At 38.5% G+C, this 123,636-nt stretch overlaps 8 protein-coding genes across 14 annotated transcripts in view; 3 read left to right on the top strand and 5 right to left on the bottom strand.

Annotated features, from left to right (window-relative positions):
• Positions 1-2,487: 2,487 nt before the first annotated feature.
• Positions 2,488-27,882, bottom strand: top2a (DNA topoisomerase II alpha). Of its 2 annotated transcripts, none has more exons than XM_060863322.1 (35): positions 27,738-27,882; positions 13,291-13,437; positions 13,051-13,141; positions 12,562-12,625; positions 12,294-12,439; positions 12,097-12,194; positions 11,546-11,758; positions 11,277-11,450; positions 11,006-11,107; positions 10,769-10,906; positions 10,509-10,647; positions 10,165-10,322; positions 9,917-10,042; positions 9,721-9,831; positions 9,312-9,417; positions 8,918-9,027; positions 8,716-8,808; positions 8,521-8,635; positions 8,126-8,247; positions 7,890-8,038; positions 7,409-7,640; positions 7,085-7,219; positions 6,568-6,768; positions 6,270-6,465; positions 6,076-6,167; positions 5,833-5,985; positions 5,652-5,735; positions 5,226-5,420; positions 5,014-5,143; positions 4,738-4,893; positions 4,223-4,379; positions 3,989-4,053; positions 3,775-3,906; positions 3,284-3,513; positions 2,488-2,857 (listed from the first exon to the last, which is right to left on the bottom strand). In XM_060863322.1, the coding sequence occupies exons 1-35, from the start codon at positions 27,855-27,857 to the stop codon at positions 2,723-2,725; spliced, it is 4,815 nt and encodes a 1,604-aa protein (XP_060719305.1). In that variant the 5' UTR covers positions 27,858-27,882; the 3' UTR covers positions 2,488-2,722. The 2 variants fall into 2 exon arrangements, with proteins under 2 accessions (XP_060719305.1, XP_060719313.1); XM_060863330.1 differs by lacking the exon at positions 27,738-27,882 and adding an exon at positions 14,041-14,257.
• Positions 15,949-25,854, top strand: samd14 (sterile alpha motif domain containing 14). 2 transcript variants are annotated; one of them, XM_060863394.1, is made up of 9 exons: positions 15,949-16,067; positions 19,260-19,313; positions 22,264-22,421; positions 22,520-23,303; positions 24,092-24,179; positions 24,435-24,503; positions 24,594-24,732; positions 25,461-25,544; positions 25,624-25,854. In XM_060863394.1, the coding sequence occupies exons 2-9, from the start codon at positions 19,271-19,273 to the stop codon at positions 25,807-25,809; spliced, it is 1,551 nt and encodes a 516-aa protein (XP_060719377.1). In that variant the 5' UTR covers positions 15,949-16,067; positions 19,260-19,270; the 3' UTR covers positions 25,810-25,854. The 2 variants fall into 2 exon arrangements, with proteins under 2 accessions (XP_060719377.1, XP_060719387.1); XM_060863404.1 differs by lacking the exon at positions 15,949-16,067 and having other exon boundaries at positions 19,204-19,313.
• Positions 27,883-36,134: 8,252 nt separating the features above from the next.
• On the bottom strand, positions 36,135-41,323 carry LOC132841034 (zinc-binding protein A33-like). Of its 2 annotated transcripts, XM_060863207.1 has the most exons (7): positions 41,285-41,323; positions 40,664-41,104; positions 38,758-38,853; positions 38,444-38,674; positions 38,289-38,311; positions 38,084-38,202; positions 36,135-37,908 (listed from the first exon to the last, which is right to left on the bottom strand). In XM_060863207.1, the coding sequence occupies exons 2-7, from the start codon at positions 41,060-41,062 to the stop codon at positions 37,382-37,384; spliced, it is 1,395 nt and encodes a 464-aa protein (XP_060719190.1). In that variant the 5' UTR covers positions 41,063-41,104; positions 41,285-41,323; the 3' UTR covers positions 36,135-37,381. The 2 variants fall into 2 exon arrangements, with proteins under 2 accessions (XP_060719190.1, XP_060719182.1); XM_060863199.1 differs by lacking the exon at positions 41,285-41,323 and having other exon boundaries at positions 40,664-41,246.
• A 611-nt stretch (positions 41,324-41,934) lies between these two features.
• med24 (mediator complex subunit 24) lies at positions 41,935-59,893 on the top strand. Its single transcript, XM_060863342.1, has 26 exons — positions 41,935-42,068; positions 42,545-42,692; positions 43,373-43,455; positions 44,160-44,198; positions 45,515-45,588; positions 45,784-46,007; positions 46,095-46,206; positions 46,353-46,503; positions 46,586-46,699; positions 46,798-46,845; positions 46,961-47,043; positions 47,296-47,382; positions 47,505-47,616; positions 48,099-48,241; positions 48,540-48,577; positions 48,674-48,756; positions 50,318-50,496; positions 51,824-51,923; positions 52,101-52,276; positions 53,131-53,395; positions 53,505-53,686; positions 57,816-57,909; positions 58,182-58,281; positions 58,653-58,733; positions 58,915-59,063; positions 59,485-59,893. Exons 2-26 carry the CDS (start codon positions 42,554-42,556, stop codon positions 59,599-59,601), a joined length of 2,973 nt encoding a protein of 990 aa, XP_060719325.1. The 5' UTR covers positions 41,935-42,068; positions 42,545-42,553; the 3' UTR covers positions 59,602-59,893.
• Positions 59,894-62,559: 2,666 nt separating this feature from the next.
• LOC132859978 (uncharacterized) lies at positions 62,560-64,579 on the bottom strand. The gene is made up of 5 exons (XM_060890997.1): positions 64,507-64,579; positions 63,986-64,185; positions 63,759-63,866; positions 63,433-63,576; positions 62,560-63,323 (listed from the first exon to the last, which is right to left on the bottom strand). Exons 1-5 carry the CDS (start codon positions 64,520-64,522, stop codon positions 63,111-63,113), a joined length of 681 nt encoding a protein of 226 aa, XP_060746980.1. The 5' UTR covers positions 64,523-64,579; the 3' UTR covers positions 62,560-63,110.
• A 12,468-nt stretch (positions 64,580-77,047) lies between these two features.
• On the bottom strand, positions 77,048-85,428 carry lrrc3ca (leucine rich repeat containing 3Ca). 3 transcript variants are annotated; one of them, XM_060863177.1, is made up of 2 exons: positions 85,264-85,428; positions 77,048-80,771 (listed from the first exon to the last, which is right to left on the bottom strand). In XM_060863177.1, exon 2 carries the CDS (start codon positions 80,737-80,739, stop codon positions 79,933-79,935), a length of 807 nt encoding a protein of 268 aa, XP_060719160.1. In that variant the 5' UTR covers positions 80,740-80,771; positions 85,264-85,428; the 3' UTR covers positions 77,048-79,932. The 3 variants fall into 3 exon arrangements, with proteins under 3 accessions (XP_060719160.1, XP_060719144.1, XP_060719151.1); XM_060863161.1 differs by having other exon boundaries at positions 77,049-80,803; XM_060863168.1 differs by lacking the exon at positions 85,264-85,428 and adding an exon at positions 82,089-82,182 and having other exon boundaries at positions 77,049-80,803.
• Positions 85,429-106,876: 21,448 nt separating this feature from the next.
• On the top strand, positions 106,877-113,649 carry emc9 (ER membrane protein complex subunit 9). The gene is made up of 6 exons (XM_060863150.1): positions 106,877-107,086; positions 108,272-108,507; positions 108,651-108,727; positions 110,852-110,921; positions 111,157-111,251; positions 113,420-113,649. Exons 2-6 carry the CDS (start codon positions 108,307-108,309, stop codon positions 113,598-113,600), a joined length of 624 nt encoding a protein of 207 aa, XP_060719133.1. The 5' UTR covers positions 106,877-107,086; positions 108,272-108,306; the 3' UTR covers positions 113,601-113,649.
• Positions 113,650-114,454: 805 nt separating this feature from the next.
• Positions 114,455-123,636, bottom strand: part of irf9 (interferon regulatory factor 9) — a 9,879-nt gene continuing 697 nt past the window's right edge. Inside the window, exons 2-10 of one of the 2 annotated variants that reach the window (XM_060863128.1) lie at positions 119,361-119,417; positions 119,040-119,162; positions 118,578-118,758; positions 117,979-118,127; positions 117,448-117,532; positions 117,296-117,358; positions 116,721-117,101; positions 115,821-115,933; positions 114,455-114,829 (exon numbers count right to left, since the gene is read on the bottom strand). In XM_060863128.1, coding sequence (XP_060719111.1) covers positions 114,680-114,829; positions 115,821-115,933; positions 116,721-117,101; positions 117,296-117,358; positions 117,448-117,532; positions 117,979-118,127; positions 118,578-118,758; positions 119,040-119,162; positions 119,361-119,417 — 1,302 coding nt within the window. In that variant the 3' untranslated portion in view covers positions 114,455-114,679. The remainder of the gene's footprint in view (positions 114,830-115,820; positions 115,934-116,720; positions 117,102-117,295; positions 117,359-117,447; positions 117,533-117,978; positions 118,128-118,577; positions 118,759-119,039; positions 119,163-119,360; positions 119,418-123,636) is intronic. The other variant, XM_060863137.1, reaches the window with a different exon arrangement.

Raw genomic sequence — 123,636 nt, 5'->3', positions numbered from 1 at the left:
CTCTTATATGATATCTCTTATATGATTGGTCACAAAAATAAACCCTACATGATCTAATCTGTATCATCTTATTAACTCACTACCATTATTACATATTGTATACAATACATATCTTCTCCCTCTTTACTTTTCGGCCATTTTCTCTTCCTAAGAAACTCTTAAACCTCTTAAAAATCTTTTTTGCAATCAAGTTAAACCCGTGAGCAATTTGCTGGTTTCTAGATACTTTGCTATCCTTGCTATCGTGACACCTTTGCATATGAGTCACAATTTCTTCTCATTTTTAGTCTTGTGAATCAAATTCAGCAGTTAGAGGGGTGATGGTTTGCAGCAACGTTGCATTAATAGTCATTGCCGTGATATTTTATTTCAGGGTGTTTCGTTAATTGGGTGTAAAATGAGACGAGACAAAAATTTGAAGACAAAAATAAACACTAAATTATGATGTTGGTTCATGAATGTGTAATAAAATCAGTCAATGTGTACTTAAACCTTAGCCCACAGTAGACATGTGCATACTAAACATCAGTGAAGTGTTTTTAGAGGTTCAATTTCAAATCCAATTTATTTGTATAGTGCTTTTAACAACTGACATTGTCTCAAAGCAGCTTTACAGAACATAAACATAAAACAAAAGGTTAATATAACGTTAATATAAAGATTAATATTAGATATATTTAAATGTATTTGTATTTATCACCAATGAGGAAGTCTGAGGTGACTCAGGCGACTGTGGCAAGGAAAAACTCCCTTGAATGGTAAGGACAAAACCTTGAGAGGAACCAGACTCAATGGGGAACCTCATCCTCATATGGGTGACACTGGAGGTGTGAAAATATACAGTCCCGGTTCACCAGGATCAGAAGTGGAAAATACTACTTGTGTGGAATTCAACACACAACACATAGACGAAGATGTGTGATAGCATTTTCTTTGCATTTAGACTAAGTGTGTAAGCAGGCCAACGAACCGGCTCTGGTCCGAACCACAGAAGTTGTTCAGGACCAGATGACGGTAAGTTTGTTCTGCTCCTAACTTTAACCCTACAGTCTACATTTAAAGTATCTTACTAAAAGCAGAATCGTAGGTTCAGATTTACAATATTTAGACTCTAATGTTTTTTCCTGAATAAAAGCATTTTGTGAACAAATAAAGGACTGGAAAAAATACTTGAAACTATGAATGTTATTGTGACCTGTGTGTAAAATCTTGTATGGTCAAATTTTAGGAAGAAATCTTTTCTTTCTCTTAAACATAAGTGTCTGAATGTACTGTAAGTGTAGAAGTAACTAAAGTAACTAAACCTTTTAGTTTTAATGGTGGATTTGCTGGTATGTTTTAGGTCATTGTCATGTTTCAAGATCCAGTTCTGCTTCAGCTTAAATTTTTCAACAAATGTTCTCAAATGTTCCTCAAGCACCTTCTGATACAATGTAGAACTCATAGTAGATTCTACGAGGATGAGCTGGACAGGTCCTGCTGCAGCAAAACATCTCCAAATCATAACACTTCCACCTCCATGTTTCATAGTTGGTATGAGGTTCTTTTGTGAAATGCTGCATCTGGTTTTGGCCAAACATTCCCTCTCTTATGGTGTTCAAATAATTCAGTTTTAGACTCATCTGTCCAAAGTACATTATTCCAGAAGTCTTGGCCTTTGTCTCAATGCTCTTTGGCAACTTCAGTCTTGTCCTCATGTTTTTCCTCAGACAGCAAAGGTTTCCTCCTTGCACGCCTCCCATGATAAAGTTGTGCAGTCTCTTTCTAATTGATTTATGCATTTTGATGTCAATGGTAGCAAGAGCTGGCTGTAGGTCCGATGATGTTTTTGGAGACTTCATTAAGCATCTGCTAAATAACTGCTCTTCCGGTGAATATGTAAAAATGATTACCGGACAGTGGAATGTCTGATTACAAATTCTTTAAGTACAAGTAAATGTGAAGGTGTCCTTACTTTTACCTCACAAGAAATTGGATTTATTTTTTTTAAATTACATTTTACAGATCATTAAAAAAAAAAAATACACTTTTCTTTGGTTTTATTTGTTTAATTATAAATCACTTGAATCTTCCAATATTGTTAAAACGAAGATAACTGAATACATTTAACAAGCTTTTCCACATGACTAACACCTATGGAACCAAATACTTTGACAGAATAAATGTAGAATTTTTTTTCGCATTTTAAATATTCAAAAGTCATGAAAAGACGTCAATTGTTTAATTTGGCATTCAACACACATTAAATTAAAATTAAACTTATGTTAATAGGAGCAATTGACCCCTCATGGTGTAAGAATATAATTTTTGAATGATTTCTAGAAAAACAAGCAACATTTTTAAATTAACCCTGTAAAATAAGAGCATATTTATAGAATATTCACAATTGGTACAAACAAACAAACAAACAAACAAACAAATAAGTAACTAACTAAATAAATAAATAAAATGTTGAAAAATATTCACTGTTAATGTAGATCAAGAATCGGAAACAGAGGTCATAGCTAAAGTTTATTTATCTTTTTTAAAAAATTAGTAGAAAAAGATATAGAAAATATTTACAAGTCAAACAAATAGATTCGACATTTCCACATCAGAATTTCTTTTGAGAAGTTTAAAGAGTGAACATTAAAGGCTAATGAAGGAATTAAAACTGAATTCAAGTTTTAAAATATATACAACATTGGCTTCATTCTAGCACCATGACGGTAAGGTAAACAGGCTAAAAGTCATCCTCTGAATCGGAGTCCAGCATGTATCTGACTGGTTTTGTGTTGCGTGCCGTTTTGCTTCTCGGTGCCACGGCAGAAGAAGTCAATTCCAGGGAAAAGCTGTCGTCATCGCCTTGCTTACTTTTCTAAACACATCAAAAAGATATTTGGTTCAGCTGTTTCAGTTGTTCTCAAGTGTGCACTGAAGAGATCCGTGATTATTTACTTACTTTATAATAACAGTGTTAAAAATCACAATGCAGGATTATACTGTGCTCCTACTAACCTTTATCCCCTCCTTTTAAAGAGCATAAAATTTAAAAAAAAAAAAAAAAAAAAAAAAAAAAAAAAAGCCACAACACACGGTTAATTTTAAAAGATATTGCAAATAGTCTTAAAAGTTCCATCACTTATCCATACTACCCCTGCTATACAACCTCTTGAACCTGTGTGTTTGTGTGATGTTCAGCAATAAAAATCCATTTGACTTTAATAAATAACCAAAATTTGCCCTAAAGACAGAAGTTTGAAAATCTGATGCACACACAAAATAAAATAAAAAAAATCAATACCTTTCCTGCAGCTTTGCTTTTGAGGCGGGCCATGAGGTTTCCTTCATCTGAGTCGCTGTCTGAATCGTCGCTGCTCGTGAGCACTTTCCTTTTACGCACGGCTGCCTTTTTGGCTGCTGGTGCAGGGGCAGCAGTGTCAGATTCACTGGATGTGGCCTGTTTTTTGGCCGTGCTCTTTTTAGCGGTGGAAGGTTTGGACAGCACGTCGAGGATCGATGGCTGCTTGACATCTACAGAACACAAGAAATTACAGATCTGCTGAATTCTAGTGGGTCAAGCAAATCACAGGTTCATCCTAACATGCTCACTCAGATACTTTTGTTTCCATAGTAACAGCCCATTCGCAGGGCTGCACAATGAGTGATATGGTGAAGTTTTCTTAAAACCGTTTATTAAACACTGTTAGAAAGTGCTGATTCTTGAGAGGCTCCATAAATCAGAGGAAACAATTTAAATATGTTCAAGATAGACGCGTCTACAGTAAAACTTACCAGTCACAGTTGCTTTCTTTTTGGGAACCGTGGTCGTCTTCTTCGCCGCTGGTTTCTTTGCAATGCCATCAGCTGCTTTCTTCACCGCTTTCTCTTTAGGCTTGGGTGGAGGTTTAGAAGCACTGCTTTCAGCTGTATGCATGCACATGTAGATATTAGTGATAAAACAGCAATTATGACTAATATGCAATATTCAACTCGTCAGGCTTCTTACAGGTGAGCGTGCTCTTCACGTCTTTGTCCAAATTGTCTTTCTTTGTTTGTGTCACCGTTTTTTTCCTGTAAGAGAGATTTAGGGGTATCATAAGAAGAAATGGCTGCAGAAATGACATGTAAAAGTGAGTAAAGCAGCAAAGACCTTTAACGTTACTGGAGGGTTTAATGTTGAAGCTGTAGGAATAAGCAAGGTTTCTTCCCCTTTATTATTACATGTTAATGCACAACTCACGGAGGTGGGGCGGGTGAGTCCTGCTCACTCTCAGATAGAGCACTAGGTTCTGGGACAAACAAATCCTCGGCATCAAGTTCCTGAGCCTTCTTTTTGCCCAAACTCTCCCAGTTTCCAGCTTCATCCTCACTCTCAGATAAAGAGTACTTAACATCAGCTGAAATGCACAAATTCAGATATATTTAACAAGAAACAACACACACTCGGTTACTGGAGTTTAATGTTTTAGAATGTAAAGTCTGTGCCGTTATTTGTTCAGGCAAGCACACTTAACTGCACTTATGTTTTAGTAGCTAGAAATACATAAAAACTAACATTACTCAGAAGCAGTAAAGTGGCAACTTCTCAGTTTTCAGAAAACATCACCGTATGAGCAATGAGACATCTTTAATCATGTGTCTACTGTGCAAGTCCCTGTGAAGGAGCTTTTACTACAGTATAATTAACATTAAATCACCTTCTGACCAATTGGGGGCATCACTTTGGACCATAACAGGGTGTTAAACTGCATTTACCGTTAGCTTTTCTGACCCGCTGCTGTTTGGGAGCCACAGCATCACGTGCACTTGTGGGCATGTCTAAATCATCTTCCTCGCTCTCCTCCTCAGACGACAACAGATGATTCTTGACTGGTTTAAACTTCAATGTAGTCTGCTTCCCTGACTTAGAACCTAAAAAGGAATGAACACACATCAGATACTCTGAAGCTGCAGGTTAATAAGACCAGTGCATTACATCATTCCAAATGAACAGACTTTAATAAAGGTAATAGATTTCATTTTATAAAGTACCTTTCTCTTTGGGTCCCTTCTTGACTTTTTTGGTCAGACGAGCGGCGAGTCCCATCTCCGGAGAATCTCCTGCTTCAGCCTCCTCATCACCAAATTCCATCTTAATCACCACACTGCCATCTTTCTCAGACTGCCAAAACACGGGTTTAGATAAACACAGGAAAGCAAAAAGCAGAAAAGCGCCGTAGTATAAACACTGCCATCACACACACCTTGAGTTTGCCCTTCTTGGCGCCCCCCTTTTTGAGAGCCTGGTCCTTCATAGCACTGGTGATGCGTGGAATGACACGGCGGCCCTGTGGGGTGGGCATGGTCTCATTCTTCATCTTCACCACCTTGGATCTGCCTCCTTTGACCTTGACCTGGGTGACTGAGCTCTGGGCAGCTCGCTCAGCCTGCTCCACACGCTGCAGCGAAAGAAGAAATTTCTTACACCAGTTTCAAAAATTGCAATTGTTCCTGCTGTGGTATAAGAAAGGAATAACACTTAGGAGTAAATAATCAGACACTAAATATTTTTATGTAGCAGAAGTATTTTATTCCTTATTTATCGTGTTGCCTTCGCAAGCCATTTAGTGTAAGATTTACATTTTCATCTGTATGCTTTCCATTAGGTCTCTAAGAGAGTTCAGGCTTACTTCCAGCTCCTCTGTAAATGCAGCGAGATCCTCCTTCCACAGATCTGAAGGAGACTTCCTCTTCAGTATACTCAGCTCATTCATCTATTACCAAAATATATAAATAAATAAATATAAAAAAACAACATGATCTAGTTTAGCCATGATTATGGCTCATGTGTTTAATTGTTCATGTCTTAACCTTTTCATCTCTTTGCTTGCACAGTTCATCTTTCTTCTCTTTAGTGAGGAACCACATGGGCATGCTCAGAAGATAATTATAGTCAGGTCCTGATGTCTCTTCCTCTTTCTCCTTCTCCTCAGTGTCATCCATTGCCTCTTCTTCCAAAACATCCTGGAAAGAAACACGCAGACATTTACAGCTCACGCATGCAGAACAGAGTAAAAAGCAAGGCTTGTTACATTTCGTATCCTGTTAGAGTACCTTCTCCTGAGATTTTTTCCAGGCCTTAACAGGATCTGAGTCATAGCCCATCTCCTGCAGCATGCGAATTAGCTCCTTCTTGGGCTTGTTCTCTGAAAATCGGTAAATACAATAAAAAAAAAAAAAATCATTAAAAACCACACACACACACACACACACACACAGAGAAAAAGAAGACAGTTTGAATCTCTCACCAATGACGAGTGTTCCCTCGATCTTCTCCAGAATGAAACGTGCCTGGTTGGAGAGCTTGGCGCTTTCGGCTCCCAGCATACCAAGCAGCCAGTCCTTTCTCAGCACATAATACTTTAGACGAAGTTCAAAGAAGTCCTTCATGACGTCCTGCACAGTCTCATACTTCTTCAAACTGCCCACATGGTCAAACAGCACCTGTACATCAAGGTGCAGGAGGTTTAGAACGACAGTTAATGTTGCCACACACTCGTGAACTAATCACATATACAATCAGTGGCTGATGTGCATGGAGTTTACCATGGAGTTGCAGGTGAGTGGGTTCTGGAGTTTGAAGACTTTGTGCAACCCTGCAGCCTCAGTCTCCCGCAGCCTCTCCTCTGTCATTTTGACCACAAAGCGCACGGTGGTGTCCGTGTGGTACTCTTTATAATCTGTGATCAGTGCGGGCACCTTCTCAGAGCCATTCAGCATCACCTCCAGCACGTTCTCCTTGTATGTCTAAAGGGAACACGGCGCACAAGCAACTATTTCATTTTTCCTATTTTATGTGCATACATTGAAAGTAAAGTTAACCATTAACTACTGAAACATTGACACGATGAAAATGACATCCTTGTACAGGTTTCCTTGCACATCTATGTAAAATGAGCTAGTCAAAGGATCCTCAGCATAGTTGCATGGAATCTGTGGTGCTGTAACATGAGTTACGGCAACTTTATATAGAGAGGGTTACAAAGTATTGGTGAAAGGTAGAGAAAGAAAATCAAGTAAAACAAATGGGTAGTGGACAATAAAATAGCTCACGACTACTGACCTGAGTCCAGGTTTTCACAGGCAACTCTGAGATCTCTATGGTGGTGGAGTCAATAATGGCCACCTCACCGCTGTTCATGTACTGGTTAGTTGTCAGCTCCTCAATGGTACCTTTAAAGCCCTTATAACTAGGCAACTGTATAAGAGAACATCATCTTCAGGAAAAATAAATAAATATATACACATTTCCTTTCATTATTTTATGTAATTCAGAGACCAATCTAAGCTAAGTTACACACTCTGGCTGTTAGCCTCCTACAGAGTAAATTTGGTGGAATTGTTTTTCCTGTCTAACAGATAACACTCATTGTTTGGTGTAACTGACCATGGGCAGAGGCTCCTGGCCACCAAGCATGCGGTGGACGTTGTTGACAATTTCACGCACATCATAGTTAGGAATTCGACTGGCCCAACCCGTACCAATGCCATCAGAGCCATTGACCAGTACAAGTGGGATGATGGGAACATAAAACTCTGGCTCAACACGCATGTTGTCATCATAGTTGTACTTCAGAAGGTTGTCATCCACAGCAGGGAAAAGGAGCCGAGCCAAAGGACTAGAAAGAGAGAGAAGTAGAACATTTAACACACAAAACTTCAAAATAAAATACTCTATTCAGCTGTTTGAGTCATGCTCAGTCCTCAATGAAATTTTAGTGAACTATTTTAAAATGCATAATTTGGTTCAATAACTTTTCTACACAACAGCAGATATATAGAATAGATGCAGCTTTAATACAACCATGAACTGAGTCTGTGTGTCCACACGCATGCACGCACGCACACACACACACACACTCTTGTACCTAAGCATGGTGAAGATGTATCTGGGGCTGGCAGAGTCTTTGCCACCGTGAAGGCGTGTACCAAACTGCCCCAGAGGTTGCAGCAGGTTCAGATTGTTGCTGCCCACAAAGTTCTGTGCCAGGCCAACGATGGTCATCATAAGTGAAATCTAAACAAAAATTTTATAAAACTCTATAGTTAGTAAAGTTACAGAACAGTTACAGTCCAGAACACAGAAGAAAAACTAAATGTTTACCTCTCCATGGTGATAAGCAGACATCTCTGCTACAGAACCAGCAAGCTGGGCCACCTTCACCTCACGCTTATCGTTTCGTTTCAGGCAGCAGAACAGTACCTTCCTCTGTCCTGGCTTCAGACCTGACACCCAAATTAATTAGTCGAATGATTATTTTGAAAGGAAAAGGAGGGAAATAAATAAATAAAATGACTAATGTACACAAAAAGAGTAGTGTACGTAAATGACAAGTTCATGTGAACAGTGTATAGGCTTGTCCAAAGAGAGCCATGAGTAACCTCTGCCAAAAAAAACTCCACAAGCCTGCCTAGACTGACAGGATTAGCACATGTTCTCATAGTGAATCTATGGCCTTTTGCATCCATGTGTACTTCTGTAAAATATAGACATCTCACCATCCACCAGACATGGGATAGAACGCTCATTGTCCGAGTTGGAGAAAAGCACCAGCTCCTTGTTGACAAAGTCATGGTAGGAGAGCGATGTAGTCGTCTTTCCATACAGATACTCCTGCTCTCACAAAAACACACCAGAATTAGCATTTTACACAATTAAATCAGATATTTCAATCTAATTATTGCCATTCTAACCTCAGGCAGGTTATGCTCCCGGCGCTGTCGCCTGTTGATCATAAAGCTGGTGAGCCACTCCTTTCTCTCTTCCACTTTCTTCTTACTAAAGGCCTAGGAGCAGAGAATAAATTGCACTGAAGTAAATACTTTATAAACTGCAGTCATTTCTGCAAAACATTTCTGTAAAAAAATAAATAAAAATAATGAGGGCAGTGATTACAAGGGTGATCGCCTCGTCATCGGCCGCTCCAGAGTATTTAAACGGGATGCGATGTCTCGCCATGTCCGAGAAATACTCTTTTGCCTCCTGGGCTGTGCTGGTACCCAAACCTTGAGGTGAAACAACAATTACACGCCAGGTCAGAACAAAACAATTTAAAGGCTTAAACAAAACATTTTGATAGCCACAATCCCATATGATAAAATGTAGAACCTGTGCTGGTTTTTTTATAGGAAGAGAAGTAAATAAAAAAGAATTAACAGTAAATTCAGAACCATCACCGTGACTTAATCGTGACCTTATTACCTCAACATGTGCCATGCAGAACTTATTTGGGAAAAAGACTAGCTGCTTACGTATAGCGTCGGACTACCACAGGTTTTTAGGGACAAACCTTTGTAGTACTTGATCCTCCATGATTTCAGACTGCTCTGCTTCTCTTTCCACTCTGTGAACTCTGGGATGCTATAAAAGGAGTGTGTCTGCTTCTTATTCGATGCCTGCAGAGAGAGCAAATAAAGGCCCATATGGGTGGTGATGAGACATCTAACGGTTTGGATATATATTGTATATTTGCATGCTTATAGACAATTAAAGCTGCACATATTGATGCTCACACAATTTTTGACTAGCATACAAAACAATGCAGATTGGAGAACTGTAGCTGTAATAAGACGGTCCTGTGCTTATGCCATGACCTTTATTTCACTATATGTTCATACCGAACATCCTTTTACACTTTTAGTAATGTATAACCGTATGAACATAAGATTTCTTAAGCTTGTGAATATTAGAACACACACCTTAATTATGGGTGTGATGAACTCCTCAAGGAAGTTGTGGTGCAGCAGCGAGGGCCAGTTGTGGTGGATGAAGTTGATGAGCAGCCCTTTGATATGGGAGCCATCCTGATCCTGAAGCAGGTGGATAAACCACACGTTAATATAAAAATCAGAACATTACACTCAGCCAGTAAGCAGATTAAGGCTCATGGCTGACCTGATCTGTCATGATCATGAGCTTGCCATAGCGCAGAGACTTGAGAGACTCAGGATCACTGTAGTTCTTCCTGTACTGCAGACCCAGGATCTTAATGATGCTATTGATCTCAGCGTTCTCCATGATCTTAAACACACAATGACTTTTTTAAACCGAATGCATAAGTACAATCATTTTCATATGTCATGACAGTTTATTTTGTGTGTAGAGGTTTCAGCTGGCACAACCAAGTATCTGACTATTCACACCTGTTTGTGTGAGGCTTCCCGCACATTGAGCATTTTTCCACGCAAGGGGAAAACGCCGTAGCGATCTCGACCCACCACGCCAAGTCCAGACACGGCCAGGGTCTTGGCCGAGTCTCCCTCGGTAAGGATCAGAGTACAGCCAGCGGAGTTCTTACCACCTAAACATACGTGCAGCACAAAAGTTTAAATTCAAGCCAAACTTTACACACAAAAAAAACCACAGATACAGTCCTGTGCTACAAAGCAGACTAGGCTAAAACCTTATACAAGCTAATGTAAGCTATTTTGCAAGGAAGTGTTTTTAATACATTAATACTAATATAGTTCTAGGATGACTTGTGTACCAGCATCGTTGGCATCGTCCAGTTTTGGTACGCCCTTGATCTTGGAGTGTTTAACAGCTGAGCACTTCTTGTTGAGCTGAGTCTGAGCCTTAAACTTCACCCAGTTCATCACGCTGTCCACGATGCCACAGCTGTTTGCCTGTGAACAGAGAAAACACAAAGCAGTGCTTACTAAAACTCATGTCTTTAATTGAAACTCGGCTCTAGTAATGTCAAATCCTTTTGATTTAGGTGTGTGTGTGTGTTAGAGAGAAAAAGACCTGTTTGATGAACTTCTCACTGAGCGTACAGGTGGAGCCAAAGCTCTTCTGCTGCAGCGTCATGTTCTCTTTGGTCTGAGAATCAAAGCTGGGGTTCTCAATCAGGCAGTTTACAAATAGCCACATATGGTTCTTCACCTGAAAGACACACACATAATCGCTCAGTGTTTCAGGAACAAGGGAATCAGCATGAGTTAATCTGGCAGATAATTCAGAACAGCATGCGTCCTGGGTTACCTGGAAGGGCTTGACTACTACACCACCTTTGTTCTTCTTCTTCACCACTTCAATCATCTTGGACACAATCTGGTCAGCAACATAGTCTGAGTGTCTGCCACCCTAAAGCACACAAGCACAGACTTTAAACAATTCTAATCTAGAGAGCAAGCCAGGCTAGTTTTCTTGCTGAAATTAACCAACGCCTTTTGCTAAAGAGCAACAGGACTTAAAGCAGCTTGGAGCTAACATCTATGAAAGGCAGTAATGAAGTTACACATTGCATGAGCACCTTGGTGGTGGCGATGCTGTTGACAAAGCTGACTTGCTGGAAGCCTTTCTCGCTCATTGTGAGACAGACCTCCCAACGCGGGTTGACTATCTCATGGACTACAGTAAGAGGAGAACCCATCTCATCTGTTCGGTCCTTCACATACAGGTCTACATAGCTGCGAAACCCACTCACCTGAAAAACACAATTAAAACAGAACCTTAATGTTAAGTTTCATGAATCTGTTTGAGGCATTTCAGACTGCACAACAGCAGATCAGGAGCACTTACAGGCACTTTGGTTCCATTGAGAACCACCTTGACACCTTTGGTGGCACCAGCAATGTCATACGCACGCCTCGTCAGCAGTGCCACCGTGTCACGGTCCAGAGACTCCATCTTGAATTTGGCCAAATCAGGCTGGAAGGAGATGCATGTGAAGTCTTCACCACTGAACGGCTTGATTTTGGCCTCACCTGCACGACTCATGTTGTTGTACCACGTCTGCAGTGTAGAACATTTCAAATAATTTATTCTTATACCAAGTCTTCATAGTTTAAATTCATTCAAATGTGTTGAGATCTCTACCATTTCAAGCAGCATCATTAAGGAAAACTTGTGTTTATTAATATTAAATTTTATACCACACACGTTCATTATATCCAGACCATAATGATATTCACCATTTTGTTTACATCATGTTGGAATTTTACTAAGTAAGGAATAAAAAAAAAAAACTTTCATGCTGTAATTGTAAAGTAACTTTTGAGAAAATATTTTCCTATAACAGCATTTTTTAAAGTGCTTTAAATTCTATCATTCGAACACCCGAGCTTTCAGACCTGTTTAAAACACTGCTTGGACTCCCTGCATGCCGTCTCCACGGTGAACTTTGTGCTGAAGATGTTGCACAGCTTGGCACCATATCCATTACGACCACCTAGTGGAGAAAAAAGGGGAAAAATAAATAAAAGTGCCATCCATAAGAATTAAGCACATCTCACCGCTCCAGGGCATGACTCAAAGATCGGTGTCGTACCCGTGACCTTCTTCTGGTCGTCGTCGTAGTTGCTGGAGGTGAGCAGCTGGCCGAAGATGAGTGCCGGCACATACACTTTCTCTACCTTGTGCTCCACCACAGGAATGCCCTTTCCATTGTTCCAGATGCTGATGCTGGTGTTCTCTCTGGTGTGGACCAAAAACCGATCATAAAATGGTACAACAATTTTTAATTTTATTTTAACAATTTTGACTCCCAACCCCAATATATTAATTTCTAAAAGTCTACAGAGGATTACAGCACTCACGGGTCAATGGTGATCTTGATACAGTTCATGCTGCTGTCTCTCTGCTTGTTATCTGCAGCATTGACTGTAAATTAAATAAAATGGAGTGAAAAAACAAACCAAACAAACCTTTTACATACTATTACAATAAAGTGATGCATAATTATCTTCCCACTAAGACTGACCATCACAATATTCTAACTTTCTGGAGTATAACATGCCTTGTAGTTTTCATTTTTTTTTTAATGAAACAAGCAATTCAAGGATCGTTACAACAGCCACCAAACTAATCATTACAAAACAAACAGTAAACAAAGCAAACATAACTAACATGTAATGATGGAGTAGAAACTTGAAAACAGAACACATTGAATTCAATATAGAGAGACTAGTGTTACGTGATACAGGACAGCACGAAGTACACTGTACTTTTTTGACAATTTTTTTAGTAAAGAACTCAGCTGCTGAGGAATCCGAAGTACGCAGTAATTGAGGTTCGCACAGACGTACCCAGGATCTCATCAAAGATCTTGTATAGTCCAGGGACAAACGTGATGTCCCTGCAGTTCATCCCTATCGCTTCATCAAACACCCACATTTGCTGAGAAATGACAAGAGAATAGAAGACGTGTGTTTAGTTACACAGATGTACAAAATATTTCCACAGCCCTGGTCATGTATAGAGATCCTCCTGGAGGCAGGTGGGCATGTATGCGGGTGGGACACTTATGACTGTGTACGAATACAGACCTGTGTGACGGGTTCCACAGAACCGATGTAGGTGTCTGGCCGGAGCAAGATATGTTCCAGCTGTGTCTTCTTCTGGTATATGCGCTCCACAGAGAGCCGTTTATCATCCTTTTTTGGCTTGCTCAGGGCCTTGTTCTCAAACAAAGTCTGAGGAGAAGATTGAAAGAAGATACATAAGTCGATTGCTGTGGTACAAGAAAAACAGCACCACAAGGACCATCACTTTTATTCCTTCCATCTCAGGCAAAGAATGTGTGGTGATGATTTTAGCCACATGTTCAGCACTTAGAATAGTATTTAAATTCAAATCTAAATTACAATGAACACTTCCCTTTCCATTAGTTTTGGTTTTTTAGTGATCCAAAGGGCTAGCTTTAAGATATTAGTGAAACTATTATGTTTATAAAGTTTAATGACTTGTAAAGAGAACAGAACCGATAGTTTATATTAATGGCGGCTCCGATTACTATTTTCCACACGAACTGACAAAGGAAGATCATTGCATAACATTTTTATTTGAACTCAAACTTTAGTGATGATGCAAAGTCGACTTCACTCAATTTTGTGCCATTCGATGAGACAGGATTTTGTGTTTTATGCTTAACTTAGGCTAATCAGCGCGCGCGCACACACAAACACACACACGCGCGCGCACACACACACAAACCTTTAAAAACCAACATGACACTCAAAAATGACAACTAATTACATATAAACTGTAATTAACGTGTTTTTATTTAATCTTTTTACCTTCAGTGGTCCTTCCATTGTAGCCATTATAACCACCTCAGGCGGAAATGTTTGCCTTTCAACGCAAATAATTCCTCAATTAGGTAATTTAGGTTAGGGTTAAATCACCAAATCAGAACCTGCAAGCTTCCTGATACTAAATTACACCGAATGAGACTTGTACTGGACCTATCTAATCGGGTTTTGCCCTCGCTTTCTACCCCTACTGCTAACCGCACCAGCGCGAGCGACAGTTATTTTCAAATTTCAAACCAGAGCAGCGCTTCCTCCCGCCACGACGGATTAACCAATCAGAGTGGAGAGGAGGCGGGCCCACGAGACATGAATAGTTTTTAATTTAAAAAAGTTTCTTCTTTTTTTATTTGTTTTTTATGTAAAATAATAAAAACGTAATCTGCTCAGCACATCAATAAGAGTCGACTCTTTCTGCACCCAAACGGATCACTAAACATCTGTCTTAAAGGTGCAATAATATATATTCTACGAATAATCATGAAATAACTGTTGAACATGATTCAAAACAATGACTCAAATCATTGCACTGGCAAAAGTGTATGAAGTCAGTGACAAAATCCAAAATTGTTTATAGCCTTTGGTAAAGTTTATATGCTTCATCATTGTTTAGTTAAAGTTAGGGTTATAATATGTAATATATGAATATAATAAAATATTATACCATATACATATGGTAAAAGTTTTGCATCAGCAAACGTTTTTATTTATATCAATGTGTGTTTTGTATCAGCATTTAATTATTAATAATGAATTTAATCATTTATGGCATTTTGCAGATGTCCTTATCCAGAGTGACATACTTTTATTTTATTTTTTACACAACTGAGGGTTAAGGGCCTTGCTCAGGGGCCCAGCAGTGGCAGCTTGGTGGACCTCAGATTCAAACTCACAACCTTCCTATCGGTAGGCCAACACCTTAACCACTAGGCTTTCCACATCCCACACCTCTCACCATACACTACATTCAACATTCTGAGATGCTTTTTTGCTCACCGCGGCTGTAAAGAGTGGGTACTTCGAGTTACTGTAGATTTTTTTTTCACTATTCTGAAAATCCCAGGAGATCGGTTTCTAAATTCCTCTAACCAGACTGATAAGTTACTGATAAGTAATCCCAACTTCCAAAGCATTCTGTTCCATCACTGAGTCACTGAGATCACATTCATGCTAAATGTGGCTCTTGACCTGAATCTGCATGATTTTATGCAAGACTGGCTGATCTAATAGCTGCAAGAACAAACAGGCTGGTGGTCCTGTTATAGTGATTGTAAATTGTTTTTATTATAAAGTTTATTATATGATTAAATTAAAATAAGTGCATTTGAAACCCATTTCCTTCCATTAAGAAGCAGAGTATGTTTATGAATGAGTCAAACTGTTTTGGTCTTTGAGTCAGTGCTTTTACTAAGATCCTGTGATTCCCTCAGTAAAATTTCATAAACATGCAGTATTCAGAATTATGTACCACTTGCTGGGTTTGTAAATAGATTATTTAAAAAATAAAACTTGCAAGGAGCTGTTTGTGAGCCAAAAGAATCAACTCTCAATAATAAGCCGAGCCAAGTGCAAAAAAAAGAGCTGATATTCCCATCAGTGAACCAGTCTTTTAGTGGGAATAGAGGATGGACTGATTCATGGACATATATTACGTTACCCCTCCTCCATTCTCTCTCTCTCTCTCTCTCTCTCTCTCTCTCTCTCTCTCTCTCTCTCTCTCCCCCTCTCTCTCTCGCGCTCTCTCTCTCTCTCTCTCGCTCTTTCTCGCTCTCTCTCTCCACCACATCATCTCATCACAGCCTTTGGGTGTGAACAGAGCAGTTGTCCTGTACCCAGATGCTCCTCAGGTCTCGGAGAGTGTGCTTTTCTGTATGCGTGTGTAAGTGTGTATATGTGTATAGGTGTGTGTCTGTGAAAGAGAGAGAGAAAGAGAGAGAAATTTAAGAATTAGCTTGAGATCTAAACGGCATATCAGGCATATTAGCAACTCTCTGGGACAGCGCTTCTAACCAGAGGTGGGTTCCCTCACTTCCTCCATTCCTCTCTCTCTCTCTCTCTCTCTCTCTCTCTCTCTCTCTCTCTCTCTCTCTCTCTCTCTTTCTTCCATTTGCTTCAATGAAAAATGTATGAATTTATGGTGCCTTCTGTTCAGTTAAAGGGAATTACACAGCTGCTCTTAACTATGTCTCTATGAAGGTATTTGGAAAATCTAAGCACAATCTAAATCTAAGAAAACAGCAACTCTTGATTTACTAAGTTGTGCACCAAAATAGTGTTTTTTGACTTTTATTAATTGTTGTTTTGGATTGTATAATTGTTTCAGAGCCATCAAAAATAACGGTTTTCGTTTCAGACATTTAATGTCATTTTTGCTTCATTCTGTCTTGGCCATTTTGTCATTTTTGAGTTTTTATATGACTCAACTGTCATATAAATGTTGTTAAATATTGCTAATATTCATTTGTGTCTGTGCTGTGATGTCGTTTATGATTATTGTTATCTCAGTGTGGGTTATAGAGTTAACACACGATGGAATAAGATTCAACAACCCAAAAATTTACCAAAAAGTGGGTGGTTTGATGAAGTAGAAACTCTATTCCCACCCTGAAAGTGACTATATTCCTATAACAGCATAATTCTTCCTTTACCACCAAAGAAATTTAACAACAGTTGCAGGTTTTTAAATTATGAAAGAATGACACATCATCATTTTTGTCCATTTCTTAGTTACATGCAACATTTGGAATATCCTTGTTCCTGTACTCACTTACGCTATAGCAGCTATAAACAGGTCGTTACCTCACGAGAGTCTCGTTGACCTTAAAAGTCCTACATGAAAGAGCTGCTACTATAGTAATATGAGCCGTTACTATTCTCTTACTATCAAAACGTTCTGTCTGAGAACTTCTGTTATAGAAAATGATCATGTTTAGAAATGCCTTATCAAATGCATGTCATATGCTATACATCTTTTATTTATTTATTTATTTTTTTGCTCAGTGAGAGCAGGAACAGATCTGCTGACCAATGCAGAAGTCAATTTTATCTTCAGCCATCTCCGTATTGATTTGTTTGCTATAGCATTTTCCCGGCCTGTCAGCTACTTAGCAGGGATGCTGTATAGATGTGTGTGTATATGTTAATGTGTGTGTGTGGGGGTTTATGGCCATTAGCTTCGTATCAGAGGTGCACTGATGCATTATGGGGTCTTATTATAATACAAATTGAGCCGAGTCCCTTGACAGAGAAACAATGAGTGTAATATCATTTTAAAAATGTGTTGAAATGTGTGTGTTCTGAATTTCATGAATTTTTATCCCCCACAGAGTTCTTGCTTATTGAGCGTGCTCTTGGCTATGGGTGGAGGGGCAGCTGTCGTTGCTGAGAACCCACTTTTTTAGGTTAGCTGAACATTATCTAAGCTTTATGCTTCAAACTATTTGCATTGGCTTGCACCTAATGCACATACATAATCATCTGTAAAAAAGAAACAAAAAACTTCAGTATTTTTGGAACCTGTTGTTCCAAAAACCCTATTGTTGGAATTCTGAAAGATATTAACTACCTAATTTTTAACCACTTTGGTCATTAAATGAGGTGACTTAACTCCATGAGATAATCTGAGATACATCTGCAATACCATGATATCATCTGCGATATAATTAGCTTTAATATATAGATACTATGAGTGCATGATATCATCTGAGATATGGTAACCTTTAAATAAAGATACTATGTGACCTTGAGATAAATAATCTTGAGATACCGTGGGCTTTTAGTTAAGATACTTAGAGACCACGTGATGATCTGAGACACACTGACCTTGAAATGAACATACACTGGGAATATGAAGAGCTTCAAATGAAGATCCTCTGAGATAATCTGAGATACATTGGGATTCTAATTAAGATACTACTTCTATTAAATAAAAACTGCAGTGAATGAGGGCTTTTTGATGGTTAATACTTGTTGATCAGCTGATGGATTTAGTATAAGGAAAGGGATTGAGTTATAAACAGGGTTTAGGGGGAAGTGTGGTTAAAGAGACCATGAGACTTGTTAAGAATTTAGGATTTGCTGCTTATTCAGTCTGCAATATATTTTCCTTTGCAGCATTTAATGTTTACACTCATGATTATCTTATATACAGTATGTGGAAGACACCAGATGGCACAAAGACTTACTCTCCTGTTCTCTTCACCCAGCCAAAATGTGTGTGCATGAATGTCTGTGTGTGTTTGTGTATGCCAACCTCTCTTGATCTGACCAACTGGTCAGCACTGTGTGTGTGTGTTTGAGAGAACAGATAAGGTGGACAGAAGGACATGATATTGGTTCTGTTAATAAAATGTAAATAGGTTCTAAAAAGCTCTCATAAACTTTAATGCTCTCGTAAGTTCTCATAAACATATCATTAGTGTATGAATTAATAATGAATAATGAATCAGTCGACTCAGTAAAAAATTGGTCATCTTCTTGGTATGAATAAGATTCAGCAAGAAAAAAATGTTTAGGATCAACTTCATTCATTCATTCATTTTCTACCGCCTATCTCAGGCGTCATCGGGCATCAAGGCAGGATACACCCTGGACGGAGTGCCAACCCATCGCAGGCCACACACACACACCCACTCCCATTCACTCACGCAATCACACACTACGGACAATTTTCCAGAGATGCCAATCAACCTACCATGCATGTCTTTGGACCGGGGGAGGAAACCGGAGTACCCGGAGGAAACCCCTGAGGCACGGGGAGAACATGCAAACTCCACACACACAAGGCGGAGGCGGGAATCGAACCCCCAACGCTGGAGGTGTGAGGCGAACGTGCTAACCACTAAGCCACCGTGCCCCCCTAGGATCAACTTATCATTTCATTTAAATATAGAATTTTATTAAAATTGTATGTTTACTGGCCTCTGAAGTGAAGTGCCACGCCAAACAGCCAATCCAAGCTTGGCATTTAAAAATAAATAAATAAATAAAAGAAAATTATATATTTAGATGATGCTAATCAATGTAATGTTGACTATAATCAATTTGAAGCTGATCTAAAAATTGTAAATTTATTTGTCGATTTTTTTTATAGTTTTATTTTTAAGTATACATTTCTAAAAATATTTCAACAAAAATGCAAATGTATTTTCATGGTGTAAAATGTGTAAAATGCCATCTGATTTCTCTATATATATTTTGGTCTGTAGATAAGGCCATCATGTCGTCCACCCCGCTGGCTGAGACAGAAGAAGATGTGTTTGGTGAGTGACCTCCTCGCTCTTTTCTCTTCCCCTTCCCCCTCCTCCATTAGAGCATCATCCCAGCCTTTAATTTCCACACAGTGCATCACGACTCGTGAGTGGATGATCAAACCCAGAGCACTGACACCACCATGAAACAGGATCCCATACTGTACACGTGTTCTCTTCCTGTGCACTCCTCCTCCTCCATATAGAACCTTCATATAGCTCTTTTGCTTTGACAGTTTAAATCAACGCTGATGTTCTACACCTTCTGCTTGTTGAGCCTCTGTAGCTTTGGCTAATTTTCTGAATGGATTTTGTTACAAGATTTTGTACAGTGAGTGTTGCTGACCTCTTCTTTGTTGTAAGCATTTACACTACACGTGCACAAACTACACTACACTGCACAACACTACACTGTAATTACACAACGTACACTTTGCTACACACACAACATCACACTACATTGCATTGCACTAAACTACACTATATTACACTACGCTGCACTACACTTCACAACACTACACTGTGCAACGCTACACTACAATAACACAATGTACACTTCATTACACAATGTACATCCCACTACACAACACTACACAACAATACTCTGCCCTGCACAACTCAACACTACACTGCACAACATTACATACCAATTACACAATGTACTGTACACTACACAACAGTACACTGCACAAAACTACACATCGCTACACTGTACTAGACTGCACAATGCTACACTACAATTACACAATGTACACTTCACTACACTACATAGATTACACTACACAACACTATATTGCACTGCACTACACTACACAACACTACACCACAATACACAGCAATACATTTCATAGCACTACACTACACAATGCTACACTGCACAACACTACACTACAATTACACAATGTACACTTCACTACACAACGTAGATCACACTACATTTCATAGCACTACACTACACAATGCTACACTGCACAACACTACACTACAATTACACAATGTACACTTCACTACACAACGTAGATCACACTACACAACACTACACAACAATACATTGCATTGCACAACACTACACTACACAACACTACAATTACACAATGTACACTTCACTAAACAAAATAGATCACTCTACACAACACTACACAACTCAAAACTAAACTAAACAACACTATATTGCATTGCACTACACTACACAACACTACACAACACTACAATTACACAATGTACACTTCACTAAACAAAATAGATCACTCTACACAACACTACACAACTCAAAACTAAACTAAACAACACTATATTGCATTGCACTACACTACACAATACTACACAACACTACACTACACAACATAGATCACACTACACAACAATACATTGCATTGCACTACACTGCACAACACTACACTACAATTACACAATGTACACTTCACTACACAACATAGATCACTCTACACAACACTACACAACTCAAAACTAAACTAAACAACACTATATTGCATTGCACTACACTACACAACACTGCACTACACTACAATTACTCAATGTACACTCCACTACACAACCTAGATCACGCTACACAACACTACATGACAATTACACAACGTACACTACACTACACAACACTATATTGCATTGCACTTCACTACACTACACTACACTACACTACACTTCACTTAAAAGCTTTATCCAAGACTGAGCTCTTCATTTGCATTGAGTTTGACAGCAAGCAGCTTCTACATATTGATTATATTTCATTGTGTCTGTTTGTAACATTTTTATTACACACACACACACACACACACATAACTGTTGTCAAATTAGATTATAATCAGTCGTTCACAAATTGAATCACACCTGCTTACAAAATTATTTGATTTTTTTTTTACAGTGATCCAATTAGTAAGAGACATTTTCAGCAGCTTAGACCTACTGAATATTCAGAGTTTACAGAATTTAACTACATTTTAGCTCAAAAGCCACAATAAAGATCAGAAACCAGAATAAAAAATTTGCGTTTAGAAAAGGCGGCATTGTTTTTTCAGCCTTTGTGTGGAAAACAAGTATTTCACGTGTATTTATATTTCTGGTGTACAGACATTAATCCCTTTTTCCTCTTTCTCTATCTATAAAATATATATCCAACCAAACCTGTACGTTATAGACACACTGGCTACTCTCATATTTCAGTTAATATTTTTTAAACTTTCCCAATTTGGCACAAGAACAATATGTATCTGGTGTAACATATTAAACCAAACAATGTCTACACGCCATATTATCTCAAGCGTCTGAGAAATGGTCAAATGTGTTATTACTTTCTTCACTGCAAACAAACGTTTTTTTTTTCTGTAAAATGACAATTTTGGTGTTTAAGCCATTTGAACTGCACTGTCTGAAAGATAATTTTGTCCCTGGCCTTGATCCCAACCTTAGATCTTGTGAATTACTCTCACTTAAATTCTGTAATTAAAGCTCAAACAGTACATTGGATATTTCCCTATTAGGCATGATTAAGACTTATAAGCAGATGGCTTACTCGGTTTATGGAGCTTATGGTTGCTGGAGGCTGAAAAATAATAAGGCTCGAATTATCCAGGAACAGCTCTGATGCTTTATGAGTTTGGCTAGAGGGCAGATGAAGTGTCTTCACATTCCTCAGACATTAAAGTACCACAATTTCTTCATTTGGTGTGCGTGTGTGTGTGTGTGTGTGTGCGTGCGTGTGTGTGTGTGCGTGTGTGTGTGATATCGTTACATCATTCACTTTGGTAATCTGTGGCTTCTGACAGTTTAATAGAGCTCCAGCCCTGCTTTACGACATCACTGTGTTTTACGGCTGCTAAAGCATGCATGCCTTTGTGTGTGTGTGTGCACATGTGAGAGAGAGAGAGAATCAGCCCTGCTCTCTGATGCCTATTCAGGTTATGTATCTCCAGTAATGATTCTCATCTTTGTTTTTTTTTGTAAGATTTGACAGATGCAGTGCCTGAGACCGAGCGACTGGACAGCAGCCTACAAAAAGCTAAAGCTCAGCTGTCTATAAAAACCAGGAGGCACCGTCCTTCCAGGTCACGTCTCCGGGACAGTCTCAGCTCCACAGAGGGAGATGACAGCCTTGATGGAAAGGTGTGTGTGTATATCGGTTTGTAATTTTACTAATAATGAACATAAAGTCGTTTGTTAAAGTGTGACTAACAAAGGTTGTGTGTATTCACATGCACCAGAGCTACAGTGGCTTGTTGTCTGGCTCCTGCTCACCTCTCCATGTGTCCCTACACTGCCCCTCCCCCTTATCTGACCTCCATACTTCCTACTCTCCTGCAATGAAGGACAGAGCCTTTACCTATGAGGTAGGTGAGAGTGAAAAGAAAAAACAAAGACGAAGGAGTGCATGCTTACTGGATCCCTCGTCTCCAACCAACCTGTTCAAAGGAGACTATTTCCTGCAGCACCAGAAGGAGCACAGCCCTATGCACCACAGGGATCATCTCTTGCAGGGCCAGGAGGACAATCTCCAAATGGGTGAAGGGGATCATCTAAAGCTGCATATCAAAGATAACTCTCACCTACAGCACAGGGATCATCCCCAACTACACCTGGAGGACGGCACTGACCTGCACCAGGGTGACCAGCTATTACTCCACCTGGAGGACCACACACACCTGCTCCAGAGGGACCACACCCATCTCCAAGACGCTGACCATATCCGACTGCAACAAGAGGAGCACATTGACCTTCACAAGAGGGAGCATAATCAGAAGGATCTCATCCATCTGCAAAAAGGGGGCCATCTCCAGAAGAACCAAACCCATCTTCAAAGGGGGGACTGCCTCCAGAAGGCCCACACCCACCTGCAAAAGGGGGACCATCTACAAAAGGACCAAACTCATCTGCACAAGAGGGACCATATCCAGAAAGAACAAACCCATGAGCATGAGAAAGACCAAGTCCAGCTACATGAGAGGAATCATTCTCCCCTGCACCAGAGGGAATACTCTCAGAGTGAAGGTAGAAGGTTAATTTCCCGGGTCTAAAGCTCCCAGTACAGTTTTTACCATCATAACACACTTCAAAGTGCACATCTTATAAAGCACATGAGTGACCGGTGGAACACAATGGACTGAAGGTAGAGTGCTTATTGATTTGTGGATAGAAACACATTTATACCTTTGGCATTAAGAATACATGACATCTCCCATTCAGAGGAGAAGCAGCTGGTCTTGTAAAACTCAGGTTGAAGACGTGATTTCTTGATTACACTTCTAATCAGATGCAACAGTTTTTTAGCCCAAACCTGCCTGCATATGCTTCTGAAAACAGTCTTATAGTCTGACTCAGTCATACAAATGGGTCAGCCAACAATTATTAACTGATAATTTAATAGAACAGCCAATAGAATGGCAGAAATAAAGGGGATGTGGGCAACTGAACACCGGTAAAACTATGTTCCATTTTGCTTGAAATGTTTACTAGGCTTCTGCCCAAAGGTATTTTAGTATATGCTGCTGGACATATAGAGTTGGCACAGAGTCTGTATATGGAAATGGACATTTAGGGGCATAGCTTGAAGTCCATATGTCAGCGCACATCTAATTTACCACAATACTCTGTGATTATTGAAGGGAATACCAACTCTTCTCTCTTTTGGTTCAGTTCATCTGTAAGTTTTGTCAAAGTTTCAACAATTTACCTTGTGATTGTTCTTTGCCTAGCTATAGCTGAAAAACAGATCCATAACACTGAGTAACCTTGGACTATTGTTGCCTACATGACAGGGTCTTATTATGTGTGTTCAGATGACGCTCATGATGTTGGTTCAGATGAGCCGAGCAGCCCAACAGTCCTGCTGGACAAGAAGACCAGGAGGCGTTTCCTCGATCTCGGGTCAGTACACAATGTATAGTTTTTATCACATGGATGTTTTGAATTCTGTCAAAAGAATGACTGCTTATAGGTGGTGTAATACAAGAGATAACGTTTTTGTGGATGTTGTCTAACTGTAAACAAAAAATTGAGTACATACACTACTATTCTACAGTTAATGAAAGAATTGACAAAGTTCTGCTTGATGAGAAGAATTAAACACTTAGTCCACTGTAGTGTTCCTAATCTGCAGGCCAACCGTTGTGTTTTGCACAGGGTGACTTTGCGTCGCACATATGGAAAGGTCAGGAAGGAACGAGCCAGCAGACATGCCGCAGAAAACCAGTACGTAATCTATGTGCTACAAAATGTCTGTGAATCCGTACATGTATATTTCCATGGATTTATTCTGATCACATACTTGGTTGGTTGTAGGGAGCCGGACAGAGCAGAAAACCGTTCCTTGCGTTCCTCTGCTCCCCCGTTCATGCCTTTCTCATGGCTGACGGAGAGAATAAGGGGCTCTGGTTCTCCAAAGAACTCCAGCCAATCCCCAGCCAAGTCTCTATCAGAGGTTACCATTGAACTAATAATGATTTTTCTTTTTATATTGACTTAGATTATTATTTTGGAGTAGTTTTGACTCTTGTGAACATGTTTCACTGCAGATAGGGAGCCAAAGGTCTTTAGGCAGTCTTTTGCAATTGTGTTTTATTATTATTATTACTGGTGATGTTTTTGTTGAAGGTTAAATTCATGTTCCTTGTTTGTTGGAAAATTAAACTTAACTACACATCAATATTTTCAACATTTTACAGTTGAACACAATAGTTACCAACCCAATCCAATATCTCTTGTAATAATGTATTTCTCTTTTCCCATCAATTACACTTCAGCGTTGTACCGTGTTGAATTTAATTAGGTTATTTGCACCAGGTACCGCAGGAGCCAAGCAATGTGGACGGAGCTAAAACTAACTAGAGGGCTTAAAGTGGCGACATTGTTGTTTAAAAAAGTAATGAAATATTTTAATATGTTAATAATAATAATTATAACAACAATAACACAAATCCTAGTGAAAACTTCCATCACCTTAAACGGAAGCAGCGATCTGAGGGGTCCAAGCACCTTTCACAAAACCTAGTGGACAGTTCTTGCCAGTTTGCCTCAATATAATAAACAGCAATGATGAGTTTTTGCTATGATGTGATCTATGACTCAGAACATAGACTGTAGTCATTAATTACTGTTTACCACTAATTAACTATTAACTACTCACTGTTTCCCTTTTCCTTTTGGAAGGATGAGGAGTTGAAAAACGACAGCAGGTCCACTAGAAACGAGTCATCGCAGCCGTATCAAAGCCTTTCTGATCACTCTGATGAGGTGTGTTCAATTTCCATCAGTGTATTTTCTATCTAGAAAACTTTTAAGGCAAGTGCGTGATCGATGGCATGTTTTTCAGGGATGTGATGAGCATGACGAACCCCTCAATGTCAAAAAGAAGACCATCCTTCCATTCTCATCAGGTGGAAGAGACAGGACAGAAAAACAGAACGGCGTCCAAAGGGAAAAGAGGGAGGACGGAAATGATGGAGACAGCCAAAAATTACTGACCTCTCAAACTCAGTGCAAGCATTTTGATTTATGAATGAATTCTTCCAATAGATTTAGTCTTTTTCAGCTGTACATAATGTAGGACCTCTTATTATTGTAACTTATTCAGACATAAAATGAATAAAAGTTTTTGAAAATTTACAAATCAAAATGAACGGGTCATCAAATTGTTGGAGTCCTAAAATGTTTAGAAAGCAGAACAAAATCTCAAGGTATCCCTGTATCATTAAGTAATATATGAGAGTTTATCATTTAAAGGTAGGGTCTCCGATTTTGAGTTTGGGTTAGGGGCGTGTTTGTTTTGGTGATTTCAAATGTCAACATTGGCTTTCAAACATCGGAGACCATACAAATTCACAACTTGTTTAACACAAACAATGACATTTTGCCTGCCGTTAGAGAAAGTTTTCCAGATAATCAGCATCAGTTTTTCATGAGTGTCTGTAACTTAGCCAACAGTTTTACAGCCTGTTCAATGACAACACCTGCTCAGAACAAGTAGTCCAGGCCAGTGGTTCTAACTGGGGGCCCTGAGATGGTGCCAGGGGCCCCCAGTTTTATGACATTTTATAAAATAATGAATTTTTCATACATTCTGTGTAATTAAATCCAAAAAATATGGCTACTAACCAACAGCACTACACTGTATAATTTAATATGTTTTGTTTAATTCAAATATTACATTTTGGAATGTTTTATGCCAAAATCTTTTTTTTTTTTTTTTTTTTTTTTTTGGGTATTATATGCAAGTTGGGTATATATGTGAAATCTGGGCACTACCATTTCCCAAGACCTGAAATGGGAGTGCAACATAAACTCCATCATCAAAAAGGCCCAGCAGAGGATGTACTTTCTACGTCAATTAAGGAAGTACGGTCTGTCACAGGAGCTGTTGAAGCTGTTCTACACTGCAGTCATTGAACACATCCATCACCATCTGGTTTTTAGCAGCAACAAAACAGGACAGGAACAGACTGCAACGCACAGTTAAAACAGCAGAAAAAATAACTGGTGCCCCCCCTGCCCAGTCCTCAGGACTTGTACCATACAAGAACCAGAAACCAGGCAGGAAAAATCACTACTGACCCTTCGCACCCTGGACACATCCTCTTTCAGCTCCTCCCTTCTGGCAGAAGCTACAGAGCCTTGTTTACCAAAACTGCCAGACACAGGAACAGTTTCTTTCCCCAGTCAATCACCCTGATTAACAACTCACCATAATTATTTTCCCTGTTTCATATCTATAAGTACTGCATTATCAGAACTGTCAGTCATCACATCATCCATATAGGTTATACACATTACTGCCTCTGCATATTGTATTATAAAGAATAATATAAAGATTAATAGAATACAAAATTCAAGATTAATATTAGATATATTTAAATGAGCAAGTCTGAGGTGACTCAGCAGTGGCTAGGAAAAACTCCCTTGAATGGAAGGAAGAAACCTTGAGAGGAACCAGACTCATAGGGGAACCTCATCCTCATATCCTCATATATTGTATCTCGTCGTCTGTATTGTCTTATATAGTCTGTATTGTCTTGTATTGTATATTATAGTGTTATTTATGTCTGTACTTTTGAGAGTCACAAACAGCTGGAACCAAATTCCTTGTGTGTGTCAACACACTTGGCCAATAAACCTGATTCTGATTCTGATTCTAAAACAGGGAACTCACTGACACTTGATTGTCATCCCACTGATTGAAAACAGATGGACTCTAATTTGACCTTCAAAATAAATACTAATCTTATAGGTTCACATACTTTTGCCACAGATATAATATTTGAACATTTTCATGAATAAAATATTAGCAAGTATAATATATTTGTCTGATTCGGCTGCTTTCAGGACTTCTTTTAATATCTGATGAATTTTTGGATCACATGTCAGCATAAATATAGAAATTTCTAAAGGGTTTACAAAGTTTCAAGCAGCACTGTATGTGTGTGTGTTTACCTTAAAGTCTGTTGCTGCCTCATCAATGGGGCAGAATTTGATGAACCTTGCTGACATCTCTCCTTGTAAGAAAGTCTCACACAGGTTCTTTATCGCCAAGTTTAAGGGAGGATCCCACATGTATGAATTTCTTCTGCAATCAAAACATTCTCTTGCTTGTTTGACCTCCCAGCACTTTTCCAGACACAATCCTTCTCCGTAAAATTAGATGCCATTTTCCATAGTTTTACATTTTAATCACATGACTTTTATTCCTACTTTATGTACTGGTTAGTAATTATTGCTTTTCAAACAATAAAAAAATTATACTACAATTGTATAGAGATGCATTTAACTCTTAAAAGCTGAAAATGTGTAAAACATAACAGCCGTTGTCTCAGACTCAACACTTCCTTAGTATATCCCTTCATATTTAATTTCAATTTTAGTTCTATTTGAAACCATAAATTATCAGTCCTATTGATTAGTATAACAGGGCTCTCAAGTTTTGAAGACAGACAAGAGTGACATCTCCAACCCCCCAGCGCCCCCCCCCCCCCCCCCAAAAAAAAAAAAAAAAAAGAAAAAAAAGAAAAAAAAGAAAACTGTGTTTCATGTTTTCAGGGTCATGATTGAGGACAATGTCCAGTTCAGAGACAAGCTGTTTCGTTTTGAGGTTTTGTTCAAACCTTCTTCTTTCGGCTTTTCCCTTCAGGGGTCGCCACAGCGAATCATCTCTCTCCACCTAACCCTATCTTCTGCATCCTCAACACTTGCACCCACTTGCTTCAAATCCTCATTAATTACATCCATATACCTCCTCTTTGGCCTTCCTCTTTGCCTCCTGCCTGGCAGCTCCATGTCCAACATTCTCCTACCAATGTACTCACTCTCCCTCCTCTGAACATGTCCAAACCATCTTAATCTCGCCTCCCTAACTTTGTCCCCCAAACGTCCAACATGGGCTGTCCCTCTGATGTACTCGTTCCTAATCCTGTCCAATCTTGTCACACCCAAAGAGAACCTCAACATCTTCAGTTCGGCTACCTCAAGCTCTGACTCCTGTCTCTTCTTCAGTGACACTGTCTCTAAACCATACAGCATGGCCGGTCTCACCACTGTCCTGTACACCTTCCCCTTGATACTTGCTGATATTTTCCTATCACACAGAACTCCTGACACCTTTCTCCACCCACTCCAACCTGTCTGCACTCGCTTCTTTACTTCTTTCCCACTCTCTCCATTACTCTGGACTGTTGACCCCAAGTACTTAAACTCCTGTACCTTCTTCACCTCTTCACCCTGTAACCTTACTGTTCCACTTCACTCCCTTTCATTCACACACATGTACTCAGTCTTACTACGACTGACTTTCATTCCTCTTCTCTCCAGCGCAAACCTCCACCTCTCCAGGTTTTCCTCCACCTGCTCCCTGCTCTCACTACTGCAAACATCATCGTCCAAGGAGACTCCTGTCTGACCTCCTCTGACAACTGGTCCATCACTATAGCAAACAGGAAGGGGCTCAAAGCCGATCCCTGATGCAGTCCCACCTCCACTGTGAACTCCTCTCTCTGACCTACAGCACACCTCACCACTGTCCTGCTCCTCTCATACATGTCCTGCACCACTCTGACATACTTCTCTGCTACTCCTGACTTCCTCATACAGTACCACAGCTCTTCTCTTGGCACCCTGTCATACGCTTTCTCTAAGTCTACAAACACACAGTGCAACTCCCTCTGACCATCCCTATACTTCTCCATCAACATTCTCAGAGCAAAAATTCCATCTGTTGTGCTCTTTCTGGGCATGAAGCCATACTGCTGCTCACAAATTTCCACCACCTTCCTTAACCTAGCTTCCACTACTCTTTCCCACAACTTCATTGTATGGCTCATCAACTTTATCCCCCTATAGTTGCTGCAACTCTGCACGTCACCCTTATTCTTAAAGATCGGCACTAACACACTCCTTCTCCATTCCTCAGGCATCCTCTCACTTTCTAATACCCTGTTGAACAAACTAGTTAAAAATTCCACTGCTGCCTCTCCTAAACACTTCCAGACCTCTACCTGGATGCCGTCAGGACCAACTGCCTTTCCACTTTTCATCCTCTTCAAAGCCTTCCTGACTTCATCCTTTCTAATCTTATCTACTTCCTGTTCCACAAAGTTCACCCCTTCTACTCTTTTTTCCCTCTGATTTTCCTCATTCATCAGCTCCTCAAAGTATTCCTTCCATCTCCTCTGTACACTCTACTCACTTGTGAGCACCCTTCCATCTCTATCCTTAATAATTCTAACTTGCTGCACATCCTTCCCATCTCGATCCCTCTGTCTAGCTAACCTGTACAAGTCCTTCTCTCCTTCTCTAGTGTCTAACCTAGTGTACAACTCGTCATATGCCTTCTGCTTGGTCTTAGACACCTCCCTCTTCACTCTGCGCTGTAACTCCTTGTATTCCTGTCTATTCTCTTCAGTCCTGTCCATATCCCACTTCTTCTTGGCTAATCTCTTCCTCTGGATACTATCCTGAACTTCCTCATTCCACCACCAAGTCTCCTTATCTTCTTTCCTCCTTCCAGATGACACACCCAGCACCTTTCTCCCTGTCTCCCTGATCACTTCTGCTGTAGTTTCCCAGTCATCCGGCAGCACTACCTGACCACCCAGAGCCTGTCTCAACTTCTGTCTAAATTCCTCACAACATTCCTCCTTTTTCAGCTTCCACCACTTAGTTTTCTTCTCTATCTTTGACCTCTTCCTCTTACAGACCATCAGAGTCATCCTACACACCACCATCCTATGCTGTCTGGCTACACTCTCTCCCACTACCACTTTACAGTCACTAATCTCTTTCAGATTGCCTCTTCTACAAAGGATGTAGTCTACCTGTGTTGTCCTACCTCCACTCTTGTAAGTCACTCTATGTTCCTCCCTCTTCTGAAAATACGTGTTAACCACAGCCATGTCCATCCTCTTAGCAAAGTCTACTACCATCTGTCCTTCAAGGTTCCTTTCCTTAACTCCAAACTTGCCCATCACCTCCTCATCACCTGTGTTCCCCTCACCAACATGTCCATTAAAATCCGCTCCTATCACCACTCTCTCACCCGTGGGAATACTCTCAATCACCTCATCGAATTCACACCAGAATCTCTCTTTCTCCTCTAACTCACAACCTACCTGCGGGGCATAACCACTAACAACATTCAACATCACCCCTTCAATCTCTAACTTCAGACTCATCACCCTGTCTGACACTCTATTCACCTCCAGAACATTCCTCACAAACTCCTCCTTCAGGACCACACCTACCCCATTTCTCTTACTATCCACACCATAATAAAACAGCTTGAATCCTGCTCCTATACTACGAGCCTTGCTACCCTTCCACTTGGTCTCCTGTACACACAGTATATCCACCTTCCTTCTCTCCATCATATCAGCCAGCTCTCTACCTTTCCCTGTCATAGTACCAACATTCAGAGTCCCTATTCTCAGTCCTACACTCTTACCTTTCCTCTTCTCTCTCTGTCTGTGCACTCTCCTCCCTCCTCTACTCCTTCGACCAACAGTAGCCCAATTTCCACCGGCGCCCTGTAGGTCAACGGCGCCGATGGCGGTCGTTGTTAACCCGGGCCTCGACCGATCCGGTATGAAATTCTTACTGACAACTCGCATGGTTAGATTTGGCAATGTTTTATGCCGGATGCCCTTCTTGACGCAACCCTCTCTATTTATCCGGGCTTGGGACCGGCACAGAAGTCACTGGACTGTGACCCCCATGGCTAGATTAGGTTTTGTTAAAAGGACATATACATTTTATACTAGATTAGGTTTTGTTCAAACCGACCATCAAAAATACCCTCGCTAATGAATTTTTTTTTTTTACATTGGTTGTTGCGTTAAATCTTACCCATATACAATAGTTCTATTTTCTGATTGGCTATTGTGTAGCCTCTTTTTTTTGATTGGCTAATAAGTGTCAGGCTCGACTAAGAGCTCCAGGGGAGATGCGCTTAATTCCTGCCCGGTTCCATAGAGACAGCGGTGCGGACTGATGCATTTTGGGCGCTGCGGCATATTAAATATATGATCATTTTTTCTGCGTGAGAAATACAATGAGTGGCTCTCCAGCATGACAAAAGACCCAATGCGTGACACTTGATAGCCCTGTGAACATTTACTGTACGTAGCTGATAGAAGAACTAGCTTGTGAAACAGTCAACATAATACTTAACAGTTTATTATTTTAGATGCAGAACTTGGTGTCTTTTTCATTATATTGTCCTTTAATAACAGAAAACTCATTGACATTTAATTGGTCCAATTAAATGCTTTGTAGAATGTATATGTCCTTTTATTATATTATATTATATTATAGCAGCTTATTAGCTTGTTAATGAGCTTTTGGCTGTGTCTTTTGTTGTTTTCAATTCAATTAAATTCAGTTCAATTTATTTGTATAGCACTTTTAACAATTCCCATTGTTTTAAAGCAGCTTTACAGAAGTATAGAAACGGGAGAGAAAAAAATAAATAAATATATAAAAAATAATAAGAAAAAATAAGGATAAAAATAAATAAATCAATTTATAGAATTAGATTAAAATTAATAAAAAAAACTTTAATAATAATATATATATATATATATATATATATATATATATATATATATATATATATATATATATATATATATATATATCCCTATCCCTATCCCTATCCCTAATGAGCAACCTGGAGGTGACGGCGGCAAGGAAAAACTCCCTGAGATGACATGAGGAAGAAACCTTGAGAGGAACTCTACGGTAAATAATGTAAATGTAAATAATGTCCTTTCTACAACAGTTTATAATAGTGCAATCGAGAGATCCTGAAAAAATAATGGGTCATCGCAAACTCTGAGTTCATCACAGACCTGGTTGCTGATAAAGACCAGATCATACAGCTGACTGACACAACATTGGTTTAAAAGAAGGCATGGTTCAACATTGGTTCAGCTTCCTTTTTAATCCCTGTTTGAGGGAAAAAATAAAATATCTAGAGTTGATAGATTTTGAAATTTGAATTGAATTTGACTAACTCTTTATGAACGATCAACTTTCTTTGGATTTGTGTTACAGATTCTAACCTTTCTAGTCCATGACCAGACCTCAAAATGGGACGGAGAAGGTGGTGTGATGTCAGGTCCTGTCCATCTGACACACAGCCTTTCAGTCCACACACACTCCTCCACAGAGAGCCATACTGACACACACTCCTCCAGCACTTCCAGATGTCATGATACCCACAGAGAACAAAGCACAGCATTTGCATGGTGTCTGACTTCTTTTACCCCAACATGGGTGGTGTGGAGAGCCACGTCTATCAGCTCTCACAGTGCCTCATAGAGAAGGGCCACAAGGTTGTGATAGCAACACATGCCTATGGCAACCTGCGTGGCATACGCTACCTCAGCAATGGTCTGAAAGTTTATTACCTCCCTCTCCAGGTCTGTGAGTTAATCTCAACCTCATAAGGCTAAAGTAAATGGTTTGGGTATTGATCATCCACTGTGTTTATTCTGTTTATTATGATTTATTGCGCTTATCACCAAAACCATGCATTTGTATCACAATCCTAACTCGATAATTTACTGATATTCAGCTGAATTTTTCCAATTTTCTACCCATTGATTAAAATGTTTTATACTTGCTAGGGTATAGACGTAATCTGAAAGGATAGCGTCATGTTTCTGGAATAAATACTGGTGTATCATGTATTTTTGTAGCAGTAAGCATGAAGAAGATTTGGCTGAGTGTAGTGTTTGTCAATATTATTCTATAAATAAAGTACAAAGTTCCCTAAAGATAAAGTGAATTCTGTCAGCAAAACATCTGAAATTTTTTTTACACAGTAATTAAGTTTATATTAAGTTCACTTTAATACTACCAAAAATATTGGATGATGACTTGATACCTTCTTCCCATAAGTGATGTATAACCAATCCACAGCCACCACCTGCTTTCACAGTCTGCCACTGCTCAGGTGTGTGTTCATACAGTATGTTAGGGGTGTTAAACTAACTGCTCGTTTAATTGGTCATTCATATTCTTATTCTCAGGAACCACTTTATATCAGAGACACTCACACACACCTATGGGCATGTGGCAACAAAATCTGATAAACACAAGCAATAAATAACTTTTGGAAATGACACATAAGATTCATTCATTCATTCATTTTCTACCGCTTATCCGAACTATTCTTGGGTCACGGGGAGCCTGTGCCTATCTCAGGCGTCATCAGGCATCAAGGCAGGATACACCCTGGACAGAGTGCCAACCCATCGCAGGGCACACATACTCTCATTCAACCTCAATCAACCTACCATGCATGTCTTTGGACTGGGGGAGGAAACCGGAGTACACAGAGGAAACCCCCGAGGCACGGAGAGAACATGCAAACTCCACACACACAAGGCGGAGAGGGACTCGAACCCCCAACCCTGGAGGTGTGAGGCAAACGTGCTAACCACTAAGCCACCGTGGCCCCTGACACATAAGATATTTATGTATGTTATTTTTGTTGTTAGATTAAAGGTAAGCAACATTGCAGACCTGTGTGAGACAAAAATAAAAATTGTATTTATATTGTGTGTATATATATATATATATATATATATATATATATATATATGTATGTATGTATATATATATATATATATACATACATACATATATACACACACACACACACACACACACACTCACCGGCCACTTTATTAGGTACACCTTACTAGTACCGGTGTGGTCTTCTGCTGCTGTAGCCCATCCGCCTCAAGGTTCGACGTTGTGTGTTCAGAGATGCTCTTCTGCATACCTCGGTTGTAACGAGTGGTTATTTGAGTTACCGTTGCCTTTCTATTAGCTCGACCCAGCCTGGCCATTCTCCTCTGACCTCTGGCATCAACAAGGCATTTGCGCCCACAGAACTGCCGCTCACTGGATATTTTCTCTTTTTCGGACCATTCTCTGTAAACCCTAGAGATGGTTGTGTGTGAAAATCCCAGTGGATCAGCAGTTTCTGAAATACTCAGACCAGCCCGTCTGGCACCAACAACCATGCCACGTTCAAAGTCACTTAAATCACCTTTCTTCCCCATTCTGACGCTCGGTTTGAACTGCAGCAGATCGTCTTGACCATGTCTACATGCCTAAATGCATTGAGTTGCTGCCATGTGATTGGCTGATTAGAAATTTGCGTTAACGAGCAGTTGGACAGGTGTACCTAATAAAGTGGATAGTGAGTGTGTGTATATATACTGGGCAAGGCAAGTTAACGCGTTTTTATCGCGTTAATGCATTAATTAATTAACGCCGACAATTAGTTTATCGCGCGTTAACGTACTTTTTATTTTGAAAGTCCGTTGCTCACTGCGTTTGAATACAAATAGACTGTAATAATACAACCGAATACAACACAAACCATGGGTCACAGGAGGGGTGGGATGTTTATCAGTAGGCTACTGGCTGCTTGGGATGAGCGTCATCACGAGTCTCAACCAATGAAAGCATTTGTTGTGTGCCTAAGAGAGCTACAGCGCAAAACAGAAATGGAAAAAGGTACCGAAATCTTAAATGGACATTTTTATTTTAAACCTCTTCCACACAGTGGAGTTGATAGAACTAAAGCTATTTGTAACCACTGCAAAGCTGAATTGTCATCGGAGTACTTCGAGTCTGAAGTATCACTTAAATGTAAAGTTGGAAGAATGGATACATGCAGTTAATTTTGTCCACTCAACCTGCATCACTGAAAGTTTTCTTTTTTTTTTTTGGACTGAGATTCTCAGTCTCTTAAAGGAGATTGATGTTGTTGCTCGGAAGGGGCCAGTTATAATCTTATGATCGAGGTTCTGGACATAATTCTTTTTTATTTTTTTTTTTACAAACTAAACAAACATTAATGTTTTATTTAATAAAACATTAATGTTTTATTTATACGTTAATGTTATATTTAATTTGATTACATTAATGTTTAAGTTATTTACAAGAAGTGTTAACTGCTACTTACTTTTAACTGCTGTAAAAAAGCACTTTATTTGTTTAAAGTTTTGACAAACCAAATGTTATTGCACCTTTGTTCATACAGCAGTACTTTGAAAGAATAAAATTATGCAATACACTACTTTTGATTTCATTATTGAATTTTGGGCATGCTGCAATATTTAATCGTTGCCCAGCACTAATATATATATATATGTGTATATATATATATACACACATATATATATACACACACACACACACACACACACACACACACACAGTCAGGTCCATATATATTTGGGCACAATTTTCATTTACATTTACCTTTGGCTATGTATGCCACCAGAATAAAACGAAAATGAAAAAAAAAAAACAAATGCATTTGAAGAGCAGACGTTCAGCTTTAATTCAAGCGGTTAAACAAAAATATCAAGTAAAAGGTTCAGGAACTGCAAACATTTTTATGTACAGTCCCCCCATTTTCAGGTGCTCAAATGTAATTGGACAAATGAATATAATCATAAATAAAATGTTCTTTTTAAATATTTTGTTGAAAATCCTTTGCAGGCAATGACATCACCAGAGACTAGGTTTCCTCCTTTCTAATGCTTTGCCAGGTCTTAACTTCAGCTGTCTTTAGTTGTGCCTTCAGCAAGTGAAATGCATGTTCAATCGGTTTGAGATCAGGTGATTGACTTGGCCATTGAAGAATATTCCATTTCTTTTCCTTAAAAAACTCCTGGGTTGCTTTTGCAGTGTGTTTTGGATCATTGTCCATCTGTACTGTGAAATGCCATCCAATCAGCTTTGCTGCATTTGGCTTAATCTGGGCAGACAGTATATTCCTATACACTTCAGAATTCATCCGACTGCTTCTGTCTTCTGTCACATCATCAGTAAACACCAGTGACCTAGTGCCACTAGAAGCCATGCATGCCCATGCCATTACACTGCCTCCACTATGTTTTACAGATGACGTATGCTTTGAATCACGAGCTGTTCCAAGCCTTCAAGGTTGATCTTAGTTTCATCTGTCCAAAGGATGCTTTTCTAGAACTGGTCAGGCTTTTTTAGAAGGCTCTTGAGGCTTATGAATGGTTTGCACCTTGTGGTGAACCCTCTGTATTTGCTCTTGTGAAGTCATCTCTTGATTGCAGACTTTGACAATGACACGCCTACCTCCTGGAGAGTGTCCTTCACTTGGCTGAATGTTGTGAATGGGTTTAGCTCACTATTGCATTCTTTTTTTTCTCAGAATGTTCCACACTGTTGATCTGGCCACTCCTAATGTTCCTGCTAGCTCTCTGATGGATTTGTTTTGTTTTTAAAGCCTAATGATGGCCTGTTTGACTTGCATGGACGGCTCCTTTGAACGCATGATGTAGGTTCACAGCAACAGATTCCAAGTGCAAATACCACACTTGGAATCAACTTCAGACATTTTACGTGCTTAATTGATGACAAAATAATGAAGAAATAGCCTACAACTGTCCATGAAACAGCTTTTGTCCAATTACTTTTGGTCCCTTGAAAAAGGGGGGGTAGCTACTCTCAAGAGCTGTAATTCCTAAACCCTTCCTCCAATTTGGATTTAAATATTTTACTCTGATGCAGCTCTAACACTTCACTCATACATTGCATTTAAATGGGAGGATTTTTAAGGGAGACATTAAACACGCAGTAGATAGAAGTGGCAGCAATTTCTCAGTAAATCTGTGTGTGAATGTACATAGGTGTGTATTAGTCAGAGGGTCAGAGAATGACACAGTCCCTTCATCCCAGTCCAGGTGCACTCTGATCCTCTGGATTTTCTGTGCTATTGAGAGGGGTGTGGACGGTTGTGGTGTAGAACGTGCTCTATACTCACTGATCTTAAACACCACATACCACATTCCTCTTCTGTTCAATATATCTTTCTTTCTCTGAGCAGATTCTGTCATCACACCCACTATCCACAGTGTGCAGTCTCCAACTTGAACATCCCAGCAGTGTGTGCCTGAGTTAAAGCCCTCAGAGCCGAGGATACATTGTAATCCATCAAATCTCTCTGGATTATCAGGAAGCTCTTGTCTCCCATCACTGCATCTCACATGGGTCAGATCATCAGATACAATGAGTTTAGGATGAGCAGTGTTGGTGTCCAGAGTTATAGGAGCTGAGAACACACACACACACACACACACACACACACACACACACAGAGGCACTTTTTTGTATGTGTTGTCCTATACCCAAATTTTTGCATGTTGAGTATATTTGTAACCTGATGTTGTCTGTTCATGTTTAAAATCAAACAAACACCAAACGGGAGACAAAAGAAAGACTCTTACTGTATTGGACAGAGTCCTGCATCTTCTCCCAGACTCTGAACTTCAGGTTGGCCAAATGTTTTGCCACATGGATCAGTGCTCCTGAAAGCTCCTCTGGATGCTGCAGGGTGCACTGGGCTCTGCAAAAACATTCAGGAGTCAGTGATGCTGTGGCTTTGGATTCAGAAACACAGAGAAGCAGAAACACAGGAACCAAATCACTCACCTTTTCACTGTGTCCTTGTAGTTCTGGAAAACAACAAAGCACATATCAGTGAATATGATTTATGTTTTTACACCACTGAAATGTGACGTTTCTGATGATGGTTACTTGTTACTGTTACTTTCTCACAGTATAAATACTGACTAAATGATCCTTACTTTTAAGAACGGGATGTCTCCAGCACTCATCTCCTCTTCTATGGCTCTGATTGTGTCTGAAAGAGATGATATGTCTCTGCTCAGCTTCTCAATCTTTTCCTTCATCATCTGACTCTTCTGTTCCTCTTCCTCTTTCAGTGCAGCGATCCTGACTGCCTCTTCATCTTGTAGAAACTGGTGAAGCTTCTCAAACTGCTCCTTAATCTGATGCTCTGTGTGTTGGGCTTGACTCTGTAGTGAAGTGGAAGTTAATTAAACCTGTGAAATTATGTTGAACACATTTATAATCTCAAACCCATGTTACTGATTGTAACCTTTATATGTTTTGCAGTCTGACTCCAGTTCAGTTTACAGTCTTTAATGTTCTTCAGCTTCTCCAGTAGGGGCTTCAGTGCAGTTTTGAGCTGCTCCTGAAACAAATCAACAGACAACATTCAGTTACTGTAATTACTGATTTTCATACTGTACTTATAGGTTTATTACTGGCCATTAAGTGATTAAACATATCCATTTTTTTTCTTAACAATAGTGGCATTAAGAAATGGAAACACACTTGTATAAAAAGATTTTAAATACATTTTAAAATATAAAACATGAAAGATTTTTTATAAAATAATAAATTTCCTTTTTGTATTCATTGTATGATTTGCTTTGTATTTTATTATTCAAAAAACAAACATTTTAAATACAAGCTTAAAATCTTTAAAAACTTAAAAATCTCTACAGTAAAATATTGAAAGAAAAATAAAAGGTATGTATGTGTGTGTATGTATATATATATGTATATATATATATATATATATATATATATATGTATATATATATGTATATATATATATATATATGTTTGTGTGTGTGTGTGTGTGTGTGTGTGTGTGTGTGTGTGTGTATAGAGAGAGCTTCGCTTGAAAGATTTTTAATTATTTCAAAATTTCTATATAACATGGAAATATAAACTCAAATAAACAAACGAGCTGAAAATATTATACTTCTTCATTTAATTATTGAGAAAAATGATTCAGCATTACATATCTGTGACTGGCAAAAGTATGTGAACCTTTGATTTCAGTATCTGTGGTGACCTCCTTTTGCACCAATAACTGGTAAAAGTAAAGTTTCCATGGAGTTTAAGAGTTTAACGACTGGGTTTTTAGTGGGTGTCTTCACATTAACTGCTTGCTTCAGGTCCTTCCACAACATGTCTTTTGGATTAAGGTCAGGACACTGACTTAGCCATTCCAAAACATTATGTTTGTTCCTCTTTATTCATTCTTTAATAGACAGACTTAGGAGCTTGTGGTCGTTGTCTTAGTGTATGACCCATTTTCTCTTGAGATTCAGTTCTCTTGTTCTGCCGTTCATTCATTCATTCATCTTCTACCGCTTATCCGAACTACCTCGGGTCACGGGGAGCCTGTGCCTATCTCAGGCGTCATCGGGCATCAAGGCAGGATACACCCTGGACGGAGTGCCAACCCATCGCAGGGCACACACACACTCTCATTCACTCACGCAATCACACGCTAGGGACAATTTTCCAGAGATGCCAATCAACCTACCATGCATGTCTTTGGACCGGGGGAGGAAACCGGAGTACCCGGAGGAAACCCCCGAGGCACGGGGAGAACATGCAAACTCCACACACACAAGGTGGAGGCGGGAATCGAACCCCGACCCTGGAGGTGTGAGGCGAACGTGCTAACCACTAAGCCACCGTGCCCCCCCCTTGTTCTGCCGTTATTCTTTCAAATTCAATGGTATAATTCTGAATTCATTGTTCTATTAATGATGGGAAACTATCCTGGACCAGATGCAGCAATACATGCCCAAAGCCTGATACTACCACCACCATGTTTCAAATATGGTACAGGGTTGTTATGGTCTCATTCGTTCACAAATTTAGTCCTCAAAAGTCCTCTTTTTTGGAGAGTAGTGGCTTGCAACTCATGCACACCAAAGTGTTCAGTGTTCACCTGATGGAAGGCTTACAAACATTAACATTACCCAGTAAAACAGGTGCTTAGAAGTTACACTGACCCAACAGACTAATACTTTTCTTGCTATTGGAATGATCTTTGTTGGTCTTAAATTTCCTCCATTTGTGCAGAATCTATCTGACTATAAATTTGTCCAAACTCTAGAAATAACTTTAGAGTCTATAGACTCTAATAAATGTGTGTGTGTGTGTGTGTGTGTGTGTGGTTTTTGGTGTGTGTTTACCTTAAAGTCTGTTGCTGCCTCATCAATGGGGCAGAATTTGTGGTCGCTGTGTTTTCTTGAATCTCGACACACCAAACACACCAGCTGTTGATCATCCAGACAGAAGAGTTTGAGTTTCTCATTGTGCAGACTGCAGATTGTTTCAGACACTGATGAACCTTGCTGACGTCTCTCCTGTAAGAAAGACTCACACAGGTTCTTTAACGCCAAGTTTAAGGGAGGATCCTTCATGAATGATCTTTTTCTGCAAACAGGACATTCTCTTGCTTGTTTGACCTCCCAGAACTTTTCCAGACACACTTTACAGACACTGTGACTGCAGTGCAGTAAAACAGGATCCTTGAAGATGTCACAGCACACAGGACAGGAGAAATCCTCCTCCGTAAAATTAGATGCCATTTTCCTTTTCCGGTCCAAACTGTCAGAGTTCCACTTTCACTTCTAGGAAAATAATCACACCATGCTTTCACATAGTTTTACATTTGATCACATGACTATTATTCCTACTTTAGGTTCTAGTTAGTAATTATTTATTTCCTTTTCAAACAATAAAAAAATGTATACTAAAATTATATAGAGATGCATTAAACTCTTAAAAGCTATGTGTAAAACATAACTCACAAGAACACAGCCGTTGTCTCAGACTCAACACTTCCTTAGTAGGCGGAGTTTTAGAGACTTTATCTTACATAATTATCATTCATATCATATACGGCAGTTTCCAGGCTTTCTCATTTTATATTTAATTTCATTTTAATTTGGGGGGTTGGAGATGTCACTCTTGACTGTTTTCAAAACTTGAGAGCTCTGACAACCAAAAGGTGTATTTTTAATATGGCAGACACAAGATGAACAAAAAATGTTTTTGCTTTACATTTGGGAATAAACATGAATGAATAAAATTAAAAACCTAAATTAGACAGACAGACACACACACACACACACACACACACACACACACACACACACACACACACACACACACACACGACAAACAGCAGAAATAATACAAGCTACAAAGCTAAATGACTCAACCAATCAGACGATGCACATTAACTGACCAATAGCGTTAACTCGTGCTCAATGGTGCAACTTTTAACCAACCAAACGACTCGGTATTATTTTCAAAATGGCGACAACTGAAAATAAATGTTGCGAGTCTTCAGTTCTACCTGTATTCCGAGAAATCCCGCCTTCTATCAACGATTGGCTAAGGCTTCTGTCTGTTTGATCATACTACAACATAACTGGCTGTTTTTAGAATCGTATCAACATGCTAACCAATCGTATTAGATGAGGCGGGCTTTGTCAGAATACGCGTGCGGAAAACCATAACTCTTGTCTGAATGAAGGAAAAAGCTAGCGAGCAAAACGTATTCTTATATTAGGAGTAAAATCAGATCAGGTGAGTGTCTGCTATATGATGAATATTTTGATTTAAGCCTAATAAGAATAAATATACATTGGTTATATTGTGCTGATGTGAAACGTATTGCTTTTACAGCGTTAGCCGCTAACCGGCTAATAATAAGGTTTGATCAGGTTTAACATCGACTAACGAGATGATTTAAAAACCAGTCCAGTTCTTTTTGTGTTAGAGAAAGGTATTTTCACGCTAATAAAGTATATATGGACAATTAGTGCATTAACCCTCATTGGGGTGACTGTGATGGGGTCCTTGCGTTGTCTCTATTTAAAGAGGGTTGATGCAGCAGCGCTTTAGTGCTTTACTCTGTCCATCTCTGATTAAATAAGTCAGGATCTAAAGCCTCAACGTTCACGATGTTACATCTGTCACAATCATCTTGTAGATATCTGACTTTGAGAGTCGAGTTTCTGAGATTCCATGTGAGAAAGTCAGAGATCTTTTTTTCCTTCCAGGATTTCTTTATGCGCAAACTGAAGATGGTGAACCTGAAGCAAGCCATCCTGCAGGCATGGAAGGAGCGCTGGAGCGACTATCAATGGGCAGTCAACATCAAGAAGAACTGCCCCAAAGGAGCCACGTGGGATTATCCCAATCTTGCAGGTCTCTGAGGTCACCAGGCTACACATAGCATACCTCAGAATCTGTGCTGAATTTAGTTATGTTTCTTGCACCAGCTTTCAAAGGAAGAAAGCCATGACATGTGGGCGGGGCTAAAAAACAAAACAAAACAAAAACAACACACACACTAGTGTTCATCACATTTTAAACAGCAATGAAGTGTTTCAGTGTGTTAATTACGAAAATGACAATAATAGAAATACTAGTGAACACTGTAGGCTTCCATCATGTTAAGTGGTTGGACCCCTAAAACTCACCACACGCAGTGATTTGTGGGGTCCAAGCACCTTTCACAATTATTAACAACTGGTCAGTTCTTGCTAATTTGTAGTGATATGTTTACCAACGCTGAGGTTTTCCTTTAGCGGACATGTGACGCTGTTATTCGTATCTCTATCTTGTCATATGTAAGGTCAAAAACATTGACAAACATATCATTGTTCCCGATCACTCTCACTTAACCTTTGATCAAATGTAGGCTGAAATAATCTCAATGTAAGTAAGCACTTTCTTTGTTCTCTGGAACGGGTTGTCCTGGATTTAAATTGGTGACTAACCCAGAGCTAGTTATGGTGATCCTCACATGGCTTTGTAGCCTGCTTAGCGTCCTGTATAGAGTAGAATGATGTCTGAGTTGATGTTATCAATTTTCACTGATCTAGAAGCTTTGTTGGAGCAGGCGATGATTGGACCGTCTCCGAACCCACTGATTCTCTCCTATTTGAAGTACGCCATCAGTTCTCAGGTTGGTAAAGGTCTGCAGTTTGTAGAAATGTGGAAACTGTAGAAGGTCAGGTTGGAGGTGTGCATCAGGACAGGGACAGGTGTCAAGCAGAACACAGTAAAAAAAGATTTTTTATGCAGGTGTGAGTGAGCCTTCGGAGCTGTGGACAACAAAATGTGCAGTTTAGGTTTTTCTTCCAAATTCTATGTCAAACCCAGCAGGTGGCGCACTTTATCTATTTTTTTTTTTAGGTTTTCATAAATTATAATGATATCAGAAACTATGCTTATATATATTTTATAATTGGAATATAAAATAATTGGAAATTTTTTTAACCATGTAATAAAAGTAAAATGTCATGTTTTGTTTTTTTTTTTGCTAAAATGTCATCCTTTTGCCATCTTGTACAGATCTGTAGTTCATGGGATCATGAAATCATGTTTGTGCGACTAATTATTTAATAATTTGGCAAGCAGAACAACAGAAATTTTTAAAATCTTAAAAACATTGTAGGCCAATTTTTAAAAAAATAAATACATTTTTTTATTTGAATATTTTGTAATATATTCTGACATGGAAGTGGTGTAGATTTAGATAAAAGTTTTATATATATATATATATATATATATATATATATAAATTTTAAAAACCCATTTTAAATATCGTTTGTCCCTTAAACAGTTGATGTGTGTTAAAGTTTTTATGAAACTTCTATCCACCTCTAGATGGTGTCATACTCCAGCGTGCTCAGTGCAGTCAGTAAGGTCAGTGTTCATTCTCCACATGTGTGTGTTTGACATTTAAAATAAATAACAAATCAGTTTTTTAAAAGTATTAATAATACAAAAGAGTGAGAAGGCAAAACAAATAATTTTTTTTTATAGGACAAAAGTTTGCATACCTTTAGTTCTTAGTATCATGTATCTCCCCTTTTAGCATCAATGATGGCATGCAGTCTTTTGTAATAATTGTGCATGCGGTCCTTAATTCTCTCAGGTGGTATAGCTGCCCATTGTTCTTGGAAAAATGCCTCCTGTTTCCGTCAATTTTTGGTTGTTTTGCACAAACTGAAGGTTTGTGATCTCCCCAAAATGTCTCAATGATCCTCCAGAACCTTTATCTTTTTTCTGCTGTAGCCTTTGGAAGGTCGACCTTACCTTGTGCTTTGGATCATTGGCATGTTGGAACAGCCAAGAGTGTCCCATGTGCAGCTTTCGTGCTGCAGAATGCAAATTGCCTGCAAATATTTCCTGATAACATGCTGCATTCATCTTGCCATCAGTTTTTACTAACCTCACTGTGCCACTGGAGCGCACCCAGCCCCAAACATAAGAGATCCATCACCATGCTTTACAGTGGGGATGGTGTACTATTCACCGTGGACCTTGTTGACTCCTCTCCAAACTCCAGTGTTTATGGGTGTGACTATTCCGTTTTGTCTCATAATTCCAAATGACTCCAGCTCCAGAAGCTGTGAGACTTGTCTACCTTATTACTCCGGTCCATTGGCAGTTCTTTTGTCTTCCCCATGGTGCAGTATCCAGCCAAATCAGTGCATCACCTCATGAGCTGAGAAACTCACAATTTATGCACAGACACTAAATTACAATGAGTCACAGATATGGAAACTTCCCTTTAATAGCTATTTAAACCTCTGTGTGCCAACCTTTTGTGTTTATAATGTGGCCAAACATTCAAAGATATGTAAACTTTTGATCAGGTTTGTTTAGTTGATTTCAGTTATCATTAGGTTTTAAAAAGGAGTCAAACAACTATGTGATAATTAATGACTTCAAGTGACCACTATATTTAAATAAGAAAAAAATATTTTTCCATTATCAGACAATGCCAATGTTTAACAATTTCTTTCAGGGTATGCAAACTTTTGAGCCAAATTGTACATTTCGCTTCAGTATTAACATTCTAAATTGTGCCACAATGAGAGGAATGCAACTGTCCTGAAATTTTGGATCTGAAGATTTTGGTCCGAAAGCATAATTTAAACGCACCGTCAACGATTTGTGTTTGTGTGGATGACCTCCTCAGTTCAAAACGATTTGTGTTTTCATGTCATCCTCAGTTCGACGATTTCTCCCGAGAACTCTGCGTAAAGTCGCTCCTGGAGATCATAGACATGTTTTCCAACCGTCTCAGGTACAAACGTGCGTCAAGATGGACGCCATTAAAAAAAAAGTGATGTAGAAGTGTCTCCTTGAAGAAAACGAGCTATTACTATAATGTAACTCCGTAGACGAATCAGAATTGAGAATTCACGCCAACGTTTTGTTTTTTATTTCTGGTATCGTTACGGATCGTATGTAAGTCCTTATAACCGAATCTCTCTGCTAGTTGCCAGGGTAAAGCGGAAGAGTGTATTGCCCTGTGCCGGGCACTCCTGGGGGCAGTCGTCTGGCATCTTCAGGGCTGTGCCTGGTACTGCGAGAAGCTTAAAGAGCCTAGCGCTGTCCCGACGAGCGACGCCAGCCTCCGGGCTTGCCAGGAGCGCCTAGAGAACCTTCTGCAGCAGGCCAAGAATCGAGCCCTGATGCACATCGCCCGATTAGAGGAACAAGGTGTGTGTTAAGCTTCAGTTGAAAAAAATGAATAGCAGCAGTTTAGTGTAGGCTACAGTGTCTTAAATAAGTCTCTGGTTTGTGCAGCTTCCTGGGGCATCATGGAGCAAGCGTTAATAAAACTCTCAGAGAATCTGGGCAGCGTGTCCAATCAGACACTGAAGAGCAAGCTGGAGGAGTGTGTGATGCTGGTGAAGAGGTGAGAGCTCAAGCCGTGTGTGTGTGTGTGTGTGTGTGTGTGTGTGTGTGTGTGTGTGTGTGTGTGTGTGTGTGTGTGTGTGTGTGTGTGTGTGTGTGTGCAACCAAAATGGCTGCGTATTGAAACGGCGCCTTCCATCACTTCAGTATACCTCAGATGCTGAGTGTTCAGTGTGAGCCGCCCGTCCAGACATCCTTCCCATCGGTCCATGCTTTTATCATGCTGGAGGGGACCATGAACCTCACAGGAGAGATGCAGCTGCTGGTGGAGCAGCTCATGATGATCAAGCGGATACAGGTAAGGTCCAGACACCAGACCTGTTTGTAACAGGAGTCGTTGCAGGCCTCGGAGCTTCATATGTGGCCGGATTTTGTTTCAGCGCATCCCGGCGCAGCTGTTTGTCCTCGAGATCTGGAAAGCCTGCTTCACCGGGCTCATCGAGTCTCCAGAAGGCACAGAGGAGCTCAAATGGACTGCGTTCACATTTCTCAAGGTCTGCATTTTCATCTATATTTGTTACTTTACAGCCTTAACACTGAACCAGCATACCTAGTACTGGCTGTGATGTTATATTATGGTTGATGTTCACAGATTCCTCAGGTCCTGCTGAGGTTAAAGAAGTACCCTCAGGGGGAGAAGGTATGAATAACACCAGCCGTTTTACTCTCCAGGTTGCTGTATACACCTTTAGTAAACTCTTGGGATGATTTCTTGTGGAGATCCAGCAACTCTGTGTTTATATGTTTTATTTCAGGACTTCACGGATGAAGTGAACGTGGCATTCGAGTATCTGCTGAAGCTTACGCCGCTGCTGGACAAAGCTGACCAGAGATGCAAGTAAGGGAAAATTTACATTGTGGAAAATTGTTTAACGATTACATTCCGTTGGACATCCAATACTGTAATGACTTAATACAAACGCACAAATCTAGGTTAATAGATTATCACAGATAATCGAAAGAGGTCTTTTGAATCAGTAGTAATAATATTACTTATAATAATATTTATAATTATTGTGGTGTTGTGATGTATGTTGTATAGCCTGTTGTAAGAACGTGTGTGTGTGTGTGTGTGGATATATGTGTGTAGCTGCGACTGCCTGAGTCTACTGCTCCAGGAGTGCCATAAACTTGGCTTGCTGTCTGAACCCAACATGACCAATCTCACCGCTAAACGGTACAATACGTCATCAGCTTGTAGCTCATTTATCTGTGTGTGTGTGTCTCTCTCGCTCTCTCTCTCTCTATCTCTCCCTCATCCCTCTCCTCCCTGTCTAATTGAATGCTGTTGTATTTTAGGTCTGAAGACAGGGAATATGCACCTAAGCTGAAGACGGCAGAGAATGCAAACATCCAGCCGAACCCAGGCCTGATACTACGTGCCGAGCCGACTGTCACCAACATACTGAAGGTCTTTTCGTTTACTTTTACAGCAGTTAGGGCATGTTCTGATCCAGAGCGACACACACAACTGCGCTCACTGTGTCTGGCATAAAAATAAATCATATAATGTCATAAATTTAGATTTTTACAGATGTATGTGTTCAGATATTTAAATGATTTTTGAATTTAAATTTAAATATTTATATTACACAGTAAATAACATTTTATATTAAATATGTGTATAAAAAAATTCAATATTTAAGTGATTTTTTTTTTTTACACTCATTTAAAATGAATGATGTAGCAGTGAAATATTATTTGTATACTTTTAAGACAGATTATAGCTCTGGAGACTGATATAGAAGTCATTTAGAACTAAATAATAAGAATTTAGGACCAAAGCCAGATTTCAGTATCGAAGCTTTATTAGTTAGATTGAAGTCTTTTTACGACACTTTACCTCATGTCCATCCTTCTGTTTTTGAGCTTTTTGTGTGTCTGTGTGTCTAGACCGTAGATGCTGATCATTCCAAGTCCCCTGAGGGGTTGCTGGGAGTTCTTGGTCACATGCTCTCAGGGAAGAGTTTGGATTTGCTGCTGGCTGCAGCCGCCGCCACCGGGAAACTCAAATCCTTTGCTCGCAAGTTCATCAAGTAAGATCAATACTTTATTAAAGGAATTCCTTGTAAAAACGGTTGCTTTAAAAGAAGCCAGCTTACTCAGAACACAGTACTTAGGAGTGATTGATTTCAGTAAAAAAAATGAGTGAGAGAATTTAGTACTAAATTAGAGAAATGAACTGATTAGAATTCAGTCATAAAATCAGCCATGGAAATTATTTAATAGAAATAGATTTGTTAGGATTAAGTATGAAACAAGCGATGTCTCAGAAAAACATCAACAAGGGGACAAAGCAAGGTTTATATATGTATATATTTGTGTGCCCGACAGGTTAAATGAGTTTCCGAAACACATCAGTGGTGAAGGATGTGAGTGTCCAGAAATTCTCTTTTTTTTTTCCAGCTGTTTAAGTGAATTTTTTCAGTCACCATAACTGCTTTCTGCATGTGACTCTTTGTGTTCAGCTAAATCTGCTTCAGTGCGAGCTTTGCTGTTCGACATCTCCTTCCTCATGCTGTGTCATGTGGTCCAGACATATGGCTCTGAGGTCAGTATACACACACTCACACAAGTATTAGTCTGCTGAATTCTCATGTGGTTATGGATGAAATTTTCCTCTGCTGAAAATGACTCACCTAAAAGTAAATGCTTGATGTTGGAAAGTTGTTTTGAGAGTTGTTTTTACACTGACCATCACATTGAATTTGGTGATTAAAAAAAAGAATAATTCCGTACTGAAAATAAATCGTTCAGAATTCTGTACCAAAACGAAATGGGTTAGAATTCAGTACTGAAAATTAATCACACTCAATTCAGTACTGAAAATGAATCATTCACGATTCAGTACTGAAAACGAATACTTTAGAATTCAGTACTGAAACTGATTTTTTGGGCAAAATGAATTGTTTCGAATTCAGTACAAAAAATTAATTTTCAAATTCAGTTAAGCAAAGAAATTAGTATTCAGTACTGAAATAAACTGTTCAGAAGTCAGTACAGACAAGATATGGTTTAGATTTCAGTGCTGAAAAAGAAATTGTACAGACTTGTAAGTAGTCAGTGCTAAAAGTGAATTGATTAAGGCTTTGCTTAATGAAGTACTGAACATGAAGTATTTAGAATTCAGTACTGAAAAGAAATAGCTTAGCATTAATCCAGAAACCTGATCGGTTAGAAGTTAATACTGGAAATGGATGGTTAAGAATTCAGTACTGGAGACTGTTTATGGTTAACAGCTCAATCACAGAGACATTAAAATAAATGTGTTATGGTTTTGATATGGTTAAAAAAAAAGAGAGAGCAGTTGCTGAGGGATAGAACAGGAACTTGATTTGTTTGTGGACGTTCCACAATGATAAATGTAATTATAAACTGATTAAGTATTAAAGTGCATTCTTTACTTAATAACAGTAAAAAGTGTAAACCTGGTTTTGTTCCATTACACATTGTTTTATTCCCTGCGTATTTTAACACTCTGTATATGTCATGTGAACGTACGTTAGACGTTTACATGCACAAATATTCTCGCCAGCTCTCTGCGTCAGTTTCCTAATACGGGAGGCTATGAAGTGGCATCACAGGAGTAAAATTCTCTAGAAATATTTGACAGAGAATGTGAGGAACTGCCAAGTCTGTTTCTGTGAAAACGCAACTTTGCTGTGTCTATTCATCGATCAAGAAGAGGAAGGAAGAGAGTCTTCCGGTGATCAGCTGCCTGAACTTGTAGGCAAATCTGAAGTGAGCTGTAGTGAAGTGTAGTTTTCCTCTACGCTGCATTTTCAAAACGGCCAGATTTCCATTTTTGACGTCTGAATTCTGACAAGATTAAGGATTGCAATAATGTGCTGGAAATGAATCATAAAGTATATTTTATTAAAAAAAAAATAAAAAAATCTCCCAAGATGCCCCGCCCACTCTCAAAGAAATTATTCTGACTTACGCAATTTTTAACATTTGTCATATTAAATGTCAAATCTTGTAAAGACTATAATATGATTTAATATACCAAATAATTATTAATGATGATTAGAAACACTGTTTAACCCAAATATGTACAGAGTTTTACAGCAACCACCAGGTTTGCTTTTAAATCCCTCTTTCTCCTGTAGGTCATCTTGTCCGAGCCGAGTCAATCGGGTGAGACGCCGTTTTTCGAGACATGGTTGCAGATGTGCATGCCTGAGGAAGGGAAGATCCTGAACCCGGATCACCCCTGCTTCAGACCCGAACCGGGTAAAGTGGAGAGTCTGGTGGCGTTACTCAACACGTCCTCAGAGATGAAGCTGGTGTAAGTAAAAAAAAAGAAGGAAATAAAAAGAGAAATGTAGAGCTACAACAGCAGCTTTAACTACAAATCACAGGGTTTATTTTGTTTCTATAGTAACAGCTCATTGAAATAAACCGATTAAAAAACAACAACAGTCATTTTCATTAAGGAGATTCGTTTTTTGCTGGGGAAATGATTAAAAGTATAGTTTATGCGCTAAGATCAGACGTAACCTCGATCGTAGGGATGCAACTGAAGTTGACGTTACAGATAACACTCGATGTGAGCGTTTGTGGTTTTTGTTTTCACCATTTTTCAACACACATTACACATTAAACCTGTATTTGTTTGTGAATAACCGAAAATCTTTCTTTCTCTGAAGTTGACATAAAGGTAGGAGTAAAATAACTGATGACATTGATTAGCATTAATAGTGTGCCCATTGTTTATAAATCTAAAGGTTCTACACTCGTATTTTTTGTTTTGTTTTGTCTGTTTCACTGTTGCGTCACCGTCTGACTGTAACTCTTTGGTCTTCTTTGAAATCACAGATCATATTTAAGGCTATGTGAATCAGCAGTGTTGCACAGTTGCAGCTTGCAGGAGGTTTGCTAAGCGAAGGTGTTACTGGAGGACAACGTTTGTCTGATAGCATCATGTCTGTCGCTTTGGACACAAAGATTATCAAACCTCATCATAAAACAAGCCCCCTTTATTTTTATTTATAGATTTGAAATTGGCTTCTTTAATCAATATAAAAAATTGTAACCTTTACTTATATTTACACATTTAACGCATGTCTAATAAAGGGCTGGGATTGTGTGTCAGCTGTTATTACAAACTATATCTGATCTATATATAATCTACATCTGCACTAAAACTCCATATCCCATTAATCAAGATAAGGAAACTCCCGGCTCACAGAATAGTCGTTTGGTGTCTGCTGTAGAACCTGAACATCATACAGTGTTGCAGTGATGAACAGATCCCAGAACCTGTTTTATAAGAGAATCAGATTAACCAACTTATACAATGGAAAGAGAGTAACAAAAATTACAAAACTACCATCAAATCATTAAATTAAAGTTTCTTCTCATAAACAAGAGTTAAAAGTTCAAAGAAAATTTCATAACCATCATTTCATCGTTTCAATTTGTTTCCACATCGTTTTATTATTTTATTATTATTTGCAGCTTTTTTATAACTTTTCCATTGTTTGTCTTTTTCTGGTGGCAATTTTTGTTACTTCCGCCTCGTTTATTTTTTGGTGTGGGTCATTTTGTTTTTTCCTCCTTTTAATTGTGCCTATGTGTTATTAAATCATCTGAGTTGTCTTGTTCTCTCTCAGTCAGATGAAGTGGCATGAGATCTGCCTGAGCACGCCGGCAGCCATCTTGGAGGTCCTGAATGCATGGGAGAACGGCGTGCTGTCTGTGGAGGCTGTACAGGTTGAATCCAAACCCAGTCTCTCTCTTAGTCATTCCATGATAATTAAACTAGATCTGTTTTGATTTACAATTATTGCTTTTAGATATTCTTTGTGATATGTTCGCACAGTGCTGTTTACTTTTTTGCCATTGTATCTGTTGTTAAGAAACACACACTTTCCCTATCTCTCTAAACAGAAGATCACTGATAACATTAAAGGTAAGGTGTGTAGTATGGCCATATGCGCCGTGGCCTGGCTGGTGGCTCACGTTCGGATGCTGGGATTGGACGAGAGGGAAAAACCGCAGACTATGATTCGTCAGCTTATGACGCCTCTGTATGGAGAGAACACACTACAGTTTTACAATGAACGGTGTGTCTCACACTCTCTCTATCTCTCTCTCACACACCTACACAAACACAAATGAAGCGGTTAAGGCTCTGGGTTGTTGATAGGAGTATCGGGGTTCAAACCCCCGCACTACCACTATTGGGCCTTTGATGAAGGCCCTTAACCCTATCTGCTCCAAGGATGCTGTATCATGGCTGACCCTGTGCTCTGAACCCAACCTCCAAAGTTGGGATATGCAAAGAAAGAATTTCACTGTGCTATAGAAAAAAAATAAAGTCGTCTTAGTTTTCTATAAAGATTTTTTGAAAACAGGAAAATCTGAATTATTTATACCCTGAAAAATTAGAGAAAAGCCACGCCTTCTTCCTGGGTCCGATGGAACAATGGCTGTGTTTTTTGTGATTACACGAACAAATTTGAAATTCAGAATTGGTAATAACTGCCAATAATCTAATCAGTGTTTACATGCACTTTGGGTAATGATTATGTATGGTATGTTTTTTATAATCAGATTACTAAAGATACTAAAGTTACTAGTTACTAAAGATATCAGATTAATGGTGTTAAGTCATCAGATTATTAAGACACAGTTGGACATGCGTAGTTTTGTCTGTAACCGGTGTATACGTTCACTGTGTGCATTCATTGTGATTGATGAAATAATTATTGATGAAGACTTCCTGTGTATACCGAACTTCTTGCCTTGAGGTAAAAGGTGGTGTCAGCTGTTGACATGGACATGAATTTCTCTCTCTCTCTCTCTCTGTCTCTCTCTCTCTCTCTCTCTCTCTCTCTCTCTCTCTCTCTCTCTGTCTCTCTCTGTCTCTGTCTGTCTGCCCCTCTCTGTCTGTGTTTCTTTATTGGTTCATTTGCAGTGTTGTGATCATGAGCTCTATCCTGGAGCACATGTGTGCTGACGTGTTCCAGCAAACAGGTCAGTGCGTGCGCTCGGTAGTGGAGCCTCAGGAGCCTCTGCCATACCGTGCCCTCCTGCCCCTGCGGCAACCCATCTGCCAGGCTCTGAGTTCCAACTTCCGCATGGCACTCAATAAGGGCTGGGTGGACTCCTGCACCCTACACCTGCTGGACAACCTGCTGCACATAGGTGGAGTCTTCTGGTTCACCAACAATCTTGTCAAGGTGTGTGTGGGGAGAGATTTTCCAATTCTGCCTCTATTAGGAAATAGAACTACAGCCGAGTCTTCTGTAAATGCATCATTCACAGTGCTACACAATTCACGTCCTCTAGGAGCTCCTGAAGGAGACACGTAAGGAGTGGGCCTTCCGCGTCGTTGAGCTTCTTTACAGCATTTTCTGCCTGGACCTCCAGCAAATCACGCTCACTCTGATTGGCCACATTGTCCCCAACCTGCTGACTGACCCCGCCCACTGGCACAGCTTAGCAGATCCACCAGGCCGAGCCCTCGCCAAGTAAAACCTGATTTATTGATTTTTTTCTTCACGTTTTACAATTTATCTGATTCTTTCAAGCCAGTCATCTGGATGATTATTTTTGGGATCATACAAACACAACTTGTCAGATTAGTGTAGTTAGATTGTACTAACACATACCTCTTCAGCAGTAACAAGTGTTACACTGATTTACAGCAAAAGAGCAATAAGGCTCTTTATGTGTTAGCACTGTTCTGGACTTTGCTCCATTTTCAGAGAGTTGCTCAAATATGGGATTTTTGTCTAGCTTCACATCTTTTTGCATATCTTTTGAAACAAAAACCTTAAAGAAAGCCACAATGTTGGCATTTTAGTATTGAAACCTGACATCTGCTGACTCTCACTATCACTCTTCTTCTTTACTTCCTCAGATTCTTTGCCTTTCTTGCCCTCATTCATTAATAGACTTTGTTCTCATTTTCTTTCATAATTCTGAAGTTTCCTGCAAGGCAATGACGTTTGGCTTTTTTTTAAAAAAGGTAGTATTCCCCAAAGCTTGAACTTTCCAAAGATGTTCAGTAGAATTCAATTCAATTCAATTCAATTCAAGTTTATTTGTATAGCGCTTTTTACAATGGACATTGTCACAAAGCAGCTTTACAGAACATAAACATAGAACAAAAGATAAACATAAGGAGAAGTATAAAGAATTAATATAATAAAAATTCAAGATATATACAGTTCACAGTGTGTATGTATGTATGTATGTATGTATGTATGTATGTGTGTATGTGTATTTGTCCCCAATGAGCAAGTCTGAGGTGCTCAGGCAACAGTGGCAAGGAAAAACTCCCTTAGATTGGTAAAGGAAGAAACCTTGAGAGGAACCAGACTCAAGGGGAACCCATCCTCATATGGGTGACACTAGATGGTGTGGTTACAAATATACAAGTATCACAGAGTCCAACTGGAGCCGGTAGATCTGTAGATGTCTCAGGGTTCTCACAGAGTCAGCCTTGTCTCAGTGGAGGTCCAAAAATTTCAACGCACAGAAGACGATCATAGCATGGGTGTCTCAGCATGGGTAGAAAAAGAGAAGAGAAGAGCAGTGCAGAGGGATTAACATATCTGCTGTTCATAAGAATGTGCAAGTCTAGTGTGATAGTGCACAATATTTATGGGCCGTATTGTGTGTACGCCTGACTAAAGAGATGAGTTTTCAATCTACATTTAAACTGTGAAAGTGTGTCTGAGCCCCGAACACTATCAGGAAGACTATTCCAAAGTTTGGGAGCTAAATAAGAGAACGCTCTTCCGCCTTTAGTAGACTTAGATATTCTGGAGACTACCAGGAGTCCTGAGTTTTGTGATCTCAGAGAGCGTGAAGGATTGTAACGTGTTAGAAGACTAGTTAGATACATGGGAGCTAAACCATTAAGAGCCTTGTACGTAAGTAGCAGCAGTTTGTAATCAATTCTAAACTTAACAGATAGCCAGTGTAGAGATGATAAAATTGGGGTTATATGGTCATACTTTCTTGTCCTAGTGAGAACTCTGGCCGCTGCATTTTGGACTAACTGTAGCCTATTTATTAAAGATGCAGGACAACCACCTAGTAATGCATTACAATAGTCCAGTCTAGAGGTCATGAAAGCATGAACTAGCTTCTCAGCATCAGATACAGACAGGATGTTTCTCAGCTTGGCAATATTTCTAAGGTGGAAGAAGGCTGTTTTTGTGGTTTGGGCGACGTGATTTTCAAAAGACAAGTTACTGTCTAATATAACACCCAGGTCTTTCACTGTCGAACTACTATTAACAGTACATCCCTCTAATTGGAAATTAAGTTGTGAGAGTTTCTGTGTACTAGTTTTTGGGCCTATAAGTAGTGTTTCTGTCTTATCAGAGTTTAACAACAGAAAGTTACAGCTCATCCAGTCTTTTATCTCTCTAAGGCATTGAGTTAATTTCGACAATTTAGTTATTTCATCTGGTTTTGATGAGATGTATAACTGTGTGTCGTCAGCATAGCAATGGAAGCTAATCCCATGTCTTCTAATAATGTTCCCTAATGGAAGCATGTATATCGAGAAAAGCAGAGGTCCTAGAACTGATCCTTGAGGGACCCCATAATTAACTGGTAATAAACTGGAGGATTCACCATTTAATTCTACAAAATGGTATTGATCAGACAGGTAGGATCTAAACCAACTTAAAGCCTGTCCATGAATACCTGTGTAATTTTGTAAGCGATCTAGGAGAATGTTGTGATCTATAGTGTCGAATGCAGCACTAAGGTCAAGTAGAACTAATAGTGACATACAGTCTTTGTCCGAAGCTAAGAACAAGTCATTTGTAACTTTAACAAGTGCAGTTTCTGTGCTATGATGGGGCCTGAAACCTGACTGAAACTCTTCAAAGATATTGTTCTCCTGTAAGAAGGAGCTCAGTTGAACAGACACAACCTTTTCTAGTATTTTAGACATAAACGGAAGGTGTGAAATCGGTCTGTAATTTGAAAGTCCATTAGGATCTAAATTAGGTTTCTTAATGAGTGGCCTAATAACTGCCAACTTGAAGGATTTAGGGACGTGACCTAAAGATAACGAGGAGTTAATAATATTAAGAAGAGGCTCACCGGCTTTATATAACACTTCTTTCAGTAGTTTAGTTGGAATGGGGTCTAGTGAACAAGTTGTTGATTTAGCTGTAGTAATAAGTTTAACTAACTCTTCCTGACCTGTACTTGTAAAGCAATGTAGTTGTGTGTTTAGAACCTTAGGTGAGACCGGGATGCTAGTTGCTCTCATATGTTGAGCGTCACCTATTTTATTCCTGATACTTTCGATTTTATCAGTGAAGAATCTCATAAAATCGTCACTACTGAACTGTGATCGAATTGTGTGTTCAGATTTTTGGTTTTTTGTTAGTCTAGCCACTGTGCTAAATAAAAACCTGGGATTGTTCTGGTTATTTTCTATGAGTTTGCTCAGGTGCTCAGCCCTGGCTGCTTTTAGAGCCTGTCTATAGCTGGACATACTTTCCTTATATGCAATTCTAAAAACCTCTAATTTAGTTTTTCTCCACTTTCACTCGAGGTTACGGGTCTCTCTCTTGAGGGTGTGAGTATGACTATTATACCATGGTGCAAGCGTTTTATCTCTAACCTTCTGTAATCTGATTTGGGCAACAGTGTCTAGTGTGCTAGTGAATATAGCGCCTATGCTGTTAGTAATTTCATCTAGATCGTCTGTGTTTAAGGGTGCAGCAAGAAGTCCAGACAGATCAGGCAGGTTATTTGTGAATCTGTCTTTAGTGGTCGGAATAATAGTTCTACCGAAACGATAATGTGGTGAAATGCAGTTAGCCTGTTCTACAGGTAGTGTGTACATTATGAGATAATGGTCTGTGATATCATCACTTTGAGGAATGATATCTATATCAGTGACATCTATTCTGTGTGATATTATTAAATCTAGCGTATGATTACGACGGTGAGTTGCTCTAGTGACGTTTTGTTTAAGCCCAAGTGAGTTTAGTAAGTCCATGAATGTGGGTCCTAGCGCATCATTTGTGTCGTCAACATGAATGTTAAAATCTCCTACAATTAATGCTTTATCAAACTTTATCAAAATTCACTAAGATATTTGGGAGAAACCTTTATCCAGAGTAACATACATTTATCTTATTTATACAACTGAGGAACTGAGGGTTAACTTAAGTGTCTTGCTCAAGCCTCAAGCAACGGCAGCTTGGCAATCCTGGGATTCAAACTTCCTGTCAGTAGTAAGGTGTCAAGGACACAGGGGTGTGATAGTCTGAGTTGCACATACTTTTGGTCATATAGAACAACATGGACATCAGCTCCATATTTAAGATGTATTATAAATAAATAAAAAAAGTTAAATGTTTTTATTTATTTGTTTGTTTATTTATTTTATTTTAGATTTTCTGTCCTTCCTCATGTTTTTTTAACACCCCTCCTGGCTGGCTTACCACTTCAATACATTTGTATTGCTCCATTTTTAGTGGAGTTCACATTTATAGCTAATACTGCTTAAGAAATGAAAAAATTGTAGAATGCAGCATTAGAACATGTTCGTATTTTCCACCCACAGTGAAAGTGATCAGATTTTAAAACAGACTTATTTCTTTAATTGTTTTTTAGGTTATCAGTGTGGTGCGCTCTCAGTTCCTTCTCATCTCACCATAAAATCCACGCCTTGGTTCGGCAGCGCAAGAGACAGCGAGAGGATATTGAGGTTTACACAAAATCCAAAATTTTTTCAGTTGATATATAAAAGAAGTGGATCATGTGAAAAGAACACTGTAAACATACTAATTCCTTTTTTGTTTAACAGACTTGCAACCTGATTAGTCTAGAGATGTTAAAAGTAGTTTTACTTTTAATTGTTTTTCAACATTTGAAGAAAACAGCTTGTGTGAAAGAAGCCTTCACCTATAGGGTGTTTTTTGGAATCATTCTGTGCGCACACATCTTTTGTCCTTAGTCTCTAATCTGATTGGTTCACAGGACTACAGCAGCCTGTTCCCATTGGATGACACACAGCCATCCAAGCTGATGCGCCTGCTTAGCTCTAATGAGGATGAGCCCGCAGTGTTAAGCAGTCCAGGTAAGTCAGAACAAATCAGAATGAGTTGTTGGTACTTAAAGGTTTAGAAATACTTTATTACAAATAAGCCATTGTTTGCAAATATCATTACCAAAAAAAACATTATTTTATGCTTTAGTTTTTTTGGAAAGCACCTCCTGGCTGGTTTACTGGTCTCATACTGTTAATTATATATCTAATACCTAGCTGATGAATACACAGATGACGATGTATCTAATAGTGAGCTGAAAATGTACCGTACCTGATGCTGTAGCTAATATTTAAAGAATAATGAACTGAATGTCAGTATTGGCCTTTTATTTGCAATGCATATATAATTTTCCTTCCAGACAGATATTTGTAAAACTTTTTGACTTTTGCTCTTTCCGTAGGTGACCGCACGATGAGCAGCTCGCTCTCAGCCTCTCAGCTTCACACAGTCAATATGAGAGAGCCACTCAACCGTGTGCTAGGCAAGTAGTGTGTTTGTACATTTTATCCATTTGTACTTGTCTAATCTGGTTAGCAAGCAAATTCAGTTCTCATCTGTGCAAATGTTTTTGATAAAATAAAGTAATATTGTTTCATTATAATTTATAAGACTGAAGAAAAAATAAATTGTGCATATTTTATTTTTATTTTTTTGTTCCGTAGCAAATCTGTTCTTGCTCATTTCCTCCATCCTGAGTGCAAAGACCGCTGGGCCTCACACACAATTCGTACAGTGTTTCATCGAGGAGTGTGTGGAGTGTTCGGAGCAGGGAAGCCGTGGTAGCATCCTGCAGTTCATGCCCTTCACTATGGTGAGACACGTGCGCTCACACACACGCTCACACACACACACGCACACGCACACGCACGCACACGCACACGCACACACACACACACACACACTTAGCCCTTCAAGTTCTTTGTGATGACCAAAAAGGACACAAAGGCACTCACAAAGGCAGGACAGTGTCAGCGGTCCTCACAGGGGCACTATAATGTCAGCGGTCCTCACAGGTGCACTATAATGTCAGAGGTCCTCACAAGGGCACTATAATGTCAGAGGTCCTCACAAGGGCACAGTGTCAGGGCCCCCTCGAAGATGGTGTTTATAGATAGTATTTATTATAGATATATTAGATATATTATAAGTGTATTAGAAATCTGAGAGTCAAAAGGTTTCCTTGATTTACTGAGATAATGTAAGGTCCTTATGAATGTGTGTGTTTTTCACAGGTTTCTGAGCTGGTGAAATTGCATGCACTCGCCAAACCCAAAGTTGTCTTGTCCATCACAGACCTGACGCTCCCACTGGGCCGAAGAGTAGCTGCCAAAGCCATTGCTGCTTTGTAGTAAACATTCACAAACACGAAGCCACTGAGTGATAGCACTTGGCTTGTAATGGAACCTGATTTCCAGTAAGTTTCTCTCTCAGTGGCTTGTGGCTTCACAGTTACTCCTGATTTGAACCCTAAACTCCCACTTCTGAAGAATGTTGATGTCATTTGTTTAAGCTCTTTTTCTTATTAAGCATCATCTGATACTTACCATTACCACCTTAAACAGAAAAAAAATGGAAAGATGGGCTCATTATTGTATATATAACGTTTTTTTATACTCAATAAACCATGATTTCATAACTTTATATACACTTTATTTGATGTATTTATTCTTAAAGTGGAACTCATGTCATGCCTCATTTTTGTAATAAATTATTTTGTAAATGAATCAAAAATTGTAAAATAATTTTTACATCTGACAGTCACTATTATACCAAATAAAATGTTTAACAATTCCACATCAACAAAAATCAAGTATGTTTTGATCTAAAAAAAAAAAAAAAATCAAATGTGCAAAGTGCCATTCAAATAAACAAAAAACATGGTATTTAAATTTTAATAAAATTCCTTTTCATTTTTATAAAAAAAGCTTTTGTTTTTTTTAAATAATATAGTATCATATTAAAATAGTCTAAAATTTTTGATTTAAACATGCAATTATCATTTTCAATTAATTTTCATATAAAAGCTGTCTATAAACTAGTTTGCAGTGTTCACACAGTGTTTCCACAGAAGTAAGTGTGTGTGTTTGAGTGTAAATGTGTGAAACCAGATATCTCACATGGAACCCACACTAATGCTGATGCTGACATTATGGGACAAATTTTGCATGCAACGCAGAAAGCCCTCTGCTCTGCATTTAAGTTTTATGCAAGTTATTTACGTGCCAGTTTTATGTGCCAGGATTAGGCCTGCATAAACCATAACTAGGGCAGTTGGGTTACATGTTTACCTTTATTTACTGCCACTTTAACTACATGTTCACTGTAGCTGCACTTATTGGTTTATCAGTTCCTGCTCAGTGCTTATCGTTACTGAGTGTTGGTTTGTTTTTTTGTTAATTATTAACTTTGGTTAACTTCGGGACTTTTTTGGTCAAATCTTAGTCATCCCTAATAAGTATAAATTTTAACCTGGTCCAACGCCCTTTTTTTTCTTTTCAATTAAAATTTGTAGACTGAGCATGTAGCAGTTAGCAGTAATATATATAATATAAAATACAGGATATATACATTTAATTCAGGATTAAATGGAAGGAGCAGGGAATTTACAACCTAGACTCTTGTGAACAAAAAGTCCCATTGACTCAAAATGGTTAAGTAATTGCTGGAAACGGCTTAATGAGTGAGCTATAAGTCACAGCCTGATGTCTATGAAACTAACACAGTTAAACAGCAGTTACATAACGGCTACACTAAGCGTAATTAGGAAGGAAGTTCATGATATGTCCAGGCTTGGAGTCAAAGCAGTGAAAAAGCTCTAGTCATTAGTCAGGTGCTTGTGTGTGTGTTAGTATTTTAATATAGAATGCGTTCTACCTCACAGTGATGCACACATTCATGATTCGGCTTGGACAGAAAGTGTTGGTTAGTTTTAGTCACAGGTTTATTTTAAAGTGCTTGCTCTAATACATTATCGTTTCTATAGTAACAGCTCATTCACAAGGACCTGTATGCTGAACGCTCCGCATAATTTATATGGGGACATATGCAGTGAGAAGATGTGTAATGTATATGTGTGGATGGAGCTTCCAGCTTCAGCCCTTTGTAATTGTCAGAGGTAAAGTTCTCTTCAGGACATAGAAGAGAAGCATATTGTGTCTGTAACTTGGCTTCATATCTCTCTCTCTCTCTCTCTCTCTCTCTCTCTCTCTCTCTCTCTCTCGCGCACACACACACACACACAGGCACACACACAGTTTTATACCTTTCAGAACAAAGACAATGTTAAAGACAGATTTGTTCAAATTGTATGTAATGGTTTAAAAAATGTGGCTTCAACTTCATTCATTTTAAATACAAAAAACATTTTTTAATTTTATTTTTTAAGTTCAAATATTGGAATGTTCTACAATGAAAAAACAGGGATTTCCTAAACGATGATGGAGTGTCAGCACAAGACATAAATATGACTGATATAGGATGTGAGGATGTTGCTAAAGATAGTGTACTGGCATGTGACGAGATTTCTCTTGAGGAGGTCACACAGAAGCGTCACAATGGTGCGCAACGCAAATGGAGTTGCCACGTCTTTCACTCGAACTGACCAAGTTTCCTAGAAAAAAGCAGAAGAGGCAGAAGATTTTCAGTTTAAAGTTGAATCTGTTCTCTGAGGCATTTAACCAAACATCATGACAAATCATGACATGGCAAATGGCATCCAAAAGCTCAGACTCTAACGTTAGTGGAATTGCATTACTTAGTGAGTTTCAGATAGAGTTAAAAGTATTAGTTTGACACCACACCCAGAAAGTCTTTAACTCCTAAGATGCTGCTAATGACTTTCAATTTTTTTCCATCACTCTCCATTCAATAAATTTTAAAAGTATTTGTAAATTAATTGTATTTTCAATTTTAATTTTACATTTAAATTCTACATAGATTTGTTTACCTATTTCATTACTTGTTTTTCTATTTATCTTATTTAACCCTTTTTCATTTTATTTACAATTTATTTTTTCAATCATTCTCATTTCTATATGTATTAATTATGTGAATAATAATGTACTATGATTTAAAATAACAAAAATATGATGCAATATTTGAAAGAAAAAGGACAAAATATTACATTCTTTAGATTTTATTTATTCTTTTGTTTTTGTTTAATCATTTGATAAATCAGATATAATAGGTAAAAAAACCCAACAGTTTCAGTTTCTAAAAATTGTTAAATCAGTTAAAAAACAGTTACAAAAAAGCAAACAAATATTTCTTCAATAAAGTATGTCTAGCAGATGTGACAATAAATAGATGGTACATATTAACACATACAAATATAAATAGAACAATATTTAAAACACATTCATTCTTTGATATACAGATGCCCTCATCTAGAGTGACTTACATTTATACTAAGCAGTTGAGAGTTAAGGGCCTTTATTAAGGGTCCAACAGTATTAGCTTGGTGGCCCTCGGATTTAAACTCACAACCTTCCTATCAGTAGTCCAATTCCTTAATCAGTGAGCTCCAACTTACCCTATAATCCAAGGAATACAAATACATTCATGTAGATTTAAAAGACCTAATATAGATCATAACGGGCATGTGGTGGTGATGATTAAAATCCATCAAATGACAACAAGCTCACAAAACACAAAAGAAAACAAACTCTTTGAAGAGGGCAATGGGTGCAGTCTAAATAAATAAATAAGTAAATAAATTAATAAATAAATACAAAAAATATATAAATAATCACATGTTTTAAGTCTGTGTTGTCCCAGATATTGAAAATCATGTAAACAAATGATTCCCCCAAATTTTGCTGTCCAGGTCTTTAGGGGATAAGTATTATCTTCCGGGGATTTATGAATCTTGACCCTCGAGTTCTGCTGGAGAGATAATCATGCTATGGAGGCTGCGACTGACGTCCTTGGTGAACTGTCTCAGTTGGATCAGAGCCAGATGTGTTGCCACCTGAGACATGTATTCATTTTCTAGTTTAGGAGCCAGATCTTCTTGCAGCTGGCTTTCCGATACCTTCTCTGGTCCATTCACCGCCTTAATCAAATGCTGCATCTGGAGAATCCAAGAATAATGAAAGGAACCAGTGAGAGGCTTCACAACAAGCCCAACAAAGCTACTCCCAGGAATTTATGTCTATCAGGCTCTAGAAAAGGTCTCTTACCTTGTGAATGTGCAGTATTGCATCTCGCAGGTCATACAGAATTTCATTCGGTTTCTTGACTTTAAAGTGTTCTAGCTCGCTGATCACCTTCAGCAGGATCTTGTGCAGCTTCAGACCCTCGACTATGCGCCCCAAGGAAACGTCCTGGAAGGATTGTGTTCAGTGAATACCAACAGATTTTACAGATTTTTACGCTTCAGCAAGTACTTCCTGGGCTATAAATATATCATCTGCTTTAGCATTATATATTTAGATGCTAAACCCTTTCTAGAAACTGTTTACCAGATCAGACTTTGGAGTTAAATAAAAGTAGAATCAATACTTACCAGTGTAAACTTGTCTGAGAGGGGCTGAAGAGGACTTGGTTCTGGTAAACCCAGGAAATTCTTGAGGATCTGTAGAGAGCTCAAATCACTCTCATTTAGAGACAGTGTCTGTACAAAAAAAAGAAGACGAGTTATTTTTAAACGTGTTCAGACAGGATGTAGGGACTAAAATTATCAGCGCATACTGAACGCACTCACGCCTCGCAACAAGTCTGCCCTGATCTTACCTCAGTGTGGATCAATGATTTGTGCACTGCAGGAATTTCGATGAGTATCTTCGTTACCAAGCTGTATGCATTCTCAGCATTGTCCTGAAATTCAGAGCTTCTCATGACCTCCATATCTTTAATATCCAGCATGTGTTGGGTCTCTGGTAAAGGTGCCAGAAGCACAAATCTTCCCAAAGTGCTTAGAGCAAGGAACATACCTGTGGAGTACAGAAGAAAAAAAGATGCCCTGGTTTTTCATTGGATTGTCAAGCTGTAACATGATAACATATAACATGTAACATAACCTCAGCCAGCCCCGAGTGAAGCAGCAGAGGAAGTGGCTGAAAATACACAAGCCTTGGACATGTGATAAGAGTGACAGAGTAATACAATCTGTAAAATCATCCTCAGAATCATGCAGCAGATCCAGAGCCAGAGGCAAGATCTTGCAGTTGTTTCAGTACAACTAAAATCCCTTTTTACATAGCTGCATAAACAGATCAGCAACTTAGCCTGAGATCAAATGAGTGTGTACTCACCAAGAAAGAAGCACATATTAGCTTTGCTCAGCTTTACAGATTCAGTCAGCTATACTGGCCATCTAAAGCTTTGAATGTCATATATGTAGGCAGTGAAGGATGCCCGAAAACCCCATGATGTCATAGGAAACTTTCATCATCTATCTTCTTTTTTCCGTTTTAAGTAAGATCAATTATTCCTATTATTCCTAAATTGTCACTACTCAAATTTTTTCCATGTTTGATTTTATGATTGAGTTTAAGTTGAATCTAGACTAGACTATTTTTCAAGGGCTTCATTTACACAATTTTCAGTTTCTCTTACTGAGCTGGAGGTCCACCTCGAGCATTACAGAGCTTTTTTATAACTGAACTTCATCAGAGTGATCGTTTCCTGGTTTTATAATAGGTTGTGAAATCATAATTCTTGCCCTAGACATGTGTTTTGATAGAGGTTGCTATTTAAATTTTACTGATCAGTAGGAAAACAGTGACCAAATTTTTTGGCTGACAGTTCAGAAGGTCAAGACACTTAACTTTCTCAGTTGTATTGGGTGCTTTGGATAAAAGTGTCACCCAAAAGAGAACATTTAAAATAGTATCGGTATACCCAACGCCCAAAACAATCACTGGTTAGTAATGTTTGTATTTCTTCCAAACATGTTCCAAACATCTGTATGTTCTTCGCATTTTCTTCTTATACCTGTGTGGTCCATCCAGTGTAAATAATTACTGTATACCCAAAGTGTCTAGATTATAGATTTAATAGTTAAATATTAATCAAATAGTAAAAATAAAATATCTTTTTCCACCTTCAAATGTGCTACCCAGTGACTCATTCGTGGTTCTGGTTAAAGTGTATGTCCCTCAGATGATAAAATGTCTGTTTTGTGCCTTCTTTTAACTCTCTAAAATTCATCATCATGGTTCTATCATCTTAGCCAACTGATGCAATTTATTTTAGATTCATTTATTTTCTGTGAAATGAAAGACATTTCTAGAAACCGAGCTTGAATTTTTAAAATGCATTGATGAGCACACATGCTACTGGAAGAAGGTTATTTGAAAGAAAAGATGAATGACATGACACATACATTTCTACCTTTAACATGTGATTTTTATTAACAAAAGCACCTTTAAAGGAAACTGATTTCTGATTGGGTGAAGCTTCAACACTTCTTGTTACTGAAATGCCTCAGGTGTATTTGAGCAGGTAAAACAATAAAATACAGAAAAAGGCCAAAAGTAATTATGCCCGCCTACTGCCCCCTGCTGGTTTAGGATCAAACAGAATAAGAAGCGTGTCTCTACAATCAGATAAACATTTCAGAAAATCTTCCTACTTCATCTACATGAATATGAGGGGATATAAAAATGAATCTGTGACATCACTTTGCAGCTTCTGGCAGCTTTCTGAGCAGTTACTTTCCTTTGAAAACTGTCGGCAACACTGGCTCAAAAGCTTCTGACTAATTGTCTTCATTCTCTCTCATCAGATCTTCTGATCACATGATGTTTGGTGTTTGTCACACTGTTCTGTAAAAACTTAAGAGACTGTTGTGTGCAATCAGCAATAACTCCATCTATGAGCAGGTGTAAATGTGTTAATACATGCCAACACACAAACACATTACACGTCTGCTCCAAAGAAGAGAGACACAAACTCCAGGTTTTCTTAGACGCAATTCGTAATTGTGTAAGTGGACTAATTATTCAGTCAAAATCAGCTGCTCATATTGCACACAGTAAAATGGTAGCTATATGCAACAGAATTAAGCTCCAGAATGAGCTGTTGCTGCAATGCAAGTTCCTCAAAGTTTTTCTAAGGAAATGCGATGAACCCCCAGAGATGACAAAGCCATTTTTAAGACAGTCACAGCTTCTGATATAATGGTCATCATCCCAGAATGGTGTAATAAGACCTTTTGTAGTGACTTTCCCAGTGTAAAAAAACAAAAAAAAGAAACCTGGTACTATTGAGGTGAGGATTTCTCAGAAGTCTATTTATTTGCTTTTGTTTGTTTATTTGGTCTACATATACCCTGAGCAGCAATAACAGTAATGATGAAGTAAATATAATTGGTAATCCTGAGCATCTTCACAACAGTAGGTGATGTAGGGTGTTCCCAGTGTGCAGAGGTTAGAACCTACCAAAAGTGCTCCAAGGAAGGATCACCAGTGACCAGAGTCATCAGCTACCAAGGCTCACCGATGTGTGTGAGGAGTGAAGGATACTTCCTCTGGTCTGATCCCACAGAACTTTAGAACAAACTGCTGAAGTGAGTGTCAGGGTGACCATGCTGACTCCTGTACACCACCCAAAGCTCCAGTGGGCACGTGAGCATCAGAACTGGACTATGGAACAGTGGAAGAAAGTTGCCTCTCCTCATGTGGATAGAGAACATGGCACCAGGATGTGCTATGGGAAGAAGGCGAGCTGGCAGAGGCAGTGTAATGCTTTGGACAAGGTTCTGCTGGGAAATATTGGGTCCTGCCTTCATGTGGATGTTTCTTTGACATGTATTACCTACATTGTTGCAGACCAACTACACCCCTTCATGGCAATGGTGTTCTCTTTCAGCTGCTGATGGTTCCAGACACACTGTTCAGAAACGGTTTGAGGAACATGACAAGTCATGTTTTTAGCCTCCTAGGCCTCAAAATTTTACAGATCTCAAGAGCATCTGTGGGAAGTGCTGCACAAACATGTCTGATCTATGGAGGTTCCACCTCAAATTTTTTTTAAGCCTTTCTAGATTCATTAAAGTAAAAGATTTTTATATTAATGAATTAAAAATATTTTCTATATGTATTATTCAAAAAGTCTGATATACAATTATATATGCAGTGTGTATATTCATTATTACAAGTAATGAATGACTAACAAATGACTAGGTGTGTGTCTGTGTGTGTGTGTGTGTGTGTGTGTGTGTGTGTTTTTACCCATGCGGTTGTGTGTGTTTAAGTGTAACTATGTCTACACACAAATCATACCATCATCACAGCTTCCTTCTTATGTAATATTCACGATTGGTGCAAGCAAATTTCCATCATGATGAAATTTAAAGTCAGATTTTCAGTCGGCTCAGATGACGCTTAGATTCTAAAAAAAAAATGTCACATCTTTCCTGTAATTTGAAAGGAGCAGCTATATTATCTCGGAAAGTATTAGAACACCAAGGCCAGTTCTTACACTGAAGACATTTGGGCCTGAGATGAAAAGATAAACATAAGACGATCAGACGTTCACCTTTCATACCTAGATGTATCATACCCATATCTAGATGAATTAAGTTTCAAATTTTCAAAGCAGCTTTAAAAACAGAAGAAAAATTGCAAATAAAAAAGTTTAAGATTATTTTAATATTAATCTTTAACATCTATCCTTAATGAGCAAGCCGAAAGGCGACGTGGCAAGGAAAAACTCCCTGAGATGATATTTACATTCATAGCATTTAGCAGACGCCCTTATCCAGAGCGACTTACGTTATCTCATTTTTATACAACTATTGAGCAATTGAGGGTTAAGGGCCTTGCTCAGGGGCCCAGCAGTGGCAGCTTGGTGGACGTAGGAATCGAACTCACAACCTCCTGATGGGTAGCCCAACACCTTAACCACTAGGCTACCACATCCCTATGATATAAGAAAGTAACCTTAATATGACTCACAGGGAGCACAAGACTCATAAGGGAACATTTGGGTGACACTTGGGTGCTACAACAGTGTAGGGTTGAGTGTAATTGTGCAACAAAGAGGCCCTGAGGAACTGAAGTCAGGGTCATTTCTGAGTTCATTACAGACTTAGCACTAATTCCTTCCTGCCGAAGTCTACAAATGTTTACTGATGACGACCAAAGCTGACTCCTGCAATGGTAGTTCAAAGACAATGTGATTGTCTCCAAGTGGTTCTATCCACAGCAATCCCACGGGTCACAGGATGTCTATGCAGATCTACCTCAGCAGAGTGCACCACCAAGTCACAAGACAAAAAAAAAAACAACCTTAGAATATGACACCTTTTGTTTGGACCAACCAATCAAAAATATTGGAAACTGAGCCAGAAGTAGTGGTAGTGTCATAAAATGGGCTCACATGTCTGCTTCTGGAACAATCTCTCTAATCTTTACTGATGATGGAGCTCACGATGGTAGCAGCAGAAGGAATTCAGAAGCGGACAGAAACATTCGGTATGCTATATTTCTAAATGCAAAAAAGCAATTTGTTTTTTGGTAATTAACTTTTTGGTGTCATTTTGACTTCTGCTTAGTAAATTTATTAAGGTACAATGATAAACTGGCCTTAGATCACATTTTGGTCAGCAGATGGCACTGTTTTTGTACAATCTGTACAATCTACAAAAGAAAAAGAGGAACCATTAGTTCATAGTGTCAGAGAGAAACACACACACACACACACACACACACACACACACACACACACACACACACACACACACACACACACACACACACACACACACACACACACACACACACACACACACACACACACACACACACACACACACACAGCTCCTGAACCCTCCATCCCCTCATGTGGAATGTGAGCTGCACTAAAATGTAAGTGAACCTGAGCAACAGGTGTGTGTTTGGTATCAGGCTATAACATTACATGTCATACCACACACACAAACACACACACACACACACACACACACACACACACACACACACGCACACACTCCAACTAACAGACACCCTATTAGTTTACTTTTCCATTCAGCTGTCTGGAACAGGTCCTAATGTCTTTTGGCCACAGACGCAAACACTACACACAATACCTCTGTGTGTGTGTGTGTGTGTGTGTGTGTGTGTGTGTAAATACTTGTACAATTAAGTTCAAGCATGTCATGTTTAACTTTTCATCTTAAGCATGTTTATGATTTACCTTCTTCTTCCTGCATCACAGAACATTTGCTCGATGTTCCTGAGCTGATGTTTTTTTCTCACATATTCTTCTTGTGTCCTCACTTCCTTGCCATGTCCTTGCAGCTGTACAGTTCTGTGTGTGTGTGTGTGTATGTGTGTGAGAGAGAGAGTTAGATGTCAAAGAGGGACGACTTTCCATGTATATTTCAGTAGTGCTTGTCAGACGCACCTTGGCTCTGCCTTTCTCTGACCGTCTCCGACTTCCTGAGCAATGACACACAACAACCTTGTCGTATTTGTGCACTAATCTGTAAATGCTTTGTCAATTCTTTATATCAAACTCCCAAGCACTATTTAGATGTCATAATGAGTTTGGTGTTCTGCATTTTGCCCATTTAAATTAGTAATAGTGTCAAAAGTAACAGGAAAGAGTTGTTTTGTTCTTTGCCACAGAATTTGAAAATACACAGAAGTGTTTCAACGCATTCATGTTTCCACAGCAGTAATCAGCTTCTATACAGAATTAGGTTGTACATTCAATGTAAACTCATCTGTCAATAATCACAAAATAAAGAAAAATTTTTTTTTTTTACTTTAATTTGGGTTTTATTTATTTTTTTATTGTTTGTTTGATTGATTACTTATTTTTCCTTTTATTCTAGTAAAGTTCCAGAAGGGTGAATGCGAACCAAACATTTTCTCAATATTTCTAAATTGCTGTGATTTTCCATAGATTTGGGCTGAGATGCGTTCATGCACATTTAACCAAATCCTTCTTCCATTTCCGTGCATCGAACATGAGTACAGTTCATGTGCGTCTTCACTTAGTGTTCATCTGGCAGAGAACTTCAACTGGTCACTCAACACCAGCTTCATCACAAACAAAGCCCAGCAGCATCTCTACTTCCTATGATGGCTGAGGAAAGCACATCTCCCTCTCCCATCCTAATTACGTTTTTCAGAGGGACCTGGTTTGGAAATTGCTCCATCTCAATCGTAAGACCCTGCAGTGGATAGTGAGGAGAGCTGAGAAGATCATAAGTGTCTCTCTTCCCTCTGTCACGGCAATTTACACCACATTCTGCATGCAAAAACCCAACAGCATTGTGCATGACACCACACACACCTCACACACACTCTTCACCCTCCTGCTGTCTGGAAAAAGGTACAGAAGCATTCAGGCCCTCATGATCAGACTGTGGAACAGTTTCTTTCCACAAGCCATCAGACTCCTTAAAAACTGAATTGAATTGTACCGAGTACAAGACACAAGAACAAATTTTGAAGAAAAAAAAATACCTGCAGTAAAATCAGATAATTTTAGGTGGAACAATCACAAAAAATTCTCTGTACCATTATGGAGTGACCTATAATATTCAACTTATGAAGGGCAGATGATTTAAAAGATATTTAATGAAAGAAAAAACACGAAAGCATATGTGCAATGTATTGTTTCATGACAGTTTGCTACAATTTTTTAAAAAGTGATTTGTTTTTGCAATTGACCTGCACAAATCTCCAGATAATAATCATGGTTATGAAAGTCCTTAGTCATTTCCTTTATGGTGTCCCTTTGAGACGGAGCTAAAATGAGAAGGAGCTAAAATACACCCAGGGGCAGGATTGTATGTCATTACTGCTCATAACAAGATGATTTGTTTGCAGATTATAATATATAAAGTTTACAACGGGATACAAATTGAATATCATTCATTTGGGTATTAAAATGTTTTTTTTATGTGATCTAAATGCTCTCTGTGGTCTGATCTACCGTAGTGAGCTATCCTGGAACCAACACGGCAGAATATGAGCCGGAAGGTGAAACGTTACAGTATTATTACAGATTATAAATGTGGGTATGTTATTAAACACTGGAAGGAAAAAAATCTGTATTTCTCTGTGAAGATACAGCAGCAACAGGTTCGGAATTAAAATAGGTGACGTGATGTACTTTAAACGTCTATTTAAAAAATAAAAGTGAGGCCAGTATTCGTTATAATGGAATTAATAACTTTGGCTTCAGATATTTCATAACATTGTAACCAAATGGCAAATTTCCGGTCATGATTTATTACGTACTTGACCTTTCTTTGTTCCATTAAAAGAAGTCGGTTTAATTAGCATATTATCAGTAAGCTTCTGAGTGGATTCAAAGCTCTTACTCCTCATTAAACCTGCAGCTGTACTGCTTCACCATCACTTGACCAGGTCTAAGATTAGCATTTTCACCCAGCCACAGTCCAATTCATATTCAGGACAAAAGCAGAGAGAAATAATCATCCCCCGCTCTACCTTTCCGTATCTTATTCAACATTCATATTCTTCTCCTCAATTATGGCTGATCATCTTCCATTTAGCTCTCCTAAGTAATCTCTAATTGATGCCACCCAGGCACTTAGCTTCTCCACCACCCAGTCCGGTGGCTTCTATTTTGAGCTCTGCAACTAGACTAGGTCATGTTTCCTTTTTTCTCAGCTGCCTGAGTTTCCAGTTCCCACAGGAAAGACCTCTGTTAAGGAAGTAATCTCCCTACCGGCAAAACCCAGAGGCGCATGTGCTTGGTTCCCAGGGCTCTTACTGCTTAATGGCTGGCAGCTGAACGATGGCTTTGTCATTGCGTGTCTAAAGATCTAAAAACAATTGACACAGCTTGCATACATTTCTCTTCAAAAAATTTCACGACGTTTCTGTCGCTATAGGCCTGTCCTGCCAGCAATACGTATGGTGTTGTGTATGCTTACATTAGTTTCACTGCATCTAGCATTTTAAATGTATAGGTATATTTTATATGGAGTCAAGTAAAGTTATAGTTTTATATATACATTCATTATAGCATTATAATTACGTTATTTACAGTGTAATGCATAAAATATTAGTTATACAATTATCTTATCTTATATAGTTGCATTAGTTATGCACCATTATGTTAGTTACAGTGTTGTATACATTAATTATTTTATTATTTATAATTATATTAGTTAGGGCAAAATGTTAGTTATGGCATTTTAGATATATATATTGTAAGGGTAGTTAGTAGTAGTAGTAGTAGTAGTAGTAGCCTTTATTAGTTGCATTAGTTATAGCATAACATACTGTATAACATTTTGAACAGTTGGTTACACTGATGTATTCATTAATTTATTACTATGGCGTTAGTTACATGATTTATAATGTGTACATAAATTAGTTGTAGCATTATGTATACCATAATGTGTCATCAGATGAGGAATTTTCTAGTTATGGTGTATTATGCAGTTATATTATAATGTTATTTGTAGTTTTAGTTATATATAAATAGATTAGTTAGTTATAGAGCTATGTATAGTGGCATTAAATATAGCATAATGTATACTATTATGTGTAGTTATGTTAGTTTTAGTTTTATTTGTAGTTATGTCAGTTACAGTGTGAACTGTAGTTATGTCAGTTACAGTGTGAACTGTAGTTATGTTAGTTAGAGTGTGAACTGTAGTTATGTCAGTTACAGTGTGAACTGTAGTTATGTTAGTTAGAGTGTGAACTGTAGTTATGTCAGTTACAGTGTGAACTGTAGTTATGTTAGTTACAGTGTCAGGTGTAGTTATGTTAGTTACAGTGTTGTGTGTAGTTATGTTAGTTACAGTGTCAGGTGTAGTTATGTTAGTTACAGTGTGGTGTGTAGTTATGTTAGTTACAGTGAGGTGTGTAGTTATGTTAGTTACAGTGTCAGGTGTAGTTATGTTAGTTACAGTGTGGTGTGTAGTTATGTTAGTTACAGTGTCAGGTGTAGTTATGTTAGTTACAGTGTGGTGTGTAGTTATGTTAGTTACAGTGTCAGGTATAGTTATGTTAGTTACAATGTCAGGTGTAGTTATGTTAGTTACAGTGTCAAGTGTAGTTATGTTAGTTACAGTGTGAACTGTAGTTATGTTAGTCACAGTGTCAGATATAGTTGTTAGTTACAGTGTGATGTGTAGTTATGTTAGTTACAGTGTCAGGTGTAGTTATGTTAGTTACAGTGTGGTGTGTAGTTATGTTCGTTACAGTGTGGTGTGTAGTTATGTTAGTTACAGTGTCAGGTGTAGTTATGTTAGTTACAGTGTGGTGTGTAGTTATGTTAGTTACAATGTGGTGTGTAGTTATGTTAGTTACAGTGTCAGGTGTAGTTATGTTAGTTACAGTGTCAGATATAGTTATGTTAGTTACAGTGTCAGGTGTAGTTATGTCAGTTACAATGGGGTGTGTAGTTATGTTAGTTACAGTGTTATGTGCAGTTATGTTAGTTACAGTGTCAGGTGTAGTTTTGTCGGTTGCAGTGTCAGGAGTAGTTATGTAAGTTACAGTGTTAGGTGTAGTTATGTTAGTTACAGAGTCATGTGTAGTTATTTTAGTTACAGTGTGGTGTGTAGTTATTTTAGTTACAGTGTGGTGTGTAGTTATGTTAGTTACAATGTGGTGTGTAGTTATGTTAGTTACAGTGTCATGTGTAGTTATTTTAGTTACAGTGTGGTGTGTAGTATGTTAGTTACAGTGTGGTGTGTAGTTATGTTAGTTACAGTGTCATGTGTAGTTATGTCAGTTACAGTGTGGTGTGTAGTTATCTTAGATACAGTGTGGTGTGTAGTTATGTTTTTTACAGTGTCATGTGTAGGTATGTTAGTTACAGTGTCATGTGTAGTTATGTTAATTACAGTGTAGTTATGTTTGTTACAGAGTCATGTGTAGTTATGTTTTTACAGTGTGGTGTGTAGTTATGTTTTTACAGTGTGGTGTGTAGTTATCTTAGTTACAGTGTGGTGTGTAGTTATGTTTTTACAGTGTGGTGTGTAGTTATCTTAGTTACAGTGTGGTGTGTAGTTATGTTTTTACAGTGTGGTGTGTAGTTATCTTAGTTGCGGTGTGGTGTGTAGTTATGTTAGTTACAGTGTGATCTGTAGTTATGTAAGTTACAGTGTTATGTGTAATGTTAGTTACATTACACAATGTGATAATGTTGTGAATCATAGTTTTTGGAAGTGATGTGATTATTAAAGATATTGAAACACTTCTGTAAAAATGATAAATAACACCTTCATAAATGTTTCCAACCTTGCTTTATGTAGATTACAGAGTACTATGACTCATCTCTTTTGGGGGTAACATTGCAATGAGTACATCCTGTGTGGAGAATGCTTTTATAATGCATTAGCGCAAGGCACTTACCATGCATCACTTGTGCAGCACTGCTTTGTACCCACTGGTTAGCACACACCAAGCTGAAACACACCCTAGATCAGTTGACTTATTCTGTGATGGTGAGCGATGGGCAGAACCTCAATGTGATTCAGACAATTATAAAGAGATATTGGATGTACTGAGCTAAGTGTGGACACTGAAGATGGTCCGATGCACACCTCTAGTGTTTAGTATCTCCTTGAGAATTTACACTTGTCTCTAATCTTATAATCACACCCTCCTATTACCTAATACACCCCTGAATAATCTCATACAGAAGACATTGCTGTTTTAATGAAAAAATGTCATGTAATTAAATAATTAAAAGCCTGCAGTATTATTCTGCTCTAAACTTTGCTTCTCTGTCCCACTTTCATTCCCATTATCAACTCAGTCATGTGGCAATGGATGATATTATGATATTTACTGTGCCTATGTTTGTACCGAGTTAACAAGACTCCTGGATGGCTTTCACAGCTTTATGTTCAGCTCTTGGCCTATGTATATGTGTGTTTGTGTGTGAGAAAGAGAGAGAGAGAGAGAGAGAGAGAGAGAGAGAGAGAGAGAGATATGAGTTGAGTGTGAAAATCACCAGCCCAGCAGGCTGGGCAGTTTCAGTTTCCTCAGCAGGAAATCTCTCACTGGAAAATAGAAACGTTTCTCAAGAACAGCACCACAGTGTCAGACTTTTTTTTTTAAGTCTTTGAAGTTTTTTTTGAAAGACGTAATCTTTAATGGAACAAAAGACAAAAGTACATTTTTCTGTGTAAGTTTTTTTCAGATTAAAATGCATCCTGAATACTGTATGTGGAATAATTCATACAACATATAAAGAAAAAAATATATTTTTATACTTAATTAAAGTACAAAATATTATCCTTGTGATTCTGGATACTGCAGCTACGTAAGTTACTGACTGAAACCTTACCTAAAAAATCAGCAGTGTGATAATTCCACTGGATCTCAATCTGCTCCTAAACTTGATACTGTAGCACAGTGTCAAAAGTCCACACATTTTCTTATATCATAATTAAATTATCCAATACAGCGTGACTCATCATTTTATTTAAATCCATAAGCCTCTTAAATTTAAACATATGCACAGCCCTCTTTTAGATGAGTACATTTCATTGGTAGCATTTCTGTGCAAATCTGTTTAGAGGATTAGCACTAAAGCTGAACCTCAAACCTGTTGTAGCTTGAAAAAGGCTTTTGGAGTCCTGAGTAACTGAGGTGGGTTAAAAAAAAAAGATTTAGGCCAGTCAAAATGAGTAAAAAGTAAATAAAGAAATATACAACTTGAAAACAGTCGATAGCATCAGTTTCCAGTCCTGGACTTGTAACTCACAGAACGACTCTGGGAAAGAACTCTTAAGCTTGAAGGATTTGGCAGATTCCAGTAAATTCACTTAAATTCTGCATCTAATCTTCAGGTCACACAATTACACTATAGCAAAGTAAATTATCGCCAATACAACACGCTAACTGAATTTAGAAGCTTTATCTGATTTGGAAAGGATGAGGGCTTACTTAAATGCTATTGAATTAAATTCGAGGACATGACCATGGACAGAGTAAAGGCTCCTAAACACTGTACAAATTTTTATCCTGTTGCAAACTAAAATACTTAAACGGTTTTACTTTGTGGCAAATTTCACTGATTTGGTAAGATATCACATTGTACTGTGCGACGATCATAAGAGGATGTTAAATGTACAACCTGAATGTACAAAGTGTTTACGGAATTGAACCAAGAGTTAAAGGTAGGGTCTCCTTTGTTTGAGAAATGCTTAAGAAAACTGAGTCGGAACGACAAACAAAACAAAAATCAAAACAAACGTGTAGCCAATGAGCAGAAAGGGGCGTGTCTTGTCAATATGCAGCAGCGAGAGTGTTCAGTGTGCATGTGTGACATTAGCAGAACGCGGTTTTAACATTGACATGGCGGATAAAAACAAAGAAAGCGAAGAAAGGCTTACGATAAAGCAAGAAGTAGGACATGTGTTAATATAGGATCAGCTTTCCAGTGCTGGAGAGAACTGAAGGAGCGGGAAGTTGGCCGCATATTCACAGACTGTAGTTTCCCGAGTCAATAACTCCTGAGCTAAATGCTGTTACTACACAAATAACACCTCTTTTCTATCGTTGTAATGTAGAGAGGCAGCTACAACCGTGTTTTGCTAGTAACAGCTTTTAGCTCAGGAGTTATTGACTCGGGAAACTCAAATCTGTGAATATGCAGCCAACTTTACTTAGGTCGCCGAGGCCGCTTTTTTCCTTCTCGATAGGTGAGTAACGTTGGTTTTGCTTTGTTTCACAGAACTAATATATGCCGTCCTTTGCATGATTATGCTTGTGTGTCATTTTTGCTTGTTTGTTTATCTACAATCGTATTGTTCTTCCCTTCTGCTATGATAAAGACACATTTCTTTCCATTAGTTGCCTGGGTTACGTACAGTATGTATGTGTGGGTGGAGCTATCACTACAGGGGTGGGACCCGTTTCGGTTAGGGGCCTGTTTGTTTTGGTGATTTCAAATGTCAACATTGGCTTTCAAACAACAGAGACCCTACCTTTAATTTGCATCAGTTCGTACACACAGTGTGACAAAAAAACTCAGACCGTGTTCAGAGTTGAGATAAACATTGGTATTCTGACGTCAGACTTAAGTTACTGTTGTGTGAGAAGTTGTGTGAGAGTTACGCATACAGGGGGCAATTTCTCCAAATCTTGCATTTCTCAGTTATATGTGATTTTTCTCTTGTGCTATAAAAACAATACATTGTGCATGTTTCCGCTATGGAATGTCATTCATATACATAACACTATATTAAATACATAATTAATGAATAAATTGATTTTACTTGAGGTTTTGCTTATTTGAAAAGTAAATTTTTAATGGATAAAGTCATGAATTAATTTATGCTTGCTCTTTGAACCTTAGACACATTTTCATTACAGTCACATTAGAGTTTATTAAATGAACAAAAACATTTCTTTAATTAAGTCAACAACAAAATAAACAATATGTCAAAATTCCAGCACTCATATTTCAATTTCATGTTTACTATCCTCATGGCTTCAAATTGTTTTCATGAGTAACTGTCTACATCTGATATAACATTTAAACACTAACAGTCTGTGCTGGATCAACTGCTATTCTATGTGGTGCTGAATAATGAAGCCTTTTTGTTCAATTAACCCAAATTTGCTTCGGTGATTAATACTGAAGCAATCAATTAAAACATCCTAATTGATATTTGGTAATATTTTGATAATTATGACTATTCATGCAGCAATTTCAATGCTTGTCATTTTCTCATTCACATCATCACACATCTCTTTTCATTTGTTAATTTTATGTTATAAAATAAAATCTGCTCATTTTTCTTGTACAGTCTGCATTTTCTGAACTTAAATCATTTCAGGCTGTTAATATTTAAAGATAGTCAAGATGCTACTGAGAAAAATCTGGCAACCTCAGAGATGTGAACTACATGTAAGGTGAAGGGTATACGTTTGACTAAGAATTAATCATATGTGAAACTTAACTCTGAATACACAGAAGTTTTCCCTGAAATTTGGATGTTGATAGTAGTTAGTTTGTAGTCTTATTGTTTGCAGTTCTGGTTCACTTAAAATGCTGCAGTCAACAGCAGTACACCTGTAATTTTCCAAACAATAAAAGCACCCTCTTGCTGTTAATTGCCCAAAAAACAAATGCCAATTTTGTGTACCTAAATCTAGTACCCCAAAACCATGAACTAAATGCCTAATTCCCCCAAACCAAAAAATAAATATACCAGTGATCTCTAATTTCCCTAGACCCATACTAAAATCCCATCCTTACCCTCAAAAAGCTAAAAATAAATTATAAGTAAACTAAACTTTAAGCAAACCTGAATATTAAATATATAAATGAAGAATTATGGCTTGTGTGTGTGTTTCTGTGATGGCTCACGTGACAACCCTATCAAATTATAGTCACATGGACATTTCAGAAATTCTGCTTGTACAGTACATACAGTATGAGCTATCAATTGGTGATTCTGTGACTCTGCAAGACAGATGAACAAAGCTGATGGCACCTTTGCAAATAATTCAATTTTCTGGCAGCTCAATCAGAAATTATTAGATGAAATTTTTTTGTCAGGCTTTGTGCATCAAATGGCCAAAATATGGATTGGCGACATCCATTGTTTGGCTTGTTTGTTCATCTTAAGGATGCCTATCATCCAGGTCAGGGTGGAGGTGGCTCTAAAGCCTCTCCCAGGAACACTAGATGGGATGCTGGTCCATTACAGGTCAAGAAGAATACACACACTGACATATACATTCACATCAAGGATCAGTTTAGTGTAGCCAATCCACCTGTTGGAAAGTGGGAGAAAACACATTGACATAAAGAGAACATGGGAACATTAGACTCTGCTCCAAGATGACATCTAAGGGATGAAACAGTGTCATTGTTTGGCTTTAATTAGTTGGATTAACTCTGTTAGAGCAGAAAAACCCCAATATCTTCAGAGCGGGGAAATTTCAGGACCAGGACTAGAAACAACACAATCAATGACTGCATTAGTTGTGATCAATGTGTACTTCATCAGATAATGATAAAAATAATTATAAAATAAATAAATAACTTTGGTAATTACTTGTGGTAATTTCCCCTCAAAAATTCTGGATCAGCTGGTGTCCTTTTTTGTTTCAATATGATTAGTTCTGCTAAAAATGATCAAAATGTACATCTTAAAGCAAAACACTGACTTTTACTAACAATTTATTCATAATATTAAAAAGGACCGAAGTGTAGGTTAATGCATTGCTCTTTTATAAAACTGACAATAGTCCTTGAAATAAACATTAGAAATTTTCATGTTAATACCATAATGGAAGAGAGTGCTTTCTTTATGCTACATGCTCTGGCAAATAAATGGGGATCCTTTTAAAAATAACTAGAGGAACACAAAGAAAAGTAACAACTTGTCTTCTTTTCAAAAGCATTCCGAGTAGATAAACCACTCTGCCAGTGCAGTATTGGAGCCTGGCTGGTCCTGGATCAATTATTTATTTGGATAAGATTAGATGACCCCTGCAAATATCTTGCTATGCTGGCAAGTAGGGTTTTTCTTTATGTTTGAGCCTGAAATGGAAGACTTGCTGCAGGATTTTTCCAGCTGCTAAGACACCATGTTTGTTTTTAAGGCTGGTTACATTCACTTTCTGATTGTCTGGAGAGTTGCAGTCCACTGTGCCGTTTATTTCCAGAGACGATTGCACACATGTTGGTTCCCCTTCCAGGTTAGAATCTGAGTGTACCCACTGCCCTTTGCTTGCCTGAGAACCTTCCCCCTTTAGCAAAAGTCAAACCACAGTGCTAATGGTGGTGGTGGAAGACTCCTCAGACTTGCCCTGCCTGCTGGGCAGAGACTTGAGATACTCCAGGTGGCGCCTGGCATCTTCTTGATTATGCCGCACATAGTAGACCAGGTAGGAGATGACCATGGAGAACCATCCAAACATGGTCACTAGCATGGCCACGTCTGTGGTCTTTTTAAGCACCACGCATAGGTCCAAGTCTTTGGCCAGCAGAAAGGGCACACCTTGGGCACCTGAGTCCTCAGGCTCTGATGTTTGGCAAACAATGCCGGTGAGAGACACAGGCTCCAGATTGAGGAGTGGAAGTGCTGTCTGTAACCGGCAGTCACAGTGCCAGGGGTTACCGGTCAGATTGGATCGAGCCCTCACGTCTTCAAAAGCTTCGGGGTCCAGTGTGGCCAGCTGGTTGGAGGACAGATCCAAGAACAGCAACGATGCACCCAGGCCCCTGAAAGCTCCAGGCTCAAGGATTGCCAGCTTGTTGTGGGAAAGATCGAGTTCTGCCAGAAGAGGAAGATCTTGAAAGGCATTGGCAGGGACACTGGTCAGCAAGTTGTAGTCAAGGTAGAGGCGCCGCGTGTCATTTGGGATGTCCTGTGGGATCTCGGTGAGGTGTAGGTTGCTGCACCGCATTGTCTTGCCCCCGGATGGACCCTCGCTCTCAGAGCAGTAGCAACGATTGGAGCAGGAGGTGGCTGCGTGGTGGAAGCAGAGTGTCATCAACACCAAGCTGTGCAGCAGCAAGCACATGACCACAGAGTGCCGGAGCAGCCAACAGGATGGCAAAGGCATGGTGAAATGGGTGCATACTCCCTTCTGAGAATCTGTTGGTCAAAAGGAGACGTCTCAATCAGGCCTGGCAAAAAAGAAATAAATATCAAACAGGAATATGGTGGTCAAATTTCATATTATTATTATTATTATTATTTATTAATTAATTTTCTTTCTTTCTTCTTTATTTATTTATTTTTTAATGTAATTTGTTAGCCATATGGCCATTGATATATTATAGCATCTGTTCATTGTCCATTTTTCTAAGCTGTAAAAATTATTTAGCTCTGGTGTCAGTTATATCTCCATCTCTCTCTTGTGTGTGTGTGTGTGTGTGTGTATGTGTGTGTGTCTACATAACCTACTTTGATTGCCCTCCAATTAACACAGAATAAATTACATCCCTTATATGTACCTACTAGAACACTCTCTCTCTCTCTCTCTCTCTCTCTCTCTCTCTCTCACTCTCTCTCTCAGACACACACAAGCACATGCACACACGCACACACACACACACACACACACACACACACACATAATAACAAGCTGCTGATTGATGACTGAGCTGGAGTGTGTTATTTTATGCACAGATGGAGGCTAGCTGCTTTAATTGCTGTAGGCAACAGGGATCTCTCTCTCTCCCTCTCAATCTCTCTCATTCACACTACCTCTCTCAAGCTCTTTAGCATAGTTCTAAATAACAAACTTATGAAGGTGGCTTTACACTTATTTTTTTTAAATACACACCTAAAACTAACCCTAACCCTTACTCCACTTTGGGACAAAGGGCATGAATTAATACTTTCCCCCTGTGCACACTGATTGACTGCAATCCCTGCTGTGCTGTCCTAATTCACAGCATCACCTCGGGCACTCATACCATCCAGGTTTGACGAGTAGTGGCAGGGGGCGTGAACAACGTTCCTTGTCTTGGTACTTTGATGAAAGAACAAGGCGCATAATAAAGAATTTTATAGCAGTTCTAAAAGAACAGTTCTCTAATTTGAGTTTGGGTGGAATGCTTATGCGATTTCTAATGATAATCTTGTGCCTGTCATTTAGTTTGCTAAACATTTCCCCTGAATAGACCATATCAGTAGAAGTCATGACCGTACGTCTGACTGCTATTCAAGCCCCAGTTGCCATTTTGGTCATCCTATCCCACAGGCACTGTAATCCGTAGTCGTTTCACGCAAGACATGGTTCACTTTGTCTTAAGTGCAAGTAACTGTGAGGGGCAAATTGTTTGACTAAAAAAAAGTCCTGACCTTTAACCCTTAAAGAAAGCCACTACCACCTTTCACCATAACTCCTTATTAGTGATAAAATAACAATTTTATTTAAGTTAATAAAACAAAAAATAAACACACCTCTTGTCATCTTGACTGCAAAACCAAAAAGAAACCACCATAATCTCCGCAGCTTTACCTCAGTTTGTTCCGACACTGCCTAATTCCATGAAAGTTAAATAAAACAGAAAAGATTAAATAAACATCTAATAATATTTGACCTTTTTCGATCATTTATGTGAAGCGAGTCCCTATGAATGAGATGTTACCATAGAAACCATGACACATTAGAACGAATGAGCTGTTGTTAAAGAAACTCTAATGAATCAGAATCAAGAATTCAGCGGTGTTTTGGTATAATTGGATCTAGCAGACAATTATAACAATTATATCCATTGAAGACAGAACAGAACAGAATGATTTTATACATAAAATGGTCTTCCAGGCCAAAATATTCAGCTATGATTAAATTCATTCTCAAGTACTGGTCATGAGATCTTGAAATAAGAAGACAATTGGCTGAAAGAAAAAAAAATCCACTTTCGCTGATTAAAAAAAGAAATCCATCTAAGAAGAAGTACTTAAAAGGTTTCCATAATGAGTGTGTAGAAATTTTGTTTGTGTTGTTTGAAATGAGGCAATATGATAGTGCTACGACACACCAGGGAAATGAACCCTGTAATGAAGTCTGAGGAAGTGAGACAATGAAGAAAGGAGAAAAGAAACAGTACTGACCTTAAATCTCCTTATGGACTGCCTTATCAACATTTGCCAAAAGGTTCGCTAGGAAACAAGCCTGAGATGTTTATCACCTCTCGTTTTTCAAAACAATCAGCCATAGTTTCAGCGGCATCACTGAATCTAAACCCTGTTTAGCCAAAATGGGCGTCGGTTTACCTTCTGGTGATAATGTGGCTTAAGCAGCGAAGCAAATAAGGAGCGCACAGATAAGCCAAAACAGTAACATCTACCTACTCAGACTCATGAATAAGAAACAGGATGCTTATTCAATGTGACGTTTCTGCGTGTAAAAGGAAAGGGTTAAAAAAACTAGCAATAAATAAGGTGGAAGGATGAAGGCATCACAGGAAGATGGGGGTCAAGTGCGAGAAGCTTACATTATAGAGAAAGAAACAGAAGAGCATGATGGCTTCAAGGATGAGCGGTTTGGAAACATAAGCCATGTTTGTCCTTCACGATGACTTCTAATGACTTAGAATGAGCAAAAAACACTTTAGATAACACTTTACATAAGACATGTTCAAAGGCTCACTACTTTTTACACCTGCACTATTGAGAGTATGCTGACGGGGTAGCATTACAGCCTGGTTGGCATCTATCTACATCAACGCTGCAGGACCAAGGATAGGAAGACCTCAGCCATCCCAACAATGGACGATTTTTCGGTTGTGTTTGTCGAACACAGATAGAATGAGGAGAGGTTTCTTCCCACAGGCCATTCAAGCCCTCAGCTGGGAGACCACCTACAGCATGAACCCTTTCCTGACTTTTCTGGACTTGCCACAACACCCACCGCCTCAGCCAGACTTTTACACAATTGCACAATTTGCACTAAATGCACATTTTGCACTTTAACGATATATATGGCATTATTTTCATATTCACACACATAAATGTACCATATTCTGTAACTACTTGTTGACTGAGGACTGAGGACCATTTATAACCAACATTAAAGCCTTTTAGGAAATTAGTGTGAAGTTTGAACATACTTAACCAAATATCAGTAAGCTATGGAGCTGACTCAGTTCAGTTATGTCAATAAGCCTTGATTAACACCTAGAATAGTTGATAGTTTTTTCTTTAACAACATGAAGTGTTTTAATTTGTTGTCTGGCCAATCAGAATGCAGAATTAAACAGCGCAGTGACATTCAAAGGCTTTGTTAATAACATTGTCAGTTTATGCATCTAGAGCTTTAGTAGTGATGTTTATTGGACAGCTACAATATGACCTCCAGGTTTCTTTTCATCTATCACATACAGCAGCACTGGCTTTCTCTTCCATCATACATCGATCTGGTGTCTTGTGTGTGGTCAAACAGAGGTCACAGGTTCACTCAATAGCACTAAAACCACTTAAAGCAACAGCACTATATTAAAATCAAAATATATGCCACTACAATCCTATTATTGCACCCATCCATCAGCGTCATTCAAACCTGGCCTCTTCAGTGTCATTTCAGAGAAACAAAGAATGCTAGCACCGTTAACTATTTCCCAGAGATGCTCTTTAAAATATACCCATAGATCTAATATTGACGTTCTTCAAGCTGTCTATAACTCAGCCACTGAGCACATACTGCCTAATGTACGGAAAGAAATTGAATAATCCATTTTAAACATCCCCCAGACTCAGAGCGGTGGAACAGGATGTTCGAAGCCTCCTGCCAGCAATCATGCCTTTTAAATAAAGATTTCCTTAATATACAGAGACCCGTTATGCAAACATACACCATGGAGACTCCGAGGGTGTTGGTTCCTTTATACAACAGTGTCTTTGACACTAGTGGACATTAATTAGGTTCATGTTTCTATAGGAAGAGCTAGTTCACAGGGATGTGTACAGATTAAAAGACCTGCACGGGTTTTCTGGAAGGAGATTTATGGAAGGAGTCTCCAGTGTCAGAGTTAAAACTATATGTAAGAGGGAAAGTGTTTGCACTTCTTTGCAGTTTCTCTGTAACATAACAAGCTGTTTTGTCTGGTGGTTAGCTATAAATGTGAGGACAGAAAATAACTTTTTGTGTGCATTCTACATATTAATTAATTAAAAATGTCATTTGATGTGGTATAAGAGGCTGCAGACATGCAAGAAAATAATTAGCCTTGAGGTGGTCAGGGTAAAAAAGAAGCAAATAAATTGTGTTGACGTTCATGTTTTATTTTTGTTTTAGAATTTATAACTTATTAAAACGCAAGTGTGAAATAGGTGGAAATAAATGCAGGTCTAAGTTTGAGATAACACTGAAATACTGGTGTTGTAATTACTGCTGATATTAATAAGATCAGCAGAAACAGCATAATAATAATAATAATAATAATAATAATAATAATAATAATAATAATAATAATAATACGGTAACATGAAGTGCCAGGAAAAGACACACACACACACACACACACACACACACACACACACACACACACACACACACACACACACACACACATAAGTTGCATTATATTGAACTAAGATGCATTATCGTTAAAGCACGCGCATGTCGCGGACTCACGTTTCTCTCGCGCTCGTGACCGGAGCCAAGGAAAGTTCGCCTTCACATCTTCACTTTATGAAGCACAACACAGGCGCGAGTGCGTCGCACAAACAAATCGCGCGACACTGTGTGTGTGTGTGTGCGTGTGAATGTGTGTGTGCGTGTGTGTAAGAGAGAGCGAGAGAGAGACAGAGAGAGAGAGAGAGAGAGGCGCTCGTGTCGAGAATCCCTGACAAATAACTCGGTCGCGTGCGCGAGGAAACCTTTCGCTCAGTTTCCACGCAACCAGTGCAGCGTCAGAGGCGAAAGCGCAGCGAATTCCATCCAATCAGCAACAGCGACTCTCACTTCAAGAGTATAATTCGAGTATAATTTTCTTTCTGCACAAATGTAGAGCAGCGTTCCAGAGATTAAAATACGCTATCTATCTATCTATCTATCTATCTATCTATCTATCTATCTATCTATCTATCTATCTATCTATCTATAATGGGATGTGTTATGTGTACGCCTGACTAAAGAGATGAGTTTTTAATCTACATTTAAACTGTGAAAGTGTGTCTGAACCCCGAACACTATCAGGAAGACTATTCCAGAGTTTGGGAGCTAAATAAGAGAACGCTCTACCGCCTTTAGTAGACTTAGATATTCTGGGGACTACCAGGAGTCCTGAGTTTTGTGATCTCAGAGAGCGTGAAGGATTGTAACGTGTTAGAAGACTAGTTAGATACATGGGAGCTAAACCATTAAGAGCCTTGTACGTAAGTAGCAGCAGTTTGTAATCAATTCTAAACTTAACAGATAGCCAGTGTAGAGATGATAAAATTGTGGTTATATGGTCATACTTTCTTGTCCTAGTGAGAACTCTGGCAGCTGCATTTTGGACTAACTGTAGCCTATTTATTAAAGATGCAGGACAACCACCTAGTAATGCATTACAATAGTCCAGTCTAGAGGTCATGAAAGCATGAACTAGCTTCTCAGCATCAGATACAGACAGGATGTTTCTCAGCTTGGCAATATTTCTAAGGTGAAAGAAGGCTGTTTTTGTGGTATGGGCGATATGATTTTCAAAGGACAAGTTGCTGTCTAATATAACACCCAGGTCTTTCACTGTCGAGCTACTAGTAACAGTACATCCCTCTAATTGGAAGTTAAATTGTGAGAGTTTCTGTGTACTGGTTTTTGGACCTATAATTAGTATTTCTGTCTTATCAGAGTTTAATAACAGAAAATTACAGCTCATCCAGTCTTTTATCTCTCTAAAGCACTGAGTTAATTTGGACAATTTAGCTGGTTTTGATGAGTCTGTCTGTCTGTCTATCTATCTATCTATCTATCTATCTATCTATCTATCTATCTGTCTGTCTGTCTGTCTGTCTGTCTGTCTATCTATCTAACATCTATCTATCTATCTATCTATCTATCTATCTATCTATCTATCTATCTGTCTGTCTGTCTGTCTGTCTGTCTATCTGTCTGTCTGTCTGTCTCTGTATGTCTATCTATCTATCTATCTATCTATCTATCTGTCTGTCTGTCTGTCTGTCTATCTATCTATCTATCTATCTATCTATCCATCCATCCATCCATCCATCCATCCATCCATCCATCCATCCATCTATCTATCTATCTATCTATCTATCTATGTCCACATCTTCATTCCAGAAACATGAACAATAGAGTTAATGTGTCATTTCTAATTTTTGTTAAGTCGTACTTTCACCTTAAACTTCTCTGGCCTCACCTAATTTAATCTGGTTTACTGTTCTCTCTCTCCTTCTCTCCCTCTCTCATCCCCTGGGAATGTGCTCATCCTCCTTCCCCTACATTTCTAAACATTTATATCATGTATGTCAGATTGTTTTACTTCACAACTTTTTGATCTGACACTGTTTTGGCAGTTTTGTAAGGCATATTTTTATATGTTGACTACATTATCATGCCACAATATTCAGGGTTGTTGCTGTTTCCATATTGAATATGAAATCTGCAGATCAGATACACCAGAGGTCCATGCTAATAGGATTGTGAGGTCAAGTCCTTGCAGCTAGTTACAGTGATTTACGTTTACACACTTACGTAAAGTGACGTACAGCAGTCTGTTTCAAAAGCACGTCTTCATGAGGAATTTACGGTGGCCGGGAAGTGCAAAACAAATTAACAAAACCCAAACCAAATTAACAAAACCCAAACCAAATTAACAAAACCCAAACCAAATTAACAAAACCGAAAACACATTAACAAAACCCAAACCACATTAACAAAACCCAAACCAAATTAACAAAACCCAAACCAAATTAACAAAACCGAAACCACATTAACAAAACCCAAACCAAATTAACAAAACCCAAAACACATTAACAAAACCCAAACCAAATTAACAAAACCCAAACCAAATTAACAAAACCCAAACCAAATTAACAAAACCCAAAACACATTAACAAAACCCAAAACACATTAACAAGTCAGACAACCCGGAAGCGGTTGGTATAATTTGTTAATGGAAACTTACCATCATCGGACGAGACACCTTTCATTCACCTGTATATCTTTAATGACAGTCGTCTTGTCCAATGATCGGTAAGTTTCCATTCACAAACTATACCTACCGCTTCCGGGTTGTCTGAATCGGTGCATGAAACACATTAACAAATCAGAAAACACATTAACAAATCAGAAAACAAATGAACAAATCAGAAAACAAATGAACAAATCAGAAAACACAACGACATTTCAGACAACCCGGAAGCGGTTGGTATAGTTTGTGATTGGACAAGACACCTGTCACTCAAAGTATACATGAAGTTCAACAGTCTGCCACAGGGAAAAGTTGGAATGGATGGATGGAATGGATTACTGTGGATTAATTCTGTTATTTTCCTGAACGGAGAACTTTATTTAAACGGAGAACTTTACACATTACACATAAGATTCCATACCTGTATATCTTGAGTGACAGGTGTCTTGTCCAATGATCGGTAAGTTTCCATTCAAAAACGATACACTACCATTTCTGGGTTGTCTGACTTGTCGTTGTGTTTTCGAATTTGTTAATGTGTTTTCTGATTTGTTAATTTGGTTTGGGTTTTGTTAATTTGGTTTGGGTTTTGTTAATGTGTTTTCGGTTTTGTTAATGTGTTTTCGGTTTTGTTAATTTGGTTTGGGTTTTGTTAATGTGTTTTGGGTTTTGTTAATGTGTTTTCGGTTTTGTTAATTTGGTTTGGGTTTTGTTAATTTGGTTTGGGTTTTGTTAATGTGTTTTCGGTTTTGTTAATTTGGTTTGGGTTTTGTTAATTTGTTTTGCACTTCCCGGCCACCGTAGGAATTAGAGCACCTTCACCCTACAAAACGCAGTTACTAAGGTTAGTGCAGTATTAAAAGTGGGTAAAGAGGTTGGACTTTAACCTTCATACTGTATGTAGACAGCCAGGGAAAATGTATTCCAACAACATTTGTGACGGAGCCTTGATGCATGCCTTCCTTGTACCCTGAAAAATGGTAGGTACAGTCAAGCAGTGTTTGTGGATCAGATTTTGCATGTTGAAGTGCATGGTGTGATAAGTACTTTAAAGTAGGTGGATACTGGTCTGTTTTTGGCTTGGTAGACAAGCATCGATGTATTAAACCTAACACAGGCAGCTACAGAAAACCAAAGGAGGATGCATAGCAATGGGGTGTGATGGCAGAACCTGAGGAGGTTGAAAAGAAGTCACACCTGTCTGTATTCTGGATTAGATACAGTGGTCAGATTGTGATAAGGGACCGAACAAGCACCTAATACCCCTTTCCACCAAAAAGAACTGGGTGCTGGTTCAAAGTTGGTTCCACTGGTGAACCTTCTAAGAACCGGTTTGCCTTTCCTTCGGTTAGAGAGCCATCATAGAGCCGAGTCTGACATCACTGTATACGTGTCACGTTACACAGCAACATTAGCGCAGCAGCGGCAAACACAACATCAACAATGGCGGATGTTGCTTTACTGTTAATGCTCATGGCTTTGTGAACCTACATTGGCATCCAAACGCGGCAAATCAAACGTGTACATGCAGCTCCATGTAATTTGTATAAACGGAGGTTGTAATCGAGAAAGTACATAACATTATTTTATCATTAACACAGAAAAAAGTTAGATTTAGCATGTAGCTACCTACTATCATGCGTGCTGACAATGTATCATACTGCAGTAAAGTAAAAGTGTATTAAACATTAGTATACTTAAGGTACAGTAGCCCCGCCCACAGCCCCTGACACAAGCGGTTCTTAAGTCTAGACCAGCAACGTTTTGGTGCTACTTAAGAACCACTTTTCCTGGTTCAGAGCCGGTGCTTTGGGTGTTGAAAAAGAAAGAACTGGTTCTAAATTAGGCTCTGGCGCCGAACCAGCACTCAAACTGCCTTGGTGGAAAAGGGGCATAAGTGGCCTCTGTGGATAGTAATGTCTCGATACTCCTGATGTAGTTGTGGGGAAACCTCCAAACAGAATCAGTTTAGTTATGTCAAACAAGAAGGACAACTATCTGTCCAGGATTACAGGTGCAGTGTGTGCAGCGACAGATGGCTGTATGCAGTAACAGATGGTGAGATCTGACAGTGTCTAGGGAGCTCATAAGATCTTGACATGAGCATGCATCTTCAGGCATGTACAGCAGCTCAAGTCTCGCTGGAATTTAGTTTGGAGTAATAAACTGCCATCCATGACATGCTGAGATCTGTGCAGAAACACGAGGGTCTGAGCAAGGACAGGAACAGACGGAGATATCAGGTATAGAGGAAGAAAAGAAGAGGACCTAGCACTTGTCTAGGATCTAGACAAGTTTTATAAGACACCAGTGGGATGTCTGCATGGGGCAGATGTGGATCCCCTCTGTGACACCTTACCTGACTTCCCTTACATGTCAGAAGCAAACCTTTGCTATGCTGTGCCACAGATTATACGACTAATGGTGATAGACAGGAGAGCCATGTGATTGACCATGTCAAAGGCTGCTAAAAGGACAAGTATAATGAGGACTGATGACAGTTTGTCAGGTTGGCAAGCTGTCCTTGTTGACCCCGCCTTGTACCCCAAGGGTCCCAGTTCCCTTGATAAGTGGTTCTCATCTAGTAACACAAAGCTTCTCACTAATGGCAACAAGAGTGGTTCAGCTGTGGACTGTACCACATTGAAGCCAGGTTGGTTAGGATCTTAGAGGTTATTCTGGGTGAGATAGAGAAACAGCTGATGTTCAAGAATTTTAGAAGAACAAGAAAGAAGTGATATCAGGTGATAGTTGATGTCTCAAGTATCTAGTGAGTTTTTTCTGGACAGGTATTTAACTAGTTAGTTAACTACTTAGACAGTTAGAACTATCTAACAATTTCCTGTAATTATAGCTAGTGTCTTCAGTAATCACACAGCCAGCTTGTATATAAAGCGTTTAAAATTCCAGATTTAGTAGACTGTACCCAAGTACCCTTATTTATTATTTTCTTCTTGAAGCATTTGATTTGATTTTGAAGCTATAATGATTACTTTCAGCCAAATAAATTGAAAAATATTGGCACCCTTGCACTTGTGCTGTACGCCCTGGAGAGATTAACATCCCTGAATCAATTTCTGTAATATCTAACAGGTTTGTAGAGGATTTTGTAATGGATCTTATTTCTGCCCTGAATGAACATTTTAAACCCTTTTTTATTCTCATGTTAGTAAATGTGGCATTCACACAACAATTTTCTTCACATCCATGGACTGCAAAGCATAGATTTTATATTCCTTTTGGAGTTTTGTTTGGTTCAACATTTTAAAAGCGCTATCTGAGCCAGGTTTTAACCTGTCGGCAGTGGCGACCTGATTTTGAGCATAAATATTCTGGTACTTGGCAATCAGGAAATTCTCTCACCACCCTGTACTGTACATTGTGTATGGGTACACTGTAATTATGGTTTCTGATACTGGCAAATTATCAACTGTTTGAGACATGTATTCTTTTTGTTATGCCATCTTTTAACCACTAACACACCACACGCACACACACACACACACACACACACACACACACACACACACACTATTTAGAATTTTGATAATTTTGATAATTTTCATTAATTAAAATCCATCCATCCATCCATTTTCTACCGCTTATCCAGATATTTATTGTATTTTTGTTATAAAATATAGTTTCTTTTGTTTGATCATTTAAATTCTCGTGTTTAATATTTATTTTATACAATCCTTTTACATACTTTATACAAACCTAACAAACAATAAAATAAAGCAAAATCGCAGGAAGAGCAGATTGAGACTTCCTGTTTACTGTGTATAAATAACCTCATAAAGTAGTTTCATGGACATCTGAGCTTTTTAATTTAATATGAACCTTTCTCTAGACATCAATTTGAATGATTTTTTTTCCTTTCAGGTGATAATGGTCTCTATCAGTTCTTTTTTGAAGGTCAGGCTGTGAAAAGATCAGGGGAACCTCCCAGTGAGCCGGAACGCTCCAGTGCTCTTTACCTTGCATTAAAATCCAATGCTGAGCTGGCAGCCATATTGTGCACGCTCACTTCTCATCAGCAAGACAGTGTCATTTAACATGATGTGATGGCAGGTCCTGTCTGAGGCTTTTCTTCATTAGTGAGGTAATGGTAGTAGCAGACATCTAATCCATGGTTACTCTCACCACACACACACACACACACACACACACAAACAAACACAGATGCAAGATCAAACTTCTAACTGATCTGCGGTTAGCTTCTGTACTTTAGACAATGTGTAAAACAAATAAGAGCTATAAGCAATAAAACTGAACGATGCTAAAACGTCTGTCCAAAGTCCACCTTAATCATGGTGGGTTCAGGACAATATAAACTTTTAATAATATTCACCTAGTTCACTTAAGAGTCTGAAAGTCTATGTACAGATGTCTAAAAACACACTAATGTGATTTAAGGAGCAAAGTTAGGAGTAAAATATGCTGTTAGAGGAAAATATTCAAAAACAGCATGACAGGTGTTTTCAATCTTTTAAAACTTTTCAATAACATGGAAACCCAGCTCCATTTTAAAGCTCTTTTTGGATTGGGTTTGATTAGAGGACTTTTTCCATCTCAGGAAATGGAGTGGATATTCAAAATTGCAGCTTTTATGATGAGCAGTTTTTACTGAAGAAGTACCCATTAAAACACCCATCATTCTCCCCAAAGTGCTATCATTATGGATGATGGAGATCTTTTTATCCAGGATGGCAGTACCCGTTAGATTAGTCAGATCAGTGCTTTGTATCCAGTATAGCTTTTATTTTATTCTTTACTTTTATTTGAGTAGGTTGTTGTCATTACCATTTATGGTTGCAAATTAATTTTTTCAGAATTTTGTATTTGTTTTATTCAAAATCCAGGAGTCTCCAGTGTCAGTTAGAGGAGTTTTTATTTGCGGTTTCCAAATTTCACTACGTGAATTTAAAAAACGACAACAAGGAGTAATAACCTGCGCTTGTCTTCTCTATGTATTCCTTCAGAACTCATGGTTTTGTAAGTGACAGGGATGGCAGGAGACAAACTAGTGGTATGGAGATGATCCATTTGTCCAGGAATCAGATTTAACTCTGATAAAAGAGGAGATCAATGTCTAAATATAGCACAAAGTGATTAGGAGATGGAGACTGAGGGATATTGTAGCTGTATGAAACTAATACATGTTAGTGTGTGTGTGTGTGTGTGTGTGTATTTATATACTGTCTGGTCCATAAATATTGATTGTTTAAAGGACCAAAAGTAATAGGACAAACTCACATTATCATAAATTACATTGTCATTTGGTTGCACATTCTTTTGTAGTCAATAACCGCCTGAAGCCTGGAGCAATAGACTTCATCAGATACTGGGTTTCTTCCCTGTTGATGATCTCTTTATTACAGTTGTCTTAAGTTTCATCATATTTTTGGGTTGTTTAGCATTCAGTTTGCTTCCAGTAAGTGAATTTGTATTCAGTTCAGGTGATTGACTTGATTGGCTGGTGCAGAACATTCCATTTCTTTGGCATCCCACTTCGTCTATAACAGATTGATGTTTCTAACCTTGGACAATTTTGTCTTCATGGAATACCAACTTTGTGTTTGGGAAAGAAATGGGATAGCTGGTGTGATGGTTAGGGGTGCACATACTTTTAGTCATATAGTTCAAATAGTTGATTTTGGTATCGTTTTGCTAGCTATTTATCTAACAACAACAACAGATTTCAAAAGCAAATGCCAAATCTGTGTCTATAAAATTTTGTCCAAGTATTCATGACCATATATACACTGGCTAACTTTCCATCTTCAGTAATTCCTCTATCATCTGTATTAAACATGGCCAGAAGGTTGTTCTTTCCTTTCTTTCTTTCTTTCTTTCTTTCTTTCTTTCTTTCTTTCTTTCTTTCTTTCTTTCTTTCTTTTTCTATGTGAACATTACCACTATAACCTATTTAACTATACACTATATTTGTACTATAAACTATTTAATTTAAACCATTGAGTAAGGAACAGAGCTGCTGGAAAAAGAAGTCACCTTACATTCAAAAAAAGAGAACACTATCCCTATTGTGATACACGCTGGTGGTAGCATTGTGATCATTGCTGCTTCTTTTCAGTTGGGACTGGGGCTCAGGCCATTTGAAGACTTTTTTGTGAAGACTCTGTGAATTATTATGATAACTACTACAGTCAACATCTGACAGCATTATTTTGCAAATATAGGGGTGGGAAATAAATCCTGTCTGAATAGCACTTCAGATAGGATGTTCCAATGTGTGGAAATATTGTGGTAATTCACTCTGTGTGGCAATGTGGTTGGTCTGGGGGCCTAAAAGTAATTTTTGCTAAATCAATGTTTAATAAAACCCAGAACATCTGCTTCTGAGCCCCAGTCCTGATGTCCAACATATTTGGTTTTCGCTATTGCTATTGCTATTTTGCTATTGCTATGCTATTGCTAAATGGTTTTTGGCTTATTTCAATACTTTACAGTATTTATCAAGCTGTAGGAAATGTACAGTCCTAGAAATTGGCATAACAACTAGGCATTGCACAGAAGAATATTAAAACTTCCTATGATGTTAATGTAAAAGTTCTCAGTTCTAATTAAGATGAGATCAAAGTGCAGCATTTTCTTAGCATTCCCATTCAATCATCTTCAACCCAAAGGCTGCTTTTGCCTCCACCTGCCCCCTGCAAGATCAAACAAGATGATGAGAGGGACCTCTGGATTTTTAAAACCAAGCATGAAAGCAAATATTTCACAGACATCAGTATCTTGTCGCTGGGGCTCAGGAACTGCAGCAATGCTGGAGAATTTTTCTCATCTCTAGTCCAAGAGGCATGGAGACAACCTGCTTAATGAGATCAAGGTCTTTGCCGCCTCTCTCTTCATCCTCTTTATAACTGTCTTGTCTTTTACACACACCTCTCACCTATTCCGAAAAAAAAAAAAATCAAAGAAATCCTCTGCTTTGGGAATGTGGCATTTTTTCGGTAATGCGTTCCACATTAAACACTCACTCACTCACTCACTCATTTTCTACCGCTTATCCGAACTACCTCGGGTCACGGGGAGCCTGTGCCTATCTCAGGCATCATTGGGCATCAAGGCAGGATACACCCTGGACGGAGTGCCAACCCATCGCAGGGCACACACACACACACACACACACACACACTCTCATTCACTCACGCAATCACACACTACGGACAATTTTCCAGAGATGCCAATCAACCTACCATGCATGTCTTTGGACCAGGGGAGGAAACCGGAGTACCCGGAGGAAACCCCCGAGGCACGGGGAGAACATGAAAACTCCACACACACAAGGCGGAGGCAGGAATCGAAACCCCAACCCTGGAGGTGTGAGGCGAACGTGCTAACCACTAAGCCACCGTGGCCCCCCCACATTAAACATAACTATAAAAATGTCTAAGCTGTCTGTAAGTGATTAAAACATTTTAAACAGTTGATAGTATTGCCAAATTGTTGTGGTAAACAAAGAATAACACACTTAACAGTGTGCCTTATTGGGAAATTTAAAAAAAAATCAACGTTGTGGTGGAAACAATAACTAATTAATTCTTTTTCTATAACAGAATGACCCCATAATGTTTTATTCCTTATATGTTTCCAAAATCCGTAAACATTTCACCTACAAAAACAAACTCTACCGCATGTACAGTGTCACAGCTCACTATATCTACATTTTACCTTTAAATCTAAACATGTTAATGCATTTTTACAGTTATGTATTGTAAACCCATTTATCAACGCATACATTTGCACTGAAAACACCTCTGGAATATTTGGAATATTCTACAAGTGGGATGTTCCAACAGGAAGTTGCATCATCCAAATTTCCTGAAGATCACAGGAAGAAGAAAATTTTCTTTTTTTTCTTTCTTTCTTTTTCTTTTTTTTTTTTTATGATATTATGATGTTGCTTATTTTTGAAACTTAAAAACAATGTTACACAAATTAGAAAATGTAAATTAGTCATTTTAAATTATAATAAGTAAATCGTTTGAATGTCATTAATGTATTCCTGCCATTAACTTGGATGCTAGTAAACCACATTTTTCTGCATCTGCTAATAATAAAGCAAAAAAATGTTGATTTCTATGCTGTCATTCACTTATATAATATATTTTAAAAAATCTAAAATTTAATGAAAAAAAGTTAATTTATCATTGAGCTCTCGTTGCTAAGCCAAAGCAGGGAGGGAAGCCGAGAGCAGTAATATTTTGTTTTCCTCAGTACCGGATTAAGGAGACGGTGATGCAAGAGGCCCATATAAGAAGAGGATTGTTTCAGTGACGTGGCAAGCCAATCTCTATCTATGATGACTATAGTCCACAAGTCTTGGAGCAGCGTGCTCAATACCGTGGGCTAATGGCGGAGTTTTACAATCTGGGTTTTAAGCCATCTCTTCTTTTCCCCGCAAGACTGAGGATTATGACCAAGGAAGGGTGACCAAGATGCTTGCAGTGGTGGAGGAGCTCACCATAACGCCCCTTAGAAGGCCCTTTTCTGCCCCAGGCAGATCTATGAACCCACCCCACCCCTCCATACCCCACACCCACAGGTCCTTCCACTCCCCCTCCCACTAACATATGATGACATGCACCAGTCACTTTGTGTAACATTGGTCTGCTCATCTGCACTTGCACATTATCTGACATATGCCTTGCACTGCTTTATTTAAGTTCTATTGTTAATTTATCTGTACTGTATACACCTTGGGACAGAGAGTAACGCAATTTCAATTCTCTGTATGTACTGTACATGTGGAAGATTGATAATAAAGCGAACTTGAACTTGAACTATAACTTTTTTTCATACTGTTTGTATAATGAGATGGCCCGCTGTACATAATTTCTCTTACAACACTGGACTTTTATTTGGCCCTCTGAAGTTTCAAGGATGATTTACTTATTCACTTGTAAAGGTGTAACAAGGTGTTATATGCTCTTTTCAAATGTTTTTTTTCTCTTCATTCTTAGAATCACATATTCTTGAATTACAGATTCTCTTTATTTCAGGGAAGGCTCTTGTTTAATATACTCCGTTGTTTATTGAGGGTAGTTTTGTTGCAGTTGTAAAGGTTTCTGAAGGTTGGGTAGATTTGGTTGCAGTTTTGGAGATTTCTATGGGGTGGCATTTGGTGGCATTACATCTTCAGTGTTTGGTGTTCTTTTGTTTTTCTTTGGTTTATATATATATATTTTTTGTGTTCAGAAGAATGTGATTAAAAATAGGGAATGGGTAGAGACTTTTTGAGCTGGAATGTTCTTGCTCATCTCCGACAGCTCAAAGCAGAGGTTGTCATCTTTCAAGAAACCCATTTAAGTAGCATAGACCAGTTCTAGACAAGCAGACTCAATCGTGGATGTTACAGGCAGATCTTCCATTCCTCATTTCAGGCAAAGGCATGAGGTGTATCTATTTTGATTGATAAAAATGTCCCTATTACACCAAATGACATTATGCCAGATAAGAATGGTCATTATATAATTTTTTCAGGCACTGTATCTAATAAGAATAAAACTTTAGCTAATTTTTATGCCCCTAATTTTGATGATGTCGAACATGCTCTCTGTCTTTTTCCTGATCTAAATTCATATTGTTTTATACCCGGTGAAGACTTCAATTGCAGTTTTGACCATCTGACCATCCAAACTTAATCTGTTAAGCCAACCGTCATCATTTATTTACCTAAAAACTTAATTTTTTTGATTATGGCTTGTCAGATGCGTGGCGGTTTTTGAACCCCAGAAAAGAGAATATACTTTTTTCAAATTCCCATCATTCTTACTCTTATTTTGTCTTGGATAATGCTATAATTCCCAGAGTTCAATTCTGCACATATCAAAGTATTATTATATCTGATGATGCTCCACTTATTCTTGACCTGACTTTTTAGATTTGCCTTCCCCTAGGAGAAACTGGCTTTTGAATACTTCACTCTACCTTCCATTCCCTCAGCCATGATGGACGGACAGATGGAAATCACCTCGACCGTCTGCATCTCTGCACATCCACCTCATCTTTTATTCTATCCACATCCTTATTTCTCTCCTACCCTCTTGTTCCTGCATCAGTCATTCTGCATTAGAGTCTGCAAACAGAAACTCCAGCATCAATAAATTAAAAGATGGTGCATCTGTTTCTCCGTCTGGCTTCTAATGCACTTAAAGAACCTCATATTCACTGTGACTTCAGAACAGAATGGCGTTCAGCTCCATATGGATCCATAAAACAATGATATGTAATGCATACTGTTTTGAAATGTGTGACCTAAACACATCTCAAGCTCAAACTTCAGGGTTTGCTAAAATATTGTAACAAGCGAAACTTGTTTAAAGTTTGGAAGATCTAATTGTTTGAGGTTTCATTTCAATCCAAATAGCACGAAATGGTGGCAGGCTTTGGGTCATACACAGAATAAGCACAATAGAATGGGATCAATGCACAGAGGAATCAAGCTAAACAGATCACCTTCCCAATTCAAAGCTGCTATAACAGCCTCCACTCTTCTGAGAAGGTTTTCATTTTCTTCTCATGCCAACATCGCAAAATGAACTAGACTGCTTATTTTAAGACATTACCGGTGCCCCAAAAGACATACTACACACTTACACTATGCACTATGTACAAATAGCATCTAGTCTATGAGTTTTAGAATTGTAGAATTATCTCAAACAGGTAACTGGAAGCCATTTCCCATTCGAATGCCTGAGATGCCAAAAAAACAAAACAACAAATCACACAACGTGGGTTCATTTAAAAGACATTTGTAAGATGCCTCGTCCACCAGAGTGTCGTCGGCAATCTTAAAAATGTTTTGTCCTCCTGTGTGTCAGAACCTGGTAGCCCCACCCATTTTCCACTGCATAAACAAAGCTGTGAAAATTGAGTACATGAAGTGTTTTTTTGGTTGAACAAGGGCATCATCCGGGTACATGAAATGCATTTCTTGTTCTTTGTAATGGTTGAAAGGCACTGCCTAGAGCAGGATTGACCTCGGATCTCTATGGTGGTCTCAATGTGTGGCACATGGAAACAACACATGACAAACAAAATCAGGGTATTATGAAACACCAGGGAACTGTGCCAGTAGCACCTGACATTCTTCTTCTTATTGGAATTTTTTCATGTGTGTGACACACCCTATGTCTTCTGGAAGGACACACCTTAAAAACATGGGTAAGGAATGGTTCTTTTTTAGAGGCCTGTGAGCAGCTCAACCGGAGGAGTGAGACTGATGACAGACAGTACAGGCTTTGACAAAATTCCCAAATGTCATCTGATAAAAAAATCAACATTTTCTGTGGATTAGATGGTGGGATGCACAGGGCTGCCCTGGGATCTACTGGATTACAATGCCCTACATACATTGTCTCAGGGATGTTTTTGGATCTTTATGTTGTGTCCTACAGATCTTATCTAGAATAAATCAGTTGATCCAAGCAGCAGGATAGGTTCTGTGGGGTTCTTTACCTGTGCGTCTTTGTTGACTCGAGGTAAGGCATGTGCTTTTGTGTTCTTGCATCAGGGTGAATCTGAAGCATGTGAAGAAGATGGCCCAGTGAACTTTACATGGGCTTAACCTTTTTCACTGATTTGATCTCCTTAAGGTTCCTGAGATCCGTGAAAATGAGTTGCTGTATTTCAAAACAGCAGTCCCCAGCTCCCCACATCGTAATTCTGGGGTAACTTTACATGAAGATAGTAAACACAGGCAAAGGCAGGACTGGCAGGAACAATGTCCGTGTGCTAGTAGATTGTAGATGTGTGACTTTGATCTGAGGAAAAACCCATAAATCTCTTATGGTCAATGATACTAGATCAGGTACATGCTTTTCTAGGGTTTGCAGGATATTATAAACATTGTAGCCTTCCATTTAAAGAAATCTATTTCCATCTATTTGCCAAAGGAAATACTGGAGATGGGGTGTGAGTAGCCAGAATTACAACCATGCCACTAATATAAACCTCTTTCTCTTTCTCCTCTCACTTTGCCAGTTGCCCCCCCAAGAATCTTCTTCATATTCCTCCTTGCACTCAGCAGTGTAATATTCTCTTTCCACTACCCTTCTCCTTCCCCTTGTCTGTCAATAAATACACCCTCTGGGGCTGAAACCTGCCTCTTTGCATGAGTGTCTGTGTCCAGGCTGCATCCCCAACATCACACTTCTTCCTGTGTTCAGGATTGTTGATAGTGATGTGTATCGAACTGATGAGGGTGATGACGATGATGGAAGATTTTATTTCATGCTGAGCATTGTTAACAATTTTGTCTTCTAAAATCTTTCTTACTTTCTGAATAAGATGTAACTAAATTTGACCTGAAACAAAAGACATATTATTTGTCTTTATTAACTTCCAATTACTTTACGAAACCTACGACATCTACGCAGACTTATTTTTATAGATTAGATGTATTGTATTGAGACATGACCATATCATTTTGCATTTTTAGTTTTGTGTATATTAAGCATGTAATCGCTGCCTTTTCTTTAAATTCAGGTTTGTGTATTTTCACTTGCAGGTCTTAGAGTTCAACCATAATTCTCATCCAAGCACTAATTATTTACAGAAGCTGAGTAAACATGTAGAAGATAGTAGAACTTGGTAGTACGATTTTTTTTGTTTTGTTTTTGTCAAAGACTCCCTGTAGATTAATGACCTTCCAAGAATCAGCATCTGTTCTTTAACTCAAACTTCACTGCCACCTACAGGATAATTTTATTACATGCACGCAGGTCATCCACCCTAGAATGACTGAGATAGGCATGGATATATACAGAGCCGATTGACCCTATACGCTCACTACGTAAGTTGCGTAGGGCCCCGCAAATTACGCAAATGGTTTACATGGCTCACGGGTCAGGTAGGAGGGCCCTTTAGCAGAATTTTGCTTAGGGCCCCAGGGAGGTCAGGATCGGCTCTGGATATATACAACTGTTATATTTAATATATTATACACTAAAATTGTTCTGGTCTAAGGTTTCTAGATCTGTGTGACAATGCATTGGTGCATTATATGTATCATGTACTTAAATGTTTGTACTATTGTATGACATACACATCCAACCTACAGCCCAGGGACCTAGGATTCGGGTGGGAAAATGTAATCCTCGTCCTGTCAGTTCTTCACAAGTACCATCTGATTCAGCAGGGAACGATACTCAGACTTACTGCAGAGCCAACCACGATGACCTGGCTATCATCAGCAGTGATGAAAACTTGATCCGACTTCAGAGTGAAATACAGAAGCAACAATTTAGCTCAGAATTCTGTATAGTAGGTAAGGGGCACAATCCATGTTTGTGTAGCTCTTGTAAAATATGTTCTGCAGTGAAATCTTTTTAATTTAATTGCGTTTACACCCACTGTTCAAAAACTGCATTTGGAAGAAGATTGTGAACCTCAAGTGTGATCCATGTGACATTTGTAAACAATATGGCCACCATACATCAATAACTGAAATCTGAAAGTCAGCTTCAGTGCACAGATGGGATGATATGTTCAGGGGTTGAGGTAGAATCATTGAAAGGGGTGGAGTTAGGTTCAACCACCTATTTGTCAGGAGGCTAATATACTTTTGAGTTGAGGTTTGGTGTCCTGCATCATTCTGCTGAGTCATTCATTCATTCATTCATTTTCTACCACTTATCCAAACTATCTCGGGTCAGGGGGAGCCTGTGCCTATCTCAGGCGTCATTGGGCATCAAGGCAGGATACACCCTGGACGGAGTGCCAACCCATCGCAAGGCACACTCTGCTGAGTTTGTTAATCTAATCAAGCACTTTAAAGATGTGGCTTTTTAACAACATCACCAGCTCAGTCACACAGCAAAGATGCCACATCAGTGCTCACTGGGTGGAAAGAGTTCTGAGTAGGGATGAGCGAGTACAGCATTATCTGTATCTGTATCTGTTAACCATATGAATTATCTGTATCTGTATCTGTACTCGGAGTGGGTGGGGACTAACCAGGAGGTAGGCGTGGCTTGCCTTGAAATGGGCGGGGCTTTAACCGGTATGTTATTTTAAGCATGCAATTGATATTTGTTGATCAGAAGTTGTTATATTTATTGCTGATTAGAAAAATATTTACAGTACAGCATCAGGATTGAGCTTCAGATCAATGGTTTTGATCACGATAGCAAAAGAACTATATTACAGAACAAGTTTAGCAACAATGAAAACAAAACAATGCAGTGCAATTAGGAAGTAAAATGTAATGAACAACATAACTTTCTTTTTTAACTTTTAATTTATTTATGATCAGTGTGATTTTTTTAATTTTTTTGGTTCTTTTTTATTTTTTTATTTCCACACCAGGTGTGTGTGTGTGAGTGTGTGTGTGTGTGTGTGTGTGTGTGTGTGTGTGTGTGTGTGAGTGTGTGTGAGTGTGTAGCTTAATAATTAATTTGTAATATTTATAACACTAGCTTACTACCTTTATGTTTTTATGAAATACAGCAAAAATGTGTCAGACACACAGTGTCTGGTTACTGGTTAGAGACAGCTGAAGGTTTAAAAAAGAAAAAAAATCTCCGACAGGCAGAGACGCAATGCGAGTTGCATTCTACCAAGCAAGCACCACGTCTGAACGAACCCACGTTTACCAGAACTCTACTGGTTAGTAAGTACGTATTATTAAAGTTACAACCCGAAGTAAAAAGCTGAAGAAACCCTAAACGTTAACGGAAAAGACCCGTGAACCCGAGTGACAGAGGGAGAGACAGAGAGCTGTTCTGTGTGTGACTGTGAGTGAGCAGAGTGAGACACAGCAACACAATACATCTGTATGTGTGTAGGGGAGGGGCGCTGTGACTAGCCTATCACAGAACGCTGACACAATCAGCTACCCAATGATGATTTTCATTCAATCCAAGCACAGATATTGACTCGTATTACTCGTATAATACTCGTACTCGGCAGAAGTGCTTTATCCGTACCGGATACTCGTTTCAGTTTCCGGATATTCGTTTCCGGCTCATCTCTAGTTCTGAGTCATCTCCAAACACACCAGGGGTCTGTATGGATGGTCTGACCAGTCTGCAGCTACACGGCCTCATACACGGGAAGAACGGTTACAGAGAGATCAATAAACTGCATCACAGTGGTCTCCGTACCTACCCTTGCTATAGGTAACAAAGCACAGAGATGCACACCATTAAGACAAATTATAGCTCTTTTGGTACAATATACAATATAAACCATCATGCTTTCGGACTGCATCAAACAATACCAAATCTTTACACATCATCCATACGAATAGTGCAATGTACCGGGACACAGTAGAGGGAAGTATTATTTCTTCAGCCAGGAAAAAAAGGGATGTTTTAACAAGACTGCAACCTCAAGCATACAACCTAGAATAATCCTACAAGCATGATGAAGTGTTTTGTTTCTGATTCCTGCCTTGTCTTTGTCCCTGTTCTGTCACTGGTAGTTGATCTAACATGTCAGGATGATGCTGGGCTGTTTTGCGTTTATTGACCTTATTTAAGCCGCTTTGTTTTACCACGTTTTCATCTTGCAGTTGTTTGTTACTTGTGTGAAATTTGTCAAGCCTAGTCCAGCTCCCGGTTTGTATGTTGATCCTGTTTTAAGAGTAAACAAAAAGTGTTACGTAAGTAATATAAGAATTTCATGTAATGTTTGGAGAGATATTCACAATTTACCAAAATATTTACCCACTGTATTGTGCTGTTCTGCAAATCTACACAATAACAGTTGAGTACAATACTGTATGTAAGTTCTATGGTAATTGTTATTAGAATGATTTAAAAAATAATGAAATGGTGTTTTTAGATTTCTGTGCTTCAAGATCTTATTCACCGATATTACTTCCAGGGTTAGATATGACCAAGATGAATCTTTCATCCATTAAATTGTCCACTTATGTGTTGTTGGAAGATGCTTCAGAGGTTCTTAGCGACATTCAAATCAGGACAGTTTTAAAGTTCATTTAAAGATTTAAGTATGTTATTGCGTTCTTGACAGCACTCAAAATCTGTGTCTTAATTTGTGGCCCTGTGTCTCTTTGACTGTTATGTTTGCCTTTTAAATGCTTCCCAAAATGATTATCTCAGAGTAAAAGGTTACTGTTTGTTGATCAGTTTTAGACCTCTCTTTAAAATCTGCCTTATTTTTATAAAGTACATTATTCAAATTTAGAGTAAAAAATTAGCACACAGTACGAGTACACACTAAAAAAGCTGGATTATTATACAGTGTGAAAATAATGCTGACCCCTCTACTGTTTTTCTTCTCTTTAAAGTGCTTTTAAAAAGTTAGCTTGTTTTTTGAATGACAGAGAAAAGATTCAGAAGCCCTGATATTCTTGTGATGTGAAGTACTTTCAAGAAGTCAACATAAGCTGTGTCACAGCATGAGAATCATCGGTTAGAAGGTGTGCTCTCACCACTTATAATATCAGTTTGTACGTGTCTGAACATGCAGTGCTTGATTATGAACTGCTTGGCTTCCAAAAATTACAGCATGAACTGTAATGTCAGAAAACAGATGTGACATTTTGTCACTTTTTGTGTCATACATTTAGGATGTTAAGTGACTGAAACAAAGGTTAAACAAAGGTGGTATGACTGAAGTTAAATTACTAATGTATAAATGCTTAAAAATGTATGAAAGCAAAAGTAGAAGAAATAAAAAAAATCATATAACAACACAAATCCCAAGTGGACAGATTCCAATCCTCATTCTCACTCTTACATTACATTTATATTTACAGGTTTTTTCAGACACCCCATCCAGAACGATGTACAAAAGTGCTTTGAACTCTCTATCAATAAATACATTAACACTGGTTTACAGTTACATACTTAGGATACCATCAACCTAAAAGTCTTTTGAAGGTTTTAGATTTTTTTAACGTATTTATTTAAATATACACACAAAACAAACAGGGTTTAAGTGCTAGTTTAGGTGGAGTTCAGGGTGGGGTAGGTCAACACCTGATGTTTGAAGAGGGTAAGTGACTCAGCTGTTCGGACATCTAGGGGAAGTTCATTTCGCCACCACGGTGCCAGAACAGAAAAGAGTCTTGCTGTATATCTACCTCTTACCTTGAGAGATGGTGTGACCAGTCGAGCGGTGCTGTAGCTCTGAGGGTGCAAGATGCAGTGCAAGAACATTACAGTAAATGACTCTGTTAGACAGTTAGATTGTAATAAACAGAGGTGGGAGTAAGTCATTTTTTGTGAGAGTCAAGTCAAGTCAAGTCAAGTCACTGCTTTATGTCAAGCAATTCAAGTCAAGTCGTAGCTTGAGTCAAGCAAGTCACTGGCAAGTCATACAGATTTTTGATGATTTAACTAAATGTATATATATTAAACAAAGTTAAATCTACAGTATTTATGGACTATGAGAGTTTTATTTGCACCAAAAAATGATTATATGCATTTATTTTTAAAAGGTGTCCACATACAGGTGAGTTGTAAATACAATCAAAATCTAAAAATGAATAAAAATCAAAACTACAAAGCCTAAGATGTAAATGTAACTGAAATAAGGCCAAAATAAAAGCATGAAAAGTTTCAATATGCCTCAAACATGGCAGAAGACCATGGAAACGTATATATAAAAAGTGCAATGATTTCTATGCAACCAAATGGCATTTTTTGAACAGGTATTCACCTTTAATGGGACATGAACACATCCTTAAATTAGATCCTTCCTTTTTAACAACAGAATAACAACAACAATCAATCAAGTCAATCAAAAAATGTAAATTATTGAATCACACAAACCTTGAAGTGAATTAACTATTGGGGAGAGAGAGAGAGAGAGAGAGAGAGAGAGAGAGAGAGAGAGAGAGAGAGAGAGATAATTGGAGTGAGTGTAATTTATTAATTAAAGGGAAAGTTCACCTAAAAATGAAAATTCTGTCATCATTTTCTCACCCTCATGATGTTACAAACCTGTATAAATTCCTTTGTTATGATGAACAGACATGTAGATATTTTGAGGACTGTTTGTAACCAAACCATTCATGAGCCCCATTCACTTCCATAGTGGGGAAAAAAGAATACTATGGAAGTGAATGGGGCTCATGAATGGTTTGGTTACAAAAATTCCTTAAAATATCTTCCTCCGTGTTCATCAAAACAAAGAAATTTATACAGGTTTGTAACATGAGGGTGAGAAAATTATGAAAGAATTTTTTTTATTTTTAGGTGAACTATCCCTTTAAATTGAATGTGTGTGCGTGTGCATGCGAGACAAGAATATGGCTGTGCTTGCAACTCTGAAGTTTTTTATTTTTATATTTATGTTTTTTTATTTATATATATGTGCATCCCCATAAAAGAATCCATACGCTTTTCACCCAAAGCCTAACACTGAAGACCAATTATAAGTGCTATTGCAAAACATCTGACATTTCCACATAAACAGTGACCAGCCATTTACACTACATTGCGCTTGCAAAAAATTTGATTAGATAGAACTTTGTCACTCAATTGTGAGCGATGTGGTCGCATACTGCTGTTCTTCTCTTCTCATCTTGCACAAAATCCCGGTACCCGAACTTAATTATTTTTGGTGTGGCGCCTTCCATGTTTCGTCACGACTGTTAAGGTTTATTAGTTAGTGCGCGCGCTCCCTCTGCGTGCCTGCTGCGTCACGTGGTTAGATTACGCTCTTGTGTTCGTTTAAAAACAGATTTAAAAAAACAAACAAAAAACAAGTTATTTCGAGTCATTTAACTCAAGTCCGAGTCAAGTCTCAAGTCATGAATGTCAAGTCAAAGTCAAGTCGAGTCTTTTTTTAATATTTGCCAAGCAAGTCTCAAGTCTCAAATGTGCGACTTAAGTCTGACTCGAGTCAAGTCATATGACTCCAGTCCCCCATCTCTGGTAATAAATGATAGCACTGATGCTGCCTGATGCATAAAAGCTTTATTGTAAGGAAGTAAAATGTAGAGAAGAAAAATACATAGAAATTAAACCTATTGCTAATGTGACCCTAGGGCTAGGTTATATTTTTAATAGCACAAAATAATTGTTTCCTCTTATGTATTTGTGGATCTTATTCCATGTATGTCAATCAATTAGTCTTAATTATTTTTAAATGAATAGGTTCTTCAATCCAGAGTTTTTGTCGGTGCAGGCGCTGAGTTCGACCGCCTGGTGGCGAAGGTACGAGAGCTCAGTGTTCCACCTCCTGAAGAAGGAGGCGAAGAAGAATTCTCATCTCTGTGAATAATAATAATCCTTCTGGATCATTTGAGCTCTTATTTTCTCCTTCTGTCTGATTTCATTTAATTTCTCTTTCATTCTGCGAGTTTGAGAGGCGAAAGTAAGTAAAGTTATTTAATCAGTGTTTCTTTTCTTCTTTAATCTTTAAGCCGGTGTTTTCTTCATGTCCTTTTAAACCCCAAGCTGCTGGGTGAGTTTTATATTAAACGGTTTAATGTGGAGAAATTTATACTTCATAATAATATTTTTGTATTTATGTAGGTGTGTTTATGGCATCATTCACGGTTTCTGCCAGCAAAATAAAACAAATAATAATTATAATAATAATAATAATAATAATAACAATAATAATAATTATAATTATTATCGTTATTATTATAATTGTTGTTATTATTATTATTATTGTTGTTGTTGTTGTTGTTGTTATTATAATTATTATTATTGCAATATCCTCAATAGACCAATATAATACTAATTATTAGAGAGTTAAAAATAGTAGAACTAATAGAAATTTTAATCATTGTAATATAAAATATGTAAAGTATGCATTATATTACAAATTATATTTGTGCAACAGGAGTAAACTAGATTTGTAAAGTTCGTCACAACAAACTTTGATGTTGGCTTTGACGAGGCAAGTATTCGCAAAGGCTGGTGCTTTTTGGAGGCAAGTGGACATAAGGGTCAGTGTTACTTTTGGAGGCAAGTGGACATAAACCTTGTGAAATCTAGTGGAGTGCTAGGGTGCCAAAACATTTGGAGGCAAGTGGAGACAAGCATGTGATGTCATCAGAATGCCCGTGAGGAGGTTCCCCTCATTGTGCTGAGTGTTTTGATATGTCACATGTCCATGTTGTAAAAAGTTTTTTGATTTTGCCTATTTTGGGGTCGGGGCTACGGGACAACTGAAAGGCCAGTTGATACACCAATTTAAAAGTCTGTTCAGAGTATCACCCTAAAGGAGCTGGCCGAGTTTGGTGTAGATAGTTTGAAAGCTTGCCGAGTTATAAACCTCTAAAATTTATAATGGGAGTCTATGGGAAAAAGGCCAATTTGAGACCCGGTACCGGAAGTACTTAGAAAAGTAATAGCAACAAACTTCAGACCAGGATCTACAACATATCCGAATTTGGTTCATGTGGCTCGAAAGCCCTAGGAGGAGTTACTCTTGATACATTTTTGTCTAAGCTTAAATAGAAAAACAGAATGTTGGCTTCTACAAAGCCAACATAATTACTGAAAATTTTTTTTAATAAATAAAATTGTGTGTGTTTGTGTGATACAGACAGACAGACAGACAGACAGAGATACGTATAAAGGATGTCTGAGGTGGAGTTATCATGCTTGGCGTGTGTAAAGATGTTCCTGCATGCTAGTGTGTATCCGCGCTGCAGCGTAAACGGGCTGCTGTTAGCACCTGCAGGAGGTGTGTGTGACGAAGGTGTGTGTGTGACCGACTGTGTCCCTCTGCTGCACTCTCATCTTCCACTGGCCATGATCGCTCAGCTTGCTCTCACACAGGTACACACACAAATAACTAGACATTGTCACATAGTTCTTTTAGAGTTTAGTTGATGTTGATGTTTTTTTGACATTACATTTGCATGCTTCGAACAAGACTATCAATACTTATGATTCTCCTGTAATAATAAATCCTTGTGCAGGTGGACATGTGGTGTTCTCAGACGCAGCAGAGGATTGTGGGATATTACCAGGCTAATGCTAATCTGTCTGACTGCAGGTGATGTTTTGGGTTAGATCGTCATTCGTTATTGAGGCACATGAATTGCTACATGACTATATTTTAAAAACATTAGATATGTTAACGTGTTTATATCTATTATGGTGTTTCTTTTATGCAAATAAGGGCTTGTCTCATAGATATCTATACACTAGATGTCACCTTGTATAGGGCAGTACATTGGAGCAAATGCGTCAATAGAGCAGCCATCTTGGTACAGGGGACCCCCTCCTTTTAATGCATTAGCGTCAATGTAGGCAAAGGAATAAAATCACCATAAATTGTCATGAATGCGATTTCTATTTTTTTTGGTAGTTCCAAATGTCAGACATGTATTTATCATTAAGTCCAGAGAAAATTTAAGGTTTTGATATTAAGATAATCTACTTTTTCACAATATAATGCTTAGTGCTAGTAGGTGTAAGTTTATTAGTTACATTCTTCCACTTGAGTAAACTTCAAATGAACAATCACTACTTACCTTATAGCCTACTGCATGTAACACTGCTACAATGGTGTGACTATACATGTTAATTTAAACATTTAAAATGTATTAGTTTATTAAATATGATACACAAAGCAATTTGCAGGTGGAAGCAAATCACAAATTTGAGAGGAACATAATGTGAAAGATAGTTGAGGTGCCAAAGACTGTTGAATCTTTTATTTATTCCTGTACCACAATACTTTTGCCACATTTGCCATAAATAAGTATGTACTAAAGTCACATAAACCAAAAAAACCCCCACAAAGTTTGACTTTGAGGCTGAACTGCCAACCTAACTGGTGACATCCTTCCAGGACTGTCAGCTGAGTTAACCATTAAAAAAAAGTGTTTAGTGCTGCAACTGCAACTCGTCTCTGTTTATCACTTGGGAATCTACAAACAGATTCAGATTCAGATTATTTTATTTAATGCCATGTCAGCAATCAAAAGCTATTTTCATGGAAACATTCAATTACAAAAACACAAATATCATATAAATTCAATAAAAACAAAACAAATATAAACGGCAAGTCATATACAATTTTTTATTTTAATTAACATACGATAAAAAAATCCAAAACCTTTTTAGGCATAATGTCATTAAATATGTCCTTAAGTGAAGTAACTTGATAAAAGAGCATTCTGCTTGTGTTAAGTCCAGGACAATCTAATAAAATATGTTTGACAGATAAGGGAATCTTACAGAACATACATAAAGTTGGGTCTTCACCTTTAAGCAAAAAAAGCATGGGTCAATTTTTAATGTCCTTATTAAGAGCTTCAGAATCTACAAACATTGTCGGTTTTCCTAACTGTCAAAAACTAATGAGGAACTAAGCCTGGATTAGCTGCGGTCGTTAACCAAGGACTAAAACAAACCAACGGAACAAGAAATATAATTTCCTAACATTCAATACCATAAAACACATTCTCACTTGTGAAATGTAATCCCTTGCTGTCTGGTTTTTAGATTTCTTTTGTTTGAACAACCATATGCAGCACAGAAGTCCGGCATCGTCCATGCATTTGAGGTAAAGGAGCACCGTACAAAGATGGCAGCAGTTTTGACGCATTTTTAGGACCCCAATGCGACATCTAGTGTATAGATATCTATGGGCTTGTCTAATGAAATATTCAGTGCATACATCTCTGGTCGGTATGTTCGTTTTAAAACAGTATGGTTTGTCAAGGTCACGTGACTAAAATTGTCACAAATACCTTCACTGTCATAGCTTAAAGCATTCAAACCTTTTTTTGATAAGGGGGAATCTGAGTAATGTTTAATAAACAATGTTACTGAAAATTATTTGTAACTGTAAACAAGTGTCTCATCTAATTATTTCATTGAGTGTTTATTCGTGCTGGTTGAGGATTTGTCGCCTCCAGCTGGTAGATATGTGAACTGACACGAATATGCTCAATACTGAACTCTACAACATTGTTATATTTATAATATTCAGAATTGAAAGTCTTATTACTAAAATAATCAACAACAGCATAGTATAACAAGTTTAACAGCAAATTACCTATCGACATGTAGATAGAGCAGAACAGAGCAGAAATAAGCTCACTGGGGTGAAATATAGTTATAAAGATCATAAAAATCATCTGTGTCTGTTTTAAATTTCTGTTTACAGTCCAACTGCATGTGCTTTCAAAATGGCAGACAAAATCGTGGAGCAGAGCAGCAACGCAGTGTTACTGATGGTATATACACACGCACGCACAGCAATACTGGAACATCAATATTTTGGAAATTAAAATTTTTTTAAAAAACTGCTCTACTGTTTGATTTATACAGAATTAGAGGAAAATTGTACAAAATTAATCAGAATCACTGATGATGTGAGGTGTATGATAATCGTACTTCATAATACTTTTGAACATGTATTTTTGTGCTTTCATTTTGAATCTATATAAATCAACTCTCTGTCTGTTGTAGATCGATGGAAAGAAAATGTCACCTGGATATCGTGTTCCTCCAATAGTGATGTACGAACATAAAGACTCACGATGGACCTTAAAAGACAAACACACGTAAGTGCATTAATATCCCACACTGAGGCTAAGAGCAACGTCCTTATGAAAAGCCTACGAGTCTAAAGGCCATGTCTCAAATGCCCCAGAGTCTAAGGGCTGCATCTTCAAAATTCACTAAGGGCCCTGTCCCAAAAGTAAATCATCCAGATTTCAACACTTTCTTTAGCTTGGTGTTAATAGCAGGAGCCGATAAGACCTGTTATTAACACCAAGCTAAGGAAGGTAAGTATTTCTGGTTAGAAATACTAGTAAGGTCTTTATCCCTCTATGACAGTGACTAATGCTAACAGTCCATTTCTTGACTGACCTGACCTGATTTTGTTATTAAACTTAGGCCTATAAAGTACTAAATATACACTCTGTATTAAATAGTTATCACCAAACTGGTCTACATATAGCGCTCTTTTTAAAATGATCACCAGCAGTATCACTTCTCTTTCAAGTCTCTCAGGGAAACTGATCATTAAAAAATGTACTCCGTCTGCTTTGTTAACCTGTAACTCGTTATACTGGTTTAACCAAAACAAAACCAGTATGCTTACGCACAAGAAATATTGGACCTGCCATATAAATTCATGCCTCTATACATAAAGCTTGACTTTTACTGCTAGTATGGGGAACTATTTCATATAACATTCATATCATCTCTCTTTCTTGCTTGTGAAGACTACAAGCTTTCTTTACAGGAACAATGATCGCCTGGGCCCCTTTTACCCCCTTTCACTGAGTTGGGCCTGAGTTATGGGCCTTGGTTATAAATTCTCCTGCAATGTCGCTGAACAATAAATTACATCAAATTACATCATTTTCCTTCAGCCAGTGTTTATCCCCCGTGATAGCTTTCTTCCGTATCCTGGCTAATCTACCTTCCCTCACCATTTCCTTTGTTATTTTCTGTTAGTGTGGCTGTCCTGGATAAGGTAATAGAAGATTTTCACCTTTTGTTGTGCAATAATTTCCCTGTTGAAAAGAAAAAAATCTATAAGCACTCCTTTCCTCTTCCTGGTATAAATTATATTCACAGGCTACATACAGTACTTTGATCTTCTATAAGGGCTTGAAAAACATAAAACTGTCAGTTATAATATCAGCATGCTTTACTTTTTTCTTAACAATTTGTCTCTTGGATTAAAGCTTTTACCTCAGCTGCTTGTGCTGATGCTGTGATTCTTCCTTTACTTGCTTTCCTAAAGTTAAAAGTTTCTCTTCATATTTAGCTATATAAGCTTTATATAATATGTAAATAATTTGTCAGTATCCACAAAATTCAAAATTAGCCACAATCCAAAAATCCTCAAATCCGGGTTGGCTTGCAAAATTTCTCGAAACTAAAGGCCCTGTCCCAAAGACTGCTGAGTTTAAGGGCCATGTGCAAAGTGCTCTCGATTCTAAGGGCCACGTTTCAAACTCTCCCAAGTCTAGGGGCTATGTCCCAAAGGCTCTTGAGTCTAGGGGCCATGTCCCAAAGGCTCTTGAGTCTAGGGGCCATGTCCCAAAGGCTCTTGAGTCTAGGGGCCATGTCCCAAAGGCTCTTGAGTCTAGGGGCCATGTCCCAAAGGCTCTTGAGTCTAGGGGCCATGTCCCAAAGGCTCTTGAGTCTAGGGGCCATGTCCCAAAGGCTCTTGAGTCTAGGGGCCATGTCCCAAAGGCTCTTGAGTCTAGGGGCCATGTCCCAAAGGCTCTTGAGTCTAGGGGCCATGTCCCAAAGGCTCTTGAGTCTAGGGGCCATGTCCCAAAGGCTCTTGAGTCTAGGGGCCATGTCCCAAAGGCTCTTGAGTCTAGGGGCCATGTCCCAAAGGCTCTTGAGTCTAGGGGCCATGTCCCAAAGGCTCTTGAGTCTAGGGGCCATGTCCCAAAGGCTCTTGAGTCTAGGGGCCATGTCCCAAAGGCTCTTGAGTCTAGGGGCCATGTCCCAAAGGCTCTTGAGTCTAGGGGCCATGTCCCAAAGGCTCTTGAGTCTAGGGGCCATGTCCCAAAGGCTCTTGAGTCTAGGGGCCATGTCCCAAACGCTCTCGAGTCTAAAGGCTTTTCATTATGCACAATCCACTAATTAACAATAAATTCCAACCTTTGCAGCAGAACCTATATGTTAGTCAGAACACTAGACAGTCATAGCCTGTAGAACTTTGCCAGTGTTTTTATTATTATTTTTATTTCTTTTATAGTATAATGCTTCGCCAGTGGGAGGAAACTCGAGCAGTCACCGCTCAGTTACTGAACTCCGGGGATCACACTTTGTTGGTTGACTTTGACAACCATTTGGATGACATCGCAAAGGACTGGACCAATCAGAAACTCAATGCTAAGATCATGGAGCTAGTCTGTCCAGCTAACGGCAGCATGTAAACGTCAGTGTTGTTTATGTGTCAGAGAATAAACTCACTGTCATTCTGATGTCGTAAAGTGTGTGAAAGAAATTATTTTTAATATTATTTAAAACTCATTTAACATTTCAATCCATAAATGTAACTTTTTGTTGTTCTTGCTGTTCAATTTTTTATTTATAATTAATACTTATTCATTCTTGTCCTGTTTTTGTGTACATTGAAATATTATAATGACTAATTTTTAAGACCATTATAAAATGTTTATATTTTAATTAATTTGTTTATATAATGAATTGATTTAAATATATAATTTTATATTTATTGATCTTTGCATGTGTTAGGAAAAGCAATAGGTAAATCATTAAATGCCACAGTATTTACATCAGTAGTAACTGATGAATTTGTGTTAAAAGAATTTTTCTTGATTTTAGAATAAAATTGTCAAAAACAAGTGTCTTACAGACTTCTCACAAACATATGGGCATATATTGTATGTTTTTAGTTTTTCTTCTTCTTATTATTATGTTGTGCCTTATTCACTTCTTTTCCTTATTCACAAAATAATAATAATAATAATTGGCTAATTTCTTTGGCATAAGTAGACTAAAAGACTTTAGGACATGCTTTTATCGGAAAGCGATCAACTTTGGGCTGATAATAGTAACTCTGTTTCGTCATGGCAATATTCTCATGGCTTGATGTTCTGTTAACATGACTGATTTGTAAAAGCAATACATTGCATCCAATACGTGAAAATTTTTTTTTATAAACCACAAAAAATATTCATGCTGTACTGTTTCAATTTTAATTTCTACTTTTCAAACATTACTCATGAAATATTTGCCGCCTTAACAAGAACAACACGAACACATCTCTGTTTCAACATCAGTTTAATAGGTAACAATGCTAACAACGGGGTTTTGTATGGTATTAGTGTTTTACAATAAGAAGTACAAGACAGTCTTTTAGTTACCAGAGAAAAAATCAAGAGAGTAATGACTGCAGTTCTACAGAACCTGAGGACGAACCCACGATGCTCTGTGTAGTACAGACTTTGAATCGCTTAAATGTTACTCCAGACAGATTACAGGAGGTCAATCAGAGCATGTCGAATGTCTGAGCAGGAAGCTCCACCAGATTGAGGGTGATTTCTCCTGATGGTGACTGCTGAGCTAAACTCTGCAGCAAGGACATGGACTGTGCCCATGCTTGCATTTCCTTCTGTTTCTCAGCCCAGGGCAGACTGATCTGATATAGAGATAGAGAAAGATGAGTAATCTCTAATAGCAGTACTTTCTGGAAATTATGAAATTGTATAGCACTTCTCAAAACTAGCAGCATTATTTGCAGTGTGTGTGTGTTTTGTGTACTCTCCTCATACTGTACACAACACAAAACTCCAAATCTGACAGCTTTTATGCTGTTACACTAATGTTAGACCTTCAAATTTTACATTGTTTTAAAAGATTTTATGGGAAATAATAAGTGTGGGCTTGTATGATGTGCTCCTAAACCACACCACTATAACACCACACCTAGAAGTGTGTTATTAGTCCGTGCTGTCTGTTTGTCAGTTTGTCGTATCACACTATCAGTGTACATAATAGCTACATTTCATGTTGTGAGATTATAAAGTGCTGACATTGGAGTACTCCAGTAAACTGTTAGCAATGTCTCCTTACAGAAAACTTCACCATATGAACAACAACACATTGTTTTGTTTTTTAAACATGCATGTTTACATAAATCTGGTATTTGTAGTTGCACATATCAGAGAAACTGAATCATCAACTTCTGACCATTCAGATTTGAGATTTGTCAGATTGCTCTGACTTTTTGACTCAAATGAATTTTATCTTCTTGTTCAATTTAGTTTAAAGCAGTTTCATAGAAAACACACACTCACACACAGCATTGTTCTCAAAATGTAGACTGTTTACTGTTAGTGTTTAGTGTTCCAATTCCATGTGGACTCCAATAGGCATGTGGTAGCATAGTGGTTAAGGTGTTAGGCTACCAATCGGAAGGTTGTGAGTTCAATCTCAGGTCCACCAAGCTGCCATTGTTGGGCACCTGAGCAAGGTTCAATTGCTCAGTTGTATAAAAAATGAGCTAATGTAAGTCACTCTGGATAAGGGTGTCTGCCAACTGCTGTAAATGATACACCACTGCTCTCAGCAAGTGACTAGTGTAAACCATTGAACACAAAGCACTTTCTTGTTTATTTACTCAGATTTACCTTAATAATGATAAGTTTCTTTGAAATGTCGTCATCCTCCAAAAGTTCCTCTCCAAAACAAAGTGTGATCTCACTTTCAGGTTCTTTTCCTTCATTATTGAACTGCTCCAACTCTGAAAGTATAAAAAAAATAACAAGAACAAAAACAGGATATTTAATTTCAAATACCAGAATCTAAAGAATGCAGAAAGAAACAAAGAAAACCCACCAACTACTAAGGATAAACCCTGTCCATTAGGTAGGTGTGTTAACTAGCTGATTAGTTAAATGTGGTTTTGGTAGGCTGAAGGATTTTATTCCAATCAAGCTGGAGCCATCTCTGATTCCATTTCTTTAATTGGTTCAACTTGGTCTCCAATCAACTGTTCATTGTATCTCCAGTGTGGCTGATATGAATGCCTATAGCCACACCAGCCCTTTGCAGACAAGCCTGAATGAATGATCCTTCTGCAGAGCTTGAGCAGAGCCTGGCCAGTAATGAGACCATGACCGTACTTGACCATACCTAAAACACTAAAGATCACTGATTCTATCGCTGATTCCTTAAAGCCAGCTACATCTGAGCCATTATTTGAGACGAACCCTGATGATGAGGATCTTGCTTAAGGATACAATTATGGTGGCGTATGCCAGGATCTGAACTCTCCCACCCCTTTGCATAGACTCTTCGCCCTCTTGCCATTTGGAAGTAGGTATCTGAGCATCCATACTCTCACCACCACCTGATTCTTCCCTAAGGCTCTCAGATTACTCAACACTTTACTGCCTCCCAATGCTTACTATGGCAAATTAAAGCCCTAACCCAGTATGGTGCCACACGACTGCAATTTAAAATGCTGCCCCAAATATAACCAACGAGGCCATGAGGAATGCTAATTCGATTTCCCCATATATAATTACCTTGTTTGAAGAATTGTCTGTTAAATATCAGGATCGGTTTTACGCCTCTCTCCATTTTGCTTCCCGTGTTAGTGAGCGTGTGCGGTCCCTTCCAGAAAACTCGTCCCTGACAGAGACGTTTGGCGTAAACACCTCGACTCGACGTAGTGAGAACAACGCCGCCTTCCATAAAAGGCATCAGGGTGGAAAGGGAAGTAATCTGATTGGGCGTAAATTTGGAGGGAGGAGGAGGAAGAGGAACCCGAGGGAAACTCATGCTGTTTATAGATGGTGGAGCCGAGGATGGCGGGAAGAAAGCGATTCGAACGTCATCGCTCATCACTTCTTTCTTTAGCACCTCCTCTCCAAGGTAATAAACCCTGATGAAGAACGAGGGGCATTCTAAGACAAAGAGAGAAAGCGAGAGAGAGAGAGAGAGAGAGAGAGAGAGAGAGAGAGAGAGAGAGAGAGAGAGAGAGAGAAAAAAATTAATCAGACAAAAAGCTGCTGAACTCAGATATGGAGACTCTTCTAATGGGTGTGGCAAAAGATTCTAATGGGTAGATTTGATTCATAGCCAGCTATTCCAGATTTACCTCTGGCTGTTCCGGGAGGAGGGGTGGTTTCCACTGTGAGGTTGAGCTGAATCTCATCGATGACTGAAGACGAGAAAAAAAAATCATTTACGGACAGAATCATCTCCAAGTTAGTGAACTGAACAAAACTATTTAGTGAGTATGACTCTCACCTTCGTCTTTCTTCATCATATCAGCACACTCTGTTGGCTCATCTGGATGAAAAGTGATGTTAGCTTCTGTAGTGACATCAAGTTCCTGTATGTCAGAAAGTTAAAAAAAAGGAATTATAAAAAGGAAATATTTTTTAATGTCAGATGAAGTTAGCAAATTTTTTATATGTTCAATTAACTTCTTCCACTACATATGGAGGAATGTTTTTGGGCAACAATGTCCATCACTGATTAATTGAGGAATAAAAGACCTCTTATTAATTCAGTTTATACCACGTTATAGCAGCTGTAACCAACAGGTCCCTCATGAGCCTTTATCTTATTAATACACAACAATATTACACAACTCATTTGTGTGGAGCTTCCACTATAATTTCCACCCTGGGAGTGGGCAGAGTATAGAAAGGAACACCTGTTAGTTACTGTTATAGAAATTTAATCAACACCTTCTCAACATATAGAATCCAGAATTTATCAGCAATTCATTAGAAACTCAGTCTTCTGTATCTGTGGCTCTTCTTCATCTCTCACCCTAGTAATGCTCTGGACTGCAGCAGCTGCCTCTTCCATTTTAATCTTGTTTTTTGGACTCTCTTCACTTATCTCTGAGTTGCTCCTCCTCTTTTTGCATTTACTCCTCCGCACGTCTTTCTCCTCTTCTTTCTTCACCTCGGTCAGACCTGTACAGGGAAAATGCTTCACTCAACTCATGTGCTGGGCTTCTGTCAAAAACTTTCAGTCACATAATTTCACTGTGAACCACTTCAATGCTATTCACCCACTAATATGATTCAGAAGAAAGAAAGAAAGAAAGAAAGAAAGAAAGAAAGAAAGAAAGAAAGAAAGAAAGAAAGAAAGAAAGAAAAGTAATTAAATCTTATATCATATGTCTATTTCAAGATTAAAAACAACTAGTCATGTGATCAGCATTAACAGCTAAAAGACAGACAGACAGATGTACAGACAGATAGATGAACAAGACACATACAGATGTACAGGCAGAAGGATGAACAGACAAACGGATGTACAGAAAGATGTACAGACAGACGGTTGTATAGACAGATGGATGAACAGACAGATGGATAGATGAACAAACAAACAGTCAAACAAACGGTAAGTGGGTGTCTCACCCTGCTCATCGAGTGGGACAAGCCGGTACACTTTGTAGGGTTCGGAGATGTCAAGCTGTGACCTTTCAGTGACCTCACTGAACTCAGGACTTTTATTCAGAGCACATCGCAGACGTGTCTTCCAAGAAGCGGGACCGGCAGGTTCATTCTCAGACAACTTCCCCTTAAACTCTGCCCATGCCTACACCACATGTTTTAAACAAACACACACACGGTCACAAGCCATGTTCCACACCACACACTATCTGTATCCTGGTCAAGTTCCTGTGTCTTTTTTCTTTTTTGCCAGCACATAACAGTACTCATAGAAGCAGAAGTGCATTGAAGATCATTAAAGTGTGAATACTGGAGAAATTTAAAAATAAACTTCGCTTTAAAAGCACATGATGATGTTGCTTAAGCCATTAAACCCCATCAGAATAAAGGATTTCACTTCTTTATCAAAAAAAAAAGAACAGGGACCTTGAAGATCGCAGCGTCCTCATCACAGCGGAAGTCATGTTTTGCAGCATGTTTCCATGGGATACGAAACATAGTCTTCTCATCATCGTCCCATACAAGACCACGATATTTCCCGCTGCTCACCTGCACACACACACACACACACACACACACACACACACTTAGCAGTGTTTAAGTTTTTATGTCCTGTATCACATGTGGTGCTGCATGTGGAAATTAAAGGTGAGTAATTTAGGAAAAAAAAAGAACAAAAGTATATAGCAAAGAAAGAAAGAAAGAAAAATAGAAAGAAAGAAGGAATAAAAGAACACATGTACTAACCTGGTCCACCATCCATGAGCGAAGCCGGCGAGTACAGCGCATTTTACCCGACGGCATCTGAAACAACAACATTAACTTCTTGCTGAACTTTATCTTGCAACATTGCACAGTTGGGCAAAGGCATGCAGGAAGATCTTTGTGTGTATAAGTTTTTCTGAAGCAAGCATAACGTTTTAAATCTAGATCAGTCACTGTTACGATTGAATTTAACTCGTATTTGACTTAATGACATTCTGTTCACGTTTGTGTGATATTATTAGAATACCCATAATGCAATTCTCCTCACTGATCCGAGTCTTTTTGATGTCACACGTCTATGCACACGTCTATGCCGAGGACATATGAGAAAAACTGCAACCCATGTTTTATTCCCCATTCACTCTCTAAGGGTGCATGCATTTTGGGGAATGCTGAGAAAAGTAATAACACCCCTGTTTAACTAGGGATGCTCATTTTGAGGCGTTTCTTGATTGTGAGAACTGATGGACTAGTTACACACTGAAAAATCATCCGTAAAAATGTACAAGAAGAAAAAGTCTTTTTTAATAAAATTCTAGCAAATTTCTAACAGCGAAGTTTGAATTTCATATTGAGCATCACTTATAAGTATTCTGTATAGACAGAGCCGATCGGCCCTATACGCTCATTACGCAAGTTGCGTAGGGTCCCACAAATTACGCAAGGCCCACCTCCCCCTGCCTCATTTTGCAGCACGTGTTAATGTTTACTGTGTACATGACAATATGAAGTGGAGCTGTCCATCTGGCCATGAAAAGAGAAAAAATAAACAAAATGAGAGTGAAATGCGAGAACAGCAATCAGGTAAACTTGTGTTCTCTTCAAGTTTGATGTCAGCAAGAGCAAATAACAGTAAAGTTAAGTTGATGTGATTCTGTCTCTAGTCTCGATCTGACTAGCTAAATTAGCTGTGCAGTGCTGCCAGTGCAAGTGTGAATGTGTGGCAAATGGTTTACATGGCTCACGGGTCAGGTAGCAGGGCCCCTTAGCAGAATTTTGCTTACGGCCCCAGGGAGGTCAGGATCGGCTCTGTGTATAGATCTCCTGGAAATTTACTGCAAGCTTTGGAGAAGTAAAGAACCTACGTTAAACTGCTCTTATCTCTGGTTTAGTTTTATCTCACTCCTGCAGCAGCTATGTTGGGACTCAGGCGAAAAATAGATTCGGAAAACTCGGCTTAAAAAGAAAGCAACTTTTTCATGTTTATTCCACAGGATTTGGATTTTTTTAACTACTGACAGTTTCACAGCTAATGAGGCACTAACATAAATAAATAACACAAGGGTGTCACATTATCTGTATTGTAACAGTACAGTTACACGCCATGACACAATACTTTTTTATACACTGTATACTTTGGCTCTAAATTACACTGGAAATAAAACACATACTAACAGATCAGTCTGTAATGCTTTATACACACACACACACACACACACACACAGTCATATGCAAAAGCTTAGGAACCCCTGACAATTTCCATTTATAAATATTTGGGTGTTGGATCAGCATGTTTGATCTATCAAATAACTGAAGGACACAGTAATATTTCAGTAGTGAAATGAGGTTTATTGGATTAACAGAAAATGCATAAATTTGGGCACCCCAGCAAAAAAATCACATCAGTATTTAGTAGAGCCTCCTTTAACAGAAATAACAGCCTATAGACACTTCATATAGCCTGTAATGAGTGTCTGGGTTCTGGATGAATGTATTTTGTACCATTCCTCCTTACAAAACACCTCCAGTTCAGTTAGGTTTGATGGTTGCTGAGCATGGACAACCTGCTTCAAAATCACCCCACAGATGTTCAATAATATTCAGGTCTGGGGACTGGGATGGCCATTTCAGAACATTGTATTTGTTCCTCTGTATAAATGCCTGAGTAGATTTTGAGCAGTGTTTTGGGTCGATGTCTTGGAGTAACTTCAACTTTGTGACTGATTCCTCAACGTTATTCTCAAGAATCTGCTGATATTGGGTGGAATCCATGCGACCATCAACTTTAACCAGATTCCCAGTATGTTATGACCAAATAACTCATTCTTTGTTTCATCACTCCACAGCACCTTATTCCAAAATGAAGCTGGCTTGTCCAAATGTGAGTTTGCATACCTCAAGCAACTCAGTTTGTCACTCTCCCATCACTCTCCCGTACAGCTTCACCTTGTGCAAAGTGCGCTGAATTGTTGAGCGATGCACAGTGACACCATCTGCAGCAAGTTGATGTTTGTAGGTCTTTGGAGGTGGTCTGTGGGCTGTTTTTGACCGTTCTCACCATCCTTCGCCTTTGCCTCTCCAATATTTTACGTGGCCTGCCACTTCTGGCCTTAACAAGAACTGTTCCTGTGGTCTTCTATTTCCTCACTATGTTCCTCACAGTGAAAACTGACAGCTTATATCTCTGCAATAACTTTTTGTAGCCTTCCCCTAAACCATAATGTTAATGTCTTTGTTTCAGGTCATTGGCAGTTGTTTTGAGGCCTCCATGTTGCCACTCTTCAGAGGAGAGTCAAAAAGAACAACTTGCAATTGGCCACCTTAAATACCTTTTCTCATGATTGGATGCACCTGTCTATGAAGTTCACAGCTTAATGAGCCACCAAACCAATTGTGTGTCCTAATTAATCAGTGCTACGTAGTTACAGGTATTCAAATCAACAAAATGGCAAGTGTGCCCAAATTTATGCACCTGTCTAATTTTGTTTTGATTCATATTGCACATTTTCTGTTAATCCAATAAACCTCATTTCACTACTGAAATATTACTGTGTCCTTCAGTTATTTGATAGATCAAAATGAAATTGCTGATCCAAACACCCAAATATTTATATGTAATTATGTAAATCATGGAAATTGTCAGGGGTTCCTAAACTTTTGCATACGACTATATATATATATATATATATATATATATATATATATATATATATATATATATATATATATATATATACCTCAATTTTAGATTCATCATCTCATCACAGAGAATAAAAGTATTTATAACTATGATATTACAAAGATATATTAGATATACTGTATATTAACAAAATATCACAATATACAAAATCTGATTATAAAGTATGAGGCGTTAAAGGATGATTTTACATGTGAATATAGGATTGCTGTCTATATTGAAGGATGATAATGAACACAGGATATACACTGGATATGGAATAGGGCAAATGTGTATATGTCCTATATATCATTTTTTGACTATAATTAAATATGGAGCTTTTACACAAAAGGGTTTTTTTCACCATCTTTTAATTCTTACAGACTTCCTCTGATTGTGGATAATCACTGTATGATCTGCACAATTAAACAGTGAAAATTGTGACATACTTAATCTGCAGTCAATCAAGCCCACTCAATGAGCACCGCTGCCATAAAACACATATATGAGATACACATATTCCATGTCTCTGCTCTGACCCTAGCTAGCTGGCTAAAAACTTGCTTCTGATTGGTTAACCCTGTCTCATACCAAAGCAGCTGCAAGTGACATCACAAACGTCGCTCAATCATACTGATTACATTGTTGACTAGTGTGAGCACCTTTACAGTGTAGTTACTGTGTATAACGGCATAATGCAGAACATATAAGCTTTCTGTGAAGCATGGTGGTGGTAGTGTCATGGCTTGGGCTCACATGGCTGCCTCAGGAACATTCTCACTAATCTTTACATGCTGGTAGCTGTAGTATGAAGACAGTCTGCCAATTTACAGAGACATGCATTCATTCTAATCAGGAGGAAATTTAACATGCAGCAAGTCAATAAACCATAAAGTTACTCGCAGTTACTGCAAGCGAGTGATATGCATACCAAAGTTGTTTAAAGTGTAATTCACTTTAAGACTACTTTTGCTCACCTTAACACTGTTCTATGTTGATGTACACCTCATAGAAATGTAGATGTAAATCTCAAGAAATCTATCATCTCATTTTCATCTCAAACCCAGATCATTTCAGTGTATTTAAATACATACAAACTCGACATGCCTTTCCAATACTTTCTGAATACTTCTATGTTATTTCTATCCAGTAACCTGTTGCCTTTGACAGTTGCATGTTTGGTTCCCCAAGTAATCAAATTTGTCCTTTAACTGGTTCCTCATGTAATCTTTGCTTTATAGTCAGAAGTAATTCAGCCAAATAGCTTAGATGTTTGGGCCAGTACAAAGAATTTGAAGGGGGAAATGACCACAACTACAAACACACCTACCCACACACACATGCAGAAGGTTGCACAACCAA

The sequence above is a fragment of the Tachysurus vachellii genome, chromosome 2 (assembly GCF_030014155.1).
Source record: "Tachysurus vachellii isolate PV-2020 chromosome 2, HZAU_Pvac_v1, whole genome shotgun sequence".
NCBI classification, from domain to species: Eukaryota; Metazoa; Chordata; class Actinopteri; order Siluriformes; family Bagridae; genus Tachysurus; species Tachysurus vachellii.
Note: the sequence above shows the minus strand (reverse complement) of the source record. Positions and strands in the feature narration are given on the sequence as shown.

What these genes read in the sequence shown, in the direction of transcription:
- emc9 (XM_060863150.1), top strand. Translation starts at nt 108,307, where the DNA reads ATGTCTGAGGTGGAGTTATCATGCTTGGCGTGTGTAAAGATGTTCCTG. An exon ending in GCAACGCAGTGTTACTGATG is followed by an intron (nt 110,922 to 111,156) that starts GTATATACACAC and finishes TGTCTGTTGTAG; the next exon opens with ATCGATGGAAAGAAAATGTC. An exon ending in ACCTTAAAAGACAAACACAC is followed by an intron (nt 111,252 to 113,419) that starts GTAAGTGCATTA and finishes TTTCTTTTATAG; the next exon opens with TATAATGCTTCGCCAGTGGG.
- LOC132841034 (XM_060863207.1), bottom strand. Translation starts at nt 41,062, where the DNA reads ATGGCATCTAATTTTACGGAGGAGGATTTCTCCTGTCCTGTGTGCTGT. An exon ending in TACAAGGACACAGTGAAAAG is followed by an intron (nt 38,203 to 38,288) that starts GTGAGTGATTTG and finishes ATGTTTTTGCAG; the next exon opens with AGCCCAGTGCACCCTGCAGC. An exon ending in GCAGGACTCTGTCCAATACA is followed by an intron (nt 37,909 to 38,083) that starts GTAAGAGTCTTT and finishes GTGTGTTCTCAG; the next exon opens with CTCCTATAACTCTGGACACC.
- lrrc3ca (XM_060863177.1), bottom strand. Translation starts at nt 80,739, where the DNA reads ATGCCTTTGCCATCCTGTTGGCTGCTCCGGCACTCTGTGGTCATGTGC.
- med24 (XM_060863342.1), top strand. Translation starts at nt 42,554, where the DNA reads ATGCGCAAACTGAAGATGGTGAACCTGAAGCAAGCCATCCTGCAGGCA. An exon ending in ATGTTTTCCAACCGTCTCAG is followed by an intron (nt 45,589 to 45,783) that starts GTACAAACGTGC and finishes TCTCTCTGCTAG; the next exon opens with TTGCCAGGGTAAAGCGGAAG. An exon ending in GCCACTCAACCGTGTGCTAG is followed by an intron (nt 58,734 to 58,914) that starts GCAAGTAGTGTG and finishes TTTGTTCCGTAG; the next exon opens with CAAATCTGTTCTTGCTCATT.
- samd14 (XM_060863394.1), top strand. Translation starts at nt 19,271, where the DNA reads ATGTCGTCCACCCCGCTGGCTGAGACAGAAGAAGATGTGTTTG. An exon ending in ATGACAGCCTTGATGGAAAG is followed by an intron (nt 22,422 to 22,519) that starts GTGTGTGTGTAT and finishes CACATGCACCAG; the next exon opens with AGCTACAGTGGCTTGTTGTC. An exon ending in CAGCCAAGTCTCTATCAGAG is followed by an intron (nt 24,733 to 25,460) that starts GTTACCATTGAA and finishes TCCTTTTGGAAG; the next exon opens with GATGAGGAGTTGAAAAACGA.
- top2a (XM_060863322.1), bottom strand. Translation starts at nt 27,857, where the DNA reads ATGTGGGATCCTCCCTTAAACTTGGCGATAAAGAACCTGTGTGAGACT. An exon ending in CCAAGCAGTGTTTTAAACAG is followed by an intron (nt 11,759 to 12,096) that starts GTCTGAAAGCTC and finishes TCTACACTGCAG; the next exon opens with ACGTGGTACAACAACATGAG. An exon ending in TACATCTTCACCATGCTTAG is followed by an intron (nt 7,641 to 7,889) that starts GTACAAGAGTGT and finishes CTCTCTTTCTAG; the next exon opens with TCCTTTGGCTCGGCTCCTTT.
- LOC132859978 (XM_060890997.1), bottom strand. An exon ending in TCTCAGACAAGTTTACACTG is followed by an intron (nt 63,577 to 63,758) that starts GTAAGTATTGAT and finishes CAATCCTTCCAG; the next exon opens with GACGTTTCCTTGGGGCGCAT. An exon ending in CAATACTGCACATTCACAAG is followed by an intron (nt 63,324 to 63,432) that starts GTAAGAGACCTT and finishes TGGATTCTCCAG; the next exon opens with ATGCAGCATTTGATTAAGGC.